The sequence below is a fragment of the Eumetopias jubatus genome, unplaced genomic scaffold, assembly GCF_037043125.1.
Source record: "Eumetopias jubatus isolate StellerSeaLion01/CBP00866 unplaced genomic scaffold, mEumJub1_p1.0 scaffold_14, whole genome shotgun sequence".
NCBI classification, from domain to species: Eukaryota; Metazoa; Chordata; class Mammalia; order Carnivora; family Otariidae; genus Eumetopias; species Eumetopias jubatus.
Window position 1 is genome coordinate 102,405,546 of NW_028274820.1, and position 122,451 is coordinate 102,527,996.

A 122,451-nucleotide genomic window follows, 5' to 3' on the forward strand; every position below is an offset into this window, starting at 1 on the left:
TCTTGGTGAGAAAAGCCTCTCCCAGGGGTACCTGGGTGGCTCATTCAGTTAAGCGGCTGCCTTCGGCTCAGGTCATGATCCCAGGGTCCTGGGATGGAGCCCTGAGTCGGGCTTCCTGCTCAATGGGGAGTCTGCTTCTCCCTCTGCCCCTTGCCTCCCCTGCTCTTGCTCTCTCTCTCACTCAAATAAATAAATAAAATCTTAAAAAAAAAAAAAAAAGGCAGGCTCTACCACTCCCCGCCCAATCTATGCTCCTAGTAAGAAGGACCTGTTCTAGAAACAATCCCCACCCTCTTTGGGGTGCTAGGTCAATTCACCTAAAATCAGTTCATCAAAATAATCAGACAAAAAGCCTTCAATCCCACCCTGTGATCATCCCAGCTGTGCCACTCCCAGAGGTGGAGGTCAATTGAGGCAGAGAGTCATAGCCTTGTGGAATATCATTTCCCCAAAATAGAGAAAATAGTAGACTGAGTTCAGGAAAAGCTCGCTTCTTCTGAAACATTACGCATTTGGGGGGCATTCTGAGTAAAACCACAACTTCAAGTAATTCCTCATGGACTTAGCAAGCTGATTATCTGCTGAGTTGACCATTTTGCAAGATGATCTCTCAGCACATGGGCTTGTGGAAAATTGAATTCTGTGGGGAAGGCTGGTTGGGCTTGCATCTAGGAAAGGATGGGGGTTTCCTGCCCCCTAGTGGCTTTGTGGCTAATGACAGGGGCAGCAAGACCGTTTCCCCAGCACTTAGTCTCGGGGCGGGTGAGGAGGGAGAGGGCTGGCCTTCTAAAAATCATGTAAGCCTGGGAGACACAAACTATACAAACAAGGAGGAGTCTACCAGGCCAGGCACCATATTAGATACAGGGGCTCAAAGACCTGCAAGACAAATCTCCACTGAAGAAGATCAGTCAAATGATGGGAACAGGGACTGAACTACGGTTAAGGAAAAATAGAACGTGTACTGTCATAGAGATGTGCTCAGGGCACCATGGGAGCAAAGAGGAAGCTCCATAAATCCTACAAGATGAGAAACAACCAAGTGGGGAAACAAACAGAAACAAATCCATAAACCATTCATTTTCTGTGGCAAGTACTGTCATGGGAGGACATTATGAGACACACAGGAGAATCTGCACAGTGGAGCTTCTGCTTATCCTAAGTCGTGAAGGGTATGTAGAAATTTCCCTGCAAAGGACATTCAGGCGGAGGGAGAATGGCAGACCCCACAAGGCTTTCAGGTTCAGCGTGCTGTGAGCAGCATGCGCATGTGGGGAGGTGGGGTCAGGCTGGAGGTAGGAAGACCAGCTAGAGGGTACTGCAACGGTCCAAGCTTGATGCACAATGGAAAGAGGAACAGATTGATGATATATTTAAAAGATGAAAACAATGAAGTAAATTTTAAAGAGGCTAATCCAGGGTTACCCTTGCAAGTGTTCAGGCTACCACATCGAAGGGAGTGCTGTTCACGGCATAGACAATGCCTTATTTCAAAAAGTTGTGTTATATGTTTAACTTCATCAGTGGGAATTGTATGTTTACTACAACTTTGGCAGATGGTAGTGAAGTCTCTTGTAACTGAATTTGTATATTTTGACAGTTTTCTGTTGGAATGAAAAGTCTTATTCAAACAGAGTCCTTGTTTGTTACAGTAATTATTAAGAAATAATATGCTTATTTACAAATGTTTCACTTGAAGAAGAGACACAATTTTCTCATTCACATAATGAGGCTTGTGGTCATCCCAGGCCTATTGGCTGTGGGATGTGGGGCACTTCTAGTGGCCTTCGTGGAGACAGCGCTGTGGGAGGCCCATGTTTGGGAGGGGTGGAGGGAGAGAGGAGCACTTTAGCTCGGGGACACCGGGTCTCAGACACCGGAGAGAGGGTAAGCAGAGGAGTCCCAAAGGTCATGACTGATTCCTCCTTCCCACGTTATTCATAACAACCCTCCATTGGAAACAACTGAAATGAAGCAGGATAAAAATGTTTTCTTCTGCTCAAAAGCATCCAGGAAGCCATAAAGCAATAAGGAACTACCGAGCCAGAGCAAGAATGGAAATGCACGCAGGAATGCTTTCCCTGCGGCATGTGCCACCCCCCTTCCCGGAAAGATGAGAACCTTTGCTTTGCAGCCTCCCTGGGAGGGGGGATCGGAAACCAAAGCCCAGTGGGAAGGGGCAGGGCAAACCTTCCTTGGACAAAGCCACCCCATCAGGGAAGACTGTTCAGGGCTCTGGTGGTGGTCACAAGAGCCCCGCTGCTGAAGGGTTGGCATGAGCTGGTGGCAAAGTGCTGGAAGATGTGACGGGGGCACGGGTCAACATGATTAGGCCACGTGTGTTCGCGGAGAGGCACCCACATCAGTTAGGCTTCTACCCTCCCACAGAGACTGGTAGATGGGCTGGCATCTCCTCGGATTTGTACATGTCAAAGGGATAGCGCCCACATCCTTGAGAAAGACAGTTCTGGGTTGTAACACTGGCAGGAGGCTTTTAACAGATTTACATCTCCAAGGGGCAGAGACAGAATCTGCAATTACAAGTTTTCTAAAGTAAATTGTCTAAGAAGGGGGATATGGTTGGCTAAGTGGCGGGGGTGCGGGGGTGGGGGGAGCGGGAAGCCAAGAGTCAGGACAGATCAGTCTCAAGGTTAGTCGGCCCGGGGGGTGTGAACACACCTGGCTTCACCTGCCTCTGCCTGGCTGTAGTGCCTGGCACGCGGGGCGGGGGGGCGCGGGACACACATCTGCTGGCTGGCTCCTCTTCAGGTTCTTGATTACTGTCCCGGACCTGCTCCATGTCGCAGCCCTAACCCCTCACCACTGCCCCAGCCAACTGTTTCCTAGCTTCTCCTGTCTTCTAATACTCCCCCACCTCCCCATCCCCATTCAGTGGGTGACCTCACTTCCTCATTTTTTTTTATTTTTTTATTGTTATGTTAATCACCATATACTACATCATTTCTTTTGGTGTAGTGTTCCATGATTCATTGTTTGTTCATAACACCCAGTGCTCCATGCAGAATGTGCCCTCTTTAATACCCATCACCAGGCTAACCCATCCCCCTACCCTCCTCCCCTCTAGAACCCTCAGTGTGTTTTTCAGAGTCCATCATCTCTCATGGTTCGTCTCCCCATCTGACTTACTCCCCTTCATTCTTCCTCTCCTGCTATCTTCTTCTTTTTCTTTTTTCTTAAAATATGTTGCGTTATTTGTTTCAGAAGTACAGATCTGTGATTCAACAGTCTTGCACAATTCACAGCACTCACCGTAGCACATACCCTCCCCAATGTCTATCACCCAGCCACCCCGTCCCTCCCACCCCCAACCCCTCCAGTAACACTCAGTTTGTTCCTGAGATTAAGAATTCCTCATATCAGTGAGGTCATATGATACATGTCTTTCTCTGATTGACTTATTTCACTAAGCATGACACCCTCCAGTTCCATCCACGTCGTTGCAAATGGCAAGATCTCATTCCTTTTGATGGCTGCAAAATATTCCATTGTGTATACATACCACATCTTCTTTATCCATTCATCTGTCGACGGACATCTTGGCTCTTTCCACAGTTTGGCTATTGTGGGCATTGCTGCTATAAACATTGGGGTGCACGTACCCCTTCGGGTCCCTACATTTGTATCTTTGGGGTAAATACCCAGTAGTGCAATTGCTGGATCGAATGGTAGCTCTAATTTCAACTGTTGGAGGAACCTCCATACTGTTTTCCAGAGGGGTTGCACCAGCTTGCATTCCCACCAACAGTGTAGGAGGGTTCCCCTTTCTCCACATCCCCGCCAACATCTGTCGTTCCCTGACTTGTTAATATTAGCCATTCTGACTGGTGTGAGGTGGTATCTCATTGAGGTTTTGATTTGGATTTCCCTGATGCCGAGCGATATTGAGCACTTTTTCATGTGCCTGTTGGCCATTTGGATGTCTTCTTTGGAAAAATGTCTGTTCATGTCTTCTGCCCATTTCTTGATTGGATTATTTGTTCTTTGGGTGTTGAGTTTGAAAAGTTCTTTATAGATTTTGGAGACTAGCCCTTTATCTGATATGTCATTTGCAAATATTTTCTCCCATTTTGTCGGTTGTCTTTTGGTTTTGTGGACTGTTTCTTTTGCTGTGCAAAAGCTTTTCATCTTGATGAAATCCCAATAGTTCATTTTTGCCCTGGCTTCCCGTGCCTTTGGCGACGTTTCTAGGAAGAAGTTGCTGTGGCTGAGGTCGAAGAGGTTGCTGCCTGTGTTCTCCTTTAGGATTTGGATGGACTCCTGTCTCACGTTTAGGTCTTTCAACCATTTGGAGTCTATTTTTGTGTGTGGTGTAAGGAAATGGTCCAGTTTCATTCTTCTGCATGCGGCTGTCCAATTTTCCCAACACCATTTGTTGAAGAGACTGTCTTTTTGCCATTGGACATTCTCTCCTGCTTTGTCAAAGATAAGTTGACCATAGATTTGAGGGTCCATTTCTGGGCTCTCTCTTCTGTTCCATTGATCTATGTGTCTGTTTTTGTGCCAGTACCATACTGTCTTGATGATGACAGCTTTGTAATAGAGCTGGAAGTCCGGAATTGTGATGCCGCCAGCTTTGCTTTTCTTTTTCAACATTCCTCTGGCTATTTGGGGTCTCTTCTGGTTCCATACAAATGTTAGGATGATTTGTTCCATTTCTTTGAAAAAAGTGGATGGTATTTTGATGGGGATTGCACTGAATGTGTAGATTGCTCTAGGTAGCATTGACATCTTCACAATGTTGGTTCTCCCAATCCATGAGCATGGAACGTTTTTCCATTTCTCTGTGTCTTCCTCAATTTCTTTCATGAGTATTTTATAGTTTTCTGAGTACAGATCCTTTGCCTCTTTGGTTAAATTTATTCCTAGGTATCTTATGGTTTGGGGTGCAATTGTGAATGGGATCGAGTCCTTGATTTGTCTCTCTTCTGTCTTGTTGTTGGTGTATAGGAATGCCACGGATTTCTGTGCATTCATTTTATAGCCTGCTATTTGACTGAATTCCTGGATGAGTTCTAGCAGTTTTGGGGTGGAGTCTTTTGGGTTTTCCACATACAGTATCATATCATCTGCAAAGAGTGAGAGTTTGACTTCCTCTTTGCCGATTTGGATGCCTTGGATTTCTTTTTGTTGTCTGATTGCTGTGGCTAGGACTTCTAATACTATGTTGAATAGCAGTGGTGAGAGTGGACATCCCTGCCGCGTTCCTGACCTTAGAGGAAAAGCTCTCACCTTTTCCCCATTGAGAATGATATTCGCTGTAGGTTTTTCGTAGATGGCTTTTATGATATTGAGGTACGTACCCTCTATCCCTATACTCTGAAGAGTTTTGATCAAGAAAGGGTGCTGTACTTTGTCAAATGCTTTTTCTGCATCTATTGAGAGGATCATATGATTCTTGTTCTTTCTTTTGTTATGTATCGTATCACGTTGATTGATTTGCGGATGTTGAACCAGCCTTGCAGCCCAGGGATAAATCCTACTTGGTCATGGTGAATAATCCTGTTAATGTACTGTTGGATCCTATTGGCTAGTATTTTGGTGAGAATTTTTGCATCCATGTTCATCAAGGATATTGGTTTGTAATTCTCCTTTTTGATGGGGTCTTTGTCTGGTTTTGGGATCAAGGTAATGGTGGCCTCATAAAATGAATTTGGAAGTTTTCCTTCCATTTCTATTTTTTGGAACAGTTTCAGGAGAATAGGTATTAATTCTTCTTTAAATGTCTGATAGAATTCCCCTGGGAAGCCATCTGGCCCTGGGCTTTTGTTTCTTGGGAGATTTTTGATGACTGCTTCAATTTCCTTAGTGGGTTATAGGTCTGTTCAGGTTTTCTATTTCTTCCTGGTTCAATTTTGGTAGTTGATACATCTCTAGGAATGCACCCATTTCTTCCAGGTTATCTAATTTGCTGGCATAGAGTTGCTCATAATATGTTCTTATAATTGTTTGTATTTCTTTGGTGTTGGTTGTGATCTCTCCTCTTTCATTCATGATTTTGTTGATTTGGGTCATTTCTCTTTTCTTTTTGATCAGTCTGGCCAGGGGTTTATCAATCTTGTTAATTCTTTCAAAGAACCAGCTCCTAGTTTCGTTGATCTGTTCTACTGTTCTTTTGGTTTCTAGTTCATTGATTTCGGCTCTGATCTTTATTATTTCTCTTCTCCTGCTGGGTTTAGGCTTTCTTTGCTGTTCTTTCTCCAGCTCCTTTAGGTGTAGGTTTAGGTTGTGTATTTGAGACCTTTCTTGTTTCTTGAGAAAGGCTTGTATTGCTATATACTTTCCTCTCAAGACTGCCTTTGCTGTATCCCAAAGATTTTGAACAGTTGTGTTTTCATTTTCATTGGTTTCCATGAATTTTTAAAAGTCTTCTTTAATTTCCTGGTTGACCCATTCATTCTTTAGTAGGATGCTCTTTAGCCTCCATGTATTTGAGTTCTTTCCGACTTTCCTCTTGTGATTGAGTTCTAGTTTCAAAGCATTGTGGTCTGAAAATATGCAGGGAATGATCCCAATCTTTTGGTACCGGTTGAGACCTGATTTGTGACCTAGGATGTGATCAATTCTGGAGAATGTTCCATGGGCACTAGAGAAGAATGTGTATTCCGTTGCTTTGGGATGGAATGTTCTGAATATGTCTGTGAAGTCCATTTGGTCCAGTGTGTCCTTTAAAGTCTTTATTTCCTTGTTGATCTTTTGCTTAGATGATCTGTCCATTTCAGTCAGGGGGGTGTTAAAGTCCCCCACTATTATTGTATTGTTGTCAATGTGTTTCTTTGCTTTTGTTATTGATTGCCTTATATAATTGGCTGCTCCCATGTTCGGGGCATAGATATTTACAATTGTTAGATCTTCTTGTTGGATAGACCCTTTAAGTAGGATATAGTGTCCTTCCTCATCTCTTATTACAGTCTTTGTTTTAAAATCTAGTTTGTCTGATATAAGGATTGCCACCCCAGCTTTCTTTTGGTGTCCATGAGCATGGTAAATGGTTTTCCACCCCCTCACTTTCAATCTGGGGGTGTCTTTGGGTCTAAAATGAGTCTCTTGCAGACAGCATATTGATGGGTCTTGTTTTTTAATCCAATCTGATAGCCTGTGTCTTTTGATTGGGGCATTGAGCCCATTTACATTCAGGGTAACTATTGAAAGGTATGAATTTAGTGCCATTGTATTGCCTGTAAGGTGACTGTTACTGTATGTTGTCTGTGTTCCTTTCTGATCTTTGCTGCTTTTAGGCTCTCTCTTTGCTTAGAGGACCTCTTTCACTATTTCTTGGAGGGCTGGTTTCGTGTTTGCAAATTCCTTTAGTTTTTGTTTGTTCTGGAAGCTTTTTATCTCTCCTTCTATTTTCAATGACAGCCTAGCTGGATATAGTATTCTTGGCTGCATATTTTTCTCGTTTAGTGCTCTGAAGATATCTTGCCAGTCCTTTCTGGCCTGCCAGGTCTCTGTGGATAGGTCTGTTGCCAATCTAATATTTTTACCATTGTAGGTTACATATCTCTTCTCCTGAGCTGCTTTCAGGATTTTCTCTTTGTCTCTGAGACTCGTAAGTTTTACTATTAGATATCGGGGTGTTGACCTATTATTACTGATTTTGAGAGGGGTTCTCTGTGCCTCCCGGATTTTGATGCCTGTTTCCTTCCTCACATTAGGGAAGTTCTCTGCTATTATTTGCTCCAATATACCTTCTGCCCCTCTCTCTCTTTCTTCTTCTTCTGGGATCCCAATTATTCTAATGTTGTTTCGTCTTATCGTATCACTTATCTCTCGAATTCTGCCCTCGTGATCCTGTAGTTGTTTCTCTCTTTTTCTCAGCCTCTTTATTTTCCATCATTTGGTCTTCTATATCACTGATTCTCTCTTCCGCCTCATTTATCCTAGCAGTTAGTGCCCCCATTTTTGATTGCACCTCATCAATAGCCTTTTTGATTTCGACTTGGTTAGATTTTAGTTCTTTTATTTCTCCAGAAAGGGTTTCTCTAATAACTTCCATGCTTTTTTCAAGCCCAGCTAGTATCTTTAAAGTCATGATTCTGAACTCTAGGTCCGACATCGTACTAATGTCCGTATTGAGTAGGTCCCTGGCTGATGGTACTACCTCTTGTTCTTTTTGCCGAGGTGATATTTTCGTCTTGTCATTTTGTCCAGAGGAGAATAGATGAATGAGAGAACAAAATGCTAACAGGTTTACAACGTCCCCAGCAAATATACTGTATACAAATCAGAAAAGACCTGAAACCAGGGGAAAAGAAAGGGAAAGAAAGAGAAAAAAAGAAAAAAAGATAAAAACAAAAACAGAACAATACAAAACAAGCAGAATATGATCAAATATGATCAGGCTAGTGCATAGATCAGTGCCACACACTAGATTTTGGGCGTATTTTGGTCTGTTAGAAAAAAGTGCCTCCTAAAATTTTAAAGGAAGAAAGACATATATGTACAAAATAAGGGTTGATACAATGAAGGGATAGAAGATGACTGTAAAGATGAAAATTATAAAAGATTTTGTAAAAGGACTAGATAAGAAGTTGTGTGAAAAAAGAAAGAAGATTTAAGAAAAAAAAGAAAAGAAAAAAGGGAGAGAATGTGATCAGGCAGGAGACTAGAACAGAGCCATACACTAGTGATTTAGGGTATATTTTGATCTGTTAGAAGAAACTGTATCTCAAAATTTTAAAGAGAGAACAACTTATATATGTATGGCAAAAATAAGGGTAACTACTATGAAGGGATAAAATATGACTCTAAAAATGAAAAATAAAAAAAAATTTTTTTTTAAAAAGAGATTGATAAGATGTTGGTTGAAAAAGGGAAAAAGAAAAAAAAAACAGTTAACAAAAATTAACTTTGATGAACTAATGAATCATGGTAAAAAAAAAGCCATGAATTCTGTGTGCAGTATTCCCCTAGCGCTGGAGTTCGCCCGTTCTCCTTGATCGGTAAACTGGGTCTTGGCTTGCTGGCTGTTCGTGCTGATCTTCTGGGGGAGGGGCCTGTTGCCGTGGTTCCCAAATGTCTTTGCCGGAGGCGAAATTGCCCCGCCCTTGTCGGTCCGGGCTAAGGAAGCTGCTCGGGTTTGCTCTCAGGAGCTTTTGTACCCTGCAAGCTCTCCGTACAGCCTTGGAGGACCAGGGTGAAAATGGTGGCCTCCCAATCTCCACCCGGAGGAGCCGAGAACTCGGGGCCCCGCTCCTCAGTGCGCCCCCAGAGAAAAGCAGTCACTCCCGTCTCCCCGGTCTCCGGCCGCACTCCGTGCTCACCTGGCCTGTGACCGAGCCTTTCTATCTCTGGCACCCGACCCCGTGTGGAGTCTCCAAACCCAGCAGATCCCTGCGGTGTGCTCCCGCACCGCTCCTCCCGGGGGAGGAAGGGGAGTCTCCCCGGCTCTGCCGCTTGTTGGGTCCCTGCTGGAGGAGCAGTGGCCCGACTGGGCCGCGGATCACAGTTTATGGCCACCCCGAGCTGAGAGCCCGCGCCTCGGCGCCGTCTCTGCAGCCGGCTTCCCCGCTCCGATCCCTGGGAGCTCTGCCGCACTCAGGCACCCCCGGTCTTTCTGTGACCCCGAGGGTCCTGAGACCACACTGTCCCGCGAGGGTTCCACCCCCCGCTTAGCCACTGGAGCGACGTCCCTCCGCGGAGCCAGCTTCTAAAAGGTCCGATTTTGTGCTCCGCGGCTCTAGCACTTGCCAGAAGCGGCCGCCGGAGGCCTCCTCCCCCGCCGTCTATCCTCCCGAATATCGCCTCGGATTCACTTCTCCGCACGTCCTACCTTCCAGTAAGTGGTCGCTTCTCTGTTCAGAGAGTTGTTGCTACTCTCCTCTTTGATCTCCTGTTGAGTTCGTAGGTGTTCAGAATGGTTTGATCCCTATTCAGCTGAATTCCTGAGACCAGACGAAATCCAGGTCTCCTGCTCCTCCACCATCTTGCTCCCTCCTCCTCACTTCCTCATTCTTTAGGAAAACAGAAACGTGGGTCCAAAAGCCCCACTGCTGCATCCCCCACCCCCCTCCCCACGGACTCCACCTGCCTTCCCATCATCTCGACCGACCTGTCCAGACCCCGGCCTGAGCCCAGCTCCTCTGATTGTACATCAACCCCTCTTCTTCACCCTTCTGGGGACCTCGCTCTGGCAAGTGCCCCTCTCCCCGGGCCATCTGCGTCCCCTCTCTCCTGGACCACTGCCAACAACGTGCAACCACGCGTGTCCTCCCATCTTTAAAAAAGAAAACTCCCTTACCCGACTCTCCCCTCAGGCTACCACCCAATTTCTCTCTCCTTCACCGCAAATTTTGCTGATGTAGTATCTAGACTCAAGATTGCCTTGGAAGAGGCAAACTTTCCAGGCTTTATTTTTTTTTCTTTCACTTTTTTCTTAAGGATTTTATTTTTAAGTAATCTCTCCACCCGGTGTAAGGCTCAAACTCACAACCCAGAGATCAAGAGTCGCAGATTCTACTGACTGAGCCTGCCGGCGCCCTGCCCCCAGGCTTTAAGCCCCTAGGCATGGGGTGTTTGCGGGGGAGGGTTGCTCCACCTACAGACGATGCTGTTGGCACCTAGCAGGGCTTCTTCCGGTACCCCAGGGCATCTTCTCCTGCCCCCACCCGGCTGCTGGCTGGAGAAGAAGCAGAGCAGCATTTGCAAGGAGCTTTCTTCCAACTTAGGGTCGCCCCGGAGCCTCTGGGCCACAGCCACCAACCCCGCTCTGTGATTCCCCCAGGGTGCTCTTAATTTGTTTTCTTTCTTGTGTATTTTTGGTTTAGGGCTTTCTGAGTGGTTTAGGTGTGGTTTTTGTTTTCCCCTGATGCTGCTGCTATTTTTGGTTTGGGTTCCTGAAATCTTTGTTTTTCTGTCCCTTCTCCAAAGGAGACTCCGCAGAGGGGGTGAACACCAGGCTGCGAGCTTGGCGTCTCGGCAGCACCAGGCTGACCTTGCTCTCCCCCAGGGAAGCGGGAAGCTGCCCACACTACCATCAGGTGCTAAGCAGGCGGAGGTGTTTAGCCAGGGGCCCCCGGCAGGCCTAGAAGAAGAACCCCTACCACACACCTGCGACCCAAATCCAGAGGCAGATGTGTTTTGCTCCGACTTCTCTACATCCCAAGGGAAAACAATCACGGGACACCTTTCTGTGGCCTCTGTTACTGTGAGAACCCCCCACCCCCCACACTCCACCTCCCCACTCCATGAGGCCCAAGATGGCCTCTTCCAGTGAGCTTCCGGAGCACAGAGCAGGGAGAACAGGGGGTGGTCCCCCGCAGTGAAGGGTCACGAAGGCCTGTCCTGAATGCTGGCTGGCTGTGTCTTGCTGCGTTTATTGCTAAGCAAAACAAAGTGCTCCCTTGTTGTTATGGTGATGGTCATTCTGTCTCCACCTCGGCTGGCAGCAAAGAAATTAATGAGTTGAATTGCTTCTGGAAGGTTCTAGAGAGACACAGGCCAGGCACAAGAGTCCCAGAGACCTGAATTGGCAGCGAAAATAGAAAGTTCTTAAACCCCAAGTGATTGATAATGGTAGCAAAACAGCCTTTTGGAGGTTAAAAGTGTGTTTGCATCAGACTTCTGAAAGGTCAAGAGCGGTTAAAAGCTAGTGAGAGACCTGATTTTGATGTAAAGAAAGCCACCCAGACAGAAGGAGCGGGTCGGCATAAAGGGAACAGGGATTCCTGTGAAATTCTGCAGGAGCTTATGGCCTCCCAGAGCTTCCCCTGAGGGGAGACAGCGTCACACTGGTTCTTCTTCCAGAAGTTTCTCCAAATTCTCCAGAGTTGTTCACCTATAAAAAGCAAAGATTTCAGGAGAGGGGAACGGGGAATTATGGTTTAACAGACACAGGGTTTCAGCTTTACCAGATGACCAGTGCCTGGGATGGGCGGCGGGGGTGGTTGCAGGACATGACCGTGACCGTGACTGTGTGAATCCTGCCCAAGGGCACATTTGGGGTGGAAAGGGAAGGCTTTTGGCCATGACACGACTTCCACCCCAAGTTGTTCCTCTGGGGTGTCTGGTTCATTCCCACACCTTCAGAACACTGCTGCGCACTGAGGAGAGCTCCCTGCGGGCAAGGCCCGTGGCCTCTCGCTTGCAGCTGCATCTCCAGCTCCTTCATTCCGGTTGCTTGACATACATCCCAGGAGTTACACATTCCTCCCAGAGCCTCCTTCAATAGTGTGGCTGGAGGAACAGAAATTCCGTCTGCCTTCCTCAGGACTTGGCACACGCTGACTCTGCTCAACCACACAAATGGTAGGTGGTAAGGGGACAGCCACCACCCGCTCAGAAGACCGTGAAGGGGAGGGGTGCAGCCTGGGACCCCAGGATTTGGCCACTGTCTGAACAGCTAGAACCTTTTCTCCTCTCCACAAAGCCTTTCCCTCCAGCACCACTAGACCTGCTGGGGGAGGGAGGGCATGAAATGAAAAAACACTGGGGAAGATGACGGTCTCTGCCTCTCCGGGCTGGAGGACCGGCCACCCCCTCCGCGCTGGCCAAGCCCGGCTGCAGGCGTCCTCTGGGGAACCGCCCTTGTTTGGTATTTAAAGAGTGTGTGTAGGGGCACCTGGCCGGCTCAGTCAGAAGAGGGTGCGACCCTTGATCTCAGGGTTGTGAGTCCAAGTCCTATGTTGGGTGTAACGATTACTAAAAAAGGGGCGCCTGGGTGGCTCAGTTGGTTGGGTGACTGCCTTCAGCTCAGGTCATGGTCCTGGAGTCCCGGGATCGAGTCCCGCGTCGGGCTCCCTGCTCGGCGGGGAGTCAGCTTCTCCCTCTGACCCTCCCCCCTCTCATGTGCTCTCTCTCTCTCTCTCTCTCTCTCTCTCATTCTCTCTCTCTCAGGTAAATGAATAAATAAAATCTTTTTTAAAAAAGATGACTAAAAAAATGCACTTTAAAAAACTAAATAAATACATAAATAAAGAGTATGTGTGCCTCTTCCATAATCTAACCTGCAATTCCCTCAGGGCCCCATAGGTGTGTCCAGAGCTTCTATCCCAAAAGGAAGGAAGGAAGCAGGGAGCTCGGAGTTTGGCCAGCCAGCAGGATGACGAGGACAGAGTGCCAGTGCCAGGGAAAGGAAGATGGGTTGCTATGGGAAGGGGTCTCGCCCCTTCACCTCGTGGATGTAGAGTATACCACCTGGTCTCCTCAAGGATTAATTCCCCCACCTTCTGGGGTGTGTAGTTCTTTCTCTTCTCTCTTCTATCTCTGTACATCCAAAACCTGCGGGCCCTGCTTGGCACAGCAGCCCTGACACTTGACCCCAGCACCCCCAAAGTTTGGGAAAAAAATCAGGAGAGCTGTGGCTTTTGGATTTGCTCACAGCTCTGCCGTGAGGCCCTCCAGTCCACTGGCCCAGCGCGAAGGTACCGCCAAGGTCTTGGCACCGCGTGGGTTAAAAATGGAAGCGTCTCCTGAACAGGAGGCTCCAGCCTACACACACCTGGACCAGCCTTACCTGCGGCCAGAGTAATGTCATTGCTCCAAACAGCTCAGGCAGCCACTAAATTGTCATTCTTCTCTCTGTTCCAGAATCTTCTGGGGAGAAGGCATTTACCCGTGGACAACAGTCACCCCCTCACAACTGGAAGTCCCTGAGGCCCCATCAGCAAACCTGGCCTGAATCTACCTGCCCTGAGGCCAATCACTGAGTGGCCCAGGACCTCTGAGGGGATTTTTGTGTGGCCAGAAGCATAGTTCTTAGAGGGCCCTGCTCCTGCCCACAGCTCCAGCACCCTCTTCCTTCTGCTGTCGCCTCCAGGCCCCTCCGACTGCTGACCTTGGCCAGCGTAAAAGCCAGGCAAGAAGACGTGTGCGGCTAAGCAACAGTTTCTCTGCCCCCTGTCGGGGGACTGACCCTCCCTGCTGCCGAGAGCTGGTCTGACTCCCCACCAACCACCGCTTCCCTGCTGAAGAAAAGCACAGAACAGAAGCTGGGATGGAGGCATGTTGGGTGGGCCAGTGGAAGCAGGTGCGGTCAGCACCCTCTCCCTTGCCCCACCCGCCCACCCCTCTTCTGATGCAGACTCCTCCCCCGGTCCTGAGCCAGCTCCCGGATCACTGGGGATGCAATTAGCCACAGGACACTCTCCTTAAATCTCTGCCTCTGGCTTTCCTTGGGATCCTTGCGCCAGGCCAGCTCCCCGGAGCTCCAGACCCAGTGCTGGCCCCACCCCGCTGCACCCCGAGCTGCTGCACGCAGGGACCCCATGAGCACATGCTCTCCTCCAGCACCCCAGCTTCCTGGGCTCCCACCAGACCCTCACCCCTGTCCCCAGAGGACACTTCCACAGCCGTGTCTGGAGCCACTGCCGCTGGAATCTCTGGGGACTTGTTCTCCAGGCAAGGAAATGGACATCTGGCTCCTGATTTTGGCTTCCTGAGCGTATGATGTCTCCTCTTAGGGCTCGTAGCTGGCCTGGCTCCCGGTCCTTTAGTGGGGAATCGAGACTTGAGGAGATGGTGGCCATGCGACGGAATTCGAGGTGAAGGCTAATGGCCCGGGCCAGCACTCCCTGAGTGCCGGGGAGCCACACTGCCCTTGGGAGGAACTTGGAGGCCTGGTGACGCTCTCCTTTAGCGGGCACCTGGCCCCAGTCAGTGCTTGAGACAGATGCAGCTGTCACCCCAAAGTCCTCGGTCATGCGGGGTGCTCAACTGGTTGCTGTTAACAGATACTCAAGAGGGTCCCCTGATCTTGAAAGGAGTGTCGGGGCCAAGAGCCCTGGGGACAGCAGAGGCCGGAGATCAGGGCAGAGTCATGCGCCCCCGAATCTGAACGCCAGCTCTCTCACCACCTGTGTGAACCGGAGCACGTTGTAGCCACTCTGGGTCTCAGTTTGCTCATCTGCATAATGGAGATACAACTCTTACCTAGCTCATCAGTTGTCAGGAGCCAGAGGACGCTGTCCGTATGACATTTAACCACTGCCTGATCAGGGGCCGCATGACATTTGGAAATTGATCACTGAATCCATTTCCGCAGCCGAAAAGCTGCCGGAAGCAGGGCTCGGGGATTGAGTGGCCAGTGCAGCTGACTCGGGCCTGCAGGGCCTGAAGGGCCGGGGTGGGTCAGACCTCCACAGCTCAGGACTGAGCTCTGCGGGGCAGAAAATGAATGTCTGGAGGAAGAGGATTCCAAGAGGCAAGTCCAGCTTTACCCTGAGACCGTAAGACCCAGGGACCTTCCTCACCTCCAGCATGACACTCTGCTGGGGAACCAGACGCTGAGCCCTGGGCCTCAGCCCAAGGCACTGCCTGAGGCGTCACATCTACTCTGAGAGCCTGACCCAGATCACTGCCAGCGTCAGGCCCCTGCCCCAAGCACCCGGGAAATGGGTCCTCTCTGACCGTGAGCCCCATCCTCACTTGCCAAGCCCAGACAGGAAATTTCGGACCTTTCTTTCTGTGACTCTCTCCACCACAGCCCTGACCCCAATTTGGGGGTGTAGATCGGTGATTTCATGATTGTTGCTATAACTGTGGACCATCTTGGTGTTCTCCACTGAATGTAATTTCTAGGGGAACCAGAAAAGGCCAGAAAGCCAAGAGACTCAGAACACATACACAGCGGGTTCCCAAACCAAGCCCGGCAATTGTCAAATGCCAACCTGCACCGTGGTAGAAACCAACGCCTCCCACCCCCTCAGCCATGACCCCATCTTTCAGCCCCAAACCGCCTCACGTGGTCTGTGCCGCAGGTGAGCTCGCGGGGACTTCATGTCAACAGAGGCAGAGGGGCAGAAAGACAGAGGGACCACTCGACTCACCTCCAAGTGCAAACTGTCCCCCTTCCCCAAGGACACGCTCCCCTTCCTGCTTCCGAAACCCTTCCTTCCCTCTTCCTCCCTCCCCTCTGTATTTTTGACCAATAGATCTTTCCCTTCTCACATTGCCCATTGTTAAGATGTGACCTGTTAATCAAAATCACTTCTGTTTGTGGCTTTTCTGTACCTGCAGACAAGAAGTCAGAAGATGTGAGAAGAAATCAAGGAAGCAAGTCAGTCATCACTCGGAAGACACACACACCTGCTTAGCGGCAAAACCTGTTCCTTCCACATTCTCTTAATACAATAAGAGCAGTGGGTGCTAGAAGCCCTTCCAGGAAAAGAATACAGTTTAAAAGGCATTGAAGATTGTCCAAATGATATACTCAGCAAAAGAAAAAGATATTTCTGTGGACCGTAAATAATCTAACCTCAGAGCTGGTTACAATGTGGCAAATCTAGATACATATGAATTTACTCCCACCCCCATACTCTTTCTCCTCACTGCCCACAGTAGGGGGCCCTCGGGAGACATCTGAGCTTAGGAACTTGGTCTCCAGCCCCTTAAAAGAGGTCTTCTGCTCCCCAAGTCAAGCTTCCCCTCTGAGCTGCAAGGAAACCTTAATTTCCTCGTCTGTGCAATGCAAGAGTTTGACTAAATAACTGGTTTCCACACTCTGGTTGGTGGAGTGATTACATCAGCAAGATCAGATCAAGAATCAGAATCTCTGAAGATGGTACCCCAAAATGTGTACTTTTAAAAACACTCAAGTAATTGTGAAAAGCAGCAAGTTTGGAAGACACTCAACTAGATGAACTTTGAGGACTCAGAGTGTTACGAATATGGGATTCTGTATGTATTATACACCGCAACAGTTGATGATATTTATTAACCTATATGTCAGCTGGGGCTTAATTCCCACTTAAAAACTAGGAAAAATCATATCAACACCCTTTTCAAACTATATGGAAAATTCTAATGACCTACTCAGCAGTTCCGTGAATATTCTATACCACAATCTCTCATTTCCAGCATGGACAAGGGCTTCTGGCTTTAGCTAAATGCTTATTCTTTGCACTGAATCTTCTGGCTGTTTCTTCACTTCTGCTCTGGGGTCAGTTATGGGAGTTCGCTGATTTGTATGCACAAGACCACTCCTCACCTAAGGCGTGTGGGGTGACCTTTACTGAGGGCTTTGGGGGGGTGGCAGGGTGTTGCTGCAGAAACACAAAACACTTTGGACTGAGTACCAGGCAAACCTGTCACCTGAGTCCTCTGGCCAGAGACAAGTTATCCAGCAGCCCCTGCCTCTGCTTTTCCTCATGTGGTGCCCACGGGACAGAACACGGTCACCCACAGTAAGCAGGTGTCGCCATGAAGAGGTAGACGTGAAATGGATGGTGAGGCACAGACAGGACTCAGACACGTGGGAGAGAATCAGTGGTCAGAGGAGCAAGCACACAGGTGGGAAAGGAAAGGTGCCGAATCCCGCTCTCTGCGGAGCAGCCCACCGAGTAGGGGGCGAGCGGGACAGGGGGCCGGGGAGGCGGACGGAGGACGGGCTGCGCGCCTGTGTCCAGGCTCTCCTGTGCTCAGACAAACGTCATCGCGAAGTGTTTCACTGTATTAAACCACGTGGGAATTGGGTATAATCACTTAGTCGGAGAGGCCTCAGATTTGGGGCAAGACCATCAGGAGCTGGAGGGCAGTGGCCCGTCTCCCCAGGTGCACAGATCAAATTTGGACAAATGACACAAGCCCAGTTACTCGGTTTGCTGAGAGCAGACCACGGGCTCTTCAGATCAGCTTGGGAGGGATGTTTTCTTTCCAATTTCCAAAAACAAAATGCAAATTCTCTTCTTGTTTTTGCCCCAGGCCGACTGCCCTAAGGTGGTTCCTAAGTCGCTGAGCAAACTTTCCGATGCTCAGGGTTTTCCAAAGTCTCCCCTGGCTGTGGAATCTCCTGTGAAAACTCAGAACCTACAGCTTATGTCACTAACACAGAATCACCTGGGAAAACATTAGCATCTAAAGCTCACTCTCTGATACAGAGGAGCTGCTATCATCTGCCCTCTGCTTTTTCCATTCGAGGTCCCTGAAAAGTCACCAAATGCTCTCCCGGTACCGGGCCAACGCCAGCCAGGTCCTCCCAGGGTGGTTCTTCCCCATATGCTGATGTCAGGGGAAGGCAGGAGCCTTGACCTTTTCACTGGGGTACCACCAGCGTTTTGGACCTTGCCTGACCCACGTAGGTAGTTATACCTATTTGATGGATGGATGAATGAATGAATGAATGAATGAACAAATTGTCTTCGGGGCTCTTTCAGGCAAATGGGAGGACGGAAGATGGCAAGAGATGAAGAAAATGCCTATGGTAAGAATTGCCTCGCGGTGTATACTGGCCTCGGGGGTCAGCTCTGGGGAACAAGGGGACGTGCCAACTCAAGACTGAACAGACACAAATCCCAGAGGTGTCTCCATGCTGGGCTCAAACAGCAAGAGCCCAGATTTGCCTTTGTGCTGCATCTCCGCCCCGCCCTACTGTGAGATATTAAGTGCTTTGACTAGTCTGTGCCTCCCAACCCAGAGGGTAAACCGAGGATGAGAAATCTACTCTGACCCCCACACAAGAGGAGGTGGAGGGAATGAGACCATGGACTAGAGGGAACACGATTTACCAGGTAGAATGTGCTAGAGAACAAGGATGGGGGCTTAACAGGTATCTTCCTGGCAGCAGGTGTGAGAGCTGGGGAGGAGGAGGGCAATTGGGAAGGAGGGAAGAAGGAAAGAGACCAGCCCCCTAATCCTCTGAGCAACCCCGGGAGAAACAACTCTCTGTCACCACTCCCATCTGTGCGGAAGACGTTTAACACTCAGATGGAGCAACTTCCCCACGGTTACACGGCGGGCACACGCTGCGGCTGTGATTCCAACGCGCGGTGGCCGGGACTGCACACAGCCCCTCACTCCCAGGCCTCCGTGCCCTCCCGCCTCTCCTGGCTGGGACGCGGGGACGGCGCCCGGGAGAAGCATCCCAGAGGCCAGGGCAGGTGTCAAGCGGCAACAGGTCTGCACCGCGTGCGGGCCCAGACAGCACGTCCGCGGAGTCAGGGCCTGCCATCACGGAGCGGTGCCCTCCAGAGAGATGCGCACCAGCTGCTGGAGCGGGGCCAGGGGCCTGTGCTGAGGCCAAAGACGCAAGAGACATGGGGACAGACGCCCCGGGGCGGAACAAGCTCTGACCAGAACCCCTAGGAAAGGCTCGGTCGGAGAAGCAGAAGCCCAAGGCCTGGTGCTCTGCTGTGTTCCACAGGCGCCCCCGGGGCCCCGGGGAGCGGGAGGCGGGTCCGAGGCGGGCAGCCCACGCCTGCTGTGTCCTCACAGGTTCCGAGGACCCGGACGACGCGCCGCCCGCGCACGAGCCCCGGCTCAGGCTCATCCTGGCCGGCAAGACGGCGCGGGCAAGAGCGCCACGGGGAACAGCATCCTGGGCCACGGGCGCTTCCCGTCCAGGCTCGCGTCCACCCCGGTGACCAGGACCTGCGCCCTGGGGAGCCGCCGCTGGGCCCGCTGGCGCGTCGAGGTCACCGACACCCCGGACCTCTTCAGCGCCGACGGCCGCCGCGCCGACCCGGACTGCGCCGAGCGGGGCCGCTGCTACCTGCTGTCGGCGCCCGGGCCGCACGCGCTGCTGCTGGTCACCCAGCTGGGCCGCTTCACCGCCCAGGACGAGCAGGCCGTGCGCGGCGTCCGCGAGCTCTTCGGGGCCGGCGTCCTGGCGCGGGCCGTGCTCGTCTTCACCCGGAGTTGCTTTTATCTGTTTTCCCTGACCTCAGGCTGCCTTCCCCTGTCATTGGATTGTCTTCCCTCCTGTCTTTGCCCTCATGTCTCGCGGACTCCCCCAAAGGCCGAGAGGGAGAGCCAACACAGAGCAGAACCTCAGTCCATCCTCGTTTATTTGAGTTCAATCTGAGTTGAATAAATATAGGAAACAATCACATTGTGTTAAAGGAAATCGGTATTTCCTTTAGATGGTAAATGTTTGTTCTGCCTTATATTCTTGTTGAACAGACACTAACTCCTGTCATTCCTAACCCCGTCTGCAAAGACCATACACCACAGTACAAACACACCCACACACATTCGGGCATGTGATCAGAAGAACAGAATACATAGAGCCTGTCCATCTACCAGTCAGGCGATGTCTCCCTGGGCAAGGCCATTCCCACCCCTCAGCAGCGTGAAGGCAGATGGGTTCCTTAGGGGCCATTGAGACCCTGCAGAGACTCACCTTCCGAAGAGGTGTGTTTTCCTTGGTTTACACACTCACAGGGTAAGGTTACACGTTCCAACTCAGGGATGAATTAAAAAACATTGGAGAGGTTTGGAAATTTCTGTTTTATTTCAATCTCGAATAAAGGAGCAGACAGTCTTGGGGGCCAACTGGTGAAGTGAGGTGAGGTGCGGAGTCATCTTCTGTCCCATGTGTCTCTGGGAGGGTCAGCGCTCTGGTCCAGGTCAAATGAGCCCGGTTAGCCTGTCTCGTCCGTCCTGATTGTGCCTCCCTGTCTCTCCAGCACCTCTACCCTGACGCACAAACTCAAGCTCCTCTCTGATACTGCTGTGTATTTCCAAATCTCCCCTCTCCCGTGACCCCTGCCAGGTTGGCCTCTCAGCCAATGATACTCAGATGACTGATGACCTCAGATTACTCATGAGATGCTTACAAAGGGACAATCTCGCTGCAACAACTGAGCACAAATTGCAGAGAGAGGCCCACAGTCCTGCATGGAAGCCATGCAGACACTAACAGGAACGCCGAAGCCCAGTGCCAAGATTTGAAATTCCCTCAGCTGCAAAGGTCAATTTGGTTTAAGGGTTGTGTGCAGGTCCCAGCAGGAGCCCTGATAGGGAATCTTGATTTTGGTCTTGTTCACTTTTCAGTAGACTCTTGTGATGAACAAACAGAAACAAACAAAATCAAACCAAACGCTGGCATTGTCTCTCTGCTGAGAAAGAGGAAAAGGGTCACCGGCAAAAATAAATACAAAAAATAAAAATGAAAAAAAGAATAGCAAGGTGTCCAGTGTGAACAATGGAAAGTTTTAACCCATGACCGAACTAGAAGAGTTGGATTCTTCTCTTTTTAGTTGGGGAAGTTGGGATCCCAGGGAGCTCCCAAGGGGCAGTGATTGAGCTGATGGAAATGTGGGAAGGAGCGCTCTGGGGGTCCCACTAAGGCTGCAATCCAGGACACACTGGGAAGAGAGTGTGTTTGTGGGCAGTGTGTTACAAGCTGGGATATATGCGAAAGGATAAAGGATGCCATGAAAAATATCTGAAACATATTAGTGGGTAAAAACAGCATAGCATGCTAGGATAGCTGGACATCCACAGGCAAAATGTGAATGTGGATCCCTGTATCATGTTATCTAGAAATAGTAGTATACAAAGGGGATCGAAGAGCTAAACATAAGAGTTAAAACGGTAAGACTCTTTTTCTTTTCTAAAGACTTATTTATTTGTTTGAGAGAGAGAGAGAACCCAAGTGGGAAGGGCAGAGGGAGAGGGAGAGAGAATCTCAAGCAGACACCGCACTGAGCACAGAGCCAGATGTGGGGCTCGATCCCATGACACTGAGATCAGGACCCAAGCCTTTGAAACTGAGAGATGGGCGCTTACCTGACTGCACCCCTCAGGCACCCCAAAACTGTAAGACTCTTAAAACACAGGTGTAAATCTTTATAACCATGAGTTAGGCAATAGTTTCCAACATATGACACCAAAATCACAATCGATCAAAGAAAAATAGAATAACTGGATTAAAACATTTGCCCACCATAGAACACCATCAAAACTGAACAGACAACCCACAGAAAGGGAGAAAATATGTGCAAATTCTATATCTGATAAAGATCTAGTACCCAGAATATATAAAGCGCTCTCACAACTCCATAGTAAAAAGATAAATAACTCAGTTTTTTAAATAGGTAAAAAAAATGGTTCAGCATTTCTCCAAAGGAGATACGCAAATAGTCAATAAACACATGAAAAGATGCTCGATATCATGAGTCAGTGGGGAAATGCAAATCAAAACCAAAATAAGATACCACTTCACATTCGCAGGATGGTTATAATTTAAAAAAAAAAGAAAGAAAAGAAAAACTAACAAATCCAAGTGAAGATGTGGAGAGATTGGACCCTGATACATTACTGGTAAGGGAACAAGCACTATGGAAAGGAGTCTGGCAGTTCCTCAAAAAGTTAGACACAGAGTTACCACATGACTCAGTAATTCCACTCCTAGGTATGTACCCAAGAGAGCTGAAAACATGTTCACACCAAAACTTGTACCTGAATGTTCATAGCAGCATGATTCATAATTGCCAAAAAAGTGGAAGCAACCCAATGTCCATGAACTGATGGATGGATGGATGGAATATTATTTATCCAGGCCACCACATGAATGAACCTTGAAAGCGTTATGCTAAGTGAAAGAAGCCAGACACACAAAAATAACATAAAGGTATGATTCCATTTGTACGGAATGTCCAAACACGAGAGTGGGCTCATGAGAGTGTCCTTGAGAGGGTTTGATCCTTAGTTCCTTGTACTCTGTCAACACTTATATTCAACTTCACTTTTTGAAATGTGTTGTTGTTTTTTTGTGTAGGCTCCACGCCCAGCATGGAGCCCAACATGGGGCTTGAGCTCACGACCCTGAGATCAAGACCTGAGCTGAAACCGAGAGTCGGGAGATCAACCAACTGAGTTATCCAGGCGCCCCTCAGCTTCACTTTTTAAGCTTTTCTCCCCTCCTGTGGGTTGAATTGGGTTCCCGCAAAAAAGATATGTTCAAGTCTTAACCCGCAGTACCTATGAATGTGACCTTATTTAGAAACAAGGTCTTTGCAGATTTGATTGTTAAGATAAGACCATTTGGTCATCTCAATCCACATGACTGGTATCCTTATCAGAGGAGGGCAATGTGGCCACAGACACACACAGAGGGAAGACAGTCACATAAAGATGGAGGGAGAGATGGGACTATGCTGCCAAGGAACCCCTGGGGACATCGGGACCCGGAAGAGGCAAGGAAGGAACCCTCTTCTGTCTTCACAGGGAGTATGGCCCTACCAACACTTTGATTTTGGATTTCTGGCCTCCAGAATTGTGAGAAAATAAATTTATGTCTTCATAAGCCACCCAGTTAGTGGTACTTCATTATAGCAGCCCTAGGAAATAATACAGTTGATGTTTGAACAACTTGGCGGGGCGGGGGCGGGGAGGGTTAACAGCACTGACGTCGCCCTCACCCACAATTGAATATCTGAGTATAACTTTTTTTTTCCAGATACAATTTAAAACAAAATTTATTTAAATTCAATATCTGAGTATAACTTTTAACTCCCCCAAAACTTTACTAATAATGGAAATGGTTGATTAACACATATTTTGTATGTCATATGTATTCCATGCTGTAGTCTTACAATAAAGTAAACTAGAAGAAGAAAATGTTATCATAAGGCAGGGACACCTGGGTGGCTCAGGTCGGCCTTCGGCTCGGGTCATGATCCCGGGGTCCTGGGATCGAGCCCTGCATTGGGCTCCCTGCTCAGCGGGGAGCCTGCTTCTCCCTCTCCCTCTGCCCCTCTCCCTGCTTGTGCTCTCTCTTTCTCTCTGACAAATAAATAAATAAAATCTTTTAAAAAATCATAATGAGGAAAAATACATTTACCGTACTAGACAGTATTTATTTAATTTTTTTAAGATTTTAGTTTTAGGTAATCTTTATGCCCAACATGGGCCCCGAACTCACAACCCTGAGATCAAGAGCCACATGCTCCGTTGACTGAGCCAGCCGGGCGCCCCACATAGTACTGTGCAGTATGTACTGAAAAAAATTCACATAGAAGTGGACCCACGCAGTTCACACTCACGTTGTTCAAGAGCCAACTGAACATCCTTCATGTTGTGATTCCCTCTCGTTAACCCTGGTCAACATACGAGAATTACATGTTTGTGCCATTGAAGGAGATGAAATGGCAGGTCGCACATAGATGTGAGTAGGCAGGGCAGTAAGGGAATGCAGGCTGCCCCCGTATCACTTTCCTCTGAGGATGTCCCAGTGGTGGCAGTAATGACCTAGGGAGGACATCAGTCCCAAAGGGGTAGCTGTGGATCAAAACCGAAGCGAGCTGAGCCCCACTGTGGAGCTGGGTGACATTCAAGCACAAGGTGATCATACATGTGGACAAATTGGAAGGTCCTGGAAAGATACCTGCCCTAACCCTAAATACATAGTGGGATGGGGGCTAGGTGCCTGGTTCCTACCGTTCTGTAGACAGGGGCTGTGGAAGTGGCAGACCCTGGAGAGGTACAGGGTCATCTCCAGAGTTCTCATCAGGAACCATGGACATCAGAAGGAAGTGACAAAGCATTTTTCAAGTGTTGAAAGAAAAGGACTGACAACCCAGAATTCTGTTGCCAGAGAATATGTTCTTCAAGAATTAAAGGGGAATCATGACATTCTCAGGTGAAGGAAAACTAATTAAGGGAATTTGTCACCAGGAGACCTTCTCGAAAAGACTAAGGAAGATTTGAAACAGAAAGAAACAATAAAAAGGAACTTGGAACGTCGGGAAGAAAGAAAGTAGCAAAAATGTAGGTGAATGGACTCTCCTTCTCCTGAGTTCTAATTATGGTTGATGATTGAAGAATATATTACAACACCGTCTGATGTGGTTCTAAATTTATGTAGAAGAAATAAATTCAACACAATTACATTGTAGGGTGCCTGGGTGGCTCAGTCGTTGGGCGTCTGCCTTCGGCTCAGGTCATTATCCCAGGGTCCTGGGATCGAGCCCCGCATCGAGCTCCCTGCTCCACAGGAAGCCTGCTTCTTCCTCTACCACTCCCCCTGCTTGTGTTCCCTCTCTCGCTTTGTCTCTCTCTGTCAAATAAATACATAAAAATCTTTTAAAAAAGACAATTACATTGTAGACAGGGGAGTTTCAATGTTCTGAAGAGGGGTTAAGTTCATATACTTCACCCTGGCTGGTAAAATGATAATACCAATGGACGGTGGTACCTAGAACAACCACTAAACCACTAAATAGCTATTCAGAAAGGAACACTTTAAAACAGTGTTTTTTAAACAGTGTTTCTAAAGTGTTCTTTTCTGAATAACTATTTTAGTGGTTGTTCTAAGTATTATGGTACAAAATCAGACACACAGATCAACAGAACAGAAGAGAAAACCCAGAAATGAACCCACAACTTTATGGTCAAGTCATCTTTGACAAAGCAGGGAAGAATATTCAATGGGGAAAAGATAGTCTCTTCAACAAATGCTCTTGGGAAAATTGGACAGCAAAATGCAAAAAATGAAACTGGACTACTTCTTACTACCGTACACAAAAATAAATTCAAAATGGATGAAAGACCTAAATGTGAGACAGGAAACCATTAAAATTCTAGAGGACAGCACCGGCATCAACCTCTTTCACATTGGCCATAACAACTTCTTACTAGATCTGTCTCCTGAGGCAAGGGAAACAAAAGCAATAATACACTATTGGGGACTTCCTCAAAATAAAAAGCTTCTGCACAGCAAAGGAAACAATCAATGAAACTAAAGGGTAACTGACAGAATGGGAGAAAATATTTGCAAGTGACATATATCTGATAAAGGAATAGCATCCAAATTATAAAGAACTTATAAAACTCAACACCCCAAAAATGAATAATCCCATTAAAAAACAGGCAACAGGCATGAATAGACATTTTCCCAAAGAAGACAGATGGCCAACAGACCCGTGAAAAGATGCTCAACATCACTCATCATCACGGAACTACAAATCAAAACTACAATGAGATATCACCTCACACCAGTCAGAATGGCTAAAATCAACAACACAGGAATCAGCAGGTGTTGGCGAGGATGTGGAGAAAGGGGAATCCTCTTGCACTATTGTTGAGCATGCAAACTGGTGCAGCCACTCTGGAAAACAGTATGGAGATTCCTCAAAAAGTTAAAAATACAACTACCCTATGACCCAGCAATTGCACTGCTAGGTATTGACCCAAAGAATACAAAAATACTATTCAAAGGGGTACGTGCACCCCGATGTTTATAGCAGCATTATCAACAATAGCCAAATTATGAAAAGAGCCCATATATGTAATAGAATATTACTCAGCCATCAGAAAGAATGAAATCTTGCCATTTGCAACAACATGGTTGGAGCTAGATAGTATTATGCTAAGTAAAAGTCAGAGTCAGTCTCACTCAGAGAAAGACAAATACCATATGATTTCACTCATATATGGAATTTAAGAAACAAAACAAAGGATCAGAGGGGGGAAAAAAGAGAGAGGAAAACCAAAAAACAGACTCCTAACTATAGACAACAAACTGATGGTTACCGGAGGGGAGATGGGGGGTAGGGAGATGGGTGAAATAGGTGACGGGGGTTAAGGAGGGTGGATGAGCTCCCGGTGTCGTATGGGAGTGTTGAATCACTAAACTGTACACCTGAAACTCATAATACACCGTATGTTAACTCGTTGGAATTTAAATAAAAACTAAAATGAATGAATAAATATAAAAACACTATATTAAAATCAGAATAGAATTACGAAATTGTTCAAGTGACCCACAAGAATGTAGAGGAGAAAATAGAGAAGTGAAAACTGGAGAGAACAAAGGAAAAAACAAAATAAAAATGGCAGACTTATGCACTAACGCCTCGATGATTAATTCTATTAAATGTAGGGATCTAAATTAAAAGATAGAAACTGGAGAGTAGATTCAACCATGTGACCCAAGTATATGCTGCTTCCCAGAAAATAATTTCAGATGTTACGGTAGAAACCAGTTGAAAAGAAAAGGCTGAGAAAACACAAAGAGTGCAAATGTTAAACATGCAAAGGAAAGAAGGAATGGGTATAGTAATATCAAATAAAGTGGACTTCAGAGCAAAGAAAGTTACCAAAACCAGAGAGGGACATTATGCAGTGATGGAAAGGTCATTCCAGCAAGAAGACAAAGCAATCCTAAATGTGTATTCCCAAAAACAGAACTACAAAGCGTGTGAGGCAAGAACTGAAAGAATCGAAAGGAGAATTGAGGAATCCACCATTCCATTTGGAGACTGCATATCCCTCTCTCAACCACTGATAGTGCAATTTTGAGAAAATGAGCAAGGTTATGGGAGAATTGACCCCATAACACCATCAATCAACAGGATCTAACTGATATTGATAGAAACAAGCGGAGCCGACACATCCTTCTCAAGTGCACATGGAACACGGACCTAGATAGACCACATCCTGGGCTCCAAGACAAATGTCAACAAATGTAAGAGAGTTGAAATCGTATGGAGTGTGTTCTCCGACCACAGTGGAATCCAGCTAGAAATCAGTAATAGAGAGGTACCAGAAATGTCTTCTTCTCTGCCCTAGCAGCCTCATGATTCCCTAAACCATCATCGGAATCTGAGCAAAGGCCTTATTGATGGCCCTCCAGTGTCGAATTCTAAGGCTGAAAAGGGGATTTTCTGGGCTTGGAAAACACTCAAGACTCTGTCACTGAAGGATGGAAAAGTAAGTGGTAAAGACCCATTTCCTCTTTTTTTTCTACCCATTGCTAAAGCCAACCTCCTTTGCTATTGAAGAGAAGAGGGGAGAATACTTTCCCTACTGCATGTCTGTCCCCGGCCCCAATACTCACTCCTTTTCCACTTTGAGCACAGATGACTTTGCTCAAGAATGGACAAACCCAGTGTCGACTCACCCTGGGCCAGCCTCTGCCCATGCTCCGGCTTGGCCAACCCTCTGGGCATGATCAGCTCAGCTATGTAATTTAGCCCCTTGGTGGAAATTCTGATGGCAGCTGCCTGGTCGGGCCAGACACTTTCCAGGCTGTGTGAGAACAGGCCTTCCAGGATGCTGGGCACACCACGGCTCACAGCCCTGGGGCACTGGCAACAGTCTCTTCCATCCACTCACGGCGATGTCAGGGACTCCAACTCCACTCACACAGGAGAAAAACGACTCCCTTTTTTTGACAAGAGAGGACCCTGAGGCCCAGAAAGCTTAGATAGCATGCACCAGGCCACCCTGCCTACCAGACCTGGAACCATCATCTGAGTCCTACAGTTCACCTTCCGTCTGTCCCTCCACACTCCTCTCCAGACCCCATCCCATCCACTCAACGATGAGACTGTGGGAAATGTGGACGTGAAATCTCAAGTCAGAGTTCAATGGGAAGAAATCTGAATTATGAAACACGATTTCTCTTCCCTTATCTTGCTCAGTTTTCAGGAGAAAAGGAAATAATACACCCTGTTGCAAAAGGACTGTTGAAATCTCCAGCTATAACCATGGATGTGTCTGTTTCTCCATTCACTTCTGCCAGTTTTACTTCTTTAATTTTGAAGTTTTCTTGTTTTTCTGAAACTCGGTTACTTATGAGGTGCATGCGATGAAGGACAGTTGGAAGAAAGGCAGGCAGGGACAAGGGGCCCCCCGCCCTAAGAGCAAACCACTTGTAAGAGGATTTTACACCACCCTGGAAGGAGCCCTCCACCCTTTCCTGCGTGATAGATAGATGACGGAAACCTGATTGGATGACAGGCACAGGGAGGGTTAATCAGATTAAAACATCGAGCCAACAAGCCCATAAAACCCCTAGACTTAGAAATTCCGGTGGCAAGCCTCTCGGGTCCCCTCCCTCTTTGAGAGCTTGTACTATTGCTAAACTCAATAAACCCTTGCTCTGCTGTCCATCACTCTGCCTGGTCTCCCTCTTCATTCTTCGAAGGGGCGTGACCGAGAACCGCGGGCACCGAAGGAGAAAATCCTGTCTGATAGCAATATAGCCACTGCAGGCTTCGTATACTTCATGTACGCTCTATCTTTTCCAGTTCGTCGACTTTAACCTATCTGTGTCTTTATATTTAAACCCAGACCTTTTGAGTTTCTGTGCAGGCTTCGATGCATAGTCCTGATAGACCTAGTCATTAGCCATTGGTTGATTCAACCTCCACCCCTCACCTCTCTGGTCCTGGGAAGTCTGGCTGGGACTGAGAGTTCCAATCCTCTAATCACCTTGTTGGTCCTCTGGACAACCAGTGCCCCACCTTGGTGGGTCTGAAAGTCGCCTTCATTAACATAACAAAGACACCTTTATCACCAGTATGACAGAAAATTTCAAGGGGTTTAGGAGCTGTGAGCCATGAACCACGGACAAAAACCAAATACATATGAAAAATATATTTTGGTCATTTGATCAAATACATATGTCTTATAATTCACAGTATTACAGGATGGGTGGTTCAGTATTTTTGGCAATGTTACTCGTAAACAGTGCCCTGTGTTTCCATCAGGGGGAACTTAGTGATGATCAGTGAGTAAACCATTATTTAAATAAGTGTTGCAAAATGGTCATATTCTATTCTCCTATTTCCTTTCCAATATGTAGCTAGAATATTTGTATTAGGATATTCTTTCCCTCTTCACTTACTTAGTAACCTGAAGTACAGTCTATGCTAGAAAGGCAGGATCAGTGCTTGATAAACACCAAGATAAATTACAAATGAATAAAAGATTTAAATGTTAGCACAAAGAAAATAAAAAAGGTCCAGAAGGCAACAGAAAAAGTATTCCACCATAATTGATGCATGCGGAAATTCTTTCTAAGTATGACTCAAAAACCAGAGCACACAAAGTTATGGATTCATATGCCTACATAATAGCAATACACATCTACATTTAAAAAACAAAGTAAAGGGGCGCCTGCCTGGCTCAGTTAATGGAGTGTGAGACTCTGGATCTCGGGGTTGTGAGTTCGAGCCCCGCACTGGGTGCAGAGATTACTTAAAAATAAAATCATTAAAAACAAACAACAACAACAACAACAAAAACAAAGTAATTGTTTGAATAACAAACTAGAAAATAATGTTTATAACCCATAAAATAGACACATGACTAATCTGCCTAATAAGTAAAGTTTCTAGGAAATTGAAAGGTAAGGGAGCAGCAACCCATTGTAAAAATGGACGCAAGAAAAGAAGACAGCAGAAAAAAAACTGATACTAAACATATGAAAAGATGCTTAATTGCACACATATGGAAAGAAATGCATATCAAATTGCATTCAGATATGATTCCTCTTCCATCCAGTTTGTAAACCCCAAAAGTATACCTCTGGCAGATTTTAGCCATGGTCATATGCTTAGAAAGACAAAAGAGTAAGTGTATTAATAATTTTTGAACTGCTATTCCAGATGTCACTGTTTCCATTCAGAATGGCAAGGAGCCCCTTCTTTCCTCCATAGTTCTGAATAAAAGCATATACATACAAAGAATGGAGTCATTTGGGTAAACTATCACCTTTTCATCCAAAGCACAGCACCCCTAGTATGCTGCAGTAGAGAGTGTAGCAGGAATCAAGATCAAAATGGAGCTCCCCAAACCCTCTCCATGAATGGAGGGCAATTGGGGCCAGAGTGGACCCCTAGTCAGGCCACACCACATGAGACCGAGAAGGGTAAACCTGAAGAGGAAGACTCACCTGAGTCAGCCAGAGACAGGCCTTCTTTGGTCAGCTGAGAGTGTGGACACAGGAAGCCCCAGGCAGGAGATGCATGGGTCCAGGGAGACGGGGAACTGAAGCGAGGGGACATGGAACCCGTTTCTTGCTTTGAGGCAAGGAAACTCTACTCCAGTGTCTGGAAACAGTGGATGTCAGGCTTTCCGCCAACTTCTTTCCCCCAAATTACTTCTGTTTCTATGAGAAGGAGAGAATATTATTCTCTTCCTTTATTTCCAACCACTAAGAATTTCCAAGTGACTGCTTTTCCTACGGCTCAGCCCCCACCCTGTTGCACTGACCCCTTTCTCTCCTTCCCCACCATGGTAGGCCCCCTCCTGCACCTGTTCCCCGGCCTCTTCTCACCTCGGGATCTCTCCCCCACCTCCATCCTCATCATTCTCTCTCGCAGGGGTGGGGTTGGGGGTGGGCATCAGCTCTTATGACCAACTCTGATGAAATCAGGTAGGTTTCTGAATAAAATAAGGAAGATGCCACCGGCTTTTCATAAAACACCTGTCTCCCCTCAACAGCCTGACGGCACAAAGGTGGGACCAGAGCTGGGGCATCCCCACGGCTTCACCCCCCACCGCCTGCCTCCCAGCACGTCCCCAAACACTTCCGGACAGTTAGTTTCTCGTGTACCGTCACAATTTTTAACAAAAAAAAAAAAGAAAAATAGTTTTTCCTTTGGATTTTATTGACCTAAGAGCACTTGAAGAAGATGGACAGTATGTCTGATGTGACGAAGAGCAAAAGAACGTGAAATCATGTAAAAAACAAAGAATCTGACACAGACATGGCGACTCTGAAAAGATAAGTCAGCTGATTGCAGAAATCACTGAAAATGCTCAGTGTCCATGAGTAATACACAAGTTAATTAAAGCGGCAAGAAAAATCAAAATGCATATAATGAGGACAACAGTTATCCCACTGCAAGAAAACATCCCTCTTGTGACTCTGAGCAGCGCCCCGCAGGCCCACTTACTCCTGGGGTCTCTCAGGTGTCGCCTTTGCTTTCCCAGCTGCGCCCGCACCCTGTCCAGGTAGCGCCTGTGCTCTTCCCCGTGGGCACAGCCGCCCCCTCGCCGCAGCCTCTGGGCTTCAAAGAAGAGGTCATTGCTGTGGAAGGCGCCCTCATTCTCCCTCTCCAGCCTCCCCACCACAGCCATCAGCTCGACCAGCTGCGCCTTCTGCTCCTCCCCGGTGGCCATGTTGTTGAAGCCACAGTACCTCCTCCCACACTCCCCCACCAGGCTCCTCAGGCTCTGGTTTTCCGTGTGTGTGACGTAATCGTGCAAGGACTCGCCGTCCAGGTCCTCCTTGTGGGTGAAGAGGACCACCACGTGCTTCATGGCTCCTGCCCCGAAGACCTCCTTCACCCTCCTCACGGCCACCGTGTCCTGGGCAGTGAAGCGCCCCAGCTGGGTCACCAGCAGCAGTACATGGGGCCCCGGGGCAGAGAGCAGGTAGCAGTCCCCGATGTCCTTGTACATCTCTTGGGTCTGAGCCTCTGCCTCAAAGATGGAGGGCGTGTCAACCACCAGGAGTTTCCTTCCGTTCCAGGTCCCTGTCTCGCCCTGGCAGGTTTTGGTCACAGGCTGGGTCCCCAGCCTGGACTCAAACACTGGCTGGCGGAGAATGCTGTTCCCTGTGGCACTCTTCCCAGTGCCCGTCTTGCCCACCAGGATGATCCTCAGTGAGGTGGATGTTGCAAACCAGTTATCTTCCTCTCTGCCTATAAAAACAATTTTTTTGTGTCCCACTAAGTTAGTGATTCTTACGGTTTTTGGGTCTTGGACCTTCATGATACCTCATGAAACTTGTGGACCTCCCTCCCCCAAATCAATCCTATCTAAATACCTACAAAAGTGTGTATACAACTTTCGGATGCCCGTGGATCACAGAAAACCTACGTTAGAAGCTCATGCTTCGACCCACAGCCCAGGGAGGAAGCGCCCTGGGATCTCCAAGCACTTCCTCTAGAGCAGGGAAAAGAGGGCTTTTCGGGGAAAAGGACTGTGGTCCCCATGCTTTTCCACAGATGGTGCTTTGGCCAATTTCACGCTACAGAAATATAAGTTTAGAAGGAGGCAGGGGACGAGAAGCCACAAGTGAGAAAATATTATCCCCTCTTCTCCACCCCCACATCCCCATCATATCCCCACAGCAGCGCTCAACACATGCATCCGAACCTCAGGGGAAAAGGACAGCTCAGAGGTCAGAGGTGCAGTGACCTCCCACCAAGGACCAGCTGACTGTCCCGGGTCTCTGCTCTTGGGGTGGGCACTTGGATCTTAAAAAGTGAGATGACAGAAGATCGTGAATGTCAAGGACAAAGTCTGGGAGATGTCCCCGGATGGAAGGCTAGTGAAGAGTGAGGAGCATTAGAAGCACAGGGGTTGGAGGGATCTGGCCGACCGAATCGCAGGAGATGTCTATAGAATGGTGTTGGGGAGGGTGACACTGAGCCGAGAGTAAAATCTTCAAGGGGTGAAGGCGGGTGAGAACCCCAGGACTTTTAGAGTTCTTATGAGTTCAAATGAATTAAGTTCATTTCAGCCTCCTAAAATCTCTTAGTTTATTCCTTCTACTCTGTGTTGGTACTTCCTTTCCTTAAGTATTGGTAACAAGGATGATTCCTAAATCTCTACGGGAACTTTTCCTCTTTCCTGTTGGGAGCAGACCAGGAAAGAGAAATTGTTCTCACAGTCGGGTTCCAAATCCTTCAGACTCTGACTTGGGAGTTTCACTTCCACATTTCCCACCAATCACGTGTGGGTGACAGTGGATGGGGTGATGACCACAGGGAAGGTAGAGAGCAAGTGATTTTTGCCTCTTTCTTCTTCACTTTTTTTTAATTTTTATTTTCTAAAGATTTTATTTATTTATTTTAGAGAGAGAGAGAGAGAAATAGCATGATTATGAGGGGTAGGAGACAGAGAGAGTATGAAGGAGACTCCGTACCGAGCATGGAGCATGACACAGGGCTCGATCCCAGGACCCTGAGATCATGACCCGAGCTGAAACCAAGAGTCAGACGCTCAACCGACTGAGCCACCCAGATGCCCCTCTTCTTCACTTTAAAATAACAGGGTTTCTATCCCTGTGTTTGAGGTGGGGGTCGATGGAGAGAGAACGGCGACTCTCCCGGGTGCCCGGAGCTCCTGAGAACGTCCGGGCTTCCTTACCTTCAGCCATCGTTCCGTATCTGCCCCTCTGAAGCCCTTCCATCGTCTTCTGGAATAGAAAACAGGAAAGGAATAAAAGCAAGTATTCATATAGGAGTTGCTAAGGCCTAAGAACACTTTTAATGCAGACATCTAAGAATAATTATCCTAGGATAAGCCATTTCCATTGCTAGTTTTTGAACTCATATTATACTTTCAAATACCTATGACTAATTTTGGGCAAACCCCAGGCGAAGCTAGCTTATGTTGACGCAATGCACTTGTTGCTTTTTCTTTCTCCAACTTGAAGTGAAATGAAAAAAACCATTCTTCTGTGGAACCAGGAGTGGGACATTATTATTAGTGTTTGCGATCAAAGTAGGTGAACTCGCTAGAATACAGAGAAAAAACCTGCCTTGCTGTAAATGGCATTGGTTTGTCTGAAGTACTGAGAATTTCCAGTCCCAGAAGCTGTGTCAGATGGACATTCCAGGGGCAAAGAGGAAAGCACAAGGTTCCTTCCAGTGGGAGGGCAGAGTGGGAACAAGGACTCCTTCAGGGACTGACAGCAGAGGAAAGAGTGGTAGAGAGCCGGGCACTGACACCTTCCTTACCCCTTCCAACCCCCACCCCACACACCCATCAGGGAGAAGGTGGTGCCATAACTGAAGGGAAAGAATCAACATTCAGGACAAATTCAAGATAACCTCATCGCCTGCTCAGATTTTAATCCAGCTTCTTTCCTGGTGGGCTCTGGGTCCTCTGAGGTCTCCCAATATCATCATTTTTGTATCCCAGCAGATTTAACCAGAAATCGGCACAACCATTGATTGGCATGAAAGTTTCATTGCAATGAGACAGAATATTGGGTCTTTCTTCTTGGGGTTAGAAAAGGCAAGGGTGCACGAGACACGCAACGGTAATTAAGATGAGCTCTGAGGCTGCATTGCATTTATTCAGTTTTAAAGGTGATGTGGTTGTGAAACCCCCTTATTAAGTGGTGAAGTCCACAAAGTTATACAACAAATGGCCACCGTTTACCATGAACGAATGTAAATAGTTCGGCATCTGCTGCAGCTGCTCTGTTTGACCGAGAAGTGGAAACATTACACATACAGCTCCATCTACATTTTTCGGCTCCCCAGTGTCAGTCCCCCTCCCTCCTTCCTTCAGAGGGAGCCAATATTCTGAGGATTTTAAGGATCATACTCGTTTGTCTATTTATACTTCTACATACACATGTCTCTATAGATAGTGTATAGTACTGTGTTCTATTTGCAATTTTTTATGTAAATGATGTTATGTATGTAACGTTTTATCAATTTTTTTAAAGATTTTATTTATTTATTTAGAGAGAGCACGAGTGGGGAGAGGGGCAGAGGGAGAGACTCTCAAGCCGACTCCACACTGAGCGTGGAGCCCTTCCTGGGGCTCGATCCCACAACCCTGAGATCATGCCCTGAGCCGAAATCAAGATCGGACGCTTAATGGACTGAGCCACCCAGGTGCCCCTCAATTATTTATTAGCAGACGTTTAAGCTGTTTCAAACTACCTGCTTGCTTCTACAAACAATGCTGCAGAATAATCCCATCTCTGTCCCCCGGCGCACACGTGCAACAAATTACCTGGGGCAGACAGCTGCCGCCTGACTAGATATTGCCAAGTACGACCCCAGGATGGTTGGGCGAACTCCCACTGGCACCGGCCACAGAGGAGAATTCCCAAACCTGCACTTGAACTTGGTGACGTTAGACTTAATTTTTTGTCACTCTTAAGGGCGTAAGTAAGGACATCTGAATTGGTTTAAACTTGCATTTTACTAATTACCATTGAATGAAAAATGTTTTTCATAGTTTATTTGTTATTCGGGTTGCTTCTGTTATAATGAAATAACTTTTGCTCCTTCTTCCATTCATGCAGTGGATGTTTTTGGCCCTCCTTGGGGGAAACCATCCACTTCCAGGTTATCAGAATGTACGAAGATAACTTCCTTCCTTTGTTTCCTTTCTTCCTTTCCTTCTCCCTCCTTTCCCCTGCTCCCTCCTTTCCTTAAGCCCTGAGAAGAGCATTTTCCTCACCCTTTTCCATGGGCTGTCCTAGCTTCCGGTCAATTATCTGGCTTCTGCTAAAACTGCTCAAATTCTCTGACATCTTTTGTACTTTAGATGGCATTTTCTGAGGTTTGGGAACCTCAGAAAATATGCTGGAATCCATCAATTCATGTGATAAAGACCGTGATAGAGGTGAGGATGTTGACAATGGGCTTCATCATCAGAAGCATCCTCTCTGCAGCCATCTGTAACCTTCAGAGTTCCTTCCTGTCCGCGATTCTAATTGTCCTTCTAAATTCCCTGTGATGTGATCAAAATAGGTGTTGAACTGTCAACAATATTTGCATATTAGGAAATTGAACATCAAATGACCTGCCCAAGGTCACCAGATTGCCACACAATTAAGATTAAAAAAAGGGCAGGTGCTCCTTGGCCTGCAAATTCTCCTTGATTCCACAGGGGGTAAAAGAGATTCTTCTAAACAAATCCACTAGCCTCTCGGAACACCACATACAATGTTACCATCCCGCAGTCAGGACATAAACTGATGTTGACAGGCTGGAAGCCTGCCTTAAAATGAACACAGAGAATTGTATGGCAAAACCTCGAGTGCACATTTTTCTTCTTTTTTTTTTTTTGAAAGATTATTCAAAAATAAAATTGCAGGAGGCAGGAGTTGCTCTGAATTGAAGCATTTCAGTTTAAAACAATCTGATGTTTTGACTTAAGTGAGACCCAAATGGAGTAATGTGGCTGACACAAAATGCCAGTGAACCTCAGGTTACATTAGCTGAGATGCAGCCCAGGTGGTTCTCCTGAGCCACCTTCTGAGTGGTCAGACTGCAGGGGGAGACATACGTTCCCCCTGAGGGATAGATTTTTAGGCAGATATTAACAGATAAGAAAGTGTCCAGGGCCGCCCGGGTGGCTTAGTTGGTTAAGGGTCCGACTCTTGATTTTGGCTCAGGTCATGATCTCAGGGTCGTGAGATCAAGCCCCCTGCCTGACCCGGTACTCAGTGTGGTGTCTGCTTGAGATTCTCTCCCTCATCCTCCCAACCCTGCCTGGGTGCATGCTCTCTCTACAACAAAACAAATAAATGAAATCTTAAAAAAGAACGTGTCCAGAGGTGAGTCCGAAATGATATTGACAGAAAAGCCAAAATGAGTCATAGACAAAATAGTAACAGGATGGTAAAGCATCAGAAAAGACTGGAGGAAGCACGTATAGCTGCAGGAATGCAGTATGTGTCAATCTCAGAGTAGGCAAAAGTGAGAGAACGGGGAATGGAGGCAGATTTCTCCTCCAAAGGAAAATTCTGCCTAATCGCCTCCAAAACGGGACCAGGTGTCAGCAGAGAGTGGCAAGCAGCGAGCAAGCGGAGATGATGACAGCATCGGACAGGGATAGTAGGAGGGTGTAGCTTAGGTAAGAGTTTAAGGCAAAGAAACATAATGTACATTCTGATTTTTAAATTATATGAGCCTGATTTTATTTTTTATTTTATCAAACTTGAGAAAGCAAGCTCTCTAATGCTGTTCTGAGAAGGATAAAAATATTTCTTGTGTGCCTTATTCATAAATATCTCCTTCACTCAACTGCCCAGTCCCTATATTTCCTGGTATGAGTGTCACTTGTTGGGTACTTTAGTCATTGTGAGGTTGTGATGTGTCTTTCACTGAAGGGTTAACAGACAAAAGGATTGTTCCCATATGCCCTGAGCATAGTCTCTTTGCCTTAGAATAGAGTCCCTCCTCCTGTCACAGGAAATGCGGGGGGGAGGGAGATTTGGGAGAGCATGGAATGGCTTCCAGAGCAAAGTCATGAGACAATGTCCCCTGAGGAGTCTCCTTTGAAAGGCTGGGTTCACGGGTGGTGAGAAAATAATGATTCCATATTTGCCATTTGGAACCCTGAGAATCCATCTTCCTCTTCCAGACAGACCTTTTGGACGAAGACTCGGTCATGAAATCGCTGGGTTGTGAGCACAGGGTCAGAGGTTCCCACCCTGTTTCCCGGCCACCCGAGTCCACTGTGCACGAAACTCTGACCATCACCGGTCGGGTCCACTGAGGGGCGAACCCACAAGGGCGGTAGCCTGGGTGAGATCACAGCAGAGTCACCAGCCAGACCCGGGGCCCTCAGACCCCCAAAGACGCTGGGACCTGCACCGGGTTCCCCTTACCAGGCTCAGCGCTGCGGGCTCCGTGCTGGACGGCGGCTCCCCAGGCTACTCTCAGGGCGCAGGCCAGCTCTGGGCGGTGGGGAGCGGGCGGCTCCCCGAGGCTCTCGGGGCGCAGGCGGCTCTGGGGGGCGGGCGGGCGCCTCTGGGGCGGCTGCAGGTTCTCGGGGCCGCTCTCCAGGCGGAGAGGGCGCCGCAGGAAGTGGGGGTGGGGGTGTGGCTGGGGAGGAGCTGCGAGTGAAGCCTTAGGTTCCAGGGCTGGGCCTGGGGGCCAGAAGGCAAAGGGGCTTAGCGAGCGCGGCCCCCGCTCCGACCAGGACAGACCCCCGGGGTCCGCGGCGGAACTGCTGCCCTCAGCACCGGGAGAGCAGGGAGCAAGGGGCATGTGGCTCCCTTAACGGGTCGACTCCTGCCCCAGCCTGCCAGGGTCGCCATGCCTCCTCCCATTTGCTTTTTAGGACTCGTTGAAATAAGCAGAGCGTGGAAGTAGAGGCTCTGAAGGCAGTGATGGACCCCCCAGGTTAAGAAACGCCCCCATGACCTAGTGGGGCGCCAGCCACTCCCCTCAGCCCCTATGGCAGGAGCACCTGCTCCGCGGGACTCCCCAGACCCCTGGTCAAGGCTCTGTTTCTAGAATGCATGCTCCTGCCTACCAGGGACAGAAAGGCTGTGCTGGTCCACGGAGGGGCTGAAAGAACAGCTCTAAGGACGGGATTTGAAGGACTTGCCAGACCCCTTGTGCTGGCTGTCCCTTCTCTGTCCTCTGACAAACCAGCCCTGAGGGGCTTTAGGGGTCTGGAGCTTCTGGGTCCATTTATTGGGGGTGGGGGTGGGGGTGGGGGTGGGTGGGGAGGGGAGGGTTGGGAGGCTGTGGCTCTTCTCTTTGTCTACTGATTGCACAGTTAAGGCTACAGTTATGAATCTAGAACAATTACTTTGCTTTTGTTTCTCTTGCCATAGGAAGCTGCTGGGGCCGCATCAAAATACAAAGCTTCTGCACAGCAAAGGCAACAATCCACAAAACTAAAAGACAACCTACTGTATTTGCAGCATCATTTAAAGAGCCACACTATGGAAGCAATAGATGAATGGATAGAGAAGATCTGGTATATATGCAATGGATTATTATTTAGCCATAAAAACGAAATCTTGCCATTTGCAACCTGGACAGATGTAAAGGGTGTAAGGCAAATAAGATCAGTCAGAGAAAGACAAATACCCTATGATTTCACTCATATGTGGAATTTAAGAAAGGAAACAAATGAACAGAGAAAGCAAAGAGATAACCCAAGAAACAGACTCTTAACCATAGAGAACAAACTGATGGTTACCGGAGGGGAGGTGGGTGGAGAGTGGGTGAACCAGGTCATGGGGATTCGGGGTACATTTAACATGATGAGCAGTAGTGAGTAACGTTTAGAACTGTTGAATCACTATATTGAACACCTGAAACTCACACAGCACTGTGTATTAACTACACTGGAATTAGAATTAAACAAATAAGCCAAAACCTGTTACGTTGCAAAGCAAGATCAGAACACAATACGTGCTTAGGCAGGGCCCGGTCTTGTCCTAGAGAATCTCCAGATTCCTTTCTGTTGCTATTGGAAGGTAGGCTTAGAATCACCTAATCATCATCGTCTGAGATTTTGGGGGGAATATAATTTAAAACAATCTCTTGCCAACTCGGAAAACCTCTCCATTAACATGGAAGAGAAAAAAACCAGTTTTATCTTTGAACAGGCATGAAACCAGAATGCGATGTGTATCACAGGCGGTCCTCCGAGAGATTGCAAAGACGAGGAGATTGTAGGCTGCTGTGTAGCCAAGCGGATGCAGCCCACTACTTCCGTGCTCTCAGGAGAAAGTGCGACTACTCCTCAGGTAAGAGGCTCTGACAATACTATTTGTTACACACAGTTATGAGGAGTGTAGATTTATAGTAAATCTTGCAATCAGGGAGTGTGAATCCTCCAACTTTTTCTTGTTCAAAATAGTTGTAGTTCTTTGTTTTCTTTGTATAAATTTTAGAAGAAGCTTGTGAATATCTACCAAAAATCCCACTCGGATTTTGACTGAGATTGCGTTGCTCTGTTGATGAAATTAGGGGAGAATTGACATCTTAATAATATTGAATTTTCTTATCCACAAACATAGGCTATCTCTCCATTTATTTAGGTCTTCTTTGATTTTTCTCATCAACATTTGTAGTTTTCAGCATTAAAATCTTAGATTTATCCCAAAGTAGTTCATGGTTTTTAATGCTACTATAAGAGTGCTGATGATTTAATTCCAATTTCCAATGGTTCACTGCTGATAATGGATCCTTGCATGTTGACCTTGCATTCTCCTACCTTGCTAAGCCAATTTCTTAGTTCTGGAATATTTTTTCCCTTTTGGGGATTTTCCGCATAAATAATCATGTCATCTCTGAATAAAGAGAACTTTATTATTTCCTTTACACTTTTTATGACTTGTTTTTTTTGGTGGTGGTGGTGGTGGTGGTGGTTGTTTTCCCTTTCCTCATTTCACTGGCTGGATGTCCAATAGGATGCTGAACTGGAATGATAGGGTGGACATCCTGGCCTTTTCCCGACCTTAAGGGGAAAGTCTCCAGCCTTATGCTTCCTGTATTCTTACTGATTTTCTGTCTTTGTGTTTTACTGAATACTAAGAAAGGAGGTTAAAGTCTCCAAGTACACTTTTGGGTTTATCTGTCCTTTTGATTAGTTTAGGTTTTGCTTCATGTATTTTGAAGAAGTTTTAGGTGCACACATTTTTAGGATTATGAAGTCCTCCTGGTAAGTCGACATATTTATCTTTCTGTAATGTCTGTCTTTATCTTTTTCTTAAAGAAAGATTTATTTATTTATTCGAGAGAGAGAGAGAGACAGACAGAGCATGAGCAAGTGGGGCAGAGGGAGAGAGAATCTCAAGCAGATTTCGTGCTGAGTCAGAGCCCGATGCGGGGCTCCATCTCACGACCCTGAGATCACGACCTGAGCTGAAACTAACAGTCCTGGTTGCTTAACTGACTGAGCCAGCCAGGCGCGCTTTCCTTTGATCATATTCCTTGTTTGTAACCTATTTTTCTATTAATATAGTGATTCAGCTTTCTTTTCATTAGGGTTTTCATGGTATTTCTTTACCCATCCTTTGACTTTTAACCCATCTATATGGTTATGGTAGACACAATTCTAAGATGGGCCCCAAGCTCCGTTTGTTCCTGGTGTACGTGCCCTGGACTATCCCCTCCCCTTGAGCATGGGCAGACCTGTGAATAGGATGGAGGCCACTTCCCATGGCAAAGGTGAAGGGACTCTGCCATGGAATTAAGGTCCCTAAATGCTGGTTTTAGGTTAGTCAAAGGGGGATTATACCAGGTGGGCCTGACGTAATCAGAAAAGTTTGAAAAGCAAGAGCTTCTCCTGCTGGCTTTGAAGAAAGCAAATATTCCTTATTGGGAACCCCCTATCAAGAGGGGCAGCCTGGGACCCTCCAGGAGGACTGCAGTCCTACAACCACAAGCCACTCAATTCCACCCACAACTTGAACGAATTTGGAAAACGATCCTGAACTCCCGATGAGAACGGTTGCATGGCTGACACCTTGATTGAAGCTTTGTGGACTCTGAGCTGAGGACCCAGTTAGGCCATGCCTGGACTCCTGACCCACAGGAACTGTGAGCTAATAAGCGTGTGTTATTTCAAGCTGCCACGTTTGGGGTAATTTGTGAGGCACCGAAAGAAAATGAATACATTGGTTCTATATGTAGTGAGTTTCTTTTAAGTAACGTATGGTTGGTCTTGCTTTTTAATCCAGTCTGGCAGTCCCTGTCTTTTCAGGGGTGTTTAGACCATTTATCACAGTCTACATGTCAGTAATACTAGGCCACTTCACATGTGTTTAAGAAACCTACACTAGGATACTTACAATTTCTCCCTCCTGCGTGTCCTCCTATGTTATATGTTTGACTTTTACATACGTTGTAAGTTCCTCAAAACACTATGACTCGTTTTGTTTTTGACCGTTATCTTTTAGAGCTATAAAATGTAAGAAAATGGACTTTCTATTTATCTTCTTTTTTGCCACTTCTGGAGCTTTTTATTTCTTTCGGTAACTACAGATTTCTGTCTGGTATCACATTCACTCCTTTGGCCCGAAGAACTTCTTCCAATATTTGTTGTCCTGCCCGTGGGCCGACAGGAAATCAGCTAAGCTCCTGTGAGACAGCCTTTAGCTCTCCTTCACATCTGAACGCTATTTTTATTGTTCATAGAAATCTGGGATGACACTTTTGTTCTTTCGGTGATATACCAATATCACTCAGTGGTGTTCTGGACTGCAGGGTCTGACAAGAAATCATCTGTTCTTACACTCTTTATTCCTCTAATATAATCTGTCTTCCCCCCCGCCCCCGAGTTATTTTTAAGTTTCTCTCTTTATCTTTGGGTTTTAACAGTTTGAATGTGAAGTGCCTAGATTTTTATTTGTTTGTTTCTGTATTTATCCTGCCTGAACTTCCCTGGGATTCTTGAATCTGAGTCTTGGTGTCTTTCATTGTTTTTAGAACAGTCTCAACCATTATCTCTTCACTATTTCTTCTGCTCGTTCTCTCTCTTTTTCTTCTTCTGGTACTTTGGATACACCTGTTACCTGTTTGAATTTTTCACAGCTCTGGGACCCTGTTCTGTTTTTCTTCTTCTCACTCGTTTTTAACTGTTGTTTTCGTTTGGAGAATTTCTATTCTCTTATCTTCAAATTCACTGACTCCTTCATCAGCTGTGTTGAAGAAACTGTGTTGCTGTGCCTTCGAAGGACCACTTCATCTGTCTTAGTGCTTTTTATTTCTACCACTTATATTTGATTCCTGTGGTTTTCCCCTGTCTGTTGAAATTTCCCCATCTTTTAGTTCATGTTGTCCAGTTTTTGTTCAATCCTCGTTATTTTAAAATCCCTGTCCAGCTTCAGGACTATTTCTGCATCTGTTCTGTTGATTCTTTTTCATTATTTTTGCCTGCTTTATGAAAAAAAGTTTCATAATTTTATTACATTGTGGACATCATACGTAGAAGGAAAGTAGGAAATGAAATCAATAGTACTTATGCCTGGATACTGACCCCCTTTTTCTTCTGCCAGGCTGTTAGTGTGGGGTTTGAGTCAGCCGCCCAGGAGTTGGACTGGGTTGGGATGTTGCTGTAATTACCGTGGGAGCAGCTTAGGCCCTGTGTTTCTCTGGAGTTGCCTTGAGCTTAGGGTGGGCACTCAAATGCCACATGGTTTTACTGAGTGTTCTCATCCTGTCCACCTTCAGCTTCTAGTCACATCTACACAACTGTGCCTCCCAGTGTTCCTCCAGGCCCGTCGTGGACGGCTAGTGCTTATTACTCAGTGCTCACGTGGCAGGTGCTGGCATGGGCGTGGTGGTGGCTGGGCGGTGGCATCTCTTGTCCTGGTCCGGCTTCGGGCCTAGGCGTGGCTTGTGCACCTGAACCTGGGGACTGGGACTTTCTCAGTAGGTCTGCCTGTATTAGGTTCTCTAGAGAAACGGAACCTATTGGATATATATCTTTTCACTTTTGCACCTTGTAAGTCTCTGGCAACTCATCCTACCCTACTTTATATTACCGCCAGCTCCCAGCTCTACACACACATAATGTGCAGTGTTTATTATCATGAATAAGAAATGTACTTATGGGTGTGAAATGGATCTTTCTATGAAATTTATTTATTTGTAAGTATGTATTGTTATGAAAAGATTCCTCTTGGAATTTTTGATTCTGTACCCCAGTCTTATAGAATTTAACCTATGAAGTGCTCACCATATTGTTTCATCCTACATGAAAACTATAAAGATTAATATTAATATCAACATCTCAAGAAAAAACTGAATGCCCTTGGGCATAAGGTCATGGAGCAGGTAAATAGGGGACGGCTCTGAAACACAAGCCCCCAGGCACATGCCACATCCTTACGATGCCCCAAGTGGCATTTTACCCATAGATGTCGAAGCCTTCCTTTGATTCAAGCGTATATTTGTATATGAGAATTTAAAAGTCATAATACTTCTATTTATTTTAAAATCACATTTCCATCTGCAAACAAGACAGACAGTAGGTAACGACATGTGGACACATGTATGTAAGAGAGTAGAAACATGAAAGAGAAACAGGTTAAAAATCAGCCCCACTGGTAAGCAGCCTTGGCCAATAGTGGGAGCTCATGCACACGTGGCCCCGGAAGGCCAAGCTGGGGATGCCGGCCATCCCCTCAACCCCAGCCCCTTCTCTGCTGCCTCTTGGGTTGCCAAGTTGCTCCTTCAACTTGTTAGAGCTGTTCGAATCCCTAGCTCAGAGCCCCTGTGTGAACCTGGCAGGGCTGCTGAGGATGCCAAAGAGGGGGATCACTAATAGAATTTTGCCCAGCCACGCATCATAGAGCCCAGCTCACTGCCACAGGGGCCTGAGGCCTCATGACCGCCGCTCACCCCGATGTCTATCCTGCTACCCCATTAAACGGGGGCATCTGAGCACAGGTGTGTAAGCCCCTCGTTCTCCAGGTGGAGCTGGGATGGCTCTAGGGCCCCTTTCACAACCACCTTCTCTCCCCACCCCTGAACCCTGGGCCAGGTGAGGAGGTGCCTCCTCTGGCGTCCAATCTTGACTAGAGCTTGGCTGATTTAAAGAGAAGGACTTCCTTTAAAGTGTTTTGTCACATTCTGAAATAGAAATAAGGAAATCCTATCAGTTGGTGACACAACCCAAGGATGGCGTCTGATTTTCTAATGATGTGGCGTTCAAGCACTTTCCTGGGCTGGCCCACCCGGACAAAACTCTACAGGACCAGCATACCCTCCTAATTTCAGCTGCTCTGAGGCTTGTGTGGGTGGGCCTGTGGCTCCCTCTCCTCTGCATTGTCTGAGAGGAGCCTGTTTTGTTTGTTTGTTTGTTTGTTTTGCATAAAAGTCCAGATCAATAACCACGTTGAAGACATTACCCAAACTTCTACTTCACTTTGGTAAGACAGGAACCATAATCAGTACTAGAAAATTGGAAAACATTATTTTCAGTATAGTTACATTTGTCTTTTTGGCAGTACATTACTGTAAAGTAAATAGACTGATTAATCAGAAGGAAACATTAACATGCATGAACCTGACATCTCTTTCACAGGGAATAATAAAACCCAGAAGGATTCCAAAGGCGGACGTGCAGCTGTATGTAAGAGCTAGATAGGCAGTAGGGAGGGTCGTGTCTGCTTTGGTCTGTTGGTGTGCCCCCAGTATGTTTCATATGCTGAAACCTCAGTGCCCAAGGGGATGGTTGTAGGAGGTGTGGTGTTTGGGAGCTGAGTAGGTGGGAAAGAGATTTTACTCCTCCTCAGCGCCAAGTACTTCGTGCCTTACCGGCCAGGCTCCCACTCCTTGGAAGGGCGGCCCCTGGGAGGGCCACGTCCCAGCGGAAGGTTTTGCGGGAGCCGGGCCCCGGCGGGACGCTGCCTAGGTAATCCCCGCCAGGGAAGGAGGAAAGAAGAGCCTGTGGGCCCCGAAGGCACACCGCACGAGCGGCGAAGTGATCATCAGTCGACGGGCCGAAGTCGTCCTTGGACTGTCAGTCGGGACTGACCTCCTGCAAGGCCTTTGGTCTCAGGCGCCAGAGCAGCAGGCCGAGGAGCAGCGCGCCCCCGAGCAGCACGAGCGCCCGCCGCCACCCGCGCGGCGCCACCTCCAGCCAGCGCCGCCCCCGCCCCCGCGCCCGCGCCGAGCCGCCGGCCGCCAGCAGCTGGGCCACCCGCCGGAGCCTGAGGTCGGGGGGCGCGTGGCGCAGGGCCTCCGCCAGGCCGTACACGGCGTTGGTGAAGGGCGCGCCCGCGTGCTGCCGCGCCAGCCGCTCCACCAGCGCCAGCAGCTCCTCCACCTGCGCCTCGCGCGCCGCGCCCGCGGCCCGGTTGCTCAGGGCGCACACGCGGCCGCCGCACTCGGCCACCAGGGCCCGCAGCGCGCGGTTGTCGGTGTCGCGCACGTAGTCGTGCAGCGAGGCCCCCTCCAGGTTCTCCCGGCGGGTGAGGACGAGCACGGCCCGCGCCAGGACGCCGGCCCCGAAGAGCTCGCGGACGCCGCGCACGGCCTGCTCGTCCTGGGCGGTGAAGCGGCCCAGCTGGGTGACCAGCAGCAGCGCGTGCGGCCCGGGCGCCGACAGCAGGTAGCAGCGGCCCCACTCGGCGCAGTCCGGGTCGGCGCGGCGGCCGTCGGCGCTGAAGAGGTCCGGGGTGTCGGTGACCTCGACGCGCCAGCGGGCCCAGCGGCGGCTCCCCAGGGCGCAGGTCCTGGTCACCGGGGTGGACGCGAGCCTGGACGGGAAGCGCCCGTGGCCCAGGATGCTGTTGCCCGTGGCGCTCTTGCCCGCGCCGGTCTTGCCGGCCAGGATGAGCCTGAGCCGGGGCTCGTGCGCGGGCGGCGCGTCGTCCGGGTCCTCGGAACCTGTGAGGACACAGCAGGCGTGGGCTGCCCGCCTCGGACCCGCCTCCCGCTCCCCGGGGCCCCGGGGGCGCCTGTGGAACACGGCAGAGCACCAGGCCTTGGGCTTCTGCTTCTCCGACCGAGCCTTTCCTAGGGGTTCTGGTCAGAGCTTGTTCCGCCCCGGGGCGTCTGTCCCCATGTCTCTTGCGTCTTTGGCCTCAGCACAGGCCCCTGGCCCCGCTCCAGCAGCTGGTGCGCATCTCTCTGGAGGGCACCGCTCCGTGATGGCAGGCCCTGACTCCGCGGACGTGCTGTCTGGGCCCGCACGCGGTGCAGACCTGTTGCCGCTTGACACCTGCCCTGGCCTCTGGGATGCTTCTCCCGGGCGCCGTCCCCGCGTCCCAGCCAGGAGAGGCGGGAGGGCACGGAGGCCTGGGAGTGAGGGGCTGTGTGCAGTCCCGGCCACCGCGCGTTGGAATCACAGCCGCAGCGTGTGCCCGCCGTGTAACCGTGGGGAAGTTGCTCCATCTGAGTGTTAAACGTCTTCCGCACAGATGGGAGTGGTGACAGAGAGTTGTTTCTCCCGGGGTTGCTCAGAGGATTAGGGGGCTGGTCTCTTTCCTTCTTCCCTCCTTCCCAATTGCCCTCCTCCTCCCCAGCTCTCACACCTGCTGCCAGGAAGATACCTGTTAAGCCCCCATCCTTGTTCTCTAGCACATTCTACCTGGTAAATCGTGTTCCCTCTAGTCCATGGTCTCATTCCCTCCACCTCCTCTTGTGTGGGGGTCAGAGTAGATTTCTCATCCTCGGTTTACCCTCTGGGTTGGGAGGCACAGACTAGTCAAAGCACTTAATATCTCACAGTAGGGCGGGGCGGAGATGCAGCACAAAGGCAAATCTGGGCTCTTGCTGTTTGAGCCTAGCATGGAGACACCTCTGGGACTTGTGTCTGTTCAGTCTTGAGTTGGCACGTCCCCTTGTTCCCCAGAGCTGACCCCCGAGGCCAGTATACACCGCGAGGCAATTCTTACCATAGGCATTTTCTTCATCTCTTGCCATCTTCCGTCCTCCCATTTGCCTGAAAGAGCCCCGAAGACAATTTGTTCATTCATTCATTCATTCATTCATCCATCCATCAAATAGGTATAACTACCTACGTGGGTCAGGCAAGGTCCAAAACGCTGGTGGTACCCCAGTGAAAAGGTCAAGGCTCCTGCCTTCCCCTGACATCAGCATATGGGGAAGAACCACCCTGGGAGGACCTGGCTGGCGTTGGCCCGGTACCGGGAGAGCATTTGGTGACTTTTCAGGGACCTCGAATGGAAAAAGCAGAGGGCAGATGATAGCAGCTCCTCTGTATCAGAGAGTGAGCTTTAGATGCTAATGTTTTCCCAGGTGATTCTGTGTCAGTGACATAAGCTGTAGGTTCTGAGTTTTCACAGGAGATTCCACAGCCAGGGGAGACTTTGGAAAACCCTGAGCATCGGAAAGTTTGCTCAGCGACTTAGGAACCACCTTAGGGCAGTCGGCCTGGGGCAAAAACAAGAAGAGAATTTGCATTTTGTTTTTGGAAATTGGAAAGAAAACATCCCTCCCAAGCTGATCTGAAGAGCCCGTGGTCTGCTCTCAGCAAACCGAGTAACTGGGCTTGTGTCATTTGTCCAAATTTGATCTGTGCACCTGGGGAGACGGGCCACTGCCCTCCAGCTCCTGATGGTCTTGCCCCAAATCTGAGGCCTCTCCGACTAAGTGATTATACCCAATTCCCACGTGGTTTAATACAGTGAAACACTTCGCGATGACGTTTGTCTGAGCACAGGAGAGCCTGGACACAGGCGCGCAGCCCGTCCTCCGTCCGCCTCCCCGGCCCCCTGTCCCGCTCGCCCCCTACTCGGTGGGCTGCTCCGCAGAGAGCGGGATTCGGCACCTTTCCTTTCCCACCTGTGTGCTTGCTCCTCTGACCACTGATTCTCTCCCACGTGTCTGAGTCCTGTCTGTGCCTCACCATCCATTTCACGTCTACCTCTTCATGGCGACACCTGCTTACTGTGGGTGACCGTGTTCTGTCCCGTGGGCACCACATGAGGAAAAGCAGAGGCAGGGGCTGCTGGATAACTTGTCTCTGGCCAGAGGACTCAGGTGACAGGTTTGCCTGGTACTCAGTCCAAAGTGTTTTGTGTTTCTGCAGCAACACCCTGCCACCCCCCCAAAGCCCTCAGTAAAGGTCACCCCACACGCCTTAGGTGAGGAGTGGTCTTGTGCATACAAATCAGCGAACTCCCATAACTGACCCCAGAGCAGAAGTGAAGAAACAGCCAGAAGATTCAGTGCAAAGAATAAGCATTTAGCTAAAGCCAGAAGCCCTTGTCCATGCTGGAAATGAGAGATTGTGGTATAGAATATTCACGGAACTGCTGAGTAGGTCATTAGAATTTTCCATATAGTTTGAAAAGGGTGTTGATATGATTTTTCCTAGTTTTTAAGTGGGAATTAAGCCCCAGCTGACATATAGGTTAATAAATATCATCAACTGTTGCGGTGTATAATACATACAGAATCCCATATTCGTAACACTCTGAGTCCTCAAAGTTCATCTAGTTGAGTGTCTTCCAAACTTGCTGCTTTTCACAATTACTTGAGTGTTTTTAAAAGTACACATTTTGGGGTACCATCTTCAGAGATTCTGATTCTTGATCTGATCTTGCTGATGTAATCACTCCACCAACCAGAGTGTGGAAACCAGTTATTTAGTCAAACTCTTGCATTGCACAGACGAGGAAATTAAGGTTTCCTTGCAGCTCGGAGGGGAAGCTTGACTTGGGGAGCAGAAGACCTCTTTTAAGGGGCTGGAGACCAAGTTCCTAAGCTCAGATGTCTCCCGAGGGCCCCCTACTGTGGGCAGTGAGGAGAAAGAGTATGGGGGTGGGAGTAAATTCATATGTATCTAGATTTGCCACATTGTAACCAGCTCTGAGGTTAGATTATTTACGGTCCACAGAAATATCTTTTTCTTTTGCTGAGTATATCATTTGGACAATCTTCAATGCCTTTTAAACTGTATTCTTTTCCTGGAAGGGCTTCTAGCACCCACTGCTCTTATTGTATTAAGAGAATGTGGAAGGAACAGGTTTTGCCACTAAGCAGGTGTGTGTGTCTTCCTAGCAGGAGACCATGCTTGCAAAACTTCCTCTGAGCTTACTCAATTTGAAACTCAGAACATCTTTAAACGCCTGGAGGTGAGATCTTGACTGCTCTGCCTCTTGTTCACCCTCATGGTGTTGGGTGGAATGTAGGTGTTCAGGCAGAACCATGTTCCTGCTGGTGGATCACAGCTCCCTTCTGTGGAGGGGCAGCCCCTTTCCCCGTGGGCTCACCTTTCCCCCAGCAGAGGTGATTCTAGAAGCCCCTGCCCTCGTATTTTCCCTTCAGTTAAGCGTGCAGAAGGCTGTTCCTCCCAGTGCAGGGAGGAAGTCTCCGAACCTCTCAGAGCACAGAGCCCAGGGAGAGATGGTGACAATTTAAAGGGACAGAAATGTTTCTCTTGAGTTATGGGTTTGCAGTGTTTCTCCTACAAAACCTGCTCCATGCTGTGACTAAGATGGTATGTGAATCCAGCAGGGCCCCCAATACCAAATATTTTACTGTAGCCGAAGAAGGGAGGGTGTTATAAACCTCCATGGTTTGACTCTACTTCTTCTTCTTTTTTTTTTTTTTAAGTAGGCTCCACGCTCTCACTGAGCGCAGCGTGGGGCTTGAACTCACAACCATGAGCTTGAGACCTGAGCCAAGCTCCAGTGTCAGACGCTTAACCAACTGAGCCACCCAGGTGCCCAGGTCTGAATCTACTTCTAGAATTGGTTACTGATCTAATCTTTAATTACTTTTCACTCTCTAGGGATCTTTCTTTCTTTCTTTCTTTCTTTCTTTCTTTCTTTCTTTCTTTCTTTCTCTTTCTTTCTTTCTTTCTTTCTTTCTTTCTTTCTTTCTTTCTTTCTTTCTTCCTTTCTTCCTTTCTTCCTTTCTTCCTTTCTTCCTTTCTTCCTTTCTTCCTTTCTTCCTTTCTTCCTTTCTTCCTTTCTTCCTTTTTCTTCCTTTCTTCCTTTCTTCCTTTCTTCCTTTCTTCCTTTCTTCCTTTCTTCCTTTCTTCCTTTCTTCCTTTCTTTCTTTCTTTCTTTCTTTCTTTCTTTCTTTCTTTCTTTCTTTCTTTCTTTCTTTCTTTCTTTCGTTTAAATATATTTTAGGGCGCCTGGGTGGCTCAGATGGTTGAGCATCTGCCTTCAGCTAGGGTAGTGATCCCGGGATCCTGGGATCAAGCCCCGCCATCGGGCTCCCTGCTGAGCGGGGAGCCTGCTTCCCCCCCTGCTTCTGCCTCTGCCTGCCACTCCCCCTGATTGTGCTCTCTCTCTGTCAAATAAAAAAAAATAAAAAATCTTTTAAAAATAAACAAATATATTTTAAATATATTTAAATATATTTTATACAAATATATATATATATATATGTGTAAATATGCCCAGAGAGTCTTCTGCCCCAGAACAGAGAATGTGATAGTTGTTCTCAACAACTGTCTATTGATTGGACATTCATGTGGCCAGAGCTACTCTGGGGTCCAGTCTGTCAGAAGAGTCTGGAAACAGAATCTCATCATCCTCTAAGGAATGAAGGCTTCCCAGCTATTGAAAGCCCAAGGGTACATTGAGTATGTAGACGTTTACACAGTTCTTAAATTAGCCTTATTACAAGGCTTGTTCTAGTTATCCGTGTTGATATCACCAAGTCTAGTCCTTCTCTCTTTTCTCAAGAGGGCCGTGAGAGTAAGATGAGCAAAAGAGCCAATCATTACATGGTGAACAGGCTACAAAAGACTGGGTATAGACCCAGTAAGGTCACTAACCAGTTGTGTGATCTGACCTAACTCCCATAAAATTCTGAAGTTGACTGTCCTGATGGGGAGGCTAACCTGAGCACCAGTCTATTGACTGGGAGCTGCTTTTTATCTCTTTCTTGCCGGCCCATTTTTTTCAGGTAGGGAAGAGACTCAACTTCCAGTATTTTCTATCCTTTTTGGGAGACAGAGTTTCTTGGATGATAGACACCCTTACTGTTTCTATTCAGCATTGCTGAAGCAGTTCTCCCACTAGATCAGCGGGACCAGGACTAGTGCAACTGTGGTGTCCAGGGCACAAAATTTAAGGAGGCACCCACTCCTACAGTCACTCAAGTGCCGACCCTGAAAGTGAGTGCTTCCTTAAGAGTAAGGTGCCTGTTCCTCCCCAAATCTCTATCAACTGATGAATGAATAAAGAAGAAGTGGTGTATATATACAATGGAATATTACTCAGCCATAAAAAGAATGAAATCTTACCATTTGCAATGGTGTGGATGGAACTAGAGAGTATTAGGCTAAGTAAAATAAGACAGAGAAAGACAAATACCATATGATTTCAGTCGTATGTGGAATTTAAGAAACAAAACAGATGAAAATAAGGGGGGAAAAGAGAGAGAGGCAAACCATAAAACAATCTCCTAACTATAGAGAACAAAGTGAGGGTTGCTAGGGGGAGGTGGGTGGAGGATGGGTTAAATGCGTGATGGGGATTAAGGAGGGCACTTGTGATGAGTGCTGGGTGTTGTATGTAAGTGATGAATCACTAACTTCTACACCTGAAACTAATACTACACTGTATGTTAGTTAACTGGAATTTAAATAACTACTTGAAAAAGAAAAAATAATCCTCCACAAAGCAGGAAAGAATATCCAGTGGAAAAAAAGAGAGTCGCTTCAACAAATGGTGCTGGAAAATTGGACAGCCACATGCAGAAGAATGAACCTGGGCCATTTTCTTACACCATACACAAAGATAACCTCAAAATGGATGAAAGACCTAATGTGAGACAGGAATCCATCAAAATCCTAGAGGAGAACACAGGCAGTAATCTCCTTGACCTCAGCCCCAGCAACTTCTCGCTAGACACGTCTCTAAAGGCAAGGGAAACAAAAGCAAACATGAACTATTGGGACTTAATGATGATAAAACACTTCTGCACAGGAAAGGAAATAGTCAACAAAACTAAAAGGCACCTATGGAATGGGAGAAGATATTTGCAAATGACATACTAGATAAAAGGGCTGGTATCCAAAATCTATAAAGACCTATCAAACTCAACACCCAAAGAACAAATGATCCAGTTAAGAAATGGGCAGAAGACATGAACAGGTATTTCTCCAAGGAAGACATACAAATGGCCAAGAGACACATGAAAAAATGATCAACATCACTCGGCATCGGGGAAATACAGATCAACACCAGAATGAGAAACCACCTCACACCAGTCAGAATGGCTAAGATTAACAAGACAGGAAACAATAGATGTTGGTGGGGATGCAGAGGAAGGAGGACCCTCTTACACTGTTGGTGGGAATGCAGGCTGGTACAGGCACTCTGGAAAACTTTATGGAGGTTTCTCAAGAAGTTAAAAATAGAGCTACCCTATGACGCAGCAATTGCACTACTGGGTATTTACCCCAAAGATACAAATGGAATGAAACTAAGGGGCACCTGCACCCCAATGTTCATAGCAGCAAAGTCCACGGCATCCAAGCTTGTAGAGGGAGCCAAGATGTCCTTCAACAGATGAATGGATAAAGAAGATGTGGTTCATATATACGATGGAATGTTACTCAGCCAACAGAAAGGATGAATACCTACCATTTACATCGATGTGGAGGGAACTGGAGGGTATTATGCTAGTGAAATAAGTCCATCAGAGAAAGACAATTATATGGTTTCATTCATATGTGGAATATAAGAAATAGCACACAGGATCATATGGGAAGGGAAGGAAAATTGAATGGGAAGAAATCAGAGAGGGAGACCAACCATGAGAGACGCCTGACTCTGGGAAACACACAGGGTTGCAGAAGGGGAGGTGGGTGGGGGAATAGGGTGACTGGATGAGGGGCATTAAGGAGGGCACATGATGTGATGAGCACTGCGTGTTATACGCAACTGATGAATCATTGAACACTACATCAGAAACTAATGATGTATGATATGTTGGCTAACTGAATTTAAATTAAAAAAAAAAAGAAAGAAAGAAAAGAAAAAAGGTGCCATTGGCTCCTCACCAGCCTCATCTTACTCCAAACCATGCAGATCAGCCTTCACTAAATCTTTGAAGTTTGACATGTTCCTTTCCTGAAGGTACTTCAGTGCTTCTGTGATAACTCCTTACCATTCACTCCTTATCATTTCCATGAATGCATAGGATGTCTTACTTCAGTCACTTATAACTCTCTGTTTGAGGGTTTATCTGGCTGCAAGAACTGCTTAGCTAGTGCATGGAACAAGCTGAAATTGTCAGAGAGCTGGTGTTTCCCAAAGCAGAGCTTATCAATGGCAGTCAGAAGTGAGTGATTAGATATCTCAGTGTCCTTGCTTATTAAATTGTTTACTCCTCACCAAGTAAGGTAACTCTGAGGTGTATTTCACACAAATTGCTGAGTTCCCCAGCAGGACCAAGACCCAGTTTTCTACGTGGGAACATGCTCATTGGTGCAACCCAAATTGGTTCTTTTCCCCTTCCCTGTCTCATATTCCCACCTCCCTACTAGTGCTTTCTGGGATTACCTTCTTCTACAAAAGCAATTATCTCTGTCTCCATTTTCCTTTACATTCCTGTTAGCTTTTGATTATTTCTCACTGTGTCTTGGTCTCCTATTATTCACTGACTTGCCATCAATTGTGGAACCCATCTGAGGTCTATGGCCATGAGACTATCCAGGACCTCTGCTTCCTCCCCTGTCCTCCTCCAGTTCTTCTCTCCTTTTTCAATATCTGCATGTTCACTGTTTACTTCTCTGTCCTTATGAAGTCAGGAAAGATGACATGGAAAGCATTGAATTCATGAGTTTTAAGGCAAACATCCTTCCTGAACAGATCTCCAATGAGAAGTTCAAATGTTCTGGGATCATTCTTCAGCCCTGATGTTGCCCTGTCTTTTTTTGGTGTGCCCAGAGCTCAATTATCAGCATCCCTGGGGTTACAAAAGAATAAAGTAATCCAAATATCATCTCAGCAGAGGAGGTTATAAGGAAATAACTCCTTCAATAAAATACTGACTATGTGAAAGACATTGGCCCACTGTGCCCCAGCATTTAGAAGCACTCTTTCAGCATCATGTAGATACTACTTTCCTTTCTTGTGGGGAGAGGGAAGTTGTGGTAATCAAGGTTTAATTGTTAGAAGTACCAACCAAGGCAGTTCTAATAGCCAAGGAGGTGGTAGTATCTAGGATTCAGTTTCACAGGACAAGAACCAGGTCATGCTTCTTAGTTTGACAGCATAACATAAAAGGGGGTAGAAGTTTGTAAGCCAAATCAGAAGCTAAAATGTCATGTATTTCACCTCCAAATATTATGTACGATGGGTCACTGACGTCAAAGGTAAAAAATAAAGGTTCTGGGAGGAACACAAATATTATAATAAACTGAGACTTGTGTAAGAACCCAGGATAAGTTTCAGTTAGTAAAGGACCAGGAGGAAGGACTTAGGTGGAAGTATATTTGAAGAAGTATCAGCATGCCATAAGACACAAATGGATGGGGGGGAAATCACTCAGAGAAAATGTGTTGGGTATGAAGAAAAAAGGACTGAGTACAGAACTCCAAAGACCCTTATAATTCTGGAACCATCAAGGGGAAAGCAGTGCAAATATTTGAGAATTGGGGTGATAGCTGAAAATTATGTTGTTATTAAAGACAAGTTGAAAGAAGTTTAAAAGAGAAAAAAGTCAGTGAAATGAAGGATTTTTTTTCTTCTGGTTAGATCAGAGAGAGATGCAAAAGTCTTTAGTCTCCATATTGACAAAAGGAATTATATGGAGTAAAAACATACTTCTCTGTGTCTAGTGAAGGATGTGGATGCCAAGCAGAACTGAGGAATTGAATTCTTTGTAGAAAAAAAGCTCTTCATAGGTGAGCAGAGAGACGGGGGGCCCTCTATACCTGGAGTAGGGACTTGGTTTGGATAGAAACAAATGAAGTTATTGGCTTGCCAGAGAAAGTAGACTTTGCAGAGTGGAGGAGAAATTAGATGATCATTTGACAATGTGGGCTATTAAAATATATTGGAATCTATATGATCCTGGGGGGGAAACGAAATTGCTTAACTTGATAGCTCCTGTCCTTCCCATCACACATTTTTCCCAAGAAAGCAGCAGTGTAGAAGGGCCAAGAAAACAGATAGAAGTGATTCAATATCATTAGGCCCTATTAGTGAAATAAAACCATTTTCAGTTAGAGGCTGACACTATCCCATTTCCAATGCTGACTAGATAAAAAAGCTGGTAGTGGTTGTATAGGAGATGATTGTGGGTTGCATGAACCAGAGGTAAACTCAATCTGTTTTTTTTTTTTTGAAGATTTTATTTATTTCTTTATTTGTCATAGAGAGAGAGAGCACATGCAGGGGACTGGTAGGCAGAGGGAGAAGGAGGCTCCCTGCTGAGCAAGGAGCCTGATGTGGGACTCCATCCCAGGACCCTGTGATCATGACCTGAGTCAAAGGCAGATGCTTAACCAACTGAGCCACCCAGGCATCCCAAACTCAATCTATTTAAAGTGGCAGCTCATTCTCAGTTCAACTCAAATTTAGGAGCCAATGATATGATCATTCTAACCAACAGACAGACCAGTGAACTTGTACTCTTCAGGAAATAAACAAAACCAGGGTAAACATACTTGTCCGGAATAGAATACAAATTTACATGACACATGAAGAATCAGGAAAATACGACTCATAATAAGAAGATTAAACAGCTAGTAGAAACAGAACCACAGATGACTCATTCATTGGAATTATGGTAAGGATTTTTTAAAGATTTTATTTATTTATTTATTTGAGAGAAGGACAGAGCAGGAGTGGGGGGAAAGGGGCAGAGGGAAAAGAGGCTCCCTGCTAAGCAAGGAACCCAATGTGGGGCTCGATCCCAGGACCCCGGGATCATGACCTGATCGGAAGGCAGATGCTTAACTGACTGAGCTACCCAGGGGCCCCTTAGTTAAGGCTTTGAAATAACAATTATAAATGTGCTGAAGACTTATAGAAAAAGAAATATAATGACTTAAGAATTTCAGGAGAGAAATATAAACTCTAAAAAGAACTAGAAAATAAAATCTCTGAATTTTAAAAAAGAACAACTTAAGTGGATGGACCTACAAGCATAATGGGACATTGAAGAAGGGATCTATAAACTTGAAGACAGGTTAAGAGAAATTATTGAGACTGAAGCACAAAAAGGAAAGAAAATATTGAAAAAAGAAATGAATATGGCACTAATGATCAGTGGAATAGTATCAAGAAGTCTAAAGCAATTAGAATCCAAGAAGGAGAAGATAAGACTGAACTAGGTAGCATAAAAACAAATTGAGATGATAATGACCACAATTTTAAAAATTTGAAGAAAAACTTTAACTCTTAAATCCAAAAATCTTAATCAACCTTAAGTAGAAAATACAAAGAGAAACAAACGATTGAAAACCAAAGAAAATGAAAAATTTCAAATCAATCATAGGAGGAGCAAAGACCACTATATATATATATTCTTATATATATATAAGAATATAAGAATGACAGCTGCTTTCTTATGAGAAACAATGTAAGCCAGGAAACACTGGAATATGTTTAAAGTGCTGAAGAAAAATAAAAGAACAGCCTAGAATTCATTACTCAGTAAAAGTATCCCTCAAGAATGAAGATTTAAAAAAATACATTTGAAGACAGTGCAAAACCAGAGAGAATTTGTCCCACTAGGGCTTGTATAATGGAAATGCACAATGATGTTAGGTAAAAAAAACAAAACAAAACCCAAAACTTGGATCCACAAGAAAAGGCAAAGTTTTCCAGAAATGTAAAATATGGTGGAAATGTGAAAAGACTACTAGGCCTTAAGTAGTCAGTTAAAAAATGAATTTGTAATATTAGTTCCCCGAGGAGGTCCTGACGTAACAGCGAAGCCTCAGAGTCAGTTCTTCCACTACCCGACCACCCAAGGCTGGTTTTTTTGATCTCCAGATTGATAGTGGCATTTGTCTGTTGGTCAACCCTGCCTTCTATGTGTGCATCTTCCTAATGACTCTCAACTCGTTTTAGCCCCACATTCTTTTTATGTGTATTGTTTGCTTCACCCTTGGAGTTTTCCTGATTTTCTAGTGAGCTCATCAAACACAAAGATTCTGTTATTTTAATACATTCTGCTTCTATTTGCATCGAACAGGACAGTGCTGCTGAATACCCAGCAGACCACCTTGTCTGAAGTGTAAGCCTCTATGTGTGTTTTAATACTAAACAGGACTGGGACCAAAGATAAAATCTGGCTCAGCCCATTTCAATATTAAGCAAATTTGACACACATAAAACAGACGACTGATGTGTGAGTGTGTCTGTGTGTGGTTGCTGCACATGGATTCCTTCCATTCTAGAGTAAATAAGCCCTGTGTTCACTTATCAATTTCTGAGGATAAAACTACAGAACAGAATGAAAGACATGGAATCTCAGGAACTTTACATCTTATTTATTATTGCTATGTTCTTCTACCGAGTAGAAGCTTTATTGTTGTTTTTATTATATTCAGTAGAAATAGTGGTATCATAAAGAAGAAAAGGGGTTTCCAGGAACCTAAAACTGGCTTTAGAGGTTTGCAAATGAGAGGAATTTTATGTTTACAGCTTTCAAACGCTTTTCGTATTAAATTTCAAGGCAGACGGTAACTGTTAAAATAACTTGGGTCATTAAGAGAGTGATGTTAAGATTTAAACACTTCACAGAACCACAAACATTTACTGATGTCAGGCACTGCGTTTTCCAGGGGAGGCACTTGGACTCACCCGGTATCTGGTCGTGAATGAATAATCTCTGACCTGTAACGATAATCTAGGAGTCTTGCCTTCCAGCCCAGTGATCTTTCTCAAACTTATCATCAATATTTTGGCTATCATTAACAGTAAGCTACAGAACAAACAGCATACACTGAAAAGAAAGCAGCAAAACGAGACGCACATTCTATACAATACACAAAATAACAGAACAGGCAATTTGAGAAAGAAATGAATAAAAACTGAAAAAATAAAGACTGGTGTCTTGATTAGGGCTTGTTTCAGGTCATTTGCTTTGGCCATGGTGGAGTATCGTCTCTGATTTTCCATGTACTTCCTAAGATCTCTTTTAAAATCCTTTAACCCTTCCTCTTCGCACACAGGTCCACATGCTGACGCTGTTACAAGGCTGTAGAGCCCATTGGTGTAGTGGTCACCCCTTTTCTCCAACACCAGGCCTTCCATCAAGTCCATGAGCTCCTTCGCTTGGCCATCCCGATCCCTCCCTGTAGCACAGTTGTTAAAGGCACACACTCGCCCCCCACATGCTGCCACCAGCTTGCGTAGGGCTTTGTTATCTGTGTCCTGGAGGTAATCCGTCAAGGATTCTCGCTCGAGGTCTTCTTTGTGGGTGAAGAGGACAATTGTGTGACTCATGGCATCTTCTCCAAAGATCTCCTTCATCCTCTGCACAGCCTGCTGGTCCTGGGCGGTGAATCGGCCCAGCTGGGTCACCAGGAGCAGCACATGGGGTCCTGGGGCAGAGAGTAAGTAGCACCTCTGCACCTCTTTGCACAGGGCATCGGAGTGGTCCTCCCCAGAAAACATATCCGGTGTGTCGATAATGACCATCTCTCTCTTTCCCCAGCTTCCCTGACTCTCACTGCAAGTCTTAGTGAAAGGCTGGGCAGTCAGCTGGGACCCAAATGCTTGCTTCCCAAGGATGCTGTTCCCGGTGGCACTTTTGCCCGTTCCTGTTTTGCCCACCAGAATGATTCTCAGCTCTGATCCTCTGGCACGTTGGTTCTTCATATATGCTCCTGTAAGAGCGAGTTTGCTACGTTATGACCACTGGTTATACCAATGGAATACTTTTAACAATAAGAGATATTCCCACACTATGAGCAAAGATAGTCTCCCAATACATTGGATTTATAAAATAGAGGCTAACTCCATTATCAAATCAAATCAAACCAACAGTGATTTTTAAAACATCTCTGTTTCTCAGGGCACCTGGGTGGTTCAGTTGTTTGAGAGGCCGGCTCTTGGTTTTGGCTCATGTCATGATCTCAGGGTCCTTAAAATGAGCCCCGTGTAGGGTTCTGTGCTCAGTGGGGAGTCTGCTCAAGGATTCTGTCTCTCCCTCTCCCTCTGCCCCTCACCCTGCTCACTTTCCCATGCTCATTCTCTCTCTCTCTCTCTCTCTCTCTCTGAAATCAATAAATAAATGTTTATTAAAAAAAACAAACTCAGTTTCTCTAGGACTACAGGATGCTGCCATGTTGGATTGTAGAAAAACCTACTTGGGGGACGATATGGATTTAGAAACATATCTAGTCATGCTAGGCTTGCTTGACTCAGCCAGGTCTGGCTGTGTAAAAGATAAATTTTCTGAAGATCAGAGATGTGTAGCCACGACTGTGGGTTCGATCTCCACATGGCTTAGGTAACTTGACTCTATTCTAAGGCCAGAGATGGCTCTTCTGACCTCGCTGGGCTGGGCTGTGGTCTGGACCACCAGTGTAAAGCCTGGACTGGGGAAATACTGGAATAAGCAAAGTAAAATTATTCTCTCTGAAGAAATATCTGATAGCTTATACTTTGCTTAGAGAAGGTTGCATGATTTTTATGTAAAATTGACACAGAAATTGGTAAAACAATCACACACAGAAGAAGTCACTTACCAGGGTGACCGCATTCGTGTTGGTCCATTGTCGTTCCTGAGGCACAGAGAGACCAGAGACCAATTATATATATAATATATATATTCCTGAGCCAGACTGGAGTTAACAGTCATTAACCCTTAAGGGATTTTGAAATAACTCTCTCCTGGCTTCCGTGGCCCCCTCCTTTTCTTTCCTATCCAGCTCTGCAATTTCAGGGAATAGAGATATGTTTTATTTTATTTTTTTAAAGATTTTTATTTATTTATTTGAGAGAGCGAGAATGAGAGATGGAGAGAGCGCACATGAGGGGGGGAGGGTTGGAGGGAGAAGCAGACTCCCCGCTGAGCGGGGAGCCCGATGCGGGACTCGAGCCCGGGACTCCAGGACCATGACCTGAGCCGAAGGCAGGCGCTTAACCGACTGAGCCACCCAGGCGCCCTAGATATATTTTAGATACCACATATATAGATAATTTTTTTAGTTCTGAATCAGGAAAGACCCTTGTATTCCTACAGCACTGTCACACCCATGCCTCGTTTGCTTACACATAGCTGATGGGGGAGAGAATTATCCTGTCTTACAGAGACATAGTCATTTGCCCAGAGTCACCCGGTGGTGAGTCAGTGAGTGGAGAAGTAGGTTTCCTTTGTACGCCCCTGCTGTTTCTGGTCTCCATGCCCACCTCTTCTCTGTGTCCTTCCTCCTTCCTCCCATGGCCCCTCAGCCTCACTCTTGCTCTCCTTGGCCTCACCCATTCCTTCTCTCGCCTTCCTTCTTGTTGGCCTGCCCTGATGCGAGGCTCAGTCTTCTCTTTCCTTCTCTCCTGCTTTCCCCACCTTGCTCCCTCCTCTCCCGTCCTCTGCCCTCTCTCCAAACCTCGCCCTTCGTTTGAAATTCTTGTGAGAGACTCAGTGAATTAAGTACACTATCCTTGAAGCCTGAAATACATTTCATTCAATCCATCAATTACTTGAGTTTTCCTCGATCCTCAACAGCCAACTTGAAGAAAACTTGGGACCCATTCCCTTTCCCTGTGCAGTGAGAAACATCAGTTCATTTTCATCAGATGGTTTTTCTCTCTTGCTTAAGTCTGGCAGCGTACACCAAAGCGACAAGGCACAGAAGACTCACGAACACATGTGAATGCCCACATTCTTCCCAGTTAGCACTCTTTATTGGCTTCATGGTAAGGAAGCTGTTTGCCAGTAACGTATAAACGAAAGTCTACAAAGTTTACAGTCTTGTAAACTGGCTGTACTTCAGCCAAAGGCAGCCAGTCTAAATCGCTTCCCTTAAAACAGGGAAAATTTGTTCTACAAAAGATATTTTTTCCCCCAAGCATAACCTGCTAATTAGAAATCAACACTGTGGAACTTTTCATGAATGTGGGCTTACCTGATTTACTGTCCAAAGAAACCCAGATGACTCCCATTCAAACCTGAGACTTGCCAGCTCAGCTCAAAGAGAAAGAGAAAATAAAACAAAAGCCCAGCCTGTCGTCTTCCTCTCCTTAATGTCCGCAGAGCTTCCCTGCTGCAAAGAGCCCCTCCTTATGCCTGTGTTAAAATGGGAAAATTGAATCAATAGTTACTTGCTATCGTGTGGACCACGTTTTCTTGCCTGTAGTGAAAAAGCAGTGTTGGAATGATTTCAGCTGGACAGGGGAGAAAGGCAGGCACGTCAGGGTAGCTGGTAGGTTTGGTCTCTTCCTGCCCGGGCTGTGTCCTCCGGGTCACAAGTTTGCCCAAATGCAAAGCCCGCCCAGGAGTTAAGCCTCATTCTCACTGGTGGCAGTGACTGTTCTAAAGGCAAGTACCATTGGGGGTGGGGGGCAAGTGTGTGGGTCTGGGAGGTGGGGGGGGCACCTCTAGTGGGGCGCTGTGCAGAAGGAAAAGGTATGTAGAAAGGGGAACCTGTGAGAAGCCCGTTTCTTGAGTCAGACTGGGAGTTAACAGTCATTAACCTTGAAAGGATTTTGAAATAACTCCCGATGGCTCCCACGGTCCCCCTGCTTTTCTTTCCTATCCAGCTCTGTCAGTTCGGGGAAAACACCTCTAGGGAGCAATGATCTAGTAGTGTCTACAGTAATAATCGGGAGTGTCCACTTTCCGGAAGAACAACCCAAAGAGTTAAAGTCGAAATCGTTCAAGTGCTCTTTCTCCTTATTTATGTGAAGGTCAGCAGAACGGGGGACGGGGGGGGGGGGGCGGGAGAGAGAATATGGAGTTTACGTTGCCTTCATCCCAGATTCCTAGTGACCACGTGTGGCTTTCTCTCCCAACCCACTGATGAGGAATAATCCACGGCTCTGAGCTCACTCTAAGGGAGGCTGGGAAATGCAGGGGAGCCATGGGACTTGGGTGAACATCACTACCTTGTGACAAACTATTATCAGTTTGTTCTGTATTCTTCCAGCTCCTTCACTGGCAGTTCCTTAAGTGCCCTTAAAGAGCAAGACTATATGAGCAGCTCCTGCTTCGTATCAGTAATCTTTTCCTAAAAATACAACAGTCTGTGGCAAAGCGCTAACAGGGACCTATTTCCTGTTGTTGTATATGTAAAACAAATACAATGCAACCTACATCAAATCCAAAGCCCAACACTTTTCTAATTCATAGATAAAATTCAGTAAATCACCTCCATATAAAATTGTTTAAATAATAAAATCTTAAGACATTGATTTTCTGAATACAAAAAATATCTTGGGCTTAATAAAAGAAAGCCACGGGCGAATGTAAGTATCATGTCAAAGAGCCCAATTTAAAAATGGGCAAAGGACCTGAAGAGATGTTTTTTCCAAAGAAGACATACAAATAGCCAACAGGCGCATGAAAAAGTGCTCAGCATCACTAAGTATCAGGGAAATGCAAATCAAAACTACAGTGAGTTTTCTCACACCTGTCAGAATGACTATGACCAAAAAGACAAGCAATAACAAGTGTTGGGGAGGATGTGGAGAAAAGGGAAACCCTTGTACAGTGCTAGTGGGAATGCAACTGGTGCAGCCATTATGGAAGACAGATGGAGATTCCTTCAAAAATTACAAATAGAACTACCATACGATCCAGCAATCCCTCTCCTGGGTATATAGCCAAAGGAGACAAAATCAGGATCTTGAGGAGATACCTGCACTCCCGTGTTCACTGCAGCATTATTCACAATAGCCAAGTTATGGAAACAATGTCTGTTTGTCAGTGGATGAATGGATAAAGAAGATGTGATAGGTGTACACAATGGAATATTGTTCAGACACGGGAAAGAAGGAAATCCTGCCGTTTGCAACAACATGGATAAACCTTAGGTCATTATGCTAAGTTAAAAAAAATCGGACAGCGAAAGACAAATACCGTATAATCTCACTTATATGCGGAACCTAATAAGAAATGGAACTCATAGAAACAGGGAGTTATAATGGTGATTACCAGGGGCTAGGGATTTGGGGAGATGGGGAGTTGCTGGCCAAAAGGTAAAAGCCTTCAATTATAAGATGACTAAGTTCTGGGGATCTAACCCACAGCATGGCACCTATAGGTATAATTCTGGATTGTACACTTGAGAGTTGTTGAGACGGCCGATCTGAAGCATCCTCACCACACATATAAAGAAGTGCGCTGAGAGTGTTTGACGTGAACTAGCAAAGGCTGGGGTAGTGTGTAGAACAATCCACACCTGAGGTTTGTTGCTGACTTCCAACGTTTCATGGAAGAGCTATGTGCAAACCAAAACAAAGCAGAGACGCAACACAACGGACAAACTTTGATAAACAAACAAAATACCAAATCGGGTCTTTTGAAAGAGGTTAGATTTAGTGACTTGTCCATTGAAAAGTGTGGAGAACTGTTAGCTTAACAAAGCATAGGATCTGCCACCAAGGAATTGGTTAAAATTGACACCCATAGTTGTAAAAAAGGGCCAATCTCACAGTATAATCATAACGAATAATAACTAAACTTTTAAATTAAAAAGTCTTAAATACATTTTAAGTCCCACAAGAGTGTCGTCACGCACCGAAATAGTGTTCTCAGACACCCATCTGAGCGGCCGTGTAGGGCTGCCTTTGCAAGGGAGAGCAGCGGCAGCTAAATTCTGCACATAGCTTTTATTTTATTTTTTTATCAGACAAGCAAGGACAGAGGCATGGGAAAGGAGTACAAAGGGATGGCAACTCCCTCGAAGCCCTAAGGCAGGCTTGCATCCTCCCCTAGGCGCCCACCCACATGGAGGCAGTCATGGGATAAGGGAGGAGGGGGACGTTTGGGCTAGCAATCCCCAGGTGCAGGAAGGGGGACTGAGGGTCACATTCTTTCACAGCTCCTAACCTATGCCCTGCCCCTGGGGATCACGGGATCCTGCTCTACGGGGCCATTGCGATCAATAGCCCGAGAACAGGAACGCTGCTGACTTTTCAGCTGCTTCCACAATCGCTCCTTAGGGTTTACAGTACATTTTCTAAGAATAGCTCCCCACAAAAGACATCAACAGAAGCATTCCACTAAACGATACACTTAGCAGCAGTGTCACATCACCGACAGCTATATCCTGCCAAGTGAGGGAGCGCAGAGACGTCCCTTTTGAATTTTATTCCACTGCTTTGTTTATAGTCTCAGAGGATGGATCACCATCATCCCCTTTGGGAGCATCAAGTCCCATGATGTGAAGACAGTTCCCCGTTCCTTGGGGAATGGGACATGGACAAGCCTCAGGCACGGGTCCTTCCACTCCCTCCTTCACCAGTTCACCCCCACACCAGCTCAACCCCTCTGAACGGCCACTGTGGCTGCCCTTCAAACTCCCTGCTCTCCCAGGGCTTAAAGCTGACCAATACTCCCTTTAAATTCCTGCCTTGACTTCACTGTGAGGAACTAGTAATCCAAACAACCAGGAGAAGAGCGCTGTCCCCCTGGTGAAGGAGTGGAGAAGCCATCTTGGATGTTCCAGCCCCAGCAGGCGCAACGTGGAGAAGAACCTAGGAACACAGTTGACCACCAGGAAGCCACAGCCATGTGGCTCTCATCTAGCGGTGTCCCAGCTACCTGCAGCCATTTCAGCCACCGCAACTAAAGCCCCGGCCTGCCATGTAGGAGAAACAAGTCATACCCTCCTTCTCTGCCTGAATTCCTAGCACATGACATCATGAACGTCATAAAATTGTTTTATGCCACTGAGTGTGGAGTGGTTTGTTGCACAGCAAGAGAAAGTTGGGTCACCTGAATAGATTCCTGGAAGTAGCATTGCTAGACTATTGGTACACGTATTTGTAATTTTGATAGATACTACTGGGTTGCCCACAGTAAAATGTTAATCAAATTACTTACACCAACATTGTATTCGTTTCCGCATATCCTTCCTCATGATTTCATCTGCCAATCTGATCACTGAAAAACTGTATCTTAGTGATTTTCATGCATTACTCCACATGAGCGTGGGTGACTATTTTTCATATGTATAGGAACCGTCTTTTTCTTCATTGACATCCGTCTTATCTATTTGTTGCCCATGCTAATCATTTTGATATTGGTTTGTTAAAGTTCTTTCTGGGGTCCCAGATGATCGTTTTTCCTCTTCTTCTTGGCTTTTTTCTTTTCAACTTCCAATCTGGTTCACTTTTATCATGGCTAGTATCTAGAAGAATGTCAAATGATCACAGTGACAGGAGGCGTCCTTATGCTGTTCCTAACTTTTGTGGCAATACTTCAGTGATTCTCATTGAGCAAGATGCTTCGAGGTTCAGATGGAAAATTCTACTATGTTAAAAACATAACCGGTTATGAGATGCTGAATTTTAACAACTTACCTTTCAATAGCTAAAGGGATTATCAGATTATGTGGCCTCATAGCTTTATAATTCATCAAGTTATACAGAAGTATTTCCTGATATTGATCCTTCTTTGCCTAGCAGTTAAGGTGTTGCTGGATTTGTTAATGGCTACATTAGAATTTTGCATTGCTTCATCGTGATCTTATCCATCTCTAGAAGAGAGTAGCTCCTCTCTCTCTGATTGCCCCATTGCCCAGGTTCCAGCTGTATCAGGTTTCAGGCTCCCCTCTTCCTTCCAAACGTAATAGCCATGTTGTTTCTCTGAACAGATTCTTCCGCTCCAGAGGAATTCTGGTTCTATCTTTTAAGAAAACAAGATTTTTACCATCACCACCCTTCCCCCATCACGACATCCTTTCTTAGGCAAGCCTGACGCTGAACAGAAACTTCAGCGTGGTGAGTGTTCTTAAGGAGAATGTAGGGTGCACTGGGTGATAAGCTACCCTGATGGGAGAGAGGTAATCGGGAAAAACTTCTTAGAAGTAACATCGTGTGAGCTGAAGTCGAAGACTGAGTAGAAGCTGGAGGGATTGAAGGAAAAAGACACAGTGTATTTTGAGGCAAGTCAAAGCATGGAGCTCTCTTGGCTATTCCAAGGAAGCCAGGATGTCTAGAACCCAGAGGCAGGAAGTCTGATTGTGGGGAAGTGAGGCGGGAGTTTGGAGGTAGACCATTCGTATGGGGACTTGTCATCGAGTTTGGATCCCGAATGTTCCCTTACGAAAAGTGGAAAATCGCTGCAGGATTGCCTTGGGGTCATGCCACAGTCAGATGTACGGTGGGCTGTGCGAAGAATGGATTCGAAAGCCCTGTCCCTCATTGTGCTTGACGTGATCTGCATTTGGGTAACCTTACTGGAGTCCTGCTTCACTTCCTCTGCCTCCCTATCCCTCCCCCCGCCTTAGGGCCCAGACACAGAACAGGTGCGGTGAAAGCTAGCTGGAGAGGAGCCCTGGCCGTGACCTCGGAGGTGAGCACTCTGAGTCTTGGCCCCCATCTATCTCCTGACACCTTCCCCTGTGCTCCGGACCCTGCCTGCCTTCATTTCCTCACCAACATTTCTGTATAAAAGCTTTTCGTGTTTACTTCTTGTTCTTGCTGCGTTCAACTGTATCTTGAAAAGAACCTGCTTTCTGGGTGTTTTAGCCAAGACTGAAAAATGACTTTGTGGTTTAGTGGATGAAAACCACAAGCGCAAAGGTGCTCCTGAGGCAAGCTCTGTCCTCCGAGGGAGCAGAGACCCATCTCATCTGGTGTGATGACAAGTGACTGAAACTCCTCTGTCCAAACACCTGCCGGCAGCCCACCACCCTAGAGCTATCGTTCCTCTCCAAGGAGGAAAGATTTTCCCCGGGATAGTGGGGAGGTAAACAAAACAACACACAGGGAAGAGATTGAGGAGGTCAAAGCCATTCAAGCAGAGCTGAAGATTGAAATGCTCAGATAGCAGCCAGAAGGTGCGTTTGGTGTAGTCTGTGGCCCAGAGCCCTCAGAAGGGCAGCATCTTAGAAGAGATGAGCTCTGCAGGTCTAACTTGTGACCAGATCCCCAGGCTGACTGTTATCCACTGAAATGGTAGACATTGATCTCTTTGGTCTGTTTCTAACTTGCCCTCTCCCTCCTTGCCCCCAAACACCACCCCCACCCCCACCAATATTTTTAGTTGCCCAGAGTTCATCAGCAACCACGTGTGGCCAAAACACATCCTCCAGTGATCTGTGGTCATTGACCGACGGTGATAGGGTCTACAGCGATGATGGTTTCTTGAGCAACAGACTACATCTGAATTGCGTAATCTTGACTTTGTACACGCAGATTAAATGAAAGAAGTGAAACCAGGACAAGAGGGAATTTCCTGCTATCTACATAAACTCCCCCTTTTCTGTCCCTTCTCTCCTCTCTCTTAGTCCCCAAATCCTGCATCCTCCACTCTTGTCTGTGCCTCTCTGTCCCACCTCACTGCATTTCTCTCTTTCTTGCACAGTGCCCCTTTGGCAGTGTTGGTCCCACTAAGTCCCAGTACCAGGGGACGCCTATACCAGGGACTCTGAGCTATCCCACCCTGCTAGAACACTGTTCCCCTCAATCCTGGCTTGCAGTCCTGAACAGATTCCAGAACTGACGGGTCCTGATGCTCACAAAGAGCAGACAGAAGCACAGGCTCCTCTGGAAAGGCCACTCTAGACTCTGCCCAAGCTGCTTCTCAGATACTGCCACAACCAAAATACAACCCTCCCCCCCACACACACACACACATACAGCCCCCCTGCCCATTCCCAACCTCTACCTTTAGGTTTTATCCTTTCTGAGTTGAGCACCTTTATGGGGGAATTTGCTTCAGAAGTTCATTTAATCTGGAGACTAAGCAATGATTTCCTCCCCAAGAGACAGAGGAAGTTTCAGGGTGCAGGCCGAACATTCGGCAGGGTGGTGGGAGGTGGTTGCAGGGTCCCCTTTTCCTCTAAGCGTGACTCACTGGCCATGAGACATTTTCACACGATGACAGGAATTTGAATTTCTAACAAGAGATTTGTACGGATGTTAACAAAGGGGAGTGTATGGACCCCCACATCTGTGTTCTACTGCATGAACACAATGGGACTTTTTTCAAGCCTTCCTCTACAATCAGCTCCACCCCTTCCCATCGATCCATCAGGGCCCGCCTTCTCTGAGCGGCGCCATGGCCCTGAGTGTGATCACGTAGTGACAAGAGGACTCTTCCTCAGCACAGAGGCGCTGGTTTTCCCGCATGGAACTTTCCCATTGTCACCTAGGCATTTGTGCCTCGCGTTGACCCACAAGCAGAGTGGAAAGAGCACAGGTTTGAGGAACAGGAGGTGCAGGTTATAGGCCTTAGGCTGCGTGTGTTTTATGGCGGTGGGCTGGACTCACAGAGGCTCTGAGGCTCCCTTCATGTGTTTTATGGTTAAAATGAGGGTTGTGGCAGGTGATCGAAGGCCTTTTCCTACGACTGCATTAGAGCTGCCTGCTACTTGGGCCTTCCCCAGTGGGCATGAGAGACCCAGCCCACCAACCCCCTTCAGGGCTGACCGGATTCGCAGAGAGTCCCGTGGCACATGCCTGTGACTAGTGATTCCTAATGGGACACCATAGGTAGTGACCAGATCAGGGGACGGACAATGACAAAACTGGAGGTTTGGAAGAAAGCGTCCTGTCAGGGCAACACCGGTAAAAGCCCACTGGTCCGCTGGTCCGGGGTTTTGACTTCTAGGTTCATCGGAGAAGTGTTGAGTGGGAGACATTTAAGGGTAAATGAAGTCAGCTCTAGCCACCTCTTGGCACAAAACAGTCAAGGAGGCCGGGTGCGCACTGCCCCTTCCTAGTATTCTCAGACCCTTTCTCAGCTCACCACAAACAGACGGTGCCCTTCAGAGCCCTGAGTACTGCCCTACTCCCCAGCCTCAGTGGCGGGGGCACAGCCGGCGGGAGAGCATGCGCAGTGGGGAAAAGCGCAGGCTCGTGGCTGGTCTGCGCAATGTCCCCCAAACATGGGGATCTCCTCTTTGCCACGTAACATCGTGTCTTTACACATGTTCTCCATCACTCACCGAAGTGTGTAGCCCTTTATTAGATATCGCCAGAAGTTCAGAAATCACAGAAGGAAACCCAGTGAATCGCAGCAGTGGGACTTAGTACAAGTTTATGGTGCACGCACCAAAAAGACAGATTGCAAACAGGAGCAGTCAAACCAAACGCGGACCGAGGGGGTGTGGTTCTAAAGGAGCCGGGACAGGGAGACCGCAGAGCTGGGTGTTCTTCACGGTGATGGCTTGTCATATGAGAGTTTTCTTAGATGGTAGGGACTTGGCAACTGGTTCCCTGGTACCAATTCTGGGCAAGAGTTTAGGTTTTGCTTGTGATTTCCAGAGGCAGAAGCAAGAACTGACCCACGTCAAGCAGTCTTGCGAAATAAGGCAAATGAAGCTCTGTTTGTGTGGCTGGTTTGTTTAGTCTCTCCCAGAGAATGGCCAAGCAGGTCTTGTGTGTTCTACTTAAGACGATGGGGTTTTTGCTCTTGTGCATCTCCAGGAAGTCTGTGGTATACACTCGATGTCGGCCCATTTCCCAGAAACTTCTCAAATGATAAGAACGAGACTGTTTGCTCTAAATTCAGCTGTTTGTGCGGCAACACTCCTGGTGTCTTCTCACCGCCACTTCCTGCCTCACCTCCTCCACAGTTGGTCTTCCCTGTCACATAACGTCGTGGTCACCTCACAGGACAGAGCTGGAATGTTGGACCCATGACCCCAACCCGGTATGGGGGTTGGCGCTGGGAACAGGTTAGAGGGGGTGCACAGGGACCAGGAGAGATGGCCCCACAGAGACCGCCCTGAACCCCCTGGCTGGGCTGGCGAGGGTGAAGCAGGAGCATTTTTCCCCTCAGTCTCAAACCCACCCCAGGGCCTCAAGCAGAAGAGACAAAGAGCACTTTTGATTCTCTTGTGAGCAAACAAGAGACCACTTAGTGGGCACAAGTTTTCCTGCCCTTACTCTGCCTTCCAGCCTGAGCCCAAGGTGTGGGCTCCAGTGAAGGGAGCCTGAGGTGTGAGCAAGCACACTGAGCAGGTGAGCCAACTCCGGCCCAGGGGCACCCTCAACCAATCAGTGATAAGCACTGGGGTGACTCCGTCAATGAAGCTCCCGGGGATGAGTGCCTGCTGGAAGTGAGGGACATAACCGTGTCTTTGCCATGTGTTTGTTTCTGTTTCTGTTCTCGCTTCACGGTGGGCAATTGCCCTTTCCATGTCCCATTTGATCTTCATGAAATGACACAACGCAAAAGGAGGCAAACACGGAAAATGGGAGCAAAGCTGGCAAATGCCCCTGGAAGACCGGAAAAGGCAATCCCTAATTGTCAGGCGGTGCTTTCCTGCACAGTTTTCCCCACCCGACGCCTCACTATTCAACCCTTGGCTCTCCGTGTCCAGATTACCCGGAGGGGTTGCCGCCAGCCTCCCAGCCACTGGGGCGCCCCCATCCCTGCCCTTGCTGGCTGCGCTCAGACCGGCCCCCCTGCCCTACAACCACGTCCCAGGGGGGCCTTAAGCAACTTCCCGTGTGCCGAACCAGCGCTTCTCTGCAGTCCTAATTAATAAAACCCCACATGAGTGATTGCTAAGAGCTGGAAACCGAAGCACCGGAGCAGATTCATCGAGGAGATGCTTCTGAGGGTAGAGGGGGGAGATTTAAAAAGTTGGCTCTCCTGTCCCGCATAAATGACGCGCCTTTAGACTGAAGCCAGAATCATCAACTAGCGAGCAGGCCAAGTCCATTAGCAGTGGTTCCCCTTGCTCTCCTACAGAAACGCTCACCGCTTCTCGCTCGTGGTTAAAATCACCCAGGGGTACAAGCTCTCTGTTCCAACTCTAGTCTCCTCCCCTTGGGGGGTCCCTCTTCTATTTTTGAACACCTTGGTTAGATTTTCCTTTGTGGTGAAGAAACCCCGAAATACGTGCCCATTTGTCTGTCTCCTGCATTTGCACCTCAACCGACAGTAAACTTCTCCCATCTGTGTAATTGCCAAGCACGTTTTGTCCTGAAACTTCCAGTCAGTTCCTTCCTCCTTTTCTCTGTAATTATTTTACGCGCTTCTTTCATATTCTTTGCTACACCCCTCTGAACACTCCACATGGGCAATACCCCCCAAAGCTAGTCTCTGGAATTGGTCATAAGCTTGTGGCTGTTGCTGGTTCAACTCAGAGACCCCGGACTTCTGTCAATAAAGCCTGAGTTAAAGGGGTTTCTTTTGGCGGCTGCTTTTTTGCACCGTTGGTTCATATTGAGTTTGAGCTCCACTAAGAGCTCCAATTTCTTTTCTACTGAAATTATTCAGTTAGAACACCTGCAGTCTGATCTTCTAAAATTTATTTAGGGAAGAACTATCATTTAAGAATTTTCAAAATAATTATCCAGCTTTTTTAAAGATTTTACTTGTTTTTTTATGTGAGAGAGAGAGAGAGAGAGAGACAAAGATACCAAGAGAGAGGAAGAGCAGGGAGGAGAGGGAGAAGCAGTCTCCCTGCTCAGCAGGGAGTCCCAACATGGCACTTGGTCCCAGGACCCTGGGATCATGACCGAGCCAAAGGCAGACACTTAAGCTACTGAGCCACCGAGGCGCCCCATATCCAGCTGGTTTGGTTTTAGTGCATGGTTCTAGCTTGCCATTTTGTTTCCTGGCCTTAGGATGTCTCATGGCAAATATTACTTAGAAGAAGAGTTTTTCCTGCAGAGAATTAAGAGAACATATGAAAAATAGAAGCTTGAGTTAGTCGTAATATCCCAAGCTGCACAGAAGAAGGGAGATCGATTTGATGTCATTATTTTAAAAATACTCCAATATTTAAAAACAATAATGGGTCCCTCATGTTCTATCATAAGATAAGGTGTAACCAGCCCTCAGATAAAGAAAGAAAATCCCAGAAGTCCCCCTACTGCTCTCCAGGGTGACCTCTAACTGAACTTCCAATAGCATAGATTGGTTTTAGCCATTCTTGTACTTTATATGAATGGAATTATGTACTATTCCTTCCTTTGCATCTGCTTTCTGTTTTTGTTTCTTGCTTACCATTATGTTTGAGATTTACCCATGTGTAGCAATAAATTGTGCATTCTCACTGCTATTAGTATCCTATGGTGTGAATATAACTTAATTTATAATACATGTATAATTTATAATTTATGAATGAATATGTAATCTGTATAATTAATCCAATTATGTAGGCTGTGTTGTTTTTGTGTTTTCATTTTACAAACATTTCTCAGCTATTTTAATTTATTTTTAAAATTTTTTTATTTAAATTCAATTCATTAACATATAATGTATTTTTACTTTCAGAGGTAGAGGTCAGTGATTCATCAATCTTGTATAATAACCCAGTGCTGATTACATCACGTGCCCTCCTTAATGCCCATCCCCCAGTTACCCCATCCCCCCCACCCACCTCCCCTCCAGCCACCTTCAGTTTGTTTCCTATGATTAAGAGTCTCTTATACTTTGTCTCACTCTCTGATTTCATCTTGTTTTATTTTTTCTTCTCTTCCCCTATGATCCTGTTTTGTTTCTTAAGTTCCACATATGAGTCAGATCATATGATAGTTGTCTTTCCCTGATTGATTATTTCACTTAGCATAATACCCTCTGGTTCCATCAATGTCATTGCAAATGAGAAGATTTCATTTTTTTGTTGGCCGATATATGTATATACCACATCTTCATGAGCCATTGATCTGTGGATGGACATCTTTCCGTAGTTTGGCTATTGTGGACGCCGCTGCTATGAACATTGGGGTGCAGGTGCCCCTTAGCTTCACTCCATTTGTATCTTTGGGGTAAATACCCAGTAGTGCAATTGCTGCGTCATAGGGTAGCTCTATTTTTAACTTCTTGAGGAACCTCCATACTGTTTTCCAGAGTGCCTGTACCAGCCTGCATTCCCACCAAGAGTGTAAGAGGGTCCCCCTTTCTCTGCATCCTCGCCAACATCTGGCGTTTCCTGTCTTGTTAATTGTAGCCATTCTGACTGGTGTGAGGTGGTATTTCATTGTGGTTTTGATTTGTATTCCCCCGATGCCGAGTGATGCGTCTGTTGGCCATTTGTTGTCTTTTTTGGAGAAATGTCTGTTCATGTCTTCTGCCCATTTCTTGACTGGATTGTTTGTTCTTTGGGTGTGGAGTTTGATAAATTCTTTATAGATTTTGGATACTAGCCCTTTATCTGATACGTCATTTGCAAATATCTTGTCCCATTCCGTCGGTCGTCTTTTGATTTTGTTGACTGTTTCCTTTGCTGTGCAAAAGATTTTTATCTTGATGAAGTCCCAAAAGTTCATTTTTGCTTTGTTTTCCTTGCCTTTGGAGACGTGTGTAGCAAGAAGTTGCTGAGGCTGAGGTCAAGGAGGTTACTGCCTGTGTTCTCCTCTAGGATTTTGATGGGTTCCTGTCTTACATTTAGGTCTTTCATCCATTTGGAGTCTATTTTCATGCATGGTGCATGAAAACGGTCCAGTTTCATTCTTCTGCATGTGGCTGTCCAATTGTCCCAACATCATTCGTCGAAGAAACGGTCTTCTTTCCTGCTTTGTCTAAGATTAGTTGGCTATAGAGTTGAGGGTTCATTTCTGGGTTCTCTCTTCTGTTCCACTGATCTATGTGTCTGTTCTTGTGCCAGTACCATACTGTCTTGATGATGACAGCTTTGTAATAGAGCTTGAAGTCCGTAATTGTGATGCCACCAGCTTTGGTTTTCTTTTTCAACATTCCTTTAGCTATTTGGGGTCTTTTGTGGTTCCATAAATTTTTAGGATTATTTGTTCCAGCTCTGTGAAAAAAGTCGATGGTATTTTGATAGGGATTGCATTTTACTTTATTTTATTTTCCAGCTTTACTGAGGTATAACCTTGACAAATAAAATAAATTGGCAAATAAAAATTATATCTGTTTAAGGTACACAACTTGATGATTTGATATAGGCGGACATTGTGAAATATGCACCCCAATCAAGCTAATTAACCTATCCACCTCCTCACACAGTTACCATGTTTCCTTCTTTCCTTCTTCGTGAGAACACTTACCTCTTGGTGGGCACTAACATTTTTCCTACTGGTTTGCTCTTCTGAGTGCCACCACTCTAAATACCACAGGCGTTCCCTTGCATGGAAAAGAGGTACAATGTCTGCTGGGTGTGTGCCTCCGGGGAGGAGAGCTCAGTACTGACTCCGTGTAATATTCAGGTTTCCTGGGTACTACAGATTTTTCCAAAGGGGTTCTACCAATTTATATTTTCACCAAACGTCACGCGAGAGTTCTCTTTGCTCCATAGCTTCAGAAGTTTCCTTTATACCGAACGTTTGCACAGTTTTCAAGTCTGTTCTTAGGCATTTCACTTTTTGTTATTTTTTAAATCACAAGTTATATCTAATTGGCCACTGTTTGTATGTTAGTCAATTCTTATGGTTTGTATTTGATTTTGCATTCATCAATTTATTAAGTTCTCTTATTGTTTATAGAAGCTTATTTTTTTTAAAGATTTATTTAGTTATTTGAGAGAAAGAGTGTGTGTGTGTGTGCATGTGAACGGGGGGGTGGCAGAGGGAGAGGGAGAGAGAAAATCTCAAGGAGACTCCAGCATGTGCAGGGATCCTGATACGAACCTCGATCCCAGGACCCTGAGATCATGACTTGGCTCGAAATCAAGAGTTGGATGCTTAACTGACTGAGCTACCCAGGCGCCCCTTGGTTTATTCTCTTGGTTTTGCCAGATATAAAATCATAACATTTACAAATAATGATAATTTTACATCCACCTTATGTTTTTTATACATGAAATTTATTTGTCTTTTACGGTCTTTGTGTATATTTCCTCTAAACATTGAAAATAGTGTTAATAGTGAACATTTTAAACCTCCAAATCTCCATTAAACCTCCAAAATGCTTATCGAAATCTTTTTATTAAGAGAACACCTTCCCGGAGAAACATTTTGGTTCCAGTTCTTCACAGCAGCTCCAGAGAAAAAAGGTGGGATGAAGCATCAAGTACGTAAAGGAAGTCCCTCAAGGCCGGAGAAGAGGGAAGAAGAGAGAGGCTGGAATCAAATGGGGAGAAAAAGGTGGAAAGTGACGAGATCACCTGATTCACTCAGAGCAGGCACAGTGGAGGAAAAGGTAAATAAATTGTGATGATCACAGCCCATCACAGACCCACTAAGAGAGGGTGATTTAATTTCAAGATCATGCTCCCCCCACCCATTCCCGCCACCACATCGACAGGGCTTTGGTGTAAACACAGTGAATTAAAGCCAAAAGAACGGCGTAGCACAAACTCTATTTAAGAAGGGCTTCTTAGGGAAACCCACAGACAACAGTGAAATGAGACTAGAGTGCCAGAGGAAACCGAAAACTCTGCACCTACAACTACAGCAAACATGAATGCAGCCTGCCTCCTAGACAGATGAACACACAACCTCGTGCTATAGCCCTAGTTACATCACTTCCTGATATCCCATAGATCGCGTCCAGCCTGGCACGTCAGCACATGGCGTGCTAAGAAGCCAGAAGCACAGTCTAGACACAGAGCAAACCAGACTCAGATATGACTCAGATTTTGGAATTGTCAGACATGTGTGTGTGTGTGTGTGTGTGTGTACACATGCATAAAGAGATTTATTATAAAGAATTGGCGGGCGCCTGGGTGGCTCAGTTGGTTACGCGACTGCCTTCGGCTCAGGTCATGATCCTGGAGTCCCGGGATCGAGTCCCGCACTGGGCTCCCTGCTCAGCAGGGAGTCTGCTTCTCCCTCTGACCCTCCCCCCTCTCATGCTCTCTCTATCTCAACCTCTCTCTCAAATAAATAAATAAAATCTTAAAAAAAAGGAAAGAAAATCACTTTAGAAAAAAGAATTGGCTACATGATTTATTCTAAGGGATTGGCTCAACCGCTGTGCAGCTGACGAGTCCCAAGGCCCCCAGTGCCAGGGGCGGGAGGCCCAGGGGAGCTGGTGGGGCAGCTCCAATCTGAGGACGGGAGACTGAGGCCCCGGGAAGGGCTGGTGCTTCCGTTCCAGTCCTTGTCCTGAGAGAAAATACTTAAAGGAAGTTGGAATTAAGGAGGGAGGAAGAGATGGCAGGCAGCTGCCACGATGGTGAAGCCATGGGCTCTCTGTGGGAAGTGGGAACTCGCACAAAAGGGAGATCCGTGAAAAATCGTTCCCCTGGCACAAAATTTCCTGGAGCATCTGCTGCTTCTCCCTAAGCCTCCGAGATCTAGTTGTCCTCGTGCAGGATCAAAATACTAACGACACCGGTGTTCTTGTTTTTCCTGTTCCTACTACCAAAACCGCAGACAAGATGCAAACGGCACGTCTTCTGACTGAGGAGGGCCTGGCCTGCATCTTCCCATTCACTTCCTGTTCCCCCCACAGCCCACAGCTGCTCTTTCAGGGCAGTTCTGGAGCTGAGCTTTCTCATCCCAGTTTGCTGAGAAAGAGAAGCCATGTCCTTTCTCTGTTCCTACGCGGTGGACACTTTCCTCTACCTCTTCCCCTCAAGGTCCGCAGAAGCCTACGATGTGTTGGCCCCAAAAGGAAAAACAAAGAATTCACATGAGCACATGGCCCCAGGAGACAGAAAACACCGCCATTCCTCTTGCCCCGCAGCTGACAGAGTGGTAAGTCCGAGTGGGAGGGGACTGTGTCTGTGCGCCTGTGTGCTGTGTGTGTGTTCGTATGTGTTGTTTGTGTACATGTGAAGAGTATGTATGCTTCCGTGTGTGCTGTGTTTTTGTGTTTGTGTGAGTATGTGTCGTGTTTGGGAGTGTTTGGGTGCAGTGTGTGTGATGCGTGTGTGGGAATGTGTGTGTTTATGTGGGTGTGTGTGTGTGGATGTGTGTGTTTGTGTAGATATGCGTGCTGTATATTTATGTTTGTGTGTGTGTGCTATGTTTGTGTGTATGTGAGCTTATGTGCATGTGTTATGTTTGTGTTTATGTGTATATGTGTTTATAGGTTTGCGAGTACGTGTGTGGTAATGCTTTGAGTGTATGTTTGTGAGTCTGTATGTTTGTGACTGTGCGGGTGTGTGTTGTGTTTGTGAGTGTGTGTGTTGTGTTTGTGACTGCGTATGTTTGTGAGCGTGGGATTGTATTGTGTTTGTGGGTGTGTAGGTGTCTGTTGTGTTTGTGAGTGTGTGGGTGTGTGTTGTGATTATGTGTATATGTTTGTGAGTGTGTGTTTGTATGTTTGTGAGTGTGGGTGAGTATTGTGTTTGTGAGTGTGTAGGTGTGTGTTGTGTTTGTGAATGTGTGGATGTGTGTTCTGTTTGTGAGTGTGTGTATGTGAGTGTGTGGGTGTACGTGTTGGGTTTGTGTGTGTTTGCTTGTGAATGTGTGTTGTGTTTGTGAATGTGTGTTTGCATGTTTGTGAGTGTGTTTGTGTGTATATGTTTGTGAGTGTGGGTGTGTGTTGTGTTTTAGTGGGGTGTGTGTTGGGTTTGTGAGTGTGTGGGTGTGTGTTGGGTTTGTGTGTATATGTGAGTGTGGGTGTGTGTGTTTGTGAGCATGGGTGTGTGTTGTGGTCCTGGTCGGAAGGACATGGCCCTACTTTGCAAGGAGGACTAGGAGTTGCTCTAGCAGATGTCATAAAGTGTGTTGGAACCTCACAGGGGAGGAGATCTCAGGGACGTTTAGCTCAGGCCCCGCACTCACACTTACGGGAACACTAGGGCCCAGGCAGTGTGGCCCTCGTAATGATGGTGGTTGGAGAGGAGCACTGAGGTCCCCTGGCTCTCAGCGGGACTCTGCCCCCCAGCCCGAAGGCCCCTTCCCTGTCGTCCTCACCGCAGAACCCGGCCACCCACCTCTTGCCCTCTGCAAGCCTCACTGCCGAGCCTTCCCCACAGGTCAGGCCTGGACGGTTCTTTTTGGCCCAAGACACCCCTGGGACTCCCCCCCGCCACGCCAGGCCAGTCCCCCGCCACAACTCCCTGCTCGTGCCCTCCAGATCTTTCGACTGCTCTCAGGACCCAGGATCAGACCTGCCTCTGCCCTCTGCTCCTTTCTGTCCTCACAGAACAGCTCCAGGTCCCTGTCTATCCAAATGTCACCCACTCCTGAGCCGGCAGGGCCACTCACCTTTCTCCATGAAGTCTCTTAGAGTGACAGTAGAGACCACAGTGGTGGGGGGCGGGGAGAGAGGAGAGCAAGGGAAGTGGGGTCCCCTCCGACCCCCTCCAGCCCCCCATTCAGGCTGCTCCCCCTCAAACCAATGCTTCTGGCAAGAGAAAGGCAAAAGTCAGGTGCCTCTTAAACTCTGTTGAAAGACTACTGAGACATATTATGATCTTCTCTAGCCAGAGGAAGAAGAACACGAACAGACTCTCGAGGACAATCCTGCAGGAGTGCTGTGTCAGGATCCTAGACGAGACATTCTAGGAGGTAAACTACTCCCTGGCAGAAATGAACGTGAGCGGGGTGTGGATGGGGACGTTCGGAGAGCGGGTGGTGCGCTGGGACAGGCAGCGGGGCTCAACCCGGTCAGAGATGTGCCCACCCGGGCCGCCGTCAGAGGGCCTTTGGGTCGGGGCCCTTCTCTACTGCAGCCAAGTAAGAGGGAAAGGTCCCCGAGAGGCGGAGCAGGCGAAAGGAAGGGGAGACACAGTGCTCGTTGCCCCCTTTACGAAGTCTCTGTGCCAGGCCCAAGGGAAAGGGTCCGTGCGTTCTGGGCTTTCGTCCCCAGGAGGCATGTGCCGATGCTCAGGGTGACCAAACGGCTCACCCGGGCCTGAGGCTCTGAAAGCAACAGACCCTGTTGGCCGGAGCCCATGTGAGAGCTCCTGGGGTCCTACGGGCTGCAGAGCACCCCGGGGACAAGCAGAGTGTCCTCGGCCGACTGCTGCCTCAGAACCGGGCCTAGCCTTCTCACGGGGCTCTGTCCCCCCAAAAGCTATTGCATCACGGTCAGGCACGCCACTTCCGAGGGCTCAACATGGCCATCTCACCTGGGGAGACGGAATCTGGGAATGCTGGAAATCCATCCATTTTCCTGGCCAGCAGAAATTATTTGTGATTCGTTGTGTATTTTAACACAAATGGCTTTTTTTTTTTTTTTTTACTCTATGAACCTCCATGGCCTGAGGCACCGGGAGAGAGCCTTTTTAATAAGCCACATAAGAAATTTGCCAGAAATTTCTGCGTGCTTCCTGGAAGCTCCCACCCACTCACCCACATTCCTTTCAAGCCCGCCGGGGGAAGCCAGAGGGAGCCAAAGCCACTCAGTCCTGATAGGCAGCGGGGCGACAGCAGAAAAGCATGCCGTTGCTCAGGAGAGTCAGGAAGACAGGCCCATCCCGCCTTCAGGAGGCCGAGGGCTCTGACACGGAGACACGTCAGTCTCTTCAGTGGGGAACAGACCTGGAAACCAGCTATGATGTGGCATTGCTCTGTGTGCTCTGGGTCTGGGATCGGAAAGGCCCGAAAGGAACTCCCCTCCTGCCCTCGGCCCCAGGTGTGTCTGAGAATCCTCACCCTGGGCTTCTCCATATTAAGGGGGCATCTCCCGGTCTTTTCTCTCTGCTCATGGTTCTGATATTCTGCGGGGTGAGAACGTCCAGCCCAAACTTTCAGGTTGTTGCCCAACAATGTGGAGCCAGCATGCCTCTGCGCTTGGAGCCTGGGGTCTGGCTGAGGTGGTCCCCCACTCCCAACCTTCCCAGTGGGAAAAGCTGAAGAAGGTGACGCGGTCAGTTGCCTCAGAGGGAGGACCTAGACACAGAGGCCACATACTTCTTCTCTTCCTTCTCTTACCGAGAAGGATCTTCAGTCAGGGATCTTCGGCAAAGCTCAGGGTCCCATATTCATGCTGGGCTAATCTCCCACCTGGGTGGGAAGAGACGGCCCTGAGAAGGAGTTCGAAAACCTCACCAGCCGGCAGTCTCCCTTCGGGGTAGATACCCAACAGAATGGAGAGCGGGGACTCAGAGACATTTGTACCCTGATGTTCAGGGCCGCACAATTCACAGTAACAAAGGGCGGAAACAGCCCAAATGTTCATGTGTGGATATGAATCAACAAAAAGTGCTCTCTCCCTACAACGGGGTAGTATTCAGCCTTCAAAAGGAAGGAAATTCTAACCCGTGCTACAACATGAATGAACTGGGAAACACTATGCTAAGCGAAATAAGCCAGACACAGAAAAGCAAATGCAATTACAACTTGGGGTGAGGAAAACGTTCTTGAGATGCTCGGTGGAGATGATTGCACAACACTGTGAATGTCCTGAGCGCCACTGAGTTGCACGCCTAAAAGTGAGTACAGTGATAAATTTTATGTCATAGTATATATTTTTTATATCGTGTATTTACCACAATTAAAAAAAAAAAGGCAAGACAGGACGTGAGCCCCCGCCGGTCTCGGGTGCAGACCCGCGTCTTCGCCTCTCCCACCCCCACCCGGCACGGCTCTAACCCCAGCCCCCTGTGCTTTGTCTCGGTGCTTCTAGGCCTCGGGGAGGACCCACGGAGCCCGCGGACACTGAGGCTGCTCCTGGTGGGCAAAACGGGCAGCGGGAAAAGCGCCACCGGAAACAGCATCCTGGGCCGGAGAGAGTTCGAGTCTAAACTCAGCCCTCGACCGGTCACCCTGACCCTCCAGCGGGGCAGCCGCGACTGGGCCGGGCGGGAGCTCGAGGTGATCGACACCCCCGACATCCTGTCCCCGCGGGCCGGGCCGGAGGCGGCGGCAAGGGCCATCTGCGAGGCGGTGGCCTTCTCGGCGCCCGGGCCGCACGCCCTGCTGCTGGTGACGCAGCTGGGCCGCTTCACCGACGAGGACCGGCGGGCCGTGCGGCGCCTGCAGGAGGCCTTCGGGGTGGGCGTCCTGGCGCACACGGTGCTGGTGTTCACGCGCAAGGAGGACCTGGAGGGCGGCTCCCTGGACGAGTACGTGCGGGCCACCGACAACCAGCACCTGGCCCAGCTGGACGCGCTGTGCGCGCGGCGCCACTGCGCCTTCGACAACGCGGCGGCCGGCGCCCGGCAGGAGGCGCAGCTGCGGGAGCTGCTGCAGCTGGTGGACGGCGTCCTGTGGGAAAACGAGGGCCGCTCCTACAGGTACCCGGCCTACCGGGACTCCCAGCAGCGCGGCCTGCTGCGGGCCGCGCGGGAGACGCCGATCAGCCGCGGGCAGGGCTCCGAAGGGGCGCCCCTCCAGGAGCCCCTGCTGGAGGGACTGTGCCGGTTGCAGAAGGAATTCGAGAAGGCTCACAGACAGCTGCTCAAGAGCGCGCCCATCTGAGCTTACGCTGGACCGCGGCCCCTGGAGCCGGCTGCCAGCCCCGTCCCCTGCTCTCTCCATCCCCGGGGGTCGCTGGCCACCCCAGGCTCCTGGGGGGTGTCTGATGCGTCGAGAGGCGGGTGCGTTCCCCAGTTCCCCGCTCGCACCCCGGGGCCCTCATCAGCCCTTCCAGGCAACCTGCAAAGGAAGCAGTTGGATGACTTAAACGCTGCAGGGAGTAGCCTGCCGGCTGGAGGGGGGAGACCTCTGCAACACGGGGGTGTCCTTTTGGAGGGCTGCTCCTACAGACAGGGTCCCTCAGAAGCCACCTGCGATTGGGGAGGACGGCAGGATTTCGGGGGGGTGTCTGGCTCTGGCCACCTGACTGCATAAGGACATGGAGGCGCCTCAGGGGCCCCTCAGCTTCTTCGAGGTTCTAGGGGCTTCTGGGGAGTCTGACCAACTGATGGAAACCGAATAGGAGCAGACCGGGGCAAAATGCCTCCCAATATGCTCCTCTTTTCCTTTCCTGCAGCTGTGGGGCCGAGGGCCTCCAGCTACCTTCTTCCGGGAGAGGTGGGAACTGGAGGTGGGGGAGACAGTGCGGGAGGGCAATCCGAAATCAGAAGACACGGCCTCAGGTCTGTCTGGACACCTGCCCTCTGGTTGGAGATTCTCTACAATCCATGACACCCACCTTCCCCAGACTCAATGGACTCCTAAGAAAGCTGGAGCATTTCTTCTGCTGGGAGGTTCAGAAAAGGGTCTCAAGGCACCACAGAGACTTATTTTGAGTGTATACTTAGGATAGTCCTTGTGGGGGCGCCTGGGGGGGCTCAGAGGGTTAAGCGGCTGCCTTTGGCTCAGGTCATGATCCCGGGGTCCTGGGATTGAGCCCCGCGTCGGGCTCCCTGCTCAGCGGGGGAGCCTGCTTCTCCCTCTCCCTCCCCTCACTCCCGCTCTCTCGCTATCTCTCTCCCTATCTCTGTCTCTCTCAAATCAATAAAAATCTCCTCTCAATAAAAAAAAAAGAGATAGTCCTTGTGCCAGAGCCATTTATTACATATGCCCATTCCCCGCTGAACTGAAACACAACATTCATCATGTAAGAAGTTTTCATATTCCCAAAGATCCATGTCAGGATTTTCAATTCTGTTTTGGTCTTCGACTTTTTTCCTTTGTTATGAATAAAATGCTGATTTGATTACAGAGGCTTGGAGTGTAGTACGGCACACCCGATTTCCTCCTCAGTCTACATGGTTATATTTCCTTTGTTATTCTCAGGCGTTTATTCTTCTGTGTGAGAGTTAAAATCACTTGTTTCATTATCAGAAAAGAAACAACGGGCATTCCAGTTGGAATTGTCTTCCATTGGGTTTGGGACGATTGGTAAACACGCCAAGGGTAAATGGATCAAGGCCGTCATACCTCCAAGTGAGTAGACTCCCAACTTCAGAGCTATGGAGTAAAAGCTAAAATCATTTGCATTTCCATTAGAAGATTAATTTCTGTAATTTGAGTGATCTTGTTTTGACTGTTAGTTTCGTTAAGTTTCATAACAGAAAATATAAGCATTGACCAAATGATAGCCTTTCAGTGACTCTCAATGGCAAGTCACTCAAAACGTTGTCAGTCATTCAAAACCCTAAAGGGATTGGTTTTAATTGCATCAAATGCAGTGGGGTTTTTTTGTTTGTTTGTTTGTTTTTTCTCCTTTATGATGAAAGATCAAGGGAGAAAACTCCCACCACATTTCAGGGGGAGGGATAGTTCTTGCACCACCATCACTGCCTGAGCCTCACAGAATGGGGAAGGCATGCGTGGGTATGTTCTGGAAACTCCAGTCTACGTACCAGTAAGAAAGATGTGATGTGGGTGGAGGTGGGGGTGGGCTGAGGACGCAGGGTTGTCTTGGCCAAGGCTATGAAAATAGCCAACTTTACAATTTGTGCCTTTCTAGAAACATCTCTACACTGGAGCAAAGCATGAAAGATGGGGATTTGGGCAACTAGAAGGGGTCAGTGCCTACAAGGCTGTTTCCTCCCTGCTGGGTCAGAACAGCTGTTTGAAATCTCAGGGCTGAGTTTCCAGCTCCCAGCGCTCCTGTAATAACACTTGATAACCTATGTAGAAAATACAAAATAATAACAATTTTACAACAACTGTTCGAAGGCCCAGGGAAGTGACCAAATGCAGGCAGACGCGATAAGGAACTGTCATCCCCAAAGGGTCCAGGAGGAATTTTTTTCTGGAAGCCTGAAAGAGATGTGACAGATGTCCGCAGTTGCCCATGGCAGCAAAGACAGAATCTGAGGTTCTAGTTCATCAAACATTCCACTGGAATACTGAACGGGTCATATTTTAGGTGTGAAAACCATATCAGGACAAACAGATTTGCCCTAAAAGAAGAACAAGGTTGAAGTAATCCCTTGCGAGTGATGGCTAAAACCAAGCCTTCCCAAAGTCAAAGTGATCTGCCAGTACTTTAAGTGCCTGCTAAAACAAACTCAATATTCTTCAGAAGGTAGTAATATCCTGAGTCTCTACAGCATGTTATCCACAATACCTATAGATTGTTAAAATTTCTTCTTTTCTAACGTAAGGATAGAAATCTATGAAATTTTCCTCTCGGGGCTCCTGGCTGGCTCATTCAGTTAAGTGGCCCGCTCTTGATTAGGACTCGGGTCATGGTCTCAGGCTCTTGGGTTTGGTGGGGAGTCTGCTTGAGATTCTTTCTCTCCCTCTCCCTCTGCCCTTCCCCCTCGTCTCTAAAATAAACAAATACATCTTTATTTTTTTGAAAAAAGAAATTTCCTCTACACACGCGTATCTATGTCTCACAAACTTTTGTATATCCTGTTTTCACTATCATTCAGTTTAGAATATTTTCTATATTCTTTGTGATGTCTTTTTTCATTCATGGATTATTTAGGAGTATGTATTTGATTTCCAAATATTTGAATATTTTCTAGAAGCTGTAGTATTCAATATGGCAGCCACTAGCCACATGGGGCTACGGAGCACTTGAAATGTAGCTGGCACACCTGAGAGAAGTGTAGCATTTTACATAATTATAATGAGCTTTAACTGAAATTTCAAAACAGAAGCAGTGTAAGATACTTCACCATGAAACACAGCTTTGTTGTTCAAGTAGAAATAAATTTCCCTCCAACTGTCCTATCACATGTTATTGCTGTGATGCAATGCAAATGTTGGCCATGTGCACTGTTTTTAGTGTTACACATAAGCCCGTCATTGAGCTAGTCATGTCAATAGATCGATTCTGTTCGAATAATCCTTTTTCACTGATGCAATACTTTTGTCTGAATACTTGATATAGACAGGATGAGTCACAGTAACGCCTACCTACATTGTACTTGGCAATTCAGCTTAAAGACTGATTATTATTTTATTCATAATATACTTAAATTGATTTTTAGCTTAAAAATAAATAGGGACAGATTTTTAACTTTAAAATGAAGGCAGGAGCACCTGGATGGCTCAAGTCGTGGTTCTCAGGGTCCTGGGGTAGAGCAGAGCATGGAGTCGGCTTGGGAGTCTCTCTCTCTCCGTCTTCCTCTGCCCCTCCCCCTGCTCGTGCCCTCGCTCTAAATAAATCAAATATTTTACAAAATGAATGCATAACACCGATGCAGAACAAACGGAGATGACCGGGCAAGCGCTATGACAGAAATGGAGAGAGAGAAAGAGACTAGAAGAAGATACGTTACAAAATTCTTGACCGGTAACAATTGCAATTTCCTGCAGTCCAGCAAGGCCAGAGAAAAAGTGGTTAGAGACATTTTCAGCATACACATAAGAATTCTGATAAAATGTTTCCTCTCAACAATCAGAAACAAAGTTGATAAAACGAGTAACTGGAGCCAGAATTAAACGTCCAACAAAACCATTCTAAACAATTTTTAGCAGGGTCTGAGCTTGTAACCTGGGCCACTTAAAAGCAGCTTGGATTATTGCACACACAAAAAACAACACTTTTAGTTGGAGAGAGAGAAAAATAAATAAATAACTACTGTGGGTATGAAAAGTTTTGGTGGAAATTTTTCAGAAAAGCCCAAGAATTTTAAAGTATCAAAATAAGAAAGACATATTAAGACAGCAAACCATCGTCCATAAAAGACAAGATCTGTTTAATGATACCAAAGATGAATCAATTTGAAATTTGAAAAGCTGCAAGTATTTTTCTTTAGAGCTATAGGAGAGGTGTGATATAAGGCACTGCCCAAATAATATTCTGAGTGTGTCTTAACACATTCCCAAATCTATGAAGACATGCTGTAAATTCAGGGCAAAAAGTCAGGTTGGTGGGATGGCTATCTCAGAATCTTTTAAGCCTGTCAGATGAGAATTTTCATAGATATTTGGCACAAACCTCTTGTGATGGAAACACCTGCACAGGACGCCAGTCTGAGCCTCATCCCGTACGCCCCAGAATTGCTGGACCGTGCTCTTTTCCACCTCTGGATCCTCCTTCATCTTGCTTCGATTGTTTCCAGAAATATTGCAGCTCCCATCACTTATACAGAGTATTTGATTAGGAAAACTGAAGTCCACCTAGGAAATGAGAGGCTTGCCCAAGCCCGGGAGGGCTGGGGATGCAAGCGTCCGGGGAGCGAACTGGGGCGTTGAGCCAGGCGGTTCTCATGTCGTCAGCCCCGAAGCACAACCGCTGTGTGTTTGCAAAGGCTTCCGGACAATGGTGCTCCTTCTCATCCACGTTCCGAATCTCGAGGGAGTGCCTCTCTTTGGCAGACGCTAACCAGGACCTAAGGGAGAAGGGATGATAGGGAATGTCCTTCTAGGCTCCTTCCCCGGGATGCAGAGAAGGGAGCCTCGGGGAGCATCAGTGGTGCCACAGTGACAAGAGAGGACTCAGCACAGTGAAAAATTCATAGGGAAAGGTTCACCTTCTATCCAATCTTATGGGAACGTTTCCTATCGCATCCAAGACATCGAATAAGAGTTATACCTGTTTTCCTGATCTCAGGGTCCGGAGATGAGCCCGAGGTTGGAGCCTGCTTAAGATTCTCTCTCTCTCCCTCTGCCCCTCCCCAGCACACCGGCCCGCGCTCTCTCTCTTTCTCTCTCTCAAACAAGACAAAACCAAACCCCAAACACTTATACCTCTTTCATGCTGGGTATGCCTGGGACAAAGAATTAATTTAATATCTGGTATTTTAGTTACTTGGGTCTCAGTCGGCTGACACACGGTGTCACAGTAGTGGGCGGCGGCAAACTTCCTTGTTCACGGCTGTGCACCAAATTCCCCGCATCCCTGAGGCACTTGCTGAATATTTTTATTTTTCAAGAACAGGAAACAGATGGTATTCTCTTCCTCTTAACCTGCTGTGACCAGACATGACCCTCACTTTTGGTTCCTTGTTCCATCCTATATGCACACCAAAGAAGTTCTCTTTCTGGCAGGTCCAGCTGAGTCATCTCGGACTGTAACTCTTCGGTGGTCAGGTGGCCCCATTAGATGCAACTAGCTCTCTTCCATTCAGGGAGAAGAAGGAAGGCTTCTAACTTTGGATTCTGGTCCCTGCTACAGTCTCCAGTTCTCTTGACTCGGGAGTCCTAGACTTCTGGTAGAAATCCGGTATTCTGCCCTATTTGGTTTAGTTCTTTGTGTATATGCTTTTCCATCAGAATCTCGGAGAGGAGGAGTCTTTGGTGCCCCGAATCCAGCGGGTCACATTTGGAACGAGGGAAATGCCTTGAACATTATTGAAGTGACTTTGCCTTTTTCCCATTCAATCACAGAATCTTTGCTCCAGGGCAGTCACTCTCAAAGTATGGTGGTCCCAGGCCAGTACTTCAGCAGCACCTGGGAGCATGTTGGGAATGCAGATTCTCAGAAACTTTGTCCTTTAGCAAGCCTTCCCGCCGGCTCTGACGCATGCGAATGCTTCACAAAATACAGAGAAAAACCTGAAGAATCAGCTTCTTTTTTTTTAATTTTTTTATTGGTATGTTAATCACCATACATTACATCATTAGTTTTTGATGCGGTGTTCCATGATTCATTGTTTGTGCATAACACCCAGTGCTCCACGCAGAACGTGCCCTCTTTAATACCCATCACCAGGCTAACCCATCCCCCCACCCCCTCCCCGCTAGAACCCTCAGTTTGTTTTTCAGAGTCCATCGTCTCTCATGGTTCGTCTCCCCCTCCGACTTTCTCCCCTTCATTCTTCCCCTCCTGCTATCTTCTTCTTCTTCTTTTTTTTTTCTTAACATATATTGCATTATTTGTTTCAGAAGTACAGATCCGTGATTCAACAGTCTTGCACAATTCACAGCACTCACCATAGCACATACCCTCCCCAATGTCTATCACCCAGCCACCCCGTCCCTCCCACCCCCCACCACTCCAGTAACCCTCAGTTTGTTTCCTGAGATTAAGAATTCCTCATATCAGTGAGGTCATATGATACATGTCTTTCTCTGATTGACTTATTTCACTCAGCATAACACCCTCCAGTTCTATCCACGTCGTTGCAAATGGCAAGATCTCATTCCTTTTGATGGCTGCATAATATTCCCTCGTGTATATATTCCACATCTTCTTTATCCATTCATCTGTCGACGGACATCTTGGCTCTTTCCACAGTTTGGCTATTGTGGACATTGCTGCTATAAACATTGGGGTGCACGTACCCCTTCGGGTCCCTACCTTTGTATCTCTGTGGTAAATACCCAGTAGTGCAATTGCTGGATCGTAGGGTAGCTCTATTTTCAACTGTTGGAGGAACCTCCATACTATTTTCCAGAGGGGTTGCACCAGCTTGCATTCCCACCAACACTGTAGAAGGGTTCCCCTTTCTCCGCATCCCCGCCAACATCTGTCGTTTCCTGACTTGTTAATCTTAGCCATTCTGACTGGTGTGAGGTGCTATCTCATTGAGGTTTTGATTTGGATTTCCCTGATGCCGGACGATGTTGAGCACTTTTTCATGTGTCTGTTGGCCATTTGGACGTCTCCTTTGGAAAAATGTCTGTTCATGTCTTCTGCCCGTTTCTTGATTGGATTATTTGTTCTTTGGGTGTTGAGTTTGATAAGTTCTTTATAGATTTTGGAGACTAGCCCTTTATCTGATATGTCATTTGCAAATGTTTTCTCCCATTCTGTCGGTTGTCTTTTGGTTTTGTGGACTGTTTCTTTTGCTGTGCAAAAGCTTTTTATCTTGATGAAATCCCAATAGTTCATTTTTGTCCTTGCTTCCCTTGCCTTTGGCGACGTTTCTAGAAAGAAGTTGCTGCGGCTGAGGTCGAAGAGGTTGCTACCTGTGTTCTCCTTTAGGATTTGGATGGACTCCTGTCTCACGTTTAGGTCTTTCAACCACTTGGAGTCTATTTTTGTGTGTGGTGTAAGGAAATGGTCCAGTTTCATTCTGCATGCGGCTGTCCAATTTTCCCCAGCACCATTTGTTGAAGAGACTGTCTTTTTTCCATTGGACATTCTCTCCTGCTTTGTCAAAGATGAGTTGACCATAGAGTTGAGGGTCCATTTCTGGGCTCTCGATTCTGTTCCACTGATCGATGTGTCTGTTTTTGTGCCAGTACCATACTGTCTTGATGATGACAGCTTTGTAATAGAGCTGGAAGTCTGGAATTGTGATGCCGCCAGCTTTGCTTTTCTTTTTCAATATTCCTCTGGCTATTCGGGGGTCTCTTTTGGTGCCATACAAATGTTAGGATGATTTGTTCCATTTCTTTGAAAAAAGTGGATGGTATTTTGATGGGGATTGCACTGAATGTGTAGACTGCTCTAGGTAGCCTTGACATCTTCACAATGTTTGTTCTTCCAATCCATGAGCATGGAACGTTTTTCCATTTCTCTGTGTCTTCCTCAATTTCTTTCATGAGTATTTTATAGTTTTCTGAGTACAGATCCTTTGCCTCTTTGGTTAAATTCATTCCTAGGTATCTTATGGTTTTGAGTGCAGTTGTAAATGGGATCGAGTCCTTGATTTGTCTCTCTTTTGTCTTGTTGTTGGTGTATAGGAATGCCACTGATTTCTGTGCATTGATTTTAGAGCCTGCTACTTGACTGAATTCCTGAATGAGTGCTAGCAGTTTTGGGGTGGAGTCTTTTGGGTTTTCCACATACAGTATCATATCATCTGCAAAGAGTGAGAGTTTGACTTCCTCTTTGCCGATTTGGATGCCTTTGATTTCTTTTTGTTGTCTGATTGCTGTGGCTAGGACTTCTAATACTATGTTGAATAGCAGTGGTGAGAGTGGACATCCCTGCCGCGTTCCTGACCTTAGGGGCAAAGCTCTCAGCTTTTCCCCATTGAGAATGATATTCGCTGTAGGTTTTTCGTAGATGGCTTTTATGATATTGAGGTACGTACCCTCTATCCCTGTACTCTGAAGAGTTTTGATCAAGAAAGGGTGCTGTACTTTGTCAAATGCTTTTTCTGCATCTATTGAGAGGATCATATGATTCTTCTTCTTTCTTTTGTTAATGTATTGTATCACGTTGATTGATTTGCAGATGTTGAACCAGCCTTGCAGCCCAGGGATAAATCCCACTTGGTCCTGGTGAATAATCCTTTTAATGTACTGTTGGATCCTATTGGCTAGTATTTTGGTGAGAATTTTCGCATCCATGTTCATCAAGGATATTGGTCTGTAATTCTCCTTTTTGATGGGGTCTTTGTCTGGTTTTGGGATGAAGGTAATGGTGGCCTCATAAAATGAGTTTGGAAGTTTTTCTTCCATTTCTATTTTTTTGGAACAGTTTGAGGAGAATAGGTATTAAATTCTTCTTTAAATGTTTGGTACAATTCCCCTGGGAAGCCATCTGGCCCTGGGCTTTGGTTTGTTGGGAGATTTTTGATGACTCCTTCAATTTCCTTAGTGGTTATAGCCTGTTCAGGTTTCTATTTCTTCCTGGTTCAATTTTGGTAGTTGATACATCTCTAGGAATGCACCCATTTTGAAGAATCAGCTTCTGATAGTAAAAAATAGTAATAAGGTTTTGTTAAAAGGTGGCGGCCTCGTAATCCAGGGTGTTTCTTTAGAATGGATTGTCTATATTCTATCACTCCTCCAACTGGCATGACAAGGTCCAGGTCTCATTTGCTGTGCAGTAACATTTTATGCAGTAGGTGTCCAGATAAGTGGAGTTGGGAATACTCCATCATCTTACAGGGGAAAGAAACCAGAGAGGAAGAAAGGGGAATAAAGCAATGAGAGGTGTGTCCCAAATTCTGTCAAACAACAGATTTCTCAACAAATTCCAATGTCACGTAGGCATCTATCCCCCACCGAAGGAGAGGAACACCGTGGCTGGGGGATAGTTATTGAAGTCACCTACATAGAGAGACTGAACCCTGTCTAAAGGGTCTCTTTAACAGATCAGATTGGACTGCTTTAAACAAGATTAAACATTTAGTTATAGTCTTTCCCTAGAAGTAATGGATAGGAGCTAGGAAAGCCTAGAAAAATTAAAAGTAACAGTAAAATTTTTACAATTTCTCTTTCTATTAAGTGTAGTTTACATTTAATTTCGCTATGTAGGCTGTTTCCAATGCTATCCACACTACTCCACAAGAACCAATGGACTTAAAGTCTTAGGGGACTCATTTCCATAAGCTTGCTCCAAGCATCTTTCCTATAAAAGCAACTACTAACTCAAACGGAATTAAAAATAAAATTACAAGTTCCCTATCTCATGTCCCTACTCACAAATCTATATCGGAGATATAATGCTTAAGAAAATGTGCACACTGGGGCTCCTGGGGGTGCACTTGGTTAAGCAATCGACTCTTAATTTCGGCTCAGGTCATGATCTCAGGGTCGTGGGCTCAAGCCCCATGTCAAGCTCCAAGCTCAGTGGGGAGTCTGGCTCTCCCTCTTCCTCTGCCCCCACCCCACTTGTGCTCGCTCTCTCAAATAAACGAGTATCTAAGAAAAAAAAAAAAAAGAAACCAGGAAAGGAAAATGCACAGCACCTGAGACTTCTTCAATAAGAATAATGGAAATGAATCAATTCAAATCCCTCCTCAAGAGAAAACTGGAGAAGTACAATGAAGGAAACCAAAAGGAAAGCACAAATATGGAAATAATAAGGATTAAAACAAGAGTTGATATAGTAGAGAATACAAAACACTAGATTTAGTTAACACATTAAAATTCTTGTTTGTTGAAAAAAATTAAACTACTTTTTCGAGAAAAAAAGGGAAAGGGGCACAAATAAAATTTTCAAAATGATAAGAGATAACGACCCCTGAATTAGAGAAAATTTTTTAAAATTTAAGACCTCGGGCGCCTGGGTGGCTCGGTTGGTTAAGCAACTGTCTTCGGCTCAGGTCATGATTCTGGAGTCCCGGGATCGAGTCCCGCATCGGGCTCCCTGCTCAGCGAGGAGCCTGCTTCTCCCTCTAACCCTCCCCCCTCTCATGTACTCTCTCTCTCTCTCTCTCTCATTCTCACTCTCTCAAAATAAAAATAAATCTTTAAAAAAATAAAATAAAATTTAAGACCTCTTTGCAAATAAATGTGAAGACCTAGATGAAATGGATAATTTCCTAGAGAAATACAGATCACCAAAACTGTCTCCACCAGAGAGATAAAGTTGAAATCGACCAATTTACATGGAAAAAAATAGAGAAAGCCATTCAGGAACCATGCCAAAACATAAGCACAAGGGCCAGATGGTTTTGCATGGAAATTCTTCCAAACCTCCTAAGTCCAGATAGCCCCAGTGCTCTTTAAATTGTTCCAGAATATTGGAAATGAAGGGAAATTTCCCTAATTGCTTTTTAAAAGGAAGTATAGCATCAATACCTAAGCCTGACAAACAATGTACGAAAGGATAAAACTATAAACCAGTATCTATCATAAGTATCCATACAAAAAATATCCAATAAATTATTAGCAAATAGACTCCAGCACCACATTGTCAAGTGTGATACATCCTGACCAAATAGAATTTAAACAGAAATGAAAAATCGGTTTGTTATTAGAAAATCTATTAATATCATTCACCTTATTCATAGGTAGAAGGAAAAGGAACCATAAGGTTATTCCCATAGATGATTTTTGAAAGCCTTTGACAGAATGTATTAGCTATTTACGATAAATAATAGAATAGCTGTTCACTCGAGAAGAAAGTGGCTGGAGAATACTTGCTGAAAATGACACACACACAAATTATAGACTACTGTAGTTGAGTATCTCACTTACTTCACTGGGACATATTGGGAACCAAGCAAGTGTGTCTATCCACTACCATTCAATATCGAGATGGAGGTTTGAGCCAATACAATGAGATGAGAGAAGACAATTAGGGACGTAAGACTAAGTACAGAAGAAGTGACAGTGTGGTTCATCCATGAGATGGAATCCTAGCCAGCAATAAAAGAGGACAAGCTACGGATACACACCACTTGGACGATTCTCAGAATCTTTATACTGAGTGAAACCAGTCTCCAAAGGGACTTTGTTTTACTTAGCTCTAGATGCTCCGCATTTTCTTATGGTATGAAATCTACCCTGAAGTCAAACAATCTATGAATGTTAATGAATGGATGAATAGATATAAGCTCCTAAACCTCCAGAGATGGGAATATGCCACATGTTTCATCCTCCTGTTGTATGAACCACAATGGGTAGTATTTATCAAGGACCTTCTATCTGCCTTCTGCCCTGGGAGACAAGTGGGCAACGCTGCTCTCAGGGTACTTCATGTGGGCCTCCCATGTCATGACCCTGTATTTCCTTTTTCTTAGGAGGTAGATGTGGCTCTTTGATTAAATATTTACTTACAGAAAGCCATAACGCAATAGGATCTTAAATTCATAATGGAATTTTGGCTGAAACTCCAATGATAAAAACAGTAGATTCAAAGCGCACCCACATTCTAGAGTGTGAAATCAAATCTGCCTCACTCAGAGTGACGATTTTGAAAGGAATTGTCAGCTTTTTTGTGCTGTGCTTCTCTTATCCTCAAGGCTTTGCTAACTTTTATTAAATGTACAGTCTAGGGGGCCTGGCTGGCTCAGTCAGTTAAGTGTGTGCCTTCAGCTCAGGTCATGATAGCAGGGTCCTGGGATGGAGCCCTATATGGGGCTCCTTCCTCAATGGGGCGTCTGCTTCTCCCTCTCCTTCTGCCCCTCCCCCTCCACTCGTGCTCCGTCTCTCACTTTCTCTCTCTCTCAAATAAAGAAATAAAAGCTTTTTTTTAAATGTACAGTCTAAACTCATATGCGTTTTGGGAAAATGAAGGAGAGATAAATGTCCCTTGGGGCAAAATGGCTTGGAGCATGGAGAAGCCCATTTCAAGATGGCAGAGCAAGGAGAGTTGGCATAAGTCACATATGACCACCAGGGCATGTTCGTAGAACATGAAAATGTGCTTCGGGAAGCTCTGGAAATGATTAGGTGAGAAGTACCCAGTAGAAAAGGGAGAGAGACACCTCCTACTGTTACCCATACCTTAAAGGGGAATTTTTGCCCCGGGAAAACCAGAAAGGTCACACGATTTCTATCAGTGAAGAATGAAACCTTGGTTACACATGAAACCTTCGTTACACATGATTTCTGGAACCTTGGTTACACAAGCTTTCTATCAGGGCAGAATGAATGAATCCAAGGAGATGTGGTGGTTGACTGGCGGAGGGGTTGGGAATGTGGCTAGAATCTTCCCGGGAAAAGGAGGAGAGATGTCTTGAGGGTTGACCAAGACCAGCTCCCAAATCATCTTGAACTTTTACCCAAAAGTGAAACTTGCCCTGTGTTCTTAGAAGAAGGAGCAGTGGTATTTTCCAAGAAAAAGTGGACTCCAATTCTGTACAAGTATGAGAGAACAGAAAAGTTTTATTCTCATAACAAGAAGCAAGCAATTCAGCTGGGTGGGGGGTGGTAGTGTGCAGATGACCTACAAAAAGCAGCAAGTAATCAAGGTGTGGTAGCAACAGTTAGTGTCACAAGAAAAGGAGAGAACTGGTTAATTCAGCAAATATATTGCATTGAATTTAGTCAAAGAGCTGCTATAGATGTGTCTGAACACAGCAAACATTGTTCCCTTATGTGTTGAATTTCTGTCTGTCATCCACTCTTTCTGGCATTTCACTTAGTTGAGTTCCGAGAGATCTATTTTCCAGATGACCCTTTGTTCTTCAACGCGCAGACGATAAGGATCAATTTGAGTCCTTCTGCAAAATTGTAATTAAACAAATTTCCAATCATCTGGAAAGAATTCTATAAGCCTCTCCATCTATAGATTACCCAACACAAAACCAATCTTTCTAATAAACCATATGGGTGAGGTGATCGCTGTGTCCTAAAGGCAAAAATAAGGGAGTAGAAGTCACAGAGGCAGATGATCCAGCAATCTAAAAAGAATCTAGAGGAGAAACTTTTACTAGGGAGCAAAAGAGAAAGTTTGGGGTCATCTTCTTTGAAGAATTCACAAGGTAGAGAGCATCCATACTTTCTGCTTTGGAGTTCCACAAATTGACAAGTTGGCCCTCCCCTGTTAAGTCAACCAGACCTCTGCCAATCGCTAATGGTGAACTTTATTACATCGCTTAGTTGGGAGAGCCTGGGAGACGCAGCTGAGAGCACTCTGACTTTGGTGAATGAGTGTGGGGGTAGGATCACCAGGAAACATGCAGGAAATAGATCTTTGCATTCCTTTTAATCTTCCTTAAACAGAAGTGAGAAAACAAATCGAGCAATCTGCAATGCTTGCATGATTAAGTCAAGTATCCCAGCTTGACTCTCAACTTCATCTCTGGCATTTTGCTGCTTTAGAGCATAGAGAGCCTCCTTCTCTGCTAATTCTCGCTCCATTTCTTCCTTTTGTTTCCGCTGCTCCAGTCTGTCCTCCAGCTTTCTGATTTTCTCTTCGAACTCCTCTCTGATCTGCACCATCCGTCTCTCTAGCTCTGCTCTGTAAAATTCTTGTGTCACTTGGACTTGTTTCTGAATCTCCTCTTCGGCCTTTCGGTACATCTTATTGGTGAAGCATTTTCCTTTGTTCTCCACCACGACGCGCTGGACCAGGGCCAGCAGCTGCGTTCTCTGGGCCTCCTGCTCAGCTCCTGTCGCCCGATTGTTGAACAGGCAGTAGCGATCCCCAAACTCATCCACCAGCTCTCGGATGCCGTCTGGAGCGTCCTCTAAGAATTTATGGAAACTCATGCCCTCCAACTCATCTTTCCGGGTGAATAAGAGAATCATGTATCTCCTAGCTTGGGTTCCAAACATTTCCAGAACCTTCTTCGTGGCCCTGTACTCTTCCAGCGTGTACCGGCCCAGTGAGACGACCAGGAGCAGAACGTGAGGCCCCGGGGAGGTCAGGAGGATGCAGTGAGCGATCTCCTTGCCAGTGTCAGCATCCCGTACCTCGGTGTCGAAAATGCCAGGCGTATCCACGACGACAAGTTCTCGCCCTTGCCACCGGCTGGCTCCTTTCTGACAGACCTTGGTGACTGATTGTGTTGCATGGCTGGAAAGAAACACTTTCTCTCCAAGGATGCTGTTGCCCGTTGCACTTTTTCCTGCTCCAGTCTTACCCACTAAGACAAGTCTCAGCTGTGAATCTCTGTGGTCTTGGCTTCCAAGCCCTGGGACATCAGGAAACAAAAGCCAAGGCATCAGGATGGACCTCTGGCCCCTTCCCCAGCAGGGCTCCTGTTCCACTCACACACTCCTCCTCTCTTGCCCTAGGCTCCCCGCCCGTGAGTGACCTCTGCACTCGCAGGAACGCTACAGAAGGCCCTTCTGCAGAAGCCCTATTGAAAGTCTATAGAAAGCCTGATGTTCCTCTTGCCGCACGTGGGGAAGGCCCAAGGACTTTCCAGGATTCCGTCGGGCTTCTTACTCTTACCTTTTGTAGCTAAGTAGCCCACAGAAGAGGAAACAAAAGAGCTCAAGAGGAGAATTCTGAGCTGCTGCAGGTAGCTCTTCCCCATAAGAGCAATGCAGGAAGTAACTCGAAATCCGACTTTGGGACGTCTCTGTGGGCGCTCCTCCCCCAGTTTGTAGTCAAAATGGGACTTTTCTTCTTCCCGTTAAGAAGCCAGGTAGGGGGTTCTACAGCCCATCCCATCCTGGCAGGGTACAATAGGGATGCCTGGGCAGAAAGACCAAGCGTCCCTTTCTAGTTCCTGTGCGGGACCACCCTGTCAGGGAGTGTGACGCGAGAGAGGACAACATTCCTCCATTTAAAATTAAAGACCTTAGCTTCGAATCTGGTGACATTTTTTACATTCGAAATCAATACATTAAAGAATGCTAGCCAGAAAATGCTGACAGTTTGCTGAAGTGACTTTAAAATCCCTTGATACATTAAAAAATGAAAGAAAGAAACCCATACAGGTTAGTGCCGGTGGAGTTATCCTTTCTTAGTTCCACTAGATGAAGCGCATTCTCCTTCCTAGGAAAGTGGTCAGCTAATCCCAGCACAGCACGGCTTAGCAATAGAAACTCTGTTCTCAGAATGACCGAGCCTTGAGTGAAACACCAAATCATCCATACAGCTCTTCTACATTTGTCTTCACTATTTCTCTGCATATCTCCTTCCTGTGTCTACAGGGTCCTGGGCTTCAGGATTTGTTAAGCGTAGAACTGGGAACCCCGGGATGGAAGACAATGGGCAATTTCATTTGGGAGCCTGTTTCTCCGAGAAGGCAGACCCTGCTGGCCCGGCCCTCGAGTGAGTCTGGTTCCTGCATGAGGAATCCTGTATTACAACCATCCATTTCGGCTTGAAGGTGATGCATACGTTCCCACACTCACAACTCCAGACACTATTATAAACTCCGTTTTATTTCTCAGAGAGGGTATCGCCGTTTACCCAGGTGCCCAGACCAAAAATCTAGGCATTGCTCTTGATTCTTCTCTTTCCCTTCCTTTCCCCATCCAGCCCATCAGCAACCTCTCTTGGCTCCACCTGCAAATCTGTCTGCTTCTCTCCACTGTGAAGCCCAGCACACTGGCTCAAGCTACCATCGGCATCCATGCCTCCGGAGGAGGCTCCCAGTTGGTCTCTCTGCTTCCATTTTGTCCCCTTCGTTCTACTCTGTAAATTGGAATATTCTTTTAAAAAGAGCAAACAGAGGAGAGCTATTGCAGAACCCCCAACTCTGCCTTCCACAAAATCTGTAGGTATCACCCCCATCGCTTCTGAGCATTAGCAAAACCATCCCTGATGCAGTTTCTCACATCTGATCACCAGAATCCTGGGTGAGAGAAGGAGATTTCCAGAAACCAAGAGCACTGAATACAGGATGGTGAGGATTATCTAAGGGAAAAATGTGGATGGGAGTTCAGATGATTATTCAGTTAGCAGGACAATGGAAGACTCCAACCTGGGGACATCCCTAGGGCATCTGTAAGCCTAGTGAGAGGGAGCAGCAAGTCAGGGGAAGAGACACAGAAAGGCCCTGTAGCAGGAGAAGGTGCAGGGGGTCTAGAGGAAGTAAATGGAAAGGAAATCTGATATGGGGGTGGGATATTTTGCTCCAGCAAGGATGAGGGCTGGCTGCTATCTCTCCTTCCTTCCCCCCCACACACACAGGCAACGCCCCCCCCAACATCCTCTCACCAAGGCTCCCAGGTTTGCTGGAGTATCCACCACACTTCAGGGCTGACATTGTAGCGGGAACTCCTGCACAGAAAGGAACACAACTAGTCATTTTAGGGACATGGAAAGTAAGTGGAAACCTCAGCCTTCCGGGGCCAGGAATTGCTTTTTCCTGTAAACTTGCTGCTTGCTTTCTCCTCCCGTATTTCCCAAAGCTTCTCCACTCTCCAGAATGGCTCATCTTCAGATTGTTCCTTTTTCTCTACACAAACAGATGCTTGGAGGGCTTTGTTGGTACTGCTTCTGGGCACCCTTCCCCAGCAATCCTAGGGATTTACTGACAGACCCCATACACCCGCCCCCCTTATGGAAGCCAGTGTGCCTAAACAATGCATTCCTTGCTAATAAATTCCTTTCTGCTTCTTCTTTTTTAATGTCCTCTCTGTGCCTTTATGCCTTTCTTTTGTGTGGCTCTGTGGAGGGCCCCTCTCCTTGCAGGGTGGGCTGCTGCCTGATTCATGAATGCTCCATAAAACCAACTGGATCTTCCAATTTGCTTGGTTGAATTTTGTTTCCTAACAAAGAACTCTCACTGGAGCAGACTTTGGTTAGGACTGGCTGAAAATACTAGTTGTTAGGGACAGGTTCATCTGATAAGAAGCCATCCAAAAACATTTAAAACAGTATTAGGAAGACAGACACTCCTTTTGTAGGAAGAGTTATTTCTTTATCCTTTATGCATAGGGAGTAAGAAACACCTTCTTGTAAACTGAGAAGAGAAATCACAGACTTTTTCAAAGTCAGCTTTGGCCACAAAGTTGGTGTTGGTGATGGGTGTTAGGGAGTAAGTAGGAGAACAGAAATAGGAAAACAAAAGGGTTTGGGGTGTTTCTTAAGGTCCTTGTTCCAGCATGTGGGCTTTCTCTCTCTCTCTCTCTTTTTTAAAGATCTTACTTAAGTGAGTTGGGGGAGGTGCAGAGAGGAAGGGAGAGAGAATCTTAAGCAGGCTTCATGCCCAGCCCAGATCTCGATGTGGGGCTAGACTCAGGACCCTGAGATCATGACCCAAGCCCTAGTCAAGAGTCAGACACTCAACAGACTGAGCCACTGTGATGCCCCTGGGCCCTCTCTTCATTCTGCAATGATGTGCTGTTTCTCCCAGTTTAGATGTGAAAACAGAGGACTGCACTTCTGTGGTACTGGCCCTGGTGGCTGAGTCCTTCCACTGCCTGAAGAACAAGTATCCAGGGGCCCCTGGGGGGCTCAGTCGGCTGCCAGAGTCCAGCTCCAGCAGGGAAAGGGTCCTTGAAGGAAAGGACGGCGTCGGCGAGTGAGGAGACACGGACACAGGATCAGGCTGCGAGCATCTCCTCCCGATAGCCTCGGAGGGACTTTATTTATACATTAGAATATTTCCTTGTTTTTTCCATTCTTTCATAACATGTGATTTTATTTTTTACATCTTATTACAATCATCTTAAATCATTTTGGATTTAAAAACAAAGGTACTAGACAGAGCGTGACCGTGTGAGGCGAAGCGTTACCTATCTGCTATTGTGTGCTAATGCGGAAAAAGTTATATTTTTACTCTTGCTTAAAGATTATCTAAAGTTTATTCTTGCTCCCAAGGCAACTTACAATGTGTGCACCCTATCCTATCAAATAACATAGGGAGGTCCCTGTGCTGTGGGAATGACATGAGATTTTCCTTTCCTAGAACTCTGATGTTTCAGAGGTGCCCGAGGAATCTCATCAATAGGGACTTTTACTAGGCCTGGATCCAACAGCTCCCTTAAGCGAAACTTATTAAAGAACTCCGCGTTGCTCATGTTAGATGAATTACGGATTAGAGGACGTTGGGTATTTTTACTTCTTGGCCCATCGTCAGCCCCTTTGGAATCAGTTTCATTGTGATTGCTTACATAGGCATAACTAAATTTATAAATCATTTTATCATGAAACCCCAGAAAAAATCCCATGATTATAAAGATTGCCTCAAATAAAATGAAAGGAAGTAGCAGGAGCCAGCGGTGGAGTCTCTTGATTTTCAGGATTGTCCCCCATACTTGGACTTTGTCAAACAGCATGAGTAGCTTGGCTCATGCCAGTCGGCTAAGTGGCCTACTCTTTGATTTTGGCTCAGGTCATAATCTCAGGGCCCAGTTGGGCTCCACACTGGACATGGAGCCTGTTTAATGTTCTGATTCTCTTTCTCCTTCTCCCTCTGTCTCTACCTGCCCCCTCCTGCTTTAAAAACAAAAAAACAAAACCAAACAAAACATAAAAAACAGGGCTCCTGAGGGCCTCAGTTGGTTAAGCGTCTGCCTTCGGCTCAGGTCATGATCCGGGGTCCTAGGATCCAGCCCCACATCGGGCTCCCTGCTCAGTGGGGAACCAGCTTCTCTCTCTATTTCTGCCATTCCCCGCCATTGGTGCTCTCTCACGAGCCCACATGAGCTCACTCCCTCTCTCTCGCAAATAAATAAGATCTTAAAAAAAAAAAAACCACCAAATCTACAGCTTAACGTCAGCAAATACTGGAAATAGGAACCAACAAGAAATATACTTTCTGAGAACAAGTATGCCGGTAGGTTTAAGATCTACACCCAGGGCAGGGGTCCTCTCTCCACCAAATCACATGTTACACTCTGTCCCCTCCCCCAAATACCCCTTTTCTCTTACCTGGAAAATCTGAGTCCTGCTCCCTTCTCTAACTTTGAAGGCAATGCTAAGCCGCAATGTTGAGAAAAAGGAGAGAGGAAGTGAGGGGAGGAGCTGTTCAAACATCTTCATGTAAGAGACCTGCCCGCTTCAGCATCTAGCCCGGAAATAGAACTTTCTCAATCATGGATTTGATTCGTGCAGTCCAATAGGGTAGCCACTAACCACATGGGCTGTTGACACATGAAATGTGATCTAAGTGTGATTGCAGAACCGAATTCTTAATTTTACTTCATTTGAATTAATTTTTTTAAAGATTCTATTTTTAAGTAATCTCTACACCCAACGGGGAGCTCAAACGCACGACCCCGAGATCAAGAGTTGCAAGCTCCACTGATGGAATCAGCCAGGCACCCCATTTGAATTAATTTAAAGTTAAATAGCTGCATCTGCCTATTAGCTACCATATTCTGCCATGCAAACACTCTACCGTGAGGGATAAAATATGGGTTATGCTGTGACATTCTGGAAAAACCACTGAGTCGAAACCAGAGGCTGCCAGCTATTGCGAAAAGCCTGCGGTCCCGGACCCCACGTTTCAGCACATCAGGCCTTCCAGCCCAACACCTGCCCCTGGAGCTTTAGGCCTGTATCAGCATAGGCAGTCCTACCTCCTCTCCTCCCTCCCAGTCACTGGGGGAGAGACAGCTGCAATTTCCAAGGTCTCCTCTGCTTGAAGCAAGTGAGGGTAACTGATCTGCTTTTAACTAATGAGACGGGTCCAGAGTCACCCTGCGAGATGGTGCTCAGACCATTTGCAATAGGCTAATCCTTGGCATCTGACACTATCTGTCATGAAAATGTAAACTGTGAGACTATTAGGGGGGTGGTGAGCAGCATGGATCCCAGTTCTCTAGAGACATGGATTCCATTATGAAAGAGGTGCCAATTTACAATCATACCCCATAACTGAGACTTTATTTCAAGTTGCATAACACTTGAGTAATTATACAAACTGCTAACAAATCCAAAGAGATAAAATAGAAGACATAAATATCTCCGAGGATAGTATGTGGTCGGCCTTGTGCATACAAGCACAGGGTAACTACTCCTAAACAGGATACGGGGCAATGGAATAAAGTGTGCACTAGGAGTGGGGATAAAGAACATTCTAGAACAATATAACCCAAATAACAAGGACGACTCAGCCCTTGGGTGAGATAGGCAAAAAAAGCAAGTCAAAAGAACAGGCAGGGTGTAAACACATGTCTGTGATTCCGAAGTGATTTAAAGAGAGAACGGGTAGGATGATATTTTGTTACTAAGCGTAAGCCCAGCCAGAAGGTTTGTATCATTGTTTATTTAAGTGTGGGAGTGAGAGCAGAGATTGATGTACAATATGATCCAATTGAAATTTTAAGTACTATTAAACCCCCAAGCCATTACTTAGAGATTCCTTATTGGGGTTACAAGGATCACTACATATGTTCCCTACATACATAGGGAATTCTCTGTTATGGCTGACATTTGTTAACGACACCCAGGTTCACGACCTGAGCCGAAGTCAGATGCTTAACCCGCTGAGCCACCCAGGCGCCCCTGAAATATGTGTACTTTGCTCTCATTTTTGACGGCTATTTTCCCTGAGTGCAGGATTTCAGGCTAGCTGTTCTTTTCTCTCAGCACACTGAAAATCTGCCTCCACTGTTTTCCTGGCTTCCTCCTGACTGTGAAGAAGTCAGTGGACGGACGCTTGTGTGGTTCAGCCGGTTAAGCGTCTGCCTTCAGCTCAGGTTAGGATCCCTGGGCTCGTAGCAGAGAGTCTGCTTCTCCATCTGCCCCTGCACCCCACCCCCTGCTCGCACTCTCTCTCTCTCTCTCTCTCTCTCTCTCAAATAAATAAATAAATAAATAAATAAATAAATAAATAAATAAAATTTTTAAAGGAAAAGAAAGAAATCAGTGGGCACCCGGCCGGCACAGTTGGTGGAGTGCACAAAAATATTGGGGGAAAAAGAGAAATTACATAGGACAGAGAGCGGAGGATGATTCCTACACACCTCACAGAACAGCCCCCAGGAAGTGTGTGGTCCACAGTCGATGTCAGCCCGGTTCTCAGAAGCCTCTCACAAGAACACCCACAAGCTTCTCACAAGAACTTCTCACAAGAACACAAATTTGTTGTAAATTTACCTGTGCACGACCGCACCTCTTTTCTGTCTTCCCCACAACCATATCCTGCCCTGTTCTCATCTCACCCGTCACATGGGGTTGCGGGCACTTCACAGGATATGAGGTTAAGGTGCAAGGTGCATGCCCCCTACCCAGCCCTGCCACGGCTGCCTAGTGAAGGACCGTCCCAGCTCCGACCTGAGCTGAGCGAAATGGCCAGCGCAGGCTGTCCTGCCTGACTCTGATCTTCAGAGTCCTGACGGTGGAGCTTCAAAAGCCCAGACTGTTTACAGAAAATTTCGGACGTTGATTTTTTTATTAATTTTATTATTGCTTATTTGAAGTATTAACAACTTGTACTTTGAATTAGAATTTCTTTTTACAAGTTGTGAACGGCCACAAGTGATGGTGTGTGAATATAAATATGTAAAAGTAGTTTGCACATTCTTACTATATTTTATTTCTATTTAACAAGAGACCGGGGATTTCAAATTCAAGATGGCAAACTGGCCATAGGCTAATCATTGTAGAAAGGGGATTCATAGACATTGTAGACCGTAGACACTCTCTCTTTCTGTTTTTTAAAACTTAAAAAAAAAAAAAAATCCGGGGCACCTGGATGATTCAGTCAGTTGAGTGTCTGACTCTTGATTTTGGCTCAGGTCGTGATCTCAGGGTCTTGGGATCAAGTCCCAAGTCGGGCTCCCTGCTCGGCAGGCACTGCTTCCGGATTCTCCCTCTCCCGGTGCCCCTCCCCCAACTTGGGCACCGCACACCGTCTCTCTCTCTCCCTTTCTCTCTCTCTCTCAATGAAGTAAATCTTTAAACAAACAAACAAACAAACAAACTTTTCCTCTTGACCCCTTCAAATACCTATCAAATTAGTTGAAGAACTAAACCTCACAAAACTGGTTCTCGCTCCTTCCTTTGCAAGTCCTGTACGGATCTTCTAGCCTATAGCTTTGGACGGTGGGGATATTGGCAATTATTGAAGACTCAGCTGCAGTTGAGGGAGATATTTATGTTGCTATCCTGCCACATTCACCCCAAGCCTTTCACATAATCTTCAGACCCAAATTTCAAGTTAATGCAGATCATTTACATTGGACCCTACCTTTGACAAATGATATTCAACTTGTCACAAACCTAACTGAACGCTATTGCTCCTGACTCTACCCTTCCCCCGACAACCTTACCTGTCACCCTTAACTTTCCTATTTCTGAAAAGAAGCATGATCGTCGGACCCATCACCCACGTGGACGCATCCCACACATCCTTCACAGTAGACTTCAAGCCCTGAATTCTTCCTCAGGTCTTCCTCTATAAATCCTAGTTTAAATTCTGCATTATGGATCATGACTAGCACATATTTCAATAACGGGGATCATGCACACATTAAAGTCTGGAACTTCCAGAGTCCTCAGCACTCAGAAAACTCGGATATAAAATATGTTCAGATGAGTGAGCAATATTTCATTTGTCAAGTAAAAAGACAATGATTTATTTGATTTACTCCTTTTTTCCGCTGAGTATGTCTTACCTTCCAAAATAGAATATAGGGCTGAGAGAAAAGAAATCAGCTCACAGAAGTTGCATGTTCAATAGGCCTTAACACAGGTTAATCGAATTCATAATGCTTCTGCACATCTCGGAGGGAAAATGCCTTTTAAATGGTTTTTAAATGAAAAACATCAGGACACGGCATGAATACTACTGCACAGATGAGTCGCTCACAAGGAAGTATTTTTGAATATAAGAATCGCATGAAGGCAAAGAGCAGTTTGGTCCAGCGGTGTTATTTGACATATGTTATGAATATGTTTGCTTTATGAGAGTTTTTTTCTTCCGTGTTGTTTTTACTCCCTTCCTAATACTTGTGATGAACCTTAGAATGAGCAGAGATTTAGGATCTTATTTTTTCCAGACGTAATCTCTAATCCGTCTCCCTAAAATTCATGGATACAGTAAATACTCTTAGTCGTGTTCATAGTCAAAACAAAGACGACTGTAAAAATTCCAATGATTTGGGGGCACCTGGGTGGCTCAGTCGTTAAGCATCCGCCTTCAGCTCACATCCTAATCCTGGAGTCAGAGGATCGAGCCCCACACTGGGCTCCCTGCTCAGTGGGCAGTCCACGTCTCCCTCTGCCCTTCACCCTGCTCGTGCTCTCTCACCCCACTTCTGCTCTCTGGCTCTCACTTTCTCAAATAAATAAATAAAATCTTTTTTAAAAAATTCTAATGATTTGAATTTGGGATGTCTGCAATCACTGTACGTGATAGAAAGTCACTCCTCCAACTTCGAAGTTTCTCAATTGTTTTAGCAAGACACAACCTTTCAAATACTCACTGCCAATGTCACAGCTTGGAAGGGGAAGGAAGAGCTTTTTCTGGTGGCAGAAAAGACTAGAGGGAATTTCAAACCAACAACAGCCATAAAGATCAGGGCATGCTCTGAAAGAAAAGTGGGAATCTTAAGATTTATCCATCAGAACTCTAGCAGCAAAAAGATGGCCTACTCTCATCGGGTCCCAGGGGGAAAGTTCAGAGAAGGGACTTCCTACAAACTCTGGATTCAGGGCTTTGGGAATGACAAGGGGGAGTGCTAGTAACGGTGAGAAGATGATATCCCAACCCTAAGGGGGTGAACAAAGACTGGAACCCAGAGGGTGAGTTGGGTAGAGAGGCTGTCTTAGGAGGAGCTCTCACCATTGGCTTGGGGTTGTGGCTGGTCAGAGATGGCCCTGCAGGGAGAGAGGCAGGAGAACGAAGACCCAGTCTTGCTTTTCTACTCCCCCGGGGTCTCCTACTTGGACTTCCCACTGGCCAGGCCAAGCAGAAGTCAGAGAGCGAGACATCCCACCAATGTAGTCCATAGAGATCAGCCTCCTGGGGCAGAGAGCTAGGGTGAAGAAGGCGGAAGCGTGGGTCTGCAGAGGCCAGTGAAAAATATTTGGCACAGAAGAGATTTTTAGTTACAGTCAGATACATTTTCAGTTAGGATGGGACCTAAAAAAGAAAAGAGAGAAAAGCATTAAGAGAATCTACCATCTTCGAGATCTCCGTGAACGACAGAAGCAGCTTTCTAGAGAAACCCGATGCTTCACTAACAAATTACTCATAGACCAGCCCTGCAGCAGCACATGCCACCAGTGGCGCGCCCACGTAATGTAGGCAGGATTTCGTATTTGAATTTTCCTAAACTGAGTCCTTCAAGTCTATACATCATTGCCTGAGAATGCCAATTTTGTAACTTCTTAAATTTGTCGGCACTGTGAAGAGGGACGGGGCGGGGCACGGAATGGGAGGTGGTGGGGACCAAGCTGGGAAGAGGTCTCATTCTGGTTAGCTGTCACTGCATAACAAACCATTCTGAAGCTCGGTGGCTTAAAAGAGCAACCATCATTTATTTTTTTCTCATCAATCTGCAGTTTGGGCAGGACTCAGTGGGGATTGCTCATCTTTGCTCTTGGCAACTCTGTCCGAGGGGGTGGGGCAGCTGGAGAACCTGCTTCCAAGTCACCTTGCTTGTAGGGCTAGCAAGTTGGTCCAGCTGGAAGATAAAAGATAAAAGAAGATAAAAGGGGAGCTGGCCAGCGACGTCAAGCTGGGGGCCTCTCAATGGGCAACATGGCCTTTCTCACACCATGATGGCCCATTTCCAAGGGCAAGCACCCCAGCAGGGCAGGGGGGCATTTTCCGCGTCTAGCCTTAGAGTCCCAAGGGGTTGCTTCAGCCATCTGCTATTTACCAAAACAGTCACAGAGTCCATCCAATTTCAATTCCAAGGTAGGGGACATAGACCCCGCAACTTAGTGGGAGAAGTAACGAAGTCAGATTGTAAGAAGAATGAGGAGGATAGAATCTATTGTCAAAGCCATCTTTGGAAAATACAGTCTAGCACTATTACAAATCATAGTAAATTCAGGAGCAAAAGTGAAATTGACATGACTACCAAAACATATGCCATATTTTTGAAAGCACCTTCATAATCCTATCTAAAACCTCTGCAAGTATACCCTTCTCAGCTTCTTCCCTTAGATTTTTTAGTTTTTCATCATACTTCATCTTCAGCGCTTTTATTTTTCCCTCCCGTTCTTGCTGTGATTGATGAGCATATTCCATTTCTACCAGTTTAATTTCATTACTTAATTGATCAGTGTAGATTTTCTTCAGGACTTCTGCCTTTTGTTTCAGCTTTTCGTCTGTATCCCTGTAAATGGCATCAGAAAAGTAAGCCCCGACCTTGCTCCACACCATGTCCTCTATCAGCGCTATCAGCTCCAGCACTTGAGCTTCCCTCTCGGCTTCCGTGGCTTTATTGTTGAAGGCACAGTAGCGGTTCCCACATTCCTGGATGATGTTCCTGAGGGCTACATCTGCACCTGCTATATAGTCACTTAGGCTCTGACCCTCCAAGTTATCTTTGCGAGTGAACAAAATGATCATGTGCTTCAAGGCTGCCTTCCCAAAGACAGCCTTGATCAATGCCACGGTCTTCTGCTCTTCTTCTGTATAGCGGCCCAGCTGCAGAACCAGGAGGATGGCGTGCGGCCCGGGGCAGGAGTAGAGGACACAAAGGCTGATTTCCTTGCAGGTGGTTTCCAGGGTCTCCCTGGTGTCAAAGAGCCCCGGGGTGTCAACAACAAGAAGATTCCTCCCGTTCCATTCCTGGGATGCTTTTTGACACTCTTTGGTAACAGCGTGAGCAGCAATTCTGGATTCAAATTCTTTTCTCCCAAGGATGGTGTTTCCTGTTGCGCTCTTCCCATTTCCTGTTTTCCCTACCAGAACAATCCTCAGAGTCCTGTCGGGCAAGTGAGCCATGTCAGTATCACGAGGCTCCGGGGCTTAGGTATCCGCAGACCTTAAGGAAGGCAAGGAGAAGAAAAAGGGTCAATGGAAGTAAGTGGAAAACATTACCTCCTCTTTTCTCTTTTCTGTTCCTCGTTGAAAATGTGTAGTAGTCTACTATCCAAGTTGATCCCATAAAGACAGAAAGATGAAACAGTTCAATCACCATGGAAGCAATAATAAAATAGATAAAGAGTTTCCACACCAAAGAGTACCAGGTCCAGATGGTTTCATGGGGAACTCACTTCTACCCTTAAAGATCTAAGAATCTCCGTGCATCTTAAGCTATTCCTGATGATTTAAAAAGAAGGAAAACTTTTGATTCTTTCTATGACATAGGTATGATACTGATCCCGAAGACTAACACAGATTTCACCAATAAATAAAGCTACAGGCCTGTCTGATTTGTGAATACTAATACAAAATCCTAAATAAATTATTAGACAGTAAAAAGTAACACACCATGATTAAATGTGATTTATTTCAGAAATCCTAGGGTGCTTCAGTAGGAGAAAATGGGTTGTTACGACACATTCTCATGAATAGATTAAGAAGAAAAATACCTAGATGCAGAAAAAACATTTCGCCAAATGCAATACTAATTCGTGTTTAAAGCATTTCATAATTTGAGGTATTAGATACTTCTTTAATGTGATTTTATATACATATAAATTTAAAGTTTTTTGTCACCACTTATTTTCCACTGCAGCTAGAAGAGTTGATTATAAAATTCGTTTGGGGGGGCGCCTGGGTGGCTCAGTCGTTAAGCATCTGCTTTCGGCTCAGGTCATGATCCCAGGGTCCTGGGATCGAGCCCCGCATCGGGCTCCCTGCTCTGTGGGAAGCCCGCTTCTCCCTCTCCCACTCCCCCTGCTTGTGTTCCCTCTCTAGCTGTCTCTCTCTCTGTCAAATAAATAAAATCTTTAAGAAAAAAAACAAAATTCATTTGGATGAATGAAAAAGAAAATTATCCTGGACAATCAAGAAAGATAAGAACCATGAGGGAGGACAGGCTCTACCAGGTGACAAAGCATTGTAGCCTCTATAATTAAGGCGCTATGATGTCAGTGCATGAACAGAGAGTCAGAACAGTGAAACCAAACCAGAAAATTCAGAAACAGACCAAATTGATCATACTAGATTCACGAATATTCAATTCAATTATATTACGTTACATTTATATTCAATAAGGCAGCATCTCACATCAATGGCGGGAGGATGGGGGAAGACAGACTAATAACCAGCACTGAGATAACTATAAAACCATACAGAAAAACACAAAACTGCATCCACTTTCTTATGCCATTCAAATTCTAAATAGATTAGAAATCTAAATATAAAAAACAATCCATATAAATACTAGAAGAAATGTGGGTAAATTCTTTGTAACCTGGACTGGATAAAATATTTCTAAGATTTTAAAGAGAGTAAGGAAAAAGACTCATAAACTTGATTACATAAAAATCTAAAAGATAATGTGAGGCAAAGAACACTACAGACGTTAAAACACAAACGTCAAACTGAGGGAAAATTTTTTCAGCCAATATCAAAGAGGGTTAATTTTCCTACTATACAAAGAATAATGATGAATAAAAGAGAAAATTAGCCTATTATACAGAGAATTCCTAAAAGTAGAGAAACAAAAGACCAACAGCTTGATAGAAAATGGAGTAAGACATATGAATAAAGAGTTCAAAGGACAAAGTGTAAATGTCCCTTGAATATATTAAAAGATTATTAACACTCCCTCAAACTAGAGAAAAAGAAATCAAACATAGAAAAAACAAAATAACTAAATTAAGACAATTCAAATTACACCGAGATACTATTTCTCACCTACAGGTTTGGCAAAAATCGAAAAATTTGCTGGTATACTCTGTTGGGAAAGGTTTAGAGGAAATGAGTCCTCTTTGTTTTTTTAATATATTTTTATTAATTCGTTTGACGGAGAGAGACACAGCGAGAGAGGGAACACAAGCAGGGGGAGTGGGAGAGGGAGAAGCGGGCTTCCCGCGGAGCAGGGAGCCCGATGTGGGGCTCGATCCCAGGACCCTGGCATCGTGACCTGAGCCAAAGGCAGACGACTGAGCCACCCAGGTGCCCCAGTAGGTCCTCTTCTCCATGGATAATAGGAATGGAAAAACAGTCCAAAACCTACAGAGAAGAAGTTAGCATTATCTTGCAAAAGTACATGTGCATGTATCCTTGGAGTATTAGTCCCAATTTTAGGATATATGCCTGTATATGAGGACAGGCCTCCCCAAAATGTGCCACTTTGGCATGCTGATTATTTTAAATAGAAGTTACTAAAGAAACAGCCTGTGCAAGAAGGACACTCAGACCCTCCTCTGTCCCCCTGCAAGTTGGAAACTAACCTCCCATGTGAAGGATGCCCTCCCTGTCCCAGGAGCTAAAGAGACATCCTTACGACCAGAGATGGGAGATTTAGAGCCAAGAAGGTTGCACAGACAACTCTTGTTACTTTTTACTCATTTACTACCACAGCCCAAAGTTTATTTAGAATTCCTTACTAATTGAAGCTCCCAAAGTTAAGTTTTCTTTGTTTTGTCAATTCCTCCCAGATTCATTGTCTCTTGGTCTAAAAAGCATAAAAACTGCCTGGCTTGGTCATTTCTTTTGGTCTCAATTTCCTTACTGGCCTTCTTGCACACTCTGTTTTTTTTCTCCTCTTAATCTGCCTCAAGTAAATGTCATTCTTAGTCCAGCTGGAGGACCTTGAAGGGTAGAGGACCAATTTTTCCTTCCCTACATCCCAAAGCTACGCTGACAAAAATACAGGGAAAAGAACATGCATAAGTCTATTCACTGCATCACTATTTATAATAGCAAAAGAAAAGACCAAAAATCTATCAAATGCCCATAAATAGGGGACTGGTTGAATAAACTAAGGTATAGTCACACCGTGAAGTGTAGAGGGCAGTGACAACTACCTCTATATGTCCGTATGGAGAGATCTCCAGGATATTTCATTAGGGAAAACAGGCAAAGCGAAGAAAAAAAAAAAAATGCACGGTTTACTACCATTTCTCTAATAAGGAGGAACATGAAGTATATGTATAAACTATAATATACATATTTCATGTACATGAAAAAGCAATGGCAGGAAAATCTGAAAAGTAAACAAAGAAGCTTCTTTGATGGGGATGGGAAGAGCAGGGTGGAGGGGACATGGGTAGAAGCTGGAAACTACACTTCTTTAAATATACTTAGATTTCACAGATTTGATTGTTTTATGTTACGTTAATCACCATACATTACATCATTAGTTTTTGATGTAGTGTTCCATGATTCGTTGTTTGTGTATAACACCCAGTGCTCCATGCAGCATGTACAGGTATTCCCTGCTTCTTTAAAGTTTGAATTACTTGGATACCTGGGGGGCTCAGTCGGTTAAGCATCTGCCTTCAGCTCAGGTCATGATCCCAGGGTCCTGAAATCAGGCCCCACATCGGGCTCTGGCCCTACACTGGGCTCCGGCCCCATACTGGGCTCCCTGCTCTGGGGGAGCCTGCTTCTCCCTCTCTCTCTGCTGCTTCCCCTGCTTGTGCTCTCTGTCTCTCTGTCAAATAAATAAATAAATAAATCTTTTTAAAAATTTAAAAAACAAAGTTCGAATTACATCACTTTGCTTTTATGAAACACCTACACGTGGACCTGTTTTTGCTAGCCAAAGTAAATTCGAAGAGGATTTTCATTTTTACAAAAAATGCTGAAAGCAAAAACGGTGTTCAGCGTCTGTTTTCCATTTAGATGAACCACTTGAGAGGCAGCACACATCTTGGGCCGTGAGAATGATGCTGCCAAGCCCCTTCCCTAGGAAGCCCACACAGCATCTCAGCATCCAGCTGCCAGAGCTTTGAACCATGTGAGCACGTGGGCTTTACCTCAATTGATTCTGTGCATTTGTTAGCAAGTTGTGTCTAAAGCCATCAGAAATGCATAAGGGAGGTGGTCTTGGGGGGATCTGGGAATACCCCAAATTTTTTTCCATATAAATTAATGGAAATTGTTTCTCTGCATTTTGGTTTATGAAAGATTTTATAGGAGCATTCTGCTTTCAGACAGTAGGGGAAACCTGTAAATAGTTTATATAATTATACAACAAAACCTTTATCTTAAAATACTAGTAAGGGGCACCTGGGTGGCTCAGTTGGTTAGGCATCCAACTCTTGATCTCAGCTCAGGTCTTAATCTCAGGGTCATGAGTTCAGGCCCCACAATAGGCTCCAGCGTGGAGCCTACTTTAAATAAATAAATAAATATATATATATTTTTAAATACTCGTAAAAATAAAAAGCAAATGACACATATAGTATTTGGTGTGATGGATAAACCACATAAAAATTGGCCAAAGAAACTTGAGAATGCAGTAATTTCATTGTCCATCCATAGTGGAATATACCATGAGGCCAAAAAGGGAAAGAAACCTGCCAAAAATAATCTGAAATTGTTTTCAGGAATCCTATCTTGTTCTTAGCTGTGTGTGTGTGTGTGTGTGTGTGTGTGTGTGTGTGTGTGTGTGTGTGTGTGTGTGTTTAAAGGCCAGTGACAAGCCCAGTGGCAAAGAGCATCCTGAGTGCCCACACTGTGCTCTTCAACTGCCATTTCCCACTAAAAACATTAGGACTCTTAGGAAAAAAGTACTGATCGCAGGTCTGGGCTAGGAAATGTGCAAGTGGATCCTAGGCTGTCTCGTCATACTATAAAGCAAGGATGCTATCAAAAATTACTCAGACCATGGGGCGCCTGGTTGGCTCAGTTGGCAGAGCACGCAATTTTGATCTCGGGGTCATACTGGGTGTAGAGATTACTTTAAAAAATTACTCGAGGGGCGCCTGTGTAGCTCAGTCTTTAGGCGTCTGCCTTCGGCTCAGGACATGGTCCCAGGGTCCTGGGATCGAGCCCCGCATCGGGCTCCCTGCTCGGCGGGAAGCCTGCCTCTCTCTCTCCCACTCCCCCTGCTTGTGTTCCCGCTCTCGATGTGTCTCTCTCTGTCAAATAAATAAATAAATAAATAATCAATCTTTAAGAAAATATTAAAATTAAGAATTACTCAAATCTTATCAAAAGGACTAAAGAGTCAACTTGAAGAGGCTCTGACAGAGATGGGGCAATTTGATGATCCATAGAATAATATTTCCAATGGATTGAAATAGATCAAATATGTTGAAATCCACGAATTCATAACAATATCATCATGTTTAAAGAAGTCAGTTTTGCCTTTTGGGGAATGCTAGGAAATAAGTCCATCATTCTGAACACGGACAAATAAAGGGAAAGAATCAAGCATGCCTTTTGTGTTACATAACTGGACCTCATGGAAATGAAAGAACTGTTGAGGGGAAGTTCTTTTTATAGGGTTATTCCATCTAATAAATGAAGAAAGAATGATAGAATTAGAATATCATAATTTGTGACCCTTAATGAAACCATTTTACTCTAGGCTGTCATTAGTGTCTGCTAAATCACAGGGAGAGAGAGAAGCGAACATAATGTGCCTTCCGATGTATGTTTACAACGGCTACTATGAAATAGTCCCATCCAAAAAACGAGGAAAACCTTAATCTGATCAAGCCTCTCCTTAAATATAAATTCATACAAAACATTGAAAGTAGAAGAGCATGCTAAAGGACATCTTGAGGATTTAATCAAAAAAATGTATACTGTCCAACTCTGTTGGACAAAAGACTGCCCCTTTCTTAAACAACAACAACAAAAATTTCCCAGACAGAAACAGGAAGGTGGAAACTTTCACATTAAGCGAAACTCAAGAGATATCAAATAATTGCAATTTCTGAACCTTATTAGGATCTGATTTCCAAACAATTTTTAAAATTATGAGACCATTGGGGAATCTGAATACATCTGGTAATTTTTTTTAAGTTTCTAATTCCTTTTCAAAGTCTGAAAAAGTCACATTTTTAATGGACTTTATCTTTCAGACATACATACTCAAATTTTTACTGATAAAGTGATAGAGCGTCTGACATTTGCTTCAAAATAATCTGGGATGGGTGGGAGGGGCTTATAGATGAAACAAGATTTACACAAATTGGTAATTGTTGAAGGCACATGGAAGTTCTCGTTATCTTTGAATGAGTTAAAAATCTCCCACAACTGGGGATGCCTGGGTGGCTCAGTCCGTTTAAGCGTCTGCCTTCGGCTCAGGTCAGGACCCCAGGGCCTGGGTTTGAGCCCCACCTTCTGCTCCTTGCTCAGCGGGGAACCTGCTTCTCCCTCTCCCTCCCCTCTCCCTCTCCTTCTGCTTGCCCCTCCACCTGCTTGTGCTCTATCAAATACATAAATAAAATCTTAAAAAAAAAAGAAGTAAAAAAAATTTTCCCACAATAAAAAATTTAACTTCTTCGTAGTTTAGCAACTACCGAATGTATACTCTATACCAAGCACCCCGGTAAATAGGTTTTGTACATTCTCTTCTTTACTCCCCAAAATTACCTGCAAGGAAGCCCGTTTTCTTATTCTAATTTTTAAAAGTTTATTTATTTTTTATTTAAGTAATCTCTACACCCAACGTGGGGCACGAACTCACGATCCCCGAGATCAAAAGTCACACACAGGCTCTTCTGACTGAGCCAGACAGGCACCCCTATTCTAATTGTTTAAATGAGGAAATTGATGTGGCTCAGAAATGCTCAGAGACTTGCCCAAGGTCACAGTGCTAATAGGCATTGGGCAGAGGAGGGATCCAATTCAAAGTCTGTCTGACCACCATGTTCATGCGTAATAACCACTGCACACTATGGCCTCCTCCTGGTTCGCTCCTGGTCCTTGATTCTACATTTCCACTTACATTGAATCAGAAATAGATCGGGGGAGACCAAGGGAGATAGCACACACTCTTTTCAGAAACACTGAAGTGGTAGCAAGCCTGGAATTAGGGAAGGTAACAAAAGGGTTTCAGGCACACTGTGTCTGTAGAATAGCTACCTCTCCACCCCCATGGCACTCCCTCCTCACCTCATCTGCTACACTGCCAGTCACACAGCTGCGCCCCTTAAATGTTGCTGAGTCCTTCCTCAGTAAACTGATTTTGGCTTCCTGTGCCATTAGTGACTAAGGTACCCCTGGGAGATTAATGAAACCACATTCACACAAGGCTGGGATTCAGACCCTTTTTCAGGAAAAAGAGGGATTCGGACCCAGTGGTCTTTACATTGCCTTCCGGCCCTAAAGACCTACTTTGAGGACACTAATTTCCCACTAAGGGAAATGGATGGCTCGTCAGGCAGCACTCAATGTCTGTCACAACAGCAACTGCTGGAACGTGTGTTATTCAGCAAGTTTGTCCCGTAAATACGAGACAGGGCGACATTAGGCAAATCAGTCTCTTTATTCCCACCCTACCCTCCACCACTACCCCTCTGGCAGCATCCTCCTTGCTGGGCTGCTTGGCACAGTACCTGGTCCCCTCTCAGACCAGAGTCCACCCCCATGCATAGCCCTGTGTCCCGCTGCATCTCACAGCTCCATCGCTCTGAGGCCAGGCTCACCTTTGGAAGAGCTGATGAGTTCTCAGGTTTTTTCCAAAGAAGCTGTTTGAGCTGGTGCTTTTGCTGTAACTGTAAGGAAAAAGTGTTTGTACCCTTTGAAACCTCTGAGCCAGGAAGTTCTGATTGGGTGGAGCTAGTGAAGGAAGAGTTTGCCTTTAAAGAGACAGAAATATTGCCCCATAATTTGGGGGCTGCTTTAGTTTTGCCAAGTTGAAACCTTTTTCTCCGTGTGCCTGTTTTCACACCAAAATTTCCAAAGCTATATTTGTTGTGTGGGGTTATAGTGGTGGATCAAAAGGCCCTTATTAAATGACCCAAATCATGCACACACAGCCAGCCACAGTGTCTGATCATCTTCCCCAGATAGAGTGGGAGACTTTCGGGTGATTCTGGGAAGAAGGAACTCATATATGCGGCTTTGTGTTTCCAAATTTAGAGCCTGGGGATACTACCCAGGGATTGTCTGATATGGGTTTTTATTATAGTCTTTCATGAAGGTCTCAAGTTACTCATTCAATGGGATACCACCTCACACCCGTCAGAATGGCTAAAATTTAACAAGTCAGGAAACGACAGATGTTGGCGGGGATGCGGAGAAAGGGGACCCCTCCTACACTGTTGGTGGGAATGCAAGCTGGAGCAACCCCTCTGGAAAACAGTATGGAGGTTCCTCAAACAGTTGAAAACAGAGCTACCCTACGACCCAGCAATTGCACTGCTCGGTATTTACCCCAAAGATACAAATGTAGTGATCTGAAGGGGTACACGCACCCCAATGTTTATAACAGCAATGTCCACAATAGCCAAACTATGGAAAGAGCCAAGATGTCCATCGACAGATGAGTGGATAAAGATGTGGTGTATATATACAATGGAATATTATGCAACCATCAAAAAAGCACCGAAATCTTGCCATTTGCAATGACGTGGATGGAACTAGAGGGTATTATGCTAAGCGAAATAAGTCAATCAGAGAAAGACAATTATCATATGATCTCACGGATATGAGGAAATCCTAATCTCAGGAAACAAACTGAGGGGTGGGGGGTGGGAGGGTTGGGGTGGCTGGGTGATGGACATTGGGGAGGGTATGTGCTATGGTGAGTGCTGTGAAGCATATAACACTGATGAATCACAGACCTGTACCTCTGAAACAAATAATACGTTATATATTTAAAAAAAAAAAAAGAAGAAGATAGTAGGAAGGGAAACATGAAGGGGGGTGAAATCGGAGGGGGAGACAAGCCATGAGAGACTATGGGCTCTGAGACACAAACTTAGGGTTCTAGAGGGGAGGGAGTGGGGAGATGGGTTAGCCCGGTGATGGGTATGAAGGAGAGCATGTCGTGAATGGAGCACTGGGTGTTATAGCAGACAATGAATCATGGAACACGACATCAAAAACTAATGATGTTATGTACGGTGACTAACATAACATAATAAAATAAAATTTAAAAAATAAATAAATAAAATGGAGCACCTACTTCAGGGCGTTGTTTGAAACTAAATAAACTAGTACATGTGGTACTGTTAGATCGGCACTTGGATCACAGTGATCACTAAGTGTTAAGTAAAAGTAGGGACAAAAGCCCTGATGCTAGTCCCGGGTCCGCGATTATCCTCCAACAGCTGGCTTACGGTAGGATTTCACATCGTAGGGGTCTGCATCCGTCAGCTTGGGCTGCCGTAACACCACAGCCTGGGGCCTTAAGCAACAGGCATTTATCTCCCACAGTTCTGGAGGCTGGGAAGCCCAAGGTCAATGCGCCAGCCAAGCCGTTTCCCTGGGGAGGATCCACTTCCTGGCTTGCAGACGGCCCCTTCTCACTGTGTGCACACCGGGTGGCATGAGGAGTCGGCTCTCTGCTATCCCTTCCTACAAGGATCCCATCATGAGGACCCCACAGTCATGACCTCATGGACACCTAATTACCTCCAAAACTCCTTATCCCAAATACCGTCACCTTGAGGGTTAGGGATTCAACATATGAATTTGGGGGACAGGGACACAATTTAGTCCACAACAGTACCCGAATACATGAACAGAACTGAAGACCCTTCAGGGAGAGGAGAGCTTGGCAGATCCTTACTTCATGTTTTCTGTCCCTGCAGAGGGCCTGTCCTCACACCCGGAGAATGGCAGATATGAAAGTTCTAGGATTCTACTGACTTCTGGCCCAGCTTCTCATCCTCTGTCTATACATCTGAAAGTACTTCCTTCCTACATCTTCAAGAAATAAAAATCACAAACTTCTGCCAGGAACACCACTTCCTTTGGCCAGAGATCAATCTGGGGACAGACACAGGGCTTGATCCAGTTTGTCATTTAGCAAGAAGGTCAAACAGATCATGGGTGAGGAAAGCGGCCGGGGATATTGGAGCCAGCTATCTTGTCACCAAATAAAATTAGTTAACTCCCCTTTCTAAGAATCCCCTTTAAGTGAATTGTTAGCTATCTCTCAAGCTTTCTGGGTTCTCCCCACTCACTCCTCCCCCAAAGGGCACTGCCTGAGAAAGAAGACTCAGCACCTCCACAGCCTGTCTACCGGGGCGAGGGACCTGGACTATCTCTATCCCTGCACTTATACGTCTTTAAGGAAATGGTCTTCCGGCTCCAAGGACTGGCAAGAAGAGCTGCCTCCGGCAGTCTGAGGTCAGCCTTGTCACAAAAGACATACAGGTGTTAGGTGTGCCAGTGTGCTTGGGGCTGGATCCCTCAAAGGAAACACTGATCAAAGCCTGGTGAAATACAGACCAGCCCCCTAGAAACTTTTGCTCTCTTCCACTCTGATATATTCGGTTATTCTAATAAACTAACCATGACCACTCAGTCCTGCTATCAAACAGGTCTCCATTTCCTTCTAAGCCTTGCCTGAAGGCTCTGCCCAAAGCTACTGTTCAGAATTTGTATCTTCAAAAGAGAAACACAGCCTCAGAGCTTCTGGGGAGGGGAGGACTGTAGGAGGTACTCCCAACTATTGTTACTCCAAGTAGACTCTTCAGAGCAGGTTTCCAAGATGGCAGCACTTAGTCAACGCTCAGACTGGGCCAGTGAGCAGAACCAGGACTGCTGAGACTCTCACTCTGGAAGCATATGTCCCTCATGAAATCAGACGACTGACTCAAGATCCAGCAGAGTGAGAATTAATTACGTAGGACTGAACGAATGGATTAAGGAAATTCATTGTGGTTATTTGTTTTGAATATTGATGGCATTATTTTCAATGTTCTACTTGTATGGATATACGAGGAAACCTGATTTCTTTCTCCTTAAACTACATCTAATCCACAATTTAGTAGACTATGAATTTGTCAACTGATATCAACCATTTTTTTTCAAACTTTTTTATACCAAACCAAATGAGTGAAAAATCGTTTTAATTGTAAAAAGTGAATTTAGAAAACATAAAGTTATTTTTTTTAAAGATTGTATTTATTTATTCATGAGAGACAGAGAGGCAGAGGGAGAAGCAGGCTCCCAAGGAGCAGGGAGCCCGATGTGGGACTCGATCCCAGGACTCTGGGATCGTGACCTGAGCCGAAGGCAGACGCTTAACCATCTGAGCCACCCAGGCGCCCGAAAACATAAAGTTATTAAAATAATAAAATCAAGGCAAAATCCACCTAGTCACAAGACTAACATTAAGGGACTATTTTGTTTTTATTTTTGGTTTTTTTGCCTATTAAATTAGTGATTTATTTTTATTTTTACTATTTTATTATTATTAACATATAATGTATTATTTGTTTCAGGGATATAGGTATGTGATTCCTTAGTCTTACACAATACACAGCGCTCACCAAACTACATACCCTCCCCAATGTCCATCACCCAGCCACCCAATCGCCTCACCCCCCCCCAACCGTTTTAAAATGTTATCTGATCTTCACTTACCCTCAGCATTTCCCAAACAAATGCTTCTGCTGAGACTCGTTCACTTTGATGATGATAGAATCATTTGTATAGAGTCAGTAAAAATCTCTCATTTTACAAAGATACAATTGGAAAAACCAATTCTGCATGAAGATCATATGTACAGTGTGGTTTTTTTTTTAAGTGGAGGAGGGGCAGAGGGAGGGGGAGAGAGAGAATCCTAAGCAGACTCCACATCCAGGGTGGAGCCCGTTGTGGGGCTCAATCTCAAGACCCCAGAGATCATGACCTGAGCCGAAATCAAGAGTCAGATGCTTAACTGACTGAGCCACCCAGGGACCCCTACAAGTGTGATATCTGAGAGTGATTTTTATTTAACCAAGGACAACCAGACCACTACTAAGGAGCAATGGTTGGTGTTGTATACGGAGCAAATGCCTACAAAACCTTCCCAAGAAAACATGACATCTGACTTCCAGGATCCCTGTCTCTCAGGAAATAAAGTCCACTCCCTGGCAGTTCAGAAAACTTGGCAAATTTTGGAGATCTCAAAAAAAAAAAAAAAGAAAATTCACGGAGATGGATAGGCACAGCATGCCAATTTTATTGGAGAAAGTGTCTGGGTCTCGGTTTCCTACCCTTGGACAGAAGAATGAGAGAGGCTTTGAAAAGTCTGACTCAAGATGCATTTTGAAAATTTCCAAAAGAAGTCTGTTCTTTGGAATTAATAGCTGCTTAATACTGTTAGGCTGAGCAAATTCAAGGAGGTTTTTCCAGTTAAGGTTCCTGCTGCATCCATGGAAGTCATCAGGCCATGCGTAATACAGCCAATCTTCTGGGACCAACAATAATTGTTGGAGACTGTTTATGATCACAAAGTAGACAACACCATTAAAATGGTCCACAATTTAGAAATAGGTAAGAGAGATTACTGAGTGTTCTTTCATTCTGTGTGATGCTGTGCTTCCTTCACTATGCTCTGAGATACTTTACAACTCTATAAGGAAAGAGAGGTATTTTGCATATTTCTGCCTTATAGATATGCAAATAATTTTCTGTCTAGTAGAAAGTGTAACTCAGAAGTTACATTTTACAATTCTCTTGGAGAGTCAACCCTAGATTCTCAAATGAACTTTGAACCAATTATAATATCCTACCGGTTCCCTCATTAACCAAGGAGGCGAGCAAAATCTTTGTTTATACTTGCACAAGAGTCCGTGATTTTGCCTTTTTTTGTTTTTTTAAAGTAGGCTCCACACCCAACATAGAGACCTACGTCATGACCCTAAGATCAAGACCCAAGCTGAGATCAAGAGTCAGCCTCTCAGTTGACTTAGCCGGCCAGGAGCCCCATGATTTTGTTTTTGTTTTATTTTAACAGCACTGTAACAAGAAAGACAGGGAGAAATAGCAGGAGCAAAGCCTTGGAGGTGGAGCTTTACTGGACACAGGCAGAGAACAGCAAACAATTTGGAGAAGAGGAATCGTGACCAGCCAGCCCCCTTAAGGGCCTCCTGTGTTCCAGGCACCAGCCATTACATCATTACCACCTTGACTCCTTACAACCGTGTAAAACAGATATGAACAGGAACAATGACTGATAATTTGGGTACAGAGAGCTCCGCTGAAACTACTGTATTACATTGCTTCTCAAGGAGAGAAGTAGAAGATTGGCTTTGGAAGAAAAGCTGAGACAGACTGTAATGATTGTTGAGTACCAGGCCAAGGAATGTGGACTCTCAGCCCTAGGCAGTAGAAGTCTCCCCAGAACCAGTGACATAAGAAAACTATCCCAATGGGTTTACAGAGAACTGCAACTAGGACTGGAAAGGAAGAGATTGGGGGGTATTTTACCCTCAAACAGCATGCACTGTCCCTTGCCTACCACCCACTAGGTTGAATTGTGCCCTCCTCAAAGATACGTTCACATCTGAACTCCTGGTACCTGAGATGTGACCTTTTGTGGAATAGGCTCTTTGCCACGTCATTAAGTTCAGTTAAGGTTGCTAAGGTGAGCCCTAATCCAATGACTGGAATTGTTTCAAAATGAAGGAAATGTAAGCACAGATACACAGGGGCGCCTGGGTGGCTCTGTGGGTTAAGCATCCAACTCTTAATCTGAGCTCAGGTCATGACCTTAGGGGCTGTGAGATGGAGCCCCTCGTTGGGCTCTGTGCTAGGTGGGGAGTCTGCTTCAAGATTTTATATATATATCTGCCTCTGCCCCCTGCTCCTGCACACACTCTCTCTAAAAACCAATAAACAAGCAAACGCAGATACACAAAGAATCCCATGCGACAAAAGGAGTGATGTACCTAGGAGACAAAGAACGCCAAGGATGGCCAGGAACCACCAGAAGCTAAGAAGAAGCAAAGAAGGATCCTTCCCCAGAGACTTCAGAGAGCGTGCGGCCCTGAGAACGTCCTGATATTGGACTTCCAGCATCCATTGCCATGAGACAATGAATTTCTGCTGCTTTAAGCAACGGTTTGCGGTTGTTACAGCCGCCCTGGGAAACTACTATAGATTTGGGGGCCAAGAAATGGGTGGCTGCTCTAAAATTACCTAACATCTACAAGTGGTTTTGAAATTCCTTAACGGATAGAGGCGGGAAGAATCCTGAGGTACAGGACAGGAAAGGCCTAGATCTCCCTGAAGAGAATGCTGGTGGAAAGATGAACATAAGGGCACTTTGTGGTGAGGTCCCAGATAGAGGTGGGGACCAGGTTGCTGGACACCGGAGGAAAGACCGCACTTGGCACAAAGTGGCGAGAAGTCGGCTGCACTGAGTTCCACTGCAGGGTGGACCGTAGGCCGTGTAAGTCATGAACTGGAATGTTCAGCAGAGGAGGTTTTCGAGAAAAGTGTGGAAGGTGCACACCTTGCTGGTTTCTCCTTGCTGCTTCTCATAAAATGCAAGAGGAAAGAGACTGGCAACGCATGCGCCAGCAAGGAGCACCAAGATGGCCAGCAACCAGCGGAGCCCAGGAAGAAGCAAGCAAGGTCGTCACCTAGAGCCTGCAGAGAGAACGCGGCTCTGCGGCCATCTTGCTTTTGGACTCGGGGCGACGAGAAATCAAGTTCGGCTGTTTCAAGCTCGAGGTTGGGGCAAATCTGCAAGAACAGGGCTAGGAGGTGACTATGTCCCCTTTCTCCTCTCCTCCACCTTTCCCCCTGCCCGTGTTT

The 122,451-nt window shown here is 46.2% G+C and overlaps 6 protein-coding genes, 2 long non-coding RNA genes and 1 pseudogene across 18 annotated transcripts; 4 read left to right on the forward strand and 5 right to left on the reverse strand.

The window, feature by feature from the left end:
* Nucleotides 1–15,840: 15,840 nt before the first annotated feature.
* Nucleotides 15,841–19,781, forward strand: LOC148162569 (GTPase IMAP family member 1-like; annotated as a pseudogene). The gene is made up of 3 exons (XR_015766729.1): nt 15,841–17,247; nt 18,111–18,157; nt 19,168–19,781. The product of XR_015766729.1 is annotated as a GTPase IMAP family member 1-like (transcript).
* An 11,277-nt stretch (nt 19,782–31,058) lies between these two features.
* LOC148162570 (GTPase IMAP family member 5-like) lies at nt 31,059–37,953 on the reverse strand. Of its 3 annotated transcripts, none has more exons than XM_088018406.1 (3): nt 37,787–37,953; nt 33,571–33,616; nt 31,059–32,117 (listed from the first exon to the last, which is right to left on the reverse strand). In XM_088018406.1, exons 2-3 carry the CDS (start codon nt 33,611–33,613, stop codon nt 31,231–31,233), a joined length of 930 nt encoding a protein of 309 aa, XP_087874532.1. In that variant the 5' UTR covers nt 33,614–33,616; nt 37,787–37,953; the 3' UTR covers nt 31,059–31,230. The 3 variants fall into 3 exon arrangements, with proteins under 3 accessions (XP_087874532.1, XP_087874531.1, XP_087874533.1); XM_088018405.1 differs by having other exon boundaries at nt 33,571–33,619; nt 37,787–37,952; XM_088018407.1 differs by lacking the exon at nt 37,787–37,953 and adding an exon at nt 37,546–37,589 and having other exon boundaries at nt 33,571–33,619.
* Nucleotides 37,954–37,988: 35 nt separating this feature from the next.
* LOC114202948 (uncharacterized) lies at nt 37,989–76,122 on the forward strand. 2 transcript variants are annotated; one of them, XR_015766730.1, is made up of 4 exons: nt 37,989–38,303; nt 38,744–38,889; nt 39,527–39,667; nt 75,296–76,122. It is a non-coding gene; the product is annotated as an uncharacterized LOC114202948 (long non-coding RNA). The 2 variants fall into 2 exon arrangements; XR_003607896.2 differs by lacking the exon at nt 75,296–76,122 and having other exon boundaries at nt 37,990–38,303; nt 39,527–41,848.
* Nucleotides 43,833–49,308, reverse strand: LOC114204262 (GTPase IMAP family member 1-like). Its single transcript, XM_028097401.2, has 3 exons — nt 48,183–49,308; nt 47,273–47,319; nt 43,833–46,262 (listed from the first exon to the last, which is right to left on the reverse strand). The coding sequence occupies exons 1-3, from the start codon at nt 48,251–48,253 to the stop codon at nt 45,394–45,396; spliced, it is 987 nt and encodes a 328-aa protein (XP_027953202.2). The 5' UTR covers nt 48,254–49,308; the 3' UTR covers nt 43,833–45,393.
* GIMAP2 (GTPase, IMAP family member 2) lies at nt 57,802–68,213 on the reverse strand. Of its 5 annotated transcripts, none has more exons than XM_028096336.2 (4): nt 68,109–68,213; nt 61,399–61,559; nt 60,022–60,057; nt 57,802–59,157 (listed from the first exon to the last, which is right to left on the reverse strand). In XM_028096336.2, exons 2-4 carry the CDS (start codon nt 61,433–61,435, stop codon nt 58,091–58,093), a joined length of 1,140 nt encoding a protein of 379 aa, XP_027952137.1. In that variant the 5' UTR covers nt 61,436–61,559; nt 68,109–68,213; the 3' UTR covers nt 57,802–58,090. The 5 variants fall into 5 exon arrangements, with proteins under 5 accessions (XP_027952137.1, XP_087874528.1, XP_027952139.1 ...); XM_088018402.1 differs by lacking the exon at nt 68,109–68,213 and adding an exon at nt 65,319–65,421; XM_028096338.2 differs by lacking the exons at nt 61,399–61,559; nt 68,109–68,213 and adding an exon at nt 61,595–61,763.
* LOC148162571 (uncharacterized) lies at nt 61,614–65,168 on the forward strand. Its single transcript, XR_015766731.1, has 2 exons — nt 61,614–61,811; nt 64,605–65,168. It is a non-coding gene; the product is annotated as an uncharacterized LOC148162571 (long non-coding RNA).
* Nucleotides 76,123–76,726: 604 nt separating the features above from the next.
* On the forward strand, nt 76,727–82,813 carry LOC148162572 (GTPase IMAP family member 6-like). 2 transcript variants are annotated; one of them, XM_088018403.1, is made up of 3 exons: nt 76,727–77,005; nt 78,685–78,769; nt 80,832–82,813. In XM_088018403.1, exons 1-3 carry the CDS (start codon nt 76,832–76,834, stop codon nt 81,623–81,625), a joined length of 1,053 nt encoding a protein of 350 aa, XP_087874529.1. In that variant the 5' UTR covers nt 76,727–76,831; the 3' UTR covers nt 81,626–82,813. The 2 variants fall into 2 exon arrangements, with proteins under 2 accessions (XP_087874529.1, XP_087874530.1); XM_088018404.1 differs by lacking the exons at nt 76,727–77,005; nt 78,685–78,769 and adding an exon at nt 79,452–79,838.
* Nucleotides 82,814–94,436: 11,623 nt separating this feature from the next.
* Nucleotides 94,437–103,267, reverse strand: LOC114202949 (GTPase IMAP family member 4). 2 transcript variants are annotated; one of them, XM_028096343.2, is made up of 3 exons: nt 102,893–103,267; nt 98,193–98,255; nt 94,437–96,210 (listed from the first exon to the last, which is right to left on the reverse strand). In XM_028096343.2, exons 2-3 carry the CDS (start codon nt 98,239–98,241, stop codon nt 95,279–95,281), a joined length of 981 nt encoding a protein of 326 aa, XP_027952144.1. In that variant the 5' UTR covers nt 98,242–98,255; nt 102,893–103,267; the 3' UTR covers nt 94,437–95,278. The 2 variants fall into 2 exon arrangements, with proteins under 2 accessions (XP_027952144.1, XP_027952143.1); XM_028096342.2 differs by lacking the exon at nt 102,893–103,267 and adding an exon at nt 100,854–101,340.
* Nucleotides 103,268–106,392: 3,125 nt separating this feature from the next.
* Nucleotides 106,393–115,499, reverse strand: LOC148162573 (GTPase IMAP family member 7-like). The gene is made up of 2 exons (XM_088018409.1): nt 115,392–115,499; nt 106,393–107,872 (listed from the first exon to the last, which is right to left on the reverse strand). The coding sequence occupies exon 2, from the start codon at nt 107,830–107,832 to the stop codon at nt 106,957–106,959; it is 876 nt and encodes a 291-aa protein (XP_087874535.1). The 5' UTR covers nt 107,833–107,872; nt 115,392–115,499; the 3' UTR covers nt 106,393–106,956.
* Between the last annotated feature and the right edge of the window lie 6,952 nt (nt 115,500–122,451).

Excerpts from the sequence above, each read along its gene's own strand:
- LOC114204262 (XM_028097401.2), bottom strand. The coding sequence starts at position 48,253 with ATGGATGGTGAGGCACAGACAGGACTCAGACACGTGGGAGAGAATCAG. Across the intron at positions 47,320-48,182 it reads TCAGAGGAGCAAGCACACAG|GCAAATGGGAGGACGGAAGA; the intron begins GTGGGAAAGGAA and ends GGGCTCTTTCAG. Across the intron at positions 46,263-47,272 it reads AGATGAAGAAAATGCCTATG|GTTCCGAGGACCCGGACGAC; the intron begins GTAAGAATTGCC and ends GTGTCCTCACAG.
- LOC148162570 (XM_088018406.1), bottom strand. The coding sequence starts at position 33,613 with ATGGAAGGGCTTCAGAGGGGCAGATACGGAACGATGGCTGAAG. Across the intron at positions 32,118-33,570 it reads ATACGGAACGATGGCTGAAG|GCAGAGAGGAAGATAACTGG; the intron begins GTAAGGAAGCCC and ends TTGTTTTTATAG.
- GIMAP2 (XM_028096336.2), bottom strand. The coding sequence starts at position 61,435 with ATGGGAGTCATCTGGGTTTCTTTGGACAGTAAATCAG. Across the intron at positions 60,058-61,398 it reads TTCTTTGGACAGTAAATCAG|GAACGACAATGGACCAACAC; the intron begins GTAAGCCCACAT and ends TCTGTGCCTCAG. Across the intron at positions 59,158-60,021 it reads ACACGAATGCGGTCACCCTG|GAGCATATATGAAGAACCAA; the intron begins GTAAGTGACTTC and ends TCGCTCTTACAG.
- LOC114202949 (XM_028096343.2), bottom strand. The coding sequence starts at position 98,241 with ATGTCAGCCCTGAAGTGTGGTGGATACTCCAGCAAACCTGGGAGCCTT. Across the intron at positions 96,211-98,192 it reads CAGCAAACCTGGGAGCCTTG|GGCTTGGAAGCCAAGACCAC; the intron begins GTGAGAGGATGT and ends CTGATGTCCCAG.
- LOC148162573 (XM_088018409.1), bottom strand. The coding sequence starts at position 107,832 with ATGGCTCACTTGCCCGACAGGACTCTGAGGATTGTTCTGGTAGGGAAA.
- LOC148162572 (XM_088018403.1), top strand. The coding sequence starts at position 76,832 with ATGTCCTTTCTCTGTTCCTACGCGGTGGACACTTTCCTCTACCTCTTC. Across the intron at positions 77,006-78,684 it reads GCCCCGCAGCTGACAGAGTG|CCAGAGGAAGAAGAACACGA; the intron begins GTAAGTCCGAGT and ends GATCTTCTCTAG. Across the intron at positions 78,770-80,831 it reads TAGACGAGACATTCTAGGAG|GCCTCGGGGAGGACCCACGG; the intron begins GTAAACTACTCC and ends CGGTGCTTCTAG.